The sequence below is a fragment of the Rhinolophus sinicus genome, chromosome 1 (assembly GCF_057876585.1).
Source record: "Rhinolophus sinicus isolate RSI-liver-muscle chromosome 1, RSI-T2T, whole genome shotgun sequence".
Taxonomy (NCBI): domain Eukaryota; kingdom Metazoa; phylum Chordata; class Mammalia; order Chiroptera; family Rhinolophidae; genus Rhinolophus; species Rhinolophus sinicus.
In genome coordinates this window covers 151,622,009-151,766,187 of record NC_142501.1, presented here as the reverse complement: position 1 = coordinate 151,766,187, position 144,179 = coordinate 151,622,009, and the positions used below count along the sequence as shown (strand labels likewise).

At 32.3% G+C, this 144,179-nt stretch overlaps 1 protein-coding gene across 2 annotated transcripts; it reads left to right on the top strand.

Annotated features, from left to right (window-relative positions):
- The first annotated feature begins 29,406 nt into the window (after window positions 1–29,406).
- On the top strand, window positions 29,407–113,120 carry TECRL (trans-2,3-enoyl-CoA reductase like). 2 transcript variants are annotated; one of them, XM_019756999.3, is made up of 12 exons: window positions 29,409–29,717; window positions 60,560–60,611; window positions 80,059–80,103; window positions 86,302–86,405; window positions 93,830–93,945; window positions 98,395–98,500; window positions 100,000–100,072; window positions 100,908–100,951; window positions 105,439–105,496; window positions 110,992–111,077; window positions 111,611–111,656; window positions 112,489–113,120. In XM_019756999.3, the coding sequence occupies exons 1-12, from the start codon at window positions 29,484–29,486 to the stop codon at window positions 112,614–112,616; spliced, it is 1,092 nt and encodes a 363-aa protein (XP_019612558.3). In that variant the 5' UTR covers window positions 29,409–29,483; the 3' UTR covers window positions 112,617–113,120. The 2 variants fall into 2 exon arrangements, with proteins under 2 accessions (XP_074180594.1, XP_019612558.3); XM_074324493.2 differs by lacking the exon at window positions 80,059–80,103 and having other exon boundaries at window positions 29,407–29,717.
- Window positions 113,121–144,179: the final 31,059 nt, after the last annotated feature.

Genomic DNA, 144,179 nt, shown 5'->3' with positions numbered 1-144,179 from the left:
GTCATTAAGTGATACATGGCTGTGTACACACACACACACACACACACACACACACACACACACACACACACAAGTATGTATATTTAATATGAGAAACTGACAAAGGTATTTACAATAAAATACTTATATACACAGGCCCAAAATAGTTTAATGGAAAAAGATAACTACTCAACATGACCAGGTGGTAGCCAATTAATTTTCTATGAAGCCTTCTCAACAAGTATTTTTAAAAAGTGTCCTTTTAAAATTAAATCAGCAAATACTGTGTCTCCCCGAGAAGAAGACTTAGCTGGACAAACAGCTCTAATGCGTCTTTTGGAGCAAAAATTTATATAAGACCTGGTCTTATATTATATAAAGCCTGGTATATTATATTACATTACATTATACTATATTATACTATACCATACTATACTATACCATATTATTTTATTTTATATAAGACCGGGTCTTATATTATAGTAAAATAAGACTGGGTCTTATGTTAATTTTTGTTCCAAAAGATGCATTAGAGCTGATTGTCCAGCTAGGTCTTATTTTTGGGGAAACACGGTAGCTATTGTAGATTTTAATAGCAATTTTCCAACAATACCTTATTAATAAGGTTTTCAAAAATGTATTTTATATTTTGTTAAATTTATTGGGGTGGCATTGGTTAATAAAATTATATAGGTTTTAAATGTATAATTCTATAATACATCATCTGTATATTGCATTCTGTTCAACACCCAGAAGCAATTCTTCCATCACTATACATTTGACCCCTTTTACCCTCTTAAGATGCTCTATATCAGTCTATTAAGAGAAAGATAACAGAATATTTCTATATTATAACATTTCAAAATGAATCTAACATAAGTCAATTTTACTGATCTGCTTTTAAGTCTTTGTATGAAAATGGGGAATACATAACAAAACCTTTATTCTCTCTAAGTTGTAAAAATTACAATGTTCCTTGTGCACACCAAAAACACAAGAAATCTTTTTCTCTTTTGTTATAAAATCTGTTTTGTAGCGCTAGGAAGGCTACACTCATTTACATGTTAATTGAAAAGAAAATAGTGGAAAAATATTAGTAAGATGATAAAAAAAGAAGCTTATTTATCCCACCTAAATTTAGGTGCCATTTGTTCATTCTTGTTAGACAGGAAAATGACAAGAGCATCCAATTAATTACAAACATAGATTGCAATTTCGCAGCTATCTGCAGGCAAAAATGAGAAATCTATTAATCAATGAAAATGAAATGAATCATAAGTTCACCTGCCCCCTACACACAATTTCAAGTTTTGTCTGATATGGGCTGGGATTTTTACACAGATTTGAAGATGAAGAAGCTCATTTATTTAGTCAGATTTCATTCATTAAATTGTTTTCATCTGTCTCTGTTGCTATGAAATCAAACTACTTTGGATAAAATCTTGTTCAGTTTTTAAGACAGCAGACTTATTATCCCTAAAGAATGGCTACAATGATGAAAACAAATATGTGATATGTCTATAACTCCCTTGTTTTCAGTATAATTGAGAAAATACTATTTATAAAGTAGATGGGGCAGTATTACTTCACATATTTAATCTCACTGAAAAATATCAGGTAAAAATAATAGTAATATTTCCTATCTAGTAAACTTTGTATGGGGGAAAATAATCTAGCTAACTGATTTACTAAATAAAACCACCTATCAATTTCCTTTTGGTGGAAAAATATAATATTTGTAAAACTATACTTATCTCAGATTGATTGTCTAAACTACTGCATACTCTTTTTTCTTTACGCGTTGGTAAGACTGACAAATGTTTCACATTCAAATATGTAAAGGATTCTCTGCCTGATTATAACAATAATTTCAACATTCTGTGAAAATAATTAAGTGACATATATATGACTCATTCTAAGTACATTACAGAAATCATGTGATTTAGAAAGGGAGCAAATAGGAAAATACCAGATCATTCCATAGTATTAAAGGTAATATTAAGTTAAGCAAATTGTGTCAAAAGCCACATTGAGAAGATAATGTATAATATAAGTTGTTATGAGATAAAACAAGTAGTAATATCAAATTGCTATCTCTGGAATTTCATAAAGTATATTAACATTGAATAAGTCTATGAAGAGATTTTGGAGGGTTGTTTTTTTTTTATTTATTATTTTTTTTTATTTTGGAGGTTTTTATCGAGCCAATTAGAAACATCCCCACAAGCCAGGCCTCTGAATAGAGTTTTGAAATTTAACCAAAATAAAGAAAAAATATGTAAAGACAGTTGCAATTATTTCATTTGGTACCCTGGAAAAAAAATGCTTTTATTGTGCCAAAGCTTGAAGGCAAAATGTCTCATCTCTACTTATGCGATCATTGCCTGGAGATATTCTCTGAGAAATCTATCACCTTTAATGTCCCTCACTCTTTTACCTCCATGATATATCCATACAGATCTCAATGGGATTTCCCCTAACTGCAACTCCCTTGACCACTTAAGGTCTACAACTCTCTTTGCTATTTCCCTGCTACCCTTGGGCTTAAAATAATTTTTCTCCTGGCCCACTACTGGTAAGCCTGTGAGGCTAATATCTATTTTTGTAAATGCATACTAAACCAACTTTTATCTGGAATCATGCTTTATCCTGCTAGTTGCATAATATCCTGTTTCAAATTGCACAGGTGTTTCTAAAAGTTTTACTTACTTCTTGGTTTGGGGCCTGTGAAGCAGTATAAAGGATTCTATTTTTTTATGTTTTATTGGGGTGACATTGGTTAGTAAAATTATATAGGTTTCAAGTGTATATTTACATAATTCATCACCTATATATTGCATTGTGCGTTTACCACCCAGAGTCAGTTCTCTTTCCATCACCATATAGTGATCCCCTTTTTGCTTTTCTACTGCCCCCACCTTGCCCCTTACTCTCTGGTATGTGCAAAGTCAGTCGGAATAAAAATGATTTTGCTTCAATCAAGCCTTAAAATGATGGACTATAAGAATGATAAGAAAGAGTCTCTCTCTCTCTCTCTCTCTCTCTCCCCCCCCCCCCTTTCTCTTAGCTATAAGGGATCTAAATTTAAGGAAAGGGAAATTCTGTCTTTCGTAGGAAAAAATAATCTCACATTCATTTTGAATAAAGAAAGTGTATTAAATTCCATTCATTTGAGCCTAAAAAGTATTCATTACAAGTCATGGGTACCAATTTAACCATTCTTTCTGCCTATCTTACTCCCTACTCTGGTTAACTCCAAAGTATTACCTACTTTGTATCTACATTTAGATAAGTGTATTTGTTTGAAAAACTCATAAAACCACACTGATTGTACTCACATTCCATTCAGGACCATAAATATCTAACAAGTCCTAAGTGTTTCTCAACTTGCTTACTGCATTTTCCTACTCCAGTCTTCCACTTTCCTACATGCTTTTTTCACAAATTCTGTCATATCTTAAAGCCGCCAGAACCTCTTCTTCCATATTGAAAAGTCTATTAATACACATGCTACCTATTTCTCAGTGAAAATAGAAGCAATCAAGAAAGATAGCCTACATGTTTCTTCTACCCATAAATAAATATATTTGCTCCCACATATATTGCTTTAAGTACTGTTAGGTTGGGTAGGCTCCTATACTACTATCCAGAGCAACCTCCTTAATAAACTAGATCTCATCCCTTTTTGCATACCAGTGACACTCCAGGAATCATATTCTTCTTATCCACCATTTGTTTTCTCTAGTTTATCACTCTGATTGAACCAACCGATGCTATATATGTAACAGCAAAAGATACTATAACATCTTCTATGTACCAAAAAATATGTATTTTCTTGACCTCATATTCCCGTTCAGCAACTATTTATTTCCTCTTCCATTAAAACCAAAACTACTAAGTAAACATTGTCACACTCACTATCTCCATTTCTTTACTTTCGATTATTTCCTGAATTCACTCTAATCAGACTTTCATGGCTACTAGCTCAAAGAAACTGCATGTTGAGGACACATGTGGCTTCTCTGCTGCCAAATCCAATGCAAAACCTTTAGTATTCATTTTCCTGGAACTACCAGAGCATTTGACAGAGTTCATCACTACCTCCTTGAAAAACTTCATGTGATTTTGGGAACACCAGTCTCTTTCGCATTTCTTCCTATCTCATGGGTCATGTCTACTCAGTTTCTTCTGTTCTCATTTAACTTCTAGGATCTAGGTCTCAAAATGCCAGAGACACCTAGTGCTAAGGGAGAAGCCATTCTCTTGTTTTATTCGTTCTCAACACTGAATTTCTTGAGTCTCATAGCTGCAAATACCATTAACATGCTGAAGATTTCAAACTTTGAGTCTTCTACCTAGACTCTCCCTTTAAACCCAGGTTTATGTGTCAAACTGCAAACATGATATCTCCATTTAGAAGTTACTTCAAGCTTAAATCCCAAACAGATATTCTTTCTGCCAAAGTATTCTCTCTCAATCTGCCACATCAATTGATGGAAACTGCATTAACTAGTTACTAAGGCACATACATATAAATACATGCAAATACACTCACACAAATTGAAACTATATTTTTTCTTTTACCACACATACAAGTCATCTTAATATCCAATACATATTTTCTTCAAATATGTACACACACACACACACACACACACACAAACACACACACACACTCCAATTACTCCTTCCATTCTGGTGGAAGCTAAGGTAATCTTTTTCCTGGATTATTTCTGTGTACTCTTCACTGTTCTCCCTGCTTCCAACATGCAGTCTCCACATAACAGACATTTTTTTTAAAACAAAACAAAATCATATTAACAGTCTTCACAAAGCACTGCACTGATTAATTATATGTGTTACCTTGGCTAGGCTATGATACCCAGATATTTGGTCAAACACCAATCTAGATGTTTCTGTGAAGGTGCTTTTTAGATAAGATTAACAGTTGAATAAATAGACTTTGAATAAAGCAGACTACCCTATGTTATGTAGGTGGTCCTCCCTCATTCAACTGAAGGCTTTGACACACAAAAAAAAAAGTTTCCTGGAGGGAGAGAAACTGCAAAGCTTCCCTGGGTCTCTAACCTGCTGGCTTAGCCTGCAGATTTTGGACTTGTCAGCCTCCACAATTACATGAGGCAATTCTTAAAATAACCCCTACCTCTCTCTTTCTATAGATGTACACACACACACACACTCACACACACACACACAATCTTATGGTATGTTTCTCTGAAGAAACCTGACTAATATATAATGGGAAAATTCTGAATTACCCTTTTAAGTGAAACATATTCTGTGACCTGGCCGACTCCATTCTGGATATCTGAAGTGGTTATAATAGGTTTTCCTCACTAATTTCCCCACTCTTTTCCTCACAACTTCTCCAACTTGCTAAACATGGTTAATCATCCTTCTGACGCTGGAGCAGTGGCAAGGCCAGGTCCTAGTTGACTAGTCATAATCTGTCACTGATGTTATCTATAAATTGGTAGGTAATCAGTCTCTGTCTCTTGTGGAAAGCTCTGCGGACTCGCAGAGACTGTCCTCCACTGGGGATCCCTCACCTGTACTTCACTTAAAGGAAGTTGTTTTTCCACCAGATGGCCAATTAAAATTCCTCCCCTAACTCTCCTGATAGGGCCCATGGCTCCTCAAAGCAGTCGACTGAGAAAGATTTAAATATAGCTGCCTTCCACCCACCCCTTTTTTCACTCCTGAGTGATAGCCCTAAGCATTCCCTGTCCCAGCAAACTCTATGTGCTGTCATTACGAATGTATCTTTCATGAAACTCCCATAAAGTCCTCATGACCCCTTCTGGTTCTGTAAGCAGACTGCAGCAGACAAATATCAAATTCTGTTTGGTCTTTTCATAAAGCCTCTTTGACCAGACTTGATGTCAGCTTGGAAATTAATTCTCTCTCTTGCCCCATTGTAAGAGAAGACAATATATCATAGAATTGTGAGATTTACCAAATGAATTCTAATATACAATTTATAGAGATGTTTAACTTTAAATAATTTTATATCAACAATCAAAATGGGCTACTAGTGTTATAAAAGCAAAATTGTGAAACCAATGTGCAGCAAAATATTTTCTTTTGATAATTTGTTTCTTCTGTACACCTCAAAATCATAAATTCTAATTCTTAAGCTATAATATGTAATTTTAAATATAAATATTTATCTTATCCTTTTATAGAGTATTGTGTGTATGTAAAAGTGTGTGTTTTCACTTTTTAATTTGCTCATTTCTAGTATAGGGTTATTCTCCCTCATTCCTTAAGGGTTTAATTATGTGATTCTATCAACCAGTTGGAACATAAGTACACACGTAAATATAAGAAAATAAACTTAACGTAATTTAACAATTGTATAAGAATCCTGGCAGCTTGTACTGATGATCTGAAATATAGATGAACTCAGATGACTGACTTTATAGTCACTGAAACTTAGAAAATGAAACTGGGGCTTGGGTGTAAGGAAGTTTGCATACAAAATGAATTTATACCCATTAACAATAAACATAAAATAAATGTATGTTGGAATCTAAAATGTACATTTCACTTTTTGAGTGTTGGAATATATATTTTCCTTTCTAAGAAGTTTTCACAAAATTTTGAAAGGACTTTGTGAGAGGGAATTTTTGGTACCTACATTCACTTGAACTTACTATGCTTATTTCTATGCTGAGGTTTTAATGAAAAAAAATTCTCAGTTAGAAAAAAATCACTAATATGTGTAATGAACATGATTATTTTTTAAGTGCTAGTTTCTCTTATAGCCTGTGTTTTCATGAGAATGTAGCCAGATGGCTTATCTTGTAAATTTCCCCAGAAGATAACATGTTTCTCAAGAAGTGGAGTAGGGTCAAGAATCCAATTTTTATTAGTAAAATTGTACAAGCTCATATAAAAACATATATAAATGTGTATTGATTTATTTAAATTTAAAGCAAAATGTATTTTGTTGTTTATGCCACCCTTGTTACTAATTAAGACATAAACTAATGACCTACTTTGATTTTTTTTAGTAATTTATCTATTCCCTCCCTCTTCTTTTTTTCTTTCAGTATGCTCTAAAATTCTTCTCTTTATCTTTGGTTTTGAAGTTTCACTAAGATACATCTGGCTGTAGATTTATTTTTATTTATTCTGGGAGTCACTGTGTTAATAGACTGAGAATTGGTGTCATTCACAGCAGAAATATGTGAAAAGGAGACTAGAAAGACAATAGAAAAGATCAGTAAAACTAATATTTCCTTTAAAAAAATAAACAAAATTGACAATTCTTTAACTAGACTAAGAGAAAAGAGAGAGAAGTCTCAAATAAATAAAATAAGAAATGAAAAAGGAGACTTTACAACTGATACTGCAGGAATATAATGGATCATAAGAGACTACTGCGGACATTCATACACCAATAAATTGGATAACTAGTTGTATGAATAGTTATCATACAACTAGTTGTATGACTCCTACACATTGGATGACTGAGAAAATGTCCACATTGAAACAGATAGGAAAAGCTGAGTCACGCTATACCATAATCTCTATTCCCCATGAGCCTTACAGTTGGAGGGAAGCCCCAACTCCCTTCTTCTTCTTGAGAAAAGGGTTTGGACTGCACATTAAGCATCCAAACTTTTATGGCTGCCATCCAGGGGACTGGTTCCCAAATTACCCGATGAGGTTCTACATTTTCCAGTCACCTAAGGACCGCATTAAACAAAGAGGCAGTTTGAAATAAAATTCTCTATCACCACCACCAGTGCAGAAAAAACAAGCCAAAATGCAGGCTTCCAGTTTCTCCCTGGGCAGGTTTTGACTGTATATTTTCCCAGCTGCTGCCAGTGTCAAACTTCTAATCAGCCTGCATCTGGGAGCTGACTGGGATCTTCTGGGAGTCTGAATGGGCTGCTTTCTCCTCCAAGCGCTCTCCAATAATAAGACAGTATTTAGCTTCTCCCTGGCAGGCGCATGTCCACACATATAGCATCCAAATTTCTAAGGCTACCATTCAAGGGACTAGCTACTGAGTCGTCTAACTTAAGGAACAGATAGAGCTGCATTTTTTAGTTTCCCAGGACACAGACTATAAAGAGGCAGTTTTACATGGACACAGAAGCTCTCCTCATGGCTATTCCCACAGGCTCAGCACAGACCTAGTTGGCAAAACTAGGTCTCTCCCTGAAAGAAGCCAGACTGCATATCTAATATCCTGACCTTCGCAGCTGCTGCCTTAGAGTCAGGCTTCCAGAAAGCCTGTATCTAGGAGCTGACAGGACAGGCAATTAGTAATCCTCAAGGAGTCTGAATATGTGTGGGATTTCCACCTCCTTTGGGGCACTGACTGGACCTGCCATACCTTAATATCCTAGGGGCCCACTAAGAACAAAAGCCTGGCTTTGGAAAAGTAGAAGGCATCAGAATATTGGACCAGCCTGAAGATGTTTGCATCAATATTCATCAGGAATATCGGCCTATAGTTGTCTTTTCTTGTGGTGCCCTTATCTGGCTTTGGCATCTGGGTAGTGGTGGCCTTGTAAAATGAGTTTGCAAATGTTCCTTCCTATTCAATTTTTTGGAAAAGTTTGAGAAGGATCTGCATTAATTCTTTGTTAAATATTGGTAGATTTCACAAGTGAAGCCATCTGGTCTTGAACTTTTCTTTGTTGGGAGATATTTTAGTACTGCTTCAATATCTTTAGTCATTACTCATCTGTTCAGATTTTCTGTTTCTTCATGAGTCAGTCATGATTATTTGTATGTCCCTAGGAATTTATCTATTTGTTCTAGGTTATCCAATTTATTTTTCTCAGAGGGAACTGGGTCATGTGTGGCTGTATATTCAGTGTGTCCATGAGAGGAAAGGAAGACAGGGACCTCCTATTCCACCATCTTGCTGATGTCTCTCTCACCATTTCTTTTTAAAAATGAGTAATAAGTCCTAACCAGCAATATAAGAAAAACAGAAAAACAATGCAAGTATTCAAAATATCATTTGTAGAAAATTCAGATAAAATATATGAATCATAAGAATATTATAAAAAATGATAAAATGTTATTTTCTTCAAATTATAATTATAATAAAAACTTTTTTTTCAAGGGACTTTATAGCATAATCTCAAAATTACTATAAATGAGAAAAGAACCAAACATACACAAGTTAAATCTGCAGAACAACCAAATGGGATTTGTCCTAGTTTTTATCATGGCTACTTATAAGGCTATAATAATAAAAATACTGTCATACTCATACAGAAATGAGAAATTTACCAATTCACAGAATCAAATCATTATTTATTTATATGTAAACTTCATCTATTGAGAGCTAGTATTGTAGCTTAGCAGGGTCATAGCGGACTATTAAATAAATGGTACTGGGTCCACTTGTTATCATGTGGGTAAAACAAGAACTTTTCATAATAACATAAAATATCAATTTATGATGAATTATGGAGATATATTTAGAAAGAAAATTTTGAAAACCTTTAGAAGAAAAGCTTTATCAGTTCAGTAAATGAAAAGTTTTCTTAAAGATACCAAAATAGTTAGGCAAAGAAAAACAACAGATAAATTAGATCACTCTGAAATTAAGAGTTTGTGTTTACTAAACACAGTCAAGAGTAAGATATGACAAGTCAAAAGACTAGTGCAGATATTAACAATATACATAATCAATAAAGAATTTAAATATAGAAACTAAAGAGGTTATGCAAATTATTTGAAGGAGCAAATGATTCAATAGGAAATATAAACAAAAATCTTGAACTGGTTTTAACAAAAGAAAAAACATATCAAAAATCTATGAAAATATGGTAAATTTCATGAATAATCTGGAAATGAAAATTCAGATCACAGCAAAAAATTATTTTACATACACTATGTTGAAAAAAATAAAGTATATGATAATATCAAGTACAGAAAAGATTGTGGAGCAATGCAAATTTTGTACACCTCAGCTGAATACTTAAATTTTATAAAAACTTTGGAAAATAATTTTAGTTTCCCAGTACTATTGTCATGCCTGCATTTATAATACAAACATTGTACATCTGGGTGTTCAACATAGCAAAATACTTCTGTGTATGTACCAAGAGCTGTGTACATAACATTTTATTGCAGGATTATTTGTAAAAGAAAAAAAAATAAGAAAAAAAAATCTAGAAACATTGCAAACATATAGTAAAAAAAAATTGTGTCCAATCACATTTAAATATATTTTACTACATACAAAAAATATTGAACGATATAATGACAATGTATGGTCTAATAATTAGTGACCATTTTCTTCTATTGGAACCACTGCTGACAATAGAATATTTGGGAGAACAGACAAATCATAGAAGAATAAGAACTGCTTATATGCATATCAAAAAGCAGCCCCAAAACTCCACAAAATATATTGTTTAAGGATAAATACTATAAAATTAAAGAAAGGTTAATTGAAGGAGAGAGCAAGATGTTTTTGTGGAGGAGCACAAAGAGCACTTTAAATGTTATTTTTTAATGTTATGTCATAATACTTGAGTTTTTGTTTTATTAATACACTTTAAACTTTAAAGCTGTGTTATGTGCAGTATTTTGTATTCACCATATATTTCAGAAATAAAAATAATTGAAATCCACAGGTACAATCACATGTTTAAATATGTATATTTCCTTTTATATCTACACAATACCCATTATACCTATTTAAACATGCACAAACACAAAGATTAGAGCTGATTAGAATTAAATCCTTAACATTCATCTTCCATCATATAGGAAAATCTTCTCCATTTTGTTTAGATTGACAACCAAGAAACATTAGTTCTTCTATATTATACTCTTCCATAACTTAGTCTGTCTGAAGTATCAAGAAAAATAAAATTTTGGAAACTCTTTCAAAAGAGTCAGAGGTGAGATTTCCAGTCAAGATCATAGAGTAGGTAAATGCTGTGATTCCCTCCGCTTATGACCACCTCAAAATTACAACTAAACTACATAAATAACCATCAATGGGAATTACCTGATGTCTAGCTGAACTAAAGCCGTACAATTAAGGATATAGAGAAGAAGCCATCTCAAGACTGGTAGGAGGATCAGAGATGCAGAATGGACTGGCCCCACACCTGATGTGACCATTAAAAAGCAGGATGAATATCTTGGCTGTGGAGATACCATATGAGGAGAGAGGGATCCCAGCCCCACAGCAGGCTCCTCAACTCAGGGTTCCAACGCCTGGGGGAGAAAAGTCCCAATGACTTTGGCTGTGAAAACCAGCAGATTATGGTTGAATGAGACAGATGGCAGCTGTAGTCCCAGGCGTTCTTCTTAAAGGGACCATGCATGAATAAATGTACTCGCTGATGGACTCACTCTCTCTGAGCTCCAGCACTGGGGCAGCAACTTGAAAGGTACCAGGAACATATGGGGAGGAAATGAATTGTCTGGCATCAGAGTGAGGGCTGAAGGGACAGCTTTCTCCCAGACAGAGTGCTGGCAGAATCCATTATTTCTTTGTTGTGCCTTCCCCTTCTCATAGTGCAGATGCAATAGGACACCATATCTGAATCTCCATCAACCTGGTTAACACCTTTCCTTCGTCCCACCCTGGTGATTCCCTGAGACCTCATGCCACCCAAATTGCTTACTCACCCAAGCTGCTTCCAGTGGCTTTTCTGTACAGTCTATCTTAATTTTCACTGTGGACTTTCCTAAAATCTCTTTAAGGGTCAGAAAACCCAAACAAGCAGCATCTGGCCTTGGTGTGTCCTATATCTCATGGTGAGCAGGCTCAAGACTGACACAAACAGCAGCTGCCCTCAGTTCGATGTTTGGCCTCTCTTAGGCACCTCCAAGGCCACGTGGGTGGCTGCCATCTGTGGATTGCTTTATGGTTCATGCTATGTAGTTCTGGGCAGGGCAAAGTCTACAGCTGAACTTAGCCTGCAGAGGGGCTAACATGCCTAATGGCCAGCTTCAGACCCAGCAGGGGCACCAGCCAACAGCATCTTTGGGTGACACACCAAAGAGCAGACAGGGAAGGCACCAGAGCCCTGCTAAAGCAAATCCTGGTCTGTAGCATCAGCCCCTGTACACCAGCTTTAAAAATGTAGTCACAGCTTTTTTCACAATAAATCAGCCTAAGGGTAAATCCCTCCCGTGGACATGCAACTAGAAACCAAGGCTCAACAACAACAACAGGAGGTCACACACATCCCACACAAGAAATACCCCAGAACACCTCATTCTGGGGCCCTACAAGACAGCTACACATAAGGCCCCTCTCATAAGGCATGGAGGCATAGCAGCCCTACCTAATACATAGAAAAAAAAGACAGGGCAGCAGCCAAAATGGTGAAACAAAAAAACATATACCAAATGAAAGAACAAAGCTCCAGAAAAGAACTAAACAAAAAGGAGACCAGCAATCTATCCAGACACAGAGTTTAAAACACTGGTTATAAGGATGCTCAATGAACTTAGGGACAGAGTAGATGAACTCACTGAGAACCTTAACAAAGAGATAGGAAACATAAAAATGAACCAGTCAATAATAAATCATACAATAACTGAAATGAAGAATACATTGAGGGAATCAACAGTAAATTAGATTAAGCAAAGGACTGAATCAGTGATTTAGAAGATAACATAGCAGAACACACCCAATCAGAACAACAAAATAAAATAAAATAAAATAAAATAAAATAAAATAAAATAAAATAAAATAAAATAAAATAAAGAGTCCAAAAAAAATGAGAATAGTCTAAGGGGACAACATCAAGCATACTAACATTTGCATCATAGGACGTGCCCAAAGGAGAAGATAGACAACAAATAATTTAAAATCTATTGGAAGAAATAATGACAGAAAACTTCCCAGACCTGGTGAAGGAAATTGACATATAAGTCCAGGAAATGCAGAGAGTCCCAAACAAGATGAACCCAAAGGGGCCCATACCAAAACACACTGCAATTAAAATGACAAGTTTAAAGACAGAGAGACTCTTAAAAGGAGCAAGAGAAAAGCAGTTGGTCACCTCCAAGGGAGGTCTGATAAGACATCAGCTGATTTCTAAGTACAAATGTTGCAGGCTAGAAGAGACTGACAGGAAATATTCAAAGTGATAAAAAGAAAGGACCTACAACCAACATTACTCTACCCAGCAAAGCTATCAATTAGAACTGAAGGATAGATAGTTTATCAACACCAAACCAGTATTATAAGAAATGATAGAGGAACTTCTTTAAAAATAAAAAGAAAAAAAAAGAAAGAAAAATATGAATAATATAATGGGGATAACTAAATATATACCAACAGTTACTTTCAATGTAAATGGTTTAAATGATCTAATCAAAAGACATAGTGTGACTGTAAGAATAAGAAAACAAGGGCCTTATCTATGTTACCTACAAGAGATTCACTTCAGATCAAAAGACACACAGAGACTGAAAGTAAAGGAATGGAAAAAGATATTTCATGAAAATGGAAACAACAAAAACAAAAATTAAATCTGGGATAACAATACTTACAACAGACAAGATAGACTTTAAAACAAAGGCTATAACAAGAGACAAAGAAAGACCCAGTAATCCCACTTCTGGATACTTATTCAAAGAAACCCAAATCACTACTTTGAAGTGACATGTACCTCCAAATGTTCATTGCAGCATTACAATAACCAAGATATAGAGGCAACCTATGTGACCATCAGTGGATGAACGGATAAGGAAGAAGTAGTACATATATACAATGGAATATTACTCACCATAAAAAGAATGAAATTTTGCCATCTGCAGTGGTGTGGATGGACTTGGAGGGTATTCTGCTAAGTGAAGTAAGGTAGAGGAAGACAAATACCCTATGTTTTCACTTAATATATGGAATCCAAAGAACAAAATAAACAGAAACAAACTCATAGATACCAATAATATTTTGATCACTGCCATGTAAAAGCAGGGGTTAGTGAAAAAGGGGAATGGATTAGTAATCACAAATTGGAAGTTGCGAAATAGTCATGGGGATATAAAGTATAGGATAACTAACATAGCCAATCATATTGTACTAACTATGCATGATATCGTGTGGGTACTAGATTTATCATGGGGATAACTCTCTAAGTTATATAAATGTCTAATCACTATGTTGTACACCTAAAATGCAATATTGTATCTTAACTGTAAATAAAAAAAATCAAACAATTATTAAAATAATAAATAAAGAGGGTCAGCGGTGTGAAAGAAATAGCTTTTGGTCTAAAGGTTTTCCTTGATATATCCTGGTATAGCTGTGTCTTTTTTCTACATTTTCAATCTAATAGTAACAAATAACTAAATATTAAGACTATATTCAACCACAATAATTTACAGCTCATTTAAACTATCTGCATTGCTTCTTATTTAATACATTCAAGACACATTCAATAAATATTTTTCATATACCTACCATATGCCTGGCAATTATTCTTGGTGTTGAAGATAAATTGGCAAACAAAACAGACTAATTCCTACTCTGTGAACCTTATATTTTAGTGGAGTTAGGAGGAGTATAAACAAACAAACAAACAAACAACAACAACAACAAAAATGCATATTTAAGGTGTCAACTGGTGATGTGTGTTCAGAAGAAATAAAGGAGGATAAGTACCCAGACTGTGGCCAATAGAAATAAAGCGGTTAGGAAATGTCTTCTTTGAAATAGTGATATTTAGCAGAAACCTGAATAAAACGTTTTAATCTTGCAATTATCTGAATAACTGCACTCCAAGAAGGGTGAAGACAATTTGCAAACCTGAAGGGAGAGACACTTGGTGTTTTCTAGAAACAGCGTGGGCCAGAATGATGGAGTAGATGAACAAAGAGAACAGTGTGAAAAGAGAGGAGATCGGGGCTCCGGGAACACAAGACTGTGTTGTATGATATTATTTTTGTGTTTACTTTTTAGGGTGATGATAACAGCAATTTGGCTTTCGCAGGGATTGACTTTGTGAGAAACAATATTAGAACAAGGGATAGTCGTTTGGAAGCTATTGTCATATTCAAAATGAGAGACGATGATGTTTTGAGAGTTGTGATGTCTTCACAGTTTTCTGTGAAGGCTGTGAAAATTCTCAGACTCCAGATAGTTTTAAACAGTAATGCCAACAGTATTTGCAAATGAACTGGCATTAGGGTGTGTGAAAGGAAAGAGGTAAGGTCGATCTATGAATTTTGGCCAGAAAAATGAGAAGAATTGACATTTACCTAAACAGAAATGACTACAGGGAGATTGTTGGAAAAAATCAGGTTTTAGTTTGTTTGTTTGTTTTTAATTAGTTTTGTTTTTAGACATGTATTTGACACATCGCTTAGTTTAGCTATTCAAACAAGATATTAATAGGTTGATAGGAATAGGAAGGTGACAGGACAGGATTGGGGTTAAAATTTAAGATTTTTTTCCATGCGTAGTTTGTATTTAAAGTTATATGGAATTCCTGAGAGCCCATTACTCACTACTCCACTTTCTTCATGCCTTTAGTCAGACACCACACAAGGCTCATGATTTTCTATGTCAACTCTATTTTAATTTACAAAACTCCTAGCATGGATTTATTTTCCTCCTTAATATTTACCACCTTCTAATACACAATATAGTTTATTATTAGGTATTATACGTTTCTCCACCCTATATAATGTGCACTGTAGAGGGACAGATGTTGGTTAATTTGTTAATTGTTAGATTTCTACAACCCAGCACAGTGCCTGGGATATAACAGCTGCTAAAAAAAATATTAGTGTAATAAAGGAAAAATGATAAAACAGGGTAAGATTATTTAGACAGTAACTGTGCATAAAAAATAACCTTTAGACTATCCCAAGGGAAGAACAGCAGCATTTAGGGTTTCAGGAACAATTCTAGGACTAATTCTTGGGAGATAGGTAAGTGGTAAAAGAGAAACAGGGGAGTTGGAATTCCAGATGTCAACTGATGAAAATGTTTGGAGAGTGTGACTTACTAGGTTAAATGCTGTAGACTAATTCAAAAACTGAAGTCTGACACTTGAAAATGTGATTTTCAAAGAAGGACATTGATGGTAATCTTAAGAACAACTAGGTGTAAGCAAGAAACATGTTAAAATGAGGCTAAAAGGGAATAAGAGTAAAGGAAATGGGAAAAGGATACCACATAAAATTTGCAAGAATTTCTATATCAAATAGAGCACAGAAATAAGTAGTAGTTACAGAAAGAAGATATGGGGTAAAGAGATTATTTTTTTTTTAAATGTAAGTGGTGCTATGACATTCACAAGCTGATATTAATGATTGAGTAAAAATATTTAACTTACGATACAGCAGAGAAGGAGTTAATTGCTGGACCAATGTTCACAACCAGACAAAAGAAAATGGAATTCAGTGTACAACTGGAAATGTTGTACACTGGATGGTGGTAGAATGGTCAATCTTGCAATATGAATGCAAAACAGTAGGAATACATAGGCACAAAATAGGTTTATTAACAGATAGGGAATTTCTCTTACCCCTCCTGATATTTTCTTATTGATATGTGAAGAAAATTCAACTGTTGAGGGAGAGGAGGCAGGGGTAAAAGTGTTGGAAGAACAAGAAAAAGAGAAAGTCTTAGACACTCAGATATGTTCAACTAAATATGGATATACAGGAAGTCAATAGCAAAGTGTAAAGATTAGCCCTTTCTAAACAAATCCTCTTCCTATACATATTGGAGACAATAGAAAGGGTTTTATAACACAACCATTTTCTGTTAACTTTTATTATTAATAATTTTTCTATCTATAGTTTTATATATGTGAATATTTTCACACATGTATAGATACTCATATACATTTTTATTTTTCAGTAGCATTCAACATTCAAAAGTTTGAATTAAATTTTCAGTGACATTTCAGCTCAAGAGCTTTTAAGGTCAAGAGGTATAAGAAGACTTAATAACAAAAGAGTTAATAAACATAATACTTATTTGGTGGATAAACTTGAATAAAGATAAATATCTTAATATAAATAGAAATATAGAAATATATTAAATTGTATTATATCACTCAAGAGTGAAATAATAAACACATTAATATTGATCACATAGAAGATGAACTATGTGATATTTAGAACTGCATTTCAGGGAGTTTATAAAATCATCCTGTAGATTTACTAATATTTATAGACAAAATAAAAAAGTCATGGAAATATCTATAAAATAAGGAGAAAACAATGATTATTGTACAACTTTTTTTTTTTTTTTTTTTTTTATAGTTCCTGGTATAAGGTAGTTGGCTCAATGTGAATTCTACAGTGATTTTATGGTAATTATTCATTGCTCTAATTTATTGAGTGCCCTTTATGTGCAGACTGCACTAAAATATAAATGATGTGATATCTGAACAGTGAAACTCCTTGCTGTGAAGACTAGCCAGGAAACAACGCTACTAATACATTTATTAGGAGTTAAAAGTTGCAAGATGTCATGGATTTCTGGAATAAAACTTTACATTTCTACCAGATTCTTTGTGTGTGTGTGTCTAATCTCATTACAAATGAGGAATACATTTTAAGTTAAAGGTTGTATCCGTATATATTTATCCTTCATATTTACACTAAAATGTTATTTAATATACATTTCATTGTTTCTGCAATTACCTCAAATTCATACTTTATGCCTAATCCGTCATCCGATCAAGAATTCCTACCTAATCCTTCATCCAATCAGGAATCAAATATTACGTACTATTCGTGTTTCTTTAGTCTTTCTTCATCCGAAACAGTCATTTAATCATTCTTTTACACTGTAACTTATGAGGAATTTAGTTCATATGTCTTGTTTATTTTTGTCTCATATTTCCTTATAATTAAAGTGAATGATTATTTGGGGAAGCAATACTACAGAATTAATATGTCCTCAGTTCATTATATTAGGAGATATAAGATATCAGTTCACCATATTTTTGCTGATGTTATCATACACCACTTACGGTGATGATTACCAGGTTTCTTCAATGAAATACACTTTTCTCTCTGTAGGTAGTGATTATTTTACGGGAAAATACTTTGAAACAGTTAAATATCCTGTTTTGTAGTCCACTGAAGATTACTTTCTTAAACATTTTTAATATTGTGGTAGAAAAATGGTGTATTTATGATTCTATTATTCCTTATTAATAGGTATTCTACTGTAAACATTTTCCATTCTTCACTATTTATGTGATGGCATAGACCAATAAGACAGGAGATACAAAATATGTCTGATGTTTTATATCTTCTTGTTATGTGATCCTTCTTAATTCATCTACTGTAAGTCCATTCTATCAGGAAACAGACATGGCAGACTTTGAGTATGAACATTCTTTTTTTCCTTTGACCATTATTTTCCTACAACTTACCAAAGTAGAGAGCAACTGCATAAAAAGTGTTTAACTTTGTTTCTAAATAAATAGATCCCAAGTACCGGGATTTTTTATTTTTTATTTATTTATTTTTTTAAGTTCTTTCAACATTGATAAAGGAGATCTCTAGTCCACACCATTCAAAGCAAGAAATCCCTGAAAGGGAAGAATTAGGCATGGCCTCAACTCTCAAAATAAAGGGAAGCATGTGCCAACACACATGAGAGAACAACTGTAATCACAAGACAGACTTTGTGGAAAGGCAGGCCTAAATGATCTGGAAATCCTCCAGGGACGATTTGAAAAGCACAAGGGAGGTCATAGACAACTATCCTAAGAAAAAGAATAGCATGCAATTAAGAAAAATAAAGCAAGCAGAGCTGAGTTAAAAACTGAGATTGAATGGTGTGTGGTGAGTTTATAATTTGTATAAGTGGTTCATAAAAAAATTTAGTAAATATTCAAATCAAAATTAAAAAAAATAGACAATCAAAATAAATAGAAATACATGGCCTGTTTGAAACTGAATAGAAAAGTAAATTCTGTCTCCTCCTTTTTATTTTTTCTCTTCCAGGGAAATACACACAAGATAAGACTGTGTTTTCCTCAATTTTCTTTAAAAAAGATTAAATCTCAGTCCAATTGATGTGCTTTTCAGGAAACCATTTAATTTCACCATAGTTGTGGTGAAGTACGGAGACTTTCACCTGAGTCTGTTTTATTAATCAATAATAACATCATAAGATTTCACAGTACATTTTCACATACTTTAATGGCATAATAACCTTGTGAGGGAAGGACTGTTGTATAGTTTGCATTTCTATTTTTTACTATGACTGATTTTAAACAAGAAATACACTTTTAAATATTACTTGGAAATCATAGATAGAAGGGTCATTAGAGATCATGTCGAGAATGTGCTCATTTCATGAATGATATGACTAGTATTAAGAGAGGTTCCCAGTTTACACGATATCACATAGCACAAACAGGCAGGGTTAGAACAAAAATCTACGTCTCTGACTTTCACTCCAGAACTCTTTCCCTTACATTTCAGCTATACTACCTTTTTCAATAGAGCTTATCTTTTGAACAGATTTATTCATCTTTATTTCTTATTGATGATTATCTAGATCAACTCTCCTAATCTGTTGGCCAAAAATGCAAAATTGAAACTTTGTCATTGTAAGAACACCTATCCCTTTCCTGCTAACATCTCTCCTATCCCTTTTCTGCTATCACAAGTGATTTATTTCATGTAACTAAAATAATTCTTCAATTATTATGTATAATTATGTATTAGTTGAAATATTAACATTAGTGGCTTTAACATTTTGTAGTTTAAGGACTTTCAGAAACTTGTGTAATAGGTCAGGATTTAAAATATTCTTTGGGGAAAGTTAGTATACTCTGGAGACTCAGAAAATAATTTATTTTTGTATTACTAAGGTCCTTTCTATTTGCTTTTAGACTGCTGATTCAGAACCCATTTCACAGTTCATTGGTATCACTAAAATTGGGCAAATAGAAAAAAATAAGACAATATAAACTTTACAGGGGAAGAGGATATAATATACTTGCAGATATCTTGAGGTGTTAATTAAACTAGGTCAGAACTGTGTCTACCTGTCAGTATGATTATTCTGAGTAAATTTCACTTTCCTGTGAGCTAGTATTATAACCATTTAAGTTTAGAAAGGTAGAGAACAGGTATAATCTGAATATTTGAGTAGGGTGATGCTGTGAAGAAAGACATAGATTTAATTTTGGGAGGCATAAATCTGATTTTGGAGGCCAATACTCAGGAAATAAATTACATATATATATATATATATATATATATATATATATATATATATATATATTATATATATATACACACACACACACACACACACACACATATATATCTATACACATATATGTACACGTATATATATATATACACACACACACATATATGTATATATATACACAAATATATATGAATATATATGTTTGTGTATATATATATATATATATATACACACATAGCCTCTATTTTTGAGAAACTTCTCTATTTACTTTGTACGTGTTGTTTATCAGATTTCATAAAAGTCTTGTGAAATTCATAATGTTATCAAAACGTAAGAGATAAAGGAAAGCTTGAGATCACATATCTGTTTAATTACAACAACAAACTTCTTGAACCCATATTATTTCACTAAACAATGCTATTTCCTACATACCTATTACTTGCTTATATATCTGTCTAGGTTCAAATATAGTATATCTTTATATATATTTTGATTTTCTGCTCATACTTTAACTTCCTAGACTCCAATTCTTTGTACCTAATACATATGAGTTTCTCATGAGAATTGAGGAAAAATAAATATCCAGGACAAGATATATAGATGGCAAGTAAATATAACAAATGATTCTGAAAACAAAAAGATGTCCCACATCATTTATTATTAGAGAATTGCATATTAAAACATCACACTTAATAGAATTACCAAATCCAGAACATTGACAACACCAAATTTTGGTGAGGATATGTAGCAACAGAAACTCTCATTCATTGATGGTGGGAACGCAAAATGATACAGAAATTTTGGACGTCAGTCTTAAATTTCTTACAAAGCTAAACATAGGTCTACCCTTCAATCCAGCAGTCATACTCCTAGTTATCTACCCAAGTTTATTGAAATTTATATCCATACAAAAACCTGAACATGACTATTTATAGCAGCAACCAAGACATCCTTCAATAGATTAATGAATAAACTGTGGAACATCCATACTATGGGGTATTATTCAGTGATTTAAAAAAGAAAGAAAGAAAGAAAAAACAACAACCTCTAAGATATGAAAAGCCTGGAGGAAACTTAAATTCATATTGCTAAATGAAAGAAGCCAGTCTAAAACCACAACATACTACATGATTCCAACTAATGATATTCTGAAAAATGCAGAACTATGAGGAAAGTAAAAAGATCAGCGATTGCCAGAGGTTCCAGAGGAAAGGAGTGGGGAGGGGTAGATAGGTGGATCGCAGTACATGTTCAGGTCAGTGAAACTATTTTGTATGATATATCATGGTAGATACATGATTTTTTGCATTTGTCAAAACTCAAAGAACTGTAAAACACAAAGACTAAACTCTAAAATACAGACTTTAGTTAATAAATATCTATCAATATTGATTCTTCAACTGTAACAAATATTCCACACTAATGCAAAATATTAATAATAGGAGAGAATTGCGTGTTGGGGGGGTGGGGTGGTAGAGAAAAGTAGTTTATGGGAACTCCGTACTCTCCATTATTCAATTTTTCTGTAAATTTTTCTAAAGTAAAGTCGCTCCAAAAATAAGTCTATTGATTACTTAAAATGATCTAAGAAGAAGTAGCACTTCAAACGGAAATTAAACTGAAATGGAATGCTTTCTGTCAAAAAGATATGAAACATATGAGGGTAAAGAGAAATGATATTATAACCCACTCTTCATATTTTATTATTAATAAATGCAATTATAATAAATTGCATTTGATACTGCATCTTTTTTTAATAGTTTACTATTTTAAATATATATGAGTATATTGCAATCTAGTTTACAAAGTAGTATCCCAGTCTAGTATTAAGCAAATATCAATTCAGGGTGTTATTTTCATTGTGATCTATAGAGCAATAACTTTATAAGAACATCTTAGCAAATACAAAACGTTTTACTTTAAAACAACTTCAAAAATATATAATGAAATAATAAATAGTATGATATCTGAAATAACTTTTATTCTCCAAATGCTTACCTTTGTAAACATTGGTAGAGACAAAAATCTGCAATTTTCCCCATTTAAATAATGCTGTTTACTCCCAATTTTTTTCTTTCTTCATTCCTTGGTGTGTGTGTGAGTTGTGTGTTTATGTTTTTATTTTGGAATAATTTTACAACATCAAAAATAAAGCACAGACTTTTTGTGTGTACTTTTTATCCAGCTTTTCTAACATTAACATTTTTGCATAACCATGGTATATTTATGAAAACTCATAAATTAACATTGATACAATGCTGTTAAACTATATGTTATTCTTATTTTACCAGTGTTTTCCATTAATTTATTATTCTGTTCCAGAAAAAGATCAGGGTACCACACTATATTTTCCAGTCATGTCCCCATGTAGTTCTTTTCTGTCTGTCACTGTCTCTCAATTTTACTTATATTTTATATTCTTGACAGTTTTAAAGAGTATTTGGTATTTTGTAAAATGACCCTCAATTTCTGTCTGTCTGATGATATTCCATGGTTATAGTGAAGTAATGAACTCTTGGAAGAATAATAGTGAAGTGTCCTCTTCTCATGATATCAGTGGGTACATTATATGAACATGAATTTTCATGGTGATATTAGATTTAGCCTCTTGATTAAAATGCTGTCTGCCAATTTTCTCCACTATAAAGTTTCAATTTTCCTTTTTCATTCATTATTTTTTATAAGTGTGTCACTATGTGAAACCCACACTCAAGGGGAGGACATCTGTCTTTATTATTTAAAATCCATGTGCAAGAATATTTTGAACATTATCACCATTTATTTATTTATTTATTTATTTATTGTTTATTTAATCATTTATTTATGACAGTATGTACTATTGTCCTTTTAGTTTATATTGCTCTTTGAATTAGAATTTATTATCATTAGTATTTATTTTCTTCCTTGAATTATTCCAATTTAGGCAATGAGAGATCGTTCAGTTTGGCTCCTATGTCCTTTTGATTATTCCTTTTCCTAAATATAGAAACTATGGAATTTCCGGTTCACATGGTGGAGTAGGTAAATGCTATGTTTGCATCCTCAAACGACCACATCAAAATTATAACTAAAGTATATAACAACCATTGCTGAGAATTGCCTGAAGTATAGCTGAACTGAAACCCTACAACTAAAGACATATAGAAGTTACTTTAAGACTGGTAGGAGGGGCAGAGACACAGATGGGGCTGGTCCCACACAAGCATGTGACCATTAAATACTGGGAGGGATATCTCAGCCATGGAACACTACTCTTAAAGGGCTCATGCACAGACTTACTCACTGATGGACCCCTTCCCTCTGATCTCCAGGACTGGGGCAGCACCTTAAAAGGTGTCAGGGACATACAGTGAGGAAATGAATTGTGTGGCATCAGGGCAAGGGCAGGAGGGTCAGCTTTCTTCTGGATGGAGGAGCTAGTGTAAGTCATTGTTCTTTGTTGAGCCCTTTCCCCTACTGGCATGCAGATGCAGGTAGCCACCATAACTGAGTGTCCATCAATCTGGATAACATCACCCTGCCCTGAGACTCACTCTATTCAACATTCTGGACCACGTATACCACTTCCAGTGGCTTTTCCATACAAACTGCCTGCCTTGGATCATGCTGCAGCCTTTCCTAAAATCTCTCAAAGGTTCACAAAACCCACAGAAGTAGAATCTGGCTTCTGTTGTCCTATACCCCTGGCTGAATAGCCCCAAGCCTGGCACAAATGACAGCCAGCCTTGGCGTGAGGCTTGGTCTCTCAAGGCACCTTAAAGCCCAGCAAGTGTGGCTGCCATCTGCCGATTGCTTTGTGCCTTATGCCAGGTAGCCCAAGGCAGGGCACAGGCTGCATCTGAACTTGACTTATGACAGGGTCCCTACCAGGAGGCCCCAGGGCTGGCACACTAGGTGGCCACCTTTGGAACAAGCCAGAGCATTACCTGGCCTCCTCCAAGGATGACACATCCAAAGGGCAGATCATTTAGGCACCAGAGTCCTGATAAAGCAAATCATGCTCTGCACGGTCAGCCCTTGCACAACACCCCTCCACAGCAGTCACAGCCAGTCTTCACAACCAATCAGCCCAAGAGTCAATTCTTCCTACTGACATGCCAACAGTAATCAATGTTCAACTACAACAGGAGTGCACATACAAACTGCATAAGGGACACACTTGGAGTTCATGGCTCAAGTGACCAGGAAGTTTGCTCCACTGAGCCCCACAGCACACCTATGACATTAGGCCACTCTGCTAAGACCAGGAGACATAGCAGCCCTACTTAATACATAGAAACAAACAAAGGGAGTCAGCCAAAATAGGGAGATGAAGAAATATATACCAAATAAAAGAAAAGAACAAAGCTCCAGAAAAAGAACTAAACAAAGTGGAAACAAGAAATCTACTAGATTCAGAGTTCTAAACAGTGGTTATAAGTATGCTTAAAGATCTCAGGGATAACTTCAACAATGAAATAGCAAACATAAAAAAGAACCAATCAGAAATAAAGACTACAATAACTGAAATAAAGTATATATTAGAAGGAATCAATAGATTAAATGAAGCAAAAGATCAGATCAGTGATTTAGAAGATAAGGTAGCTTAAAACACTCAATCAGAACAGCAGAAAGACAAAAAAAAAAAATCCAAAGAAATGAGGATACTTTAAGGGGTGCCAACATTTGCAATATATTGATATGAAAAGGAGAAGAGAATAAGCAAAAAATTGAAAACCTATTTGAAGAAATAATGACAGAAAACTTCCCAAACCTGCCGAAGGAAACAGATATACAACTCACAGGAATAGCAGAGAGTCCCAAACAAGATGAACCCAAAGAGGTCCACACCAAGACATACAATAATTAAAATGCCAAAGGTTAAAAACAAAGAAAGAACTCGAAGAGCGTCACGAGAAAAGCATTCAGTTACCTATAAGGGAGGTCCCAAAGACTGTCAGCGAATTTCTCAACAGAAACTTTGCAGGACAGAAGAGATTGTCATGAAATATTCAAAGTGATGAAAAGCAAGGACCTACACACAAGATCACTCCACCAGGCAAGCCGTCCTTTAGAACCGAAGGATACATAACGAGCTTCCTAGAAAAGATAATTGCTAAAGGAGTTCATCACTTCTAAACTAGAATTACAAGGAATCTTGGAGAGACTTTTTATGATTAAAACAAACAAACAAAAGAACATAAATAAGGAACTATCAACAAAACAGGCAACCAACCAAATGGGAGAAGATGTTAACATTTGCAAACAACTCCAATAAGGGGCTAATATCTAAAATAAATAAGGAACACATACAACTCAACAACAAAAAAACAAATAATCCAATTAAAAATGGGCAGAGGACCTGAATAGACATTACTCCAAAGAGGACGTACAGATGGCTGATAGACATATGAAAAGATATTCAACATCACTAATCATCACAGAAATGCAAATAAAAACCACAATGAGGTATCACCTCATACCATTTAGAATGGCTATCATTAACAAATCAAGTAATAACAAGCGTTGGAGGGGATGTGGAGAAAAAGGAACTCTCATACACTGTTGATGGGAATGCAGATAGGTGCAGCCACTATGGAAGGCTGTGGGAAGGTTCTTCAAAAAATTAAGAATAGAATTACCATATGACCCAGTAATCCCTCTCCTTGGTATCTACCCAAAAAATCTGAAAACATTATCCATAATGATATATGTGCTCTGATGGTCATTGCAGCTTTATTTATGGTGGGCAAGACATGGAAACAACCAAATTGTCCATTGATAGATGATTGGATAAAGAAGTTGTGATATACATATATACTCAATGGAATACTACTCTGCCATAAAAAAAGATGAAATAGTGCCATTTGAGACAAAATGGATGGATCTTGAGATTATTATGCTAGACAAAATAAGTCAGACAGAAAAAGTCGAGACCCGTATGACTTCACTGGTATGTAGGATATAGAACTGAAAACAACAAAGGAACAAGATAAACAACAACAACAAAAAAAACTTACATATGCAGACAATAGTTTAGTGGTTACCAGAGAATAAGGGGAGAGGAGGATAACAGAAGAGGGCAAAGGGGGTCAAATATATGGTGATGGAAGGAGAACTGACTCCAGGTGGTGAAAACACAACGTTATGTATAGATGATGTATTACAGAAGTTTTTTACTTGAAACCTATATCATTTTACTAACCATTGTTACCTCAATAAATTGTAACTTATAGAAATCATAAATATGAAAAATAAAATGGCAATAACTACGTATCTATCAACAATTACTTTAAATGTAAAAGGATCAAATGCTTTACTCAAAAGATAGGGCGGCTCAATGGATGATAGAATGAGACCCTTACATATGCTTCCTACATGGACTCACTTCAGTTCGAAAGACACACACAGACTGAAAGTAAAGGGATAGGAAAAAGATAATTCATGAAAATGGAAAAAAAAGCTGGGGTATCAATACCTCTACCAGACAAAATAGACTTTAAAACAAAGGCTCTAACAAGAGACAAAGAGGGACCCAGTAATCCAATTCTGCGTATTTATCCAAAGAAACCCAAACTACTACTTCAAGGAGACATGTGCATCTATATATTCATTGCAGCATTGCTTACAATGGCCAAGATATGGAGGCAGCATGGGTATCTGTCAATGGATAAATGAATAAAGACAAGGTGGTACATATATACAATGGAATACTGCTCAGCCATGGAAGGGAATGAGTTCTTGCCATCTGTGGCTGCATGGACGGACCTGGAGGGTATTGTGCTGAGTGTAGTATGACAGACAGAGAAACATAGATGCAATATGATTTCACTTATGTATGGAATCTAAAGAATAAAATAAAGAACAGAAACAAATTCATAAATAAAGGTAATATTTTGATGGCTGCCAGATGAGGTATTGGGGTATTGGAGACGGGGTATTGGGGAAGTGGGTGAAAAAGGGAAAGAGGTTAAGAAGTATAAATTTGTTGTTAAACAGTAGTCATGGGGATGTAAGGTATAGTGTAAGGAATATAGTCAGTAATTCAGTAATAACTATGCATGGTGTCAAATGTGTACTGGATTTATTGGGGTGATAGATGGGGGGTTGGAAGCAGGGTGAAAAAGTGAAGGGGTTAAGAAGTACAAATTCGTAGTTACACGATAGTCATGGGAATGTAAAGAATAGAGAATATAGTCAGTAATTTAGTAATGACTATGTATAGTGCCCGGTGGGTACTAGATTAATCAGGAGTATCACTGCTTAAATTATATAAATGTCTAACCCCTATGATTTACACTTGCAATTAATATAAAATAATATTGAATGTCAACTATAATTGAATTTAAAAGAGGGGAAAGTGAAGGGGAATAAAAGCTTCAAATCTCAGGTATAACACAAATAAGTCATGGTAATGTAACGTACAGCATGGGAATTACAGTCAATAATAGTGTGATAGCATCCTATAGTGTCAGGTTGTTTGTGGACTTATCATAGTGGTCACTTCTTTAGGTATACAAATGTTGACTAACTCTTGTATACATCTGAAACTAATATAATATTTTATTTAGCTATAATTAGATAAAAATTAAAAAAATAGAAACTAACTGCGAAAATACATTATATGGGTTGCAGTTATGTCATTTTACATACTGCAATAGTTTACTCCAGCCATGTTGGCATCACATTATTCTGCCTACACCTTCAAGACACATTATGTATTTATTAATTTAATACATGTTTACTGGGCACATACTGTGTGCCAGATGCTATTCTAGGCATTGTAGATAGTTTAGGGGATGAGATCATATATACGTATAACAAGATGCTAATAAAGCAGAACCTTGTCGACCTTTACAGAGAATATGCAAAAGAAAGAGCATGCCTGCAGTTTATTGAGACCATTGCATTATCTGCTTCAGTATAGATGCCGGTCACTCTAGCTGTTGTGTTAAAGAGAGACTATAGATGGGTCAATGTTGATATAGGAAGACAAGTTAGGAAAAGCAATACAAGTAAGACGGATGCTCTGAAGTTAGCTGTAGGGATGGACAGAAGATTGTTCTGGATTTCTGATGGATTAGATCTGAGGTGTGGAAGAAAGGGAGACGGTAAGGATGATTCCATGTTTGGAGTCCCGAACACTTTGGTGATGAAATCGCACTCACATGCGCATGTGTGTGCATGTGCATGTGTGTATGTAAATACATGCACACACATAAATACATATATCCCTGTCTTTTATGTTTTTTTAAACATGAAATATTGAGTGTAGTGGTGGTCTAGAGTATGAAAATGAGAACTAAATAATGTGCAAGTAAATCTCCAGGGCATAATGTGTAATAAATCTAAAAATAAATAATATATTATTTTATTTAATTAAAAAAGTAAAGATTAGCCTCATCTAGATATACAGATTCCACTTCTGTAATAGTAGCTGTTTTCCTTTCAGTGTTTTCATTGAGAATAATATCCAAGATATTTTTCTGTAATATCCTTTTGAATCAGTAACAATATGTTTTAGATTTTTTTTTAGTTGTTTCTTCACCAAATTTAACAGGTCTCATAGTACTTGGAATCTTTTTCATAAATTTGTCTTTCCAGGTTGATTATTATTTTTCATTGTTTGTTCTGAGATTATTAGAATTTGCCATAACTTAGTGTTTTGGTAAATGTGATGTTTAGTATTGATTTATTTTGTATATAAGTTCAGTGATTTTCCAATGATATATAATGTGTAGAAATGTTAAAAAAAGGTTTACTTCCTTTTACTTAATTTTTAAAACTACTCTCCACTTATGGAGTTAAGAATTCATCCATTTTGCATCAGATAGATATATATTAAAAACACGCCACCAGTCTTTATTAGGAAACATCTATAAAAAATTTTGTTATGTAATAATATACTCGGCATTTTTACATTTAATTATGAGATAGCACTAAGCTAATATTTAAATACATTTGAATATGAATATGTGTATAATAATATATGTCCTTGAACATTAATACATCCAGAATTCAGAGAAAATAAAATTTCTGTCTATTCCTTTCTTGCTTGGAATTTCAGATTCTACTGGTCATATTAAGAAGCAGAGATAAAAGGAGAAAGCAAGAAATGATTCAAATGCCTAGTAAAGTAATCCTCTACATTGCAGTGATTGACAATGGTGTGTTATATATAGAAATAAAACCAGTCATTGTTTTCAACCCTGCTAAATAAAACTGAACTCTTGGAATGGCACGCCACTTGACCTTTCTGGTTTCACCAGCAGTATTTAACTGGTGTAGAGGAAACACACTTGCAAAGTGTCTCCTGTTGACATGACAGATTCTCCTGGTAGTTCACACAATGTTCACAAGGCCCAAGTCTCTTCCTTCAGAAAGCAAGAGGGAATTATTTTCCCAAGGAGCTACCCGGTCCATGCTGAAGAATAACATGAGAAATTTTCACTCTTTGTCACAACTTGTACTTTCAGCAGGCCCTCTGAAATCAACTCCAGCAGTTAAACATGCAAAGACTTCTCATTTTGAGATTGAAATACTTGATGCTCAAACAAGAAAACAGATATGTATCGTAGATAAGGTAAGTTTTATTTATTTATTGAAATTTCTCTTATCTGTCCTGCTGATGATTAATCACTTGTTTAAAAGGTGACAAGACTGTACAAAAATATATTCCTGGCTTTTAGTGTTAATGTTTTTGACGAGCAGGATATTTTATACTGTGTTTTAGTAGAAAATATTTGCTGCATCATTCTTAATCAATTTAAATGGTAATTAATAATTACTAGGTTCTGTCTGTCTTGCTAAAATTGACCATTGTCGGGAGACAAAATTTCCAGGGCTCACCTTTTCAGTCCACATGAAAAAAAGAAGTTTCCAGGTTTTTCTTTTCATGTACTTCATTGCATATTCACATTATCAGAGCATTTAATAGTATTTATAGAAAATAGCAAGCAAAAGCCACTGAAGTTACAAAAAATTCTATTTTGTGTATATGATAAAATCGCCATTTAAAAATTATTTTGATTTACTTGTCTTGAAAAATAAGCGTCTCACTTTCAATAAAAGGTTTCCTCACTTTAAATCAACAATGTCCACATTCCTAAAGATTGTCTTGCTTAATTTTACCTATTTATATTCATATCACAAATGCTTCACTAAAGAAAGATAAAATAGATACTTCCTAGCTCACACAAACATATGCGTACGTTGTAGATATACATATGTACATACAATATTTCAAACATTTTTAGTTTTTCAAAATTTAGAGACACTAGTAGTTTAATTTATTATGTGAAAGATTGATATTTTAATAAAATGTATCTTCATTTATTTTTCTTTACTGACATGTTAAATAATATTTTTGCCATTCTAAAAATAAAATTCAATCACTGATTCCATTTCACTATGCTCTAGCTGTGTTCCCACGTAAGAGGGGGAGCATTTACTGTTTTTAATTGCCAAGAGATAACATATACTTTCCTAATTAGTAGTTATAACACTATGACCAGCCTATTATTTGGGTAATATTAACTTTCATTTGCAAATGGAAATGAAAGATAAAGAACTTTCACAAGTTCATACAGGACGTAAGTGGAGGGTCGGAAATTCAAACCATTTTTATACAACTCTAAATCATATTCTTTTTCTATAGTACAACTGGGAACATATATAAATGATGGATATATGTTGTTTGTAAAGAACTTTAACTTATGAATTACATGCATGGTATAATTTACTTCTATGTTAGTATCTTAGTAAAGGTTTTGCATTTTTCTGTGTCATACAGAAATAAGATGAAAAAAGTAATTCTCATCCAGAAGTTGCTGATATTTACAATATCTCTCTATCAAAAATGTAAAACTTTTAAGAAAAATACAATTAAATCAGGGGAAACAATGCAATAAATGGAATGGCTATTAAATTGGTCAAGGATTTATGAGGACCAAGATACTAAATAAGACTGGTTTTGTGTCCTTTCTGATGTGTCTGAACCTTCACACAAAATCCACCTTAAAATAATGAGAAAATAATGGGCTTCTAATTATTTTTGTCAAACATTTAAATTTGTTTTATTGAGATTTTATTTGAAGCTAAAGCATGGAGTTTTACATTTGTAGCATTAATTAAGTTGAAAAAATATTAATCATTCCGGAAGTCTGCGTTCTTTAGAGATAAGGATTTTGCTCAGGAATCTCACCTTTGAACTGTAAGAGTCCTGGTATTTGCATTTGCAGTGGCAAACGTTTAGGGAAACTCAGTAGGCTAGATAGGGATTAATTTGGATTCCTCACCAGCCTTTACTGCACAATCAACACCATATGATGTGCAACTTACTATAGCCAAATCCTTGTCAATAGAACTGGATTTTGTCTTGTCATGTTTTAGTTAAATCATCTCATAATGATGGCAAGACATTTAAAAGAAAAAAGTATAGATTAATTTTCTCTTTTTTTTTTTTTTTTTCTTCATGATTCCTCACAGTTCAAGTTTGTAAACCTGGGAAACGCTGATTTTGTTTGTTGTTCAAGATAATGTTTTTCTTAGACAAATTAATAGCTATATAAATAGTAAGGTCATGTCAAGCGCCTTTCGTTATACTTGGTTCTACCTATTATACAAAAGAAGTGTTGCTTATGACTTAGTACCTGTCTTTCAGCAAAGAAAATACTGTCTTATAAAGTCATAAAAGTTGAAGGTCATGTACTTTAGAATTAAGCATATCTGGACTAACTCCATGTTATATCAACCATATCTATCAAGGCTCAGTAAAGTCACTGAATTGTTGATCTCCAGGACCCTTATTTAGAATAGAGTTTAATAAAATATATTTTGTAAGCTTATAGTGAAGAGTAGGAAAGAGATATATAACATGCAAAGCATAGTGCATTGAACATAATATATGTTCGAATATATATATACATATATGTATATATGTATATATGTATATATGTATGTATGCGTGTATATGTGTATATATGTATATGTAGATATATATATATATATATATATATACATATATGTATATATATATATATATATATGTTTTAATAACCATTTGGAGAGATAAATTTATGTGTATAAAATCCAAGAAACATGAAAGTGATGAATTTGTGATACTGACACAGAATTTAAATTTGACTTCTTAAGAATCATTCATTGACATGACTTGTTTTAATGCATAGGTTAGACACAAATTTTCAGATATCTTGAGTGGACTGTATTTTAGTAATAGGTATATGCTGAGCTCTAGTGGAAATTGTGCTTGCATCTAGATATTATAACTTCAGAATGGACAGAACATGTAGACAAGATATTCATGTAACAAAAACATTGAGAGAATTCCTGGGATTAAAGAAAATATATTGAAACATGTCCTTTTACTTACACACACACACACACACACCAAACAAACAAATGAAAACAAACAAATAAACAAACAAACAAACCACTTTCTATGCCTTCAGTATCTTCTGCAGGTTTTGTCCATTCCTCTCATTACTTTCATCATGTTCATTTTGTCTGCCCACATTTTCCTTTTCACATTTTATCATAAACCCACTCCATTCAGACGTTTGCCTCCATCATTTCTCAGAATATAAAATTGCTGAGGTCACCAGTGAGGCAATGGTAAATACCCTGCTAAATCAAAGGTCAATTCTCATACTTTATTTTACTCAGTATATCAGCAACATTTGCCACTGTTAAGAACATCCTCCTTAAAACACCTTTGCTACTTGAGTTCCAGGATAATACCACACACACATTTTTTTATTTTTTTTTTAAAGCCTACTTTATTGGCGTCTCCCTTTCCTCTTGCAGCTTCTTCATTATCTGACTTACTGGGTATGGACTGTCACCAACTTCATCATCAGAACTTCTCCCCATCTATAGTCATTAATCTTACTGAGTCCCATAGCTTTAAATGTCATCTGTCTATTGGTGACTCATAAACATGCAACCACAGCGTATCCTCTTCCCCTGAACTGCAAATCCACTTACCTGCGTATCTATGTATGCATCTATCTATGTATCTATCTACCTATTTGGATGTGTACTAGGCATCTTAAACTTCATATATCTAAAACTGAATGCTTGTGCTTCCCTAAAAATTTTTCCAGTTCAATAAGTAGAACTACATCCTTCCAATTGTTGAAGACAGACACTTAGAGGCATCACAACTCATCTTCTAATCTCACAACCCACATACAATCCATCTTCATGATGATACCTCACATGTATCCAGACTGACAAATTTTAACCTCCTCTACTGCCAGCACTCCTAAATCTTTCCTGTTTCTGCCCTTAGCACCTTCCATTTATCCCCTACGAAGCAGCAGAATTAGCCTGTTAAATCACGTCAAAGAACGTCATTCACTACTCAAAACTCGTCAGTATACTCCTTTAGGTCTTAAATGTCACGTTTTTTTCTTGGAGACTTTCCTTACTACCTAGTTAAAATTGCAAAATCTGGCAATGTTTTATATTACTCTTCCTTGTTCTATTTCTTTACTAACACTCATTTCCTTTTTAGTTTGTTTATTATTTGGCCTACTCTTGGTATGCCAGCTTCATAAAATATGGGATTTGATTTTTATCACTTGTGTATTTCCAACAATGCTTTGCACAAAGAAAACATTTAACCAATATGTATTTAATAACTCAATGCCTGTTTAAGGGATATGTGGATTTTATAATGCACTCACATTTAGCTCTGATAGTTTTGGAGTACAGGAGTACAATATTTGAAAATACGTATTATTATTTTCTAAATCAAATTGCCATTGTAAATATATTCATAGGAAAATACATTAGTTAACCCTTTCTACTGAATGCCCAAATTCCTGACTTGCTCCCAACAATGATGTATAAAATTTAACTTTGCATTAGTGTATAAGTTATTAACAGGTAGTCATGTTCTGACTATAAAATCTAACAAGCTTTTCTTAAAGAAGACAGTACAGAGGGGGATATTTAACTAATTTAGTTATTTCCTAGGCATGATTAAGATAATATGACTAATCAAGGATAAAAAGATAGAGGAAGATTTAAAACATATTGTTAATATCATTTTAAAGAATTATTAGAACATCAAAATATATAAAAAATACAAATTAAAAAAATAACAATGAATTATTTCTAGTTGCTAACTATCCATCTCAGTTCTACATTTTAAACGTCAGCAGCTTATCTTGCGATAAGTCGATGATTCAAGACCATAGCAAAGAGCTCCAAAAGCTAGAGGTGATAAACGTTTCCAATACCATCCCATACTTTTTTCTCTAATCTCTTGTCTAAGGAGTTTGACTTCAATAGTTCCCTTTCTCTTATTGTTTAATTTGCTCTATATCAAAGCTCTCAAAAGCCTTTTAAAGCCTTCTTACAAATAAAATAAAATACTCAGTAATTCTCCAATCCTTCTAATGGTAAAATTAATATAAAGGTAAAATTAATATAAAGTCTCTTTTAATAATAAATATTTTCTCCATTGTATGTTTTGGCTTCTTTGTCGAAAGTTATCTGTCCGTATTTATGTGGGTTTATTTCTAGGTTCTCAGTTCTATTCCATTGTTCTGTGTGTCTGTTTTTCTGTCAATACCATGCTGTTTTGATTACTGTTACCCTGTACTACAAGCTGAAATCAGGAAGTGTGATACCTCCAGCATTGCTATTTTTTCTTAGTATTGCTTTGGCTAGTTGGGGTCTTTTGTGGTTCCATACCAATCTGATGATTTGCTGTTCTATTTCTTTTAAAAAATGTCATTGGGATTTTGCTTGGGATTGCATTAAATCTGTATATTGCTTTGGGTAATGTGACCATTTTAACTATGTTGATTCTTCCAATCCATGAACATAGAATGACTTTCCATAAAGAAGATGTGGTATATATACACAATGGAATACTATTCTGCCATAAGAAAAGATAAAATAATGCCATTTGCAACAACATGGATGGATCTTGAGATTATAATGCTAGGCGAAATAAGTCAAACAGAAAGTAGAGAGCCATATAATTTCACTGATATGTGGTATACACAATTGAAAACAACAAAGGAACAAGACAAACAAATGAAGAAACAAAACCTCAGACACAAACAATAGTTTAGTGATTACCAGAGGGGAAAGAGGAAAGGGGGTGATAGATGAGGGTAAAAGGGATTAAATATATGATGATGGAAGGAGAACTGACTCTGGGTGGTGAACACTGAATGTGATAGATGATGTATTACAGAATTGTACACCTGAAACTTACGTAACTTTATTTTTTTTAAATTAAACTTTAATTTAAAAAAAAAATAAAATCAAGGACACAATGTACTATCAAAATTTGATATATAAAAATTACAAAATTGAGATGAATGGTTTCTCACAAAAGAGGTAATGAAAATATTCATTTCTGTGAACCTGGAGGTGACCCTATACCCACTCCTCTTTTTGGATGTGCTTGGGAATTTCATAATGTTATAGGCAGTTCTAATTTTAAAAGAAACAGTGCACTTTGCTTAATATTATTTTCCCTGACATATATTTCTCTCAGAAAAAGTAGTTTTATTATATTTAACATGGAATGTCGTGACAGGCAATGTGGTAGAGTGGTTTATGCTCAGAGGTCAGATATTTATGACTGTATTTGACACAAATTATTTTTTGCATATTATTACGAAAATTTGAAAATTGTTGTTTTATAATTTTAACATGTTACTTAACTACTCTGACTCTTGGTTTTCCTTTATCAAAAGTAGGGTAACTATCTGTCTTCCAGGAATAACTAAGGATTCTATATTTGTATGTAAATTGTAGCACTGTGCATGCACATGGTTAGCAGTCTGTAAATGAATGTAATAATTTAGATAGGGCCAATATATTAGAAATATTATTATTCCACTAAAGTGAGAAAAAAATGAGTTACTACTTCTCTGTTATGCCTATAAGAATTAAAGCATTTTAAAATGATAGTCATTATCTTTTTCTGAAATTAATAGGAAGCCTTTCAGAATTAGAAAACATAGCCACAGAGACAATCTTTGTAGTATCAGTTTCTAGCATTCTATATCCAATTCTCATGCTCCAAATAATACACATCTGTTTATTTTACCATGAAAGATACCAATGAACATACAAGCACTGCACACAATGTAATTAGTAGAGAAAGAATGAATAAACTCTAGAAAACTATTCATGAATAAAATGTATAAAACAAATATAGTCTATTATGAGTATTGAATTAAAATTTATCTGTATTTTTCTATTTAAATATATCACCATGTAAGAACATTGGTTTTGTTTAGGGTTAAGCTATAAAGAAGATGTCATTTCTATCTAATAAATGAGATACAGTGATAGTCCATTTAGAAAGTCTACATATATAAGTTTGAGAGGATGCATCTAAGAAGAATTGAAATTTACCAGATTCAGTGGTCCTACAACTCTCTATTTTGACATTTTAGTGTGTCACAATTAAGTATGTATTAATTCAATAAATATTTGTTGAGATATGTGTCTAGTACTTTATCAGGTGTTTGAGATAATGCAATAAGTCATATAGATGCAGTGCCTATCTTCATAGGTTTTGTTCTCTCCTGTGGAAGACGAACAGAGTAGATGTAACTTTAGGTCCAAAGATATCTACATAGTGAGAAAAAAAAAAAAAAGGTAATTTTGAGTGTTAAACACAGTGAGATAAGTGTGTGGTGAAAGGAATGCAATGTTCTATTACTCTTTTATTTCAGTTACATTAAGTTTAACCAGGGTTTTACTCTTTGGATTTCTAATGAATTAATGCATTATAATTAATGAATCTCTCTATATGTAAATCTGTTATGAATTTATCAAACTATCACTTGTTAAGTGTAGCACAGGTTGCCAGATGGTGAGCTGTGGTTCAACAACAGACCGCAGGAGGAACTGAAATAGAGAAGTTTCTTCCAGGTCATGGAGGAAGTACAAGGCACACACCTCAAGGGACCACCCTGGAAGGTCAAGGAAGAGTACAGACAGACAAAGAGGCACTGCTTGCCTGGGACACATTACTTTATTAGGGTACATGGATGAAATGCTTTGGGGTCCCCAGAGACAGCAGAATTTGTCAATTCAAATAAAAATAGTAGGATTTAGGTGAACCTGAATGAGATCTTTTGTAAAGTGTGCACAAGGAAAAGCCACTGGGGTGCAAAGGAGACTGCTGATAACGAGGCTATCGGGAAAGTCATATCAGGAATGTACAGTTTCTTGTGACTCTGAGGGCCACTATATACAGTATGCACTTACTTCAGGGTTTGGTATCAGTTTAAGGTCCTGCAGGAGTCTTGGTGAAAGAAAAGGGGTGCCAAGGCAGCAACCCCATGCTGTAGCTCAGCTAATCTCTCAACAGTTGAAATTTACCGGATTCAGTGGTCCTCCAACTCTTTAGTTTGACATTTTAGAATGTCACAATCAAGAAGTTATTAACTCAATAAATATTATTTGAAATATTTGTCTAATATCTCATGAATATTAGACAAATGCTCTATGAAGATGTGCATGTTCTACTAATTATAAAAAAAGTTCACGATGAAGGAATTTATAGTTTTTTCATGATCTAACAGTTCAAACACAAAAGATAAAGACTATGCTTGCATAACATATTTCTGGGAAATAATTTTGGTTTGACCTTACTATGCTTTTGTTTGATTCTTTTTCTTTAGAAATTAAATGAAAATGGTATATTAGATATGTATCTTGTCCAGATAAACATTTTACTGGTACATTTTTGTAGCTTCAAAAATAGCTATCAAAACAATTACCTAACTTATGCTGATCTTAGTGTATACTTAACTACAACACACTTATTTTTGCTGTTTTCTTTCACTTACCTTAGTGCTCAAAATGATCTAGTGACAACTTGTCTGCAGCTGTTCCTCATAAAATTAGGGTTTACTAAATGAGCAATAATTTAAGGCAACATTAAGAAATAAAAATCCCATTACTCTATATTTTAAATTATCTAAAGACTTTAGGGAGAGAGGTATGAATTGGACAATATTGTAGCAAGTGGATACTAATATTTACATCACATTAAGACTTTTAGTATCCTCATACCACATTTCTGGACACACATTGGTGCTGCCTGAGGCCTGAAGTTTGCATTATTAGAAGCATAAGCACAAGAAAATTTATATTTTTACTAGAATTGGTGTAATGGCAGCATTTAAGCTCAATGTCGTCCCAAATTATAAATGTAAGTGATCTTAGATTTATGTATTTTTATATTGCATCTTACTTCTGCTGTGAAAATTATGAAATTTGAATGGCTACATGAGAAAACCTCAACGGTTGATTGGGCAATCATTGTTTGAAGCTATTACTCCTAAAATGTTCTCAATTCATTATGATTACGTACTACCTACAAGAATATCTTGCAGTGGCATAATCCTAGAGTACTGCATGCTTCCTTCTCTCCTTTTTTTCTTTCCTGTTTATTTTTTTCTTCATATACATTGAAGAATACCAATCAATCTTCCAGTTGCTAGGCATTGTAATAGACCCTGGGAACACCAGCATGAAGACCAAACCAATCCAAACCAAATATATTCCTTTCTCTTCAGATGTTCAGAGAGTTGTAATGGGTAATGACATGTAAATAGTCCAACACAAGATAATATAACACAAGCTAAAATAGAGGTACCAACAAAGTGCTGCTGAGCCCAGATGAATCATTTTTCTCATTTCTACTGAAGAAAATGAGAGTGGCTTTAGAAATCTCTTCCAGTTATAAACAGTCCCGGCACACTGAAGGATCATCATAGGGTTATTTCTAACAATAAAAGGTAATTTCCTAAAGTAGAAATTATCTCCTCTAAGTGTCTTACATCCTTGGCCTTTCAGGCTTTCTTTTTTTTTTTTTTTTTAATTTATTTTTTAAATTTATTGGGGTGAAAATTGTTAGTAAAATTACATAGATTTCAGGTGTAAAATTCTGTAGTACATCATCTATAAATCCCATTGTGTGTTCACCACCCAGAGTCAGTTTTTCTTCCATCACCATATATTTGATCCCCCCTACCCTCATCTCCGACCCCTCACCCCCCACCCCCTTTACCCTCTGGTAACCACTAAACTATTGTCTGTGTCTATGAGTTTCTGTTTCTCATTTGTTTGTCTTGTTCTTTTGTTGTTTTTGGTTTATATACCACATATAAGTGAAATTACATGGTTCTCTGCTTTTTCTGTCTGACTTATTTCGCTCAGCATTATACTCTCAAGATCCATCCATGTTGTCACAAATGTTCCTATATCATCTTTTCTTACTGACGAATACTATTCCATTGTGTATGTATACCACAACTTCTTTATCCATTCATCTATCGAAGGATATTTTGTTTGTTTCCATGTCTTGGCCACCGTAAACAAAGCTGCAGTGAACATTGGAGCACACGTGTCTTTATGTATAAATGTTTTCAGATTTTTGGGGTAGATACCCAGAAGATTTTTGCAAACAGTGCCTCCGATAAGGGGCTAATATCCAGAATATACAAGGAACTCATGCAACTCAACAACAAAAATCAAACAACCCAATTGAAAAATGGGTAGAGGACCTGAAGAGACATTTTTCCAAAGGGGACATACAAAAGGGAAAGAGACATATGAAAAAATGCTCAACATCACTAATCACAGAGAAATGCAAATAAAAACCACAATGAGATATCACCTCACCCCAGTCAGAATGGCTGTCATCAACAAGACAAATAGTAACAAGTGTTGGAGAGGCTGTGGAGAAAAAGGAACCCTCATACACTGTTGGTGGGAATGCAGACTGGTGCAGCCGTTATGGAAGGCAGTGTGTAGGTTCCTCAAAAAATTACGAATAGAATTACCATATGACCCAGCAATCACTTTCAGGCTTTAAAGGAAGGCACACTGCTATAGAGATACCTCTAGAGAATTTAGGAAGGGAGGTAAAGATGAATTCCCTACCGACACAAGAGTTACAAGTGTGCAAACTTGTCAGGCTCCATAGCATTAGTATATAATATTTTATTAGTGAATTTTAAAATTGACAGCCTTCAAATAATTTTCAATCCCTGTTGATCTACTGGGATTCAACTGAGTAAACTGAGGCCACCAGTTAAAGCCTATGAATATCACAGTCATTTATTTTCCTATGAGAAGTTGTTCTCTTTTAGATGAATTTATTTTGAACTGCCTAGTACACCTAGATAACATATATTTTATTTGAGAATTGATATTTCTCTGAAATCAAGGAATGCTGCACGTCTGCCTTCTTATAAACTCACCATTCTAAAATAATTTTGTGAAAAGTGAATTAATTATTATCTGTCTTTTTTTCCTTGTTGCAGTTTAAGTTTTCTCATTACACATTTTTACTGCCGCCAAAATAAGCATTTAATATGATTTCATGTTTAGGGAATTTCTAACTTGCAATTATTGGTTATTTGATTTAAAAAAAAATCAAAGTGTAATATAATTAGCAATTTCTCTTAACAAAACGTTTGATGAATTACTGGATGTCTAATACAGTCTTTTATTTTTTGATACTGGTCTGCGTGCCAGTTAATATAGATTTATTATTTGCCTCCCATAAACTTCAAAAGTTATTTTATGTATATTTTTTCTTAACTCAACATGATAAGAAAAACATAAACAGCTAGATCAGCCATGACCCCTGACCTACTGATTGTTAAAATAATATTTACTTCATTTCAAAATGCGAAGAAAAAATCAGCTTGTTTCTAATTATAAAATATAGATTAATACATTTACTAATTTGCTTTTACTTTTTAATCAACATTTCTGGCATTGTACAGACAATGTGTTTTTAGGCCTTTGTTGGTAATAGAATCCCTCTAACTTAATGGTCCAGTATGTCATAGTTTAAGTATTTAAGTACAATTTGGCTGAAGTACCTAAGTGTCAAGCTGTTTTAGGGGTTATACTGTGCTACAATAAAAAACAAAAACCTGGACTCAAAGTTTAGCTTTGCTTCTGCACACAAAGACACCCATTCCTCCTTTGCCTGATTATGTCTCTTCTTATTACTCACACCACTCACCATCACATCAGTCCTAAAAGCAGGGGCCAATGTGTGGAGTTCCATAATACATATGTGATGGAATGAACAATTTTTTTTTCAGTTCTGTCCAGGCTCTTGCCTCATGGTTATTAATTTATAAAGTTGAAAAGACTCAGTGATTGCAAGATGATCAAATTGTCCCCTTCAATAGAGAATTCATCTAGAGAGCTAATTCTTTAACGAGCTATGGAAAAAGTCTCACCTTTGTTTATTAGAACTGCTAACTCTTTAGAATCTTGCCCTGTTTGTTCTATAGCCAATCAATCAGTACATCATTTTATTCTATTCTAATAGAACTCCTCATGAGCTTGTAGCTTCCTACTTTAAATCGCCATCACTGCTAGCATACAGACTGATCTACCTGGGTCTTTACTGAACACCCACAGGATATGTAACAAAACAATGAAGATACTATAGTTTCTATCAGATGTAGTTACAGCCCATATGTTTCACATCACTAGGTAAAACAGAATTGAAATTTATTATTACAAGTGAAATGGTTCTGTTATTGCATTACCATTTCAATTGTCACCTAGAATCTGTTTAATTTACAAAAACCAGATTGATTTTTTAAAAATCTAAGTTATATTATGTCACTCCTCTAATGTAAACCCTCCAACAACTACACAACTTACTCAGAAGAAAATCCAAACTGCTATCCTCTGCTCTAAATGGTTATGGATTTATCTTTGCAACCACACCTCTCTGGTCATATCTTTAACCAAGCTGTCCCTATCTCATTCTGCTACAAACACTCCGACTTGCTTGCCATTTCTCAAACACTCTTGATGTGGTGATCCCTCATGGTCTCTGCCCTTGATTCTTCTGTCTGAAAGAATTTTCTTCCAGATATCTACATAATTTTCTTCCTAGTTAAAGCCTTTACTCATATATCCTTACCTTCCAAACAGAATCATACTTCTTTCGATCATTTCTGATCTCTTTATATTTTCTTTTTAGAACTTAATCACCCTCAGATATATTACATAAGTATTTCTTAGTAGTCTGTCTCATTTCTTCTAGAATAATAGTTCAATGTGTGCCATTGCACCACAGTGTTTTAGCACATGGATTTAGGTACATGACTGCCTGTATTTAATCCAGCTCTGTGGCTTATTGGCTGTGTGACAGGGTGCAAGCCTCATAACATTTAAGTAAATCAGTTTCTGCACTATCAACTGGGGATAATAATAGTTCCTAACTCTTTGGGTTGTTAGAAGTATTAAATGAGTTAACTGCTTAAAAGAATACCTGGTACATAGAATACACTATATATGTGCTGGTTATTGTGTTAAAACAGTAATACTCGTGTGTGTGTGTGTGTGTGTGTGTGTGTGTGTGCATGTGTTTACACTCCTATATGCATGACATATAACAAAGTTACTTGTCCATAATTCATACTCAATTAATATTTTTGAATGAAACAGCAAACTATCATAAATATTTACCATATCATATTAGTTTAGCTTTGGGTAATGATTGATTTGTTTTACTAACAGTGATCAAGTTTATGTTAAGATCTAAACTATAATATCTGAAGTAGGTATTATGAGCAGCAAGGCATATCTGGACAGTGAACACTTTCTAAAAGGATTTTATTTGTATTAATTAACTAATCAGTGGGGTAACTTTAGGAAGACATATTTCATGACCATGGTTTCTTTATATTTTAAAGAGTCTCAGTATTACATACTTCATAAAGTTGTTTATAATGACCAAGTATTTTCTAACTAGACCTTAAAGTAGTACCTCCTACATAGTACTCGTAAATACTCAACACATTTTCCTCCACCTCTCATTTCCACTTTTTTCTCCCTCTCCACTATATGGTACAGTAAGGTTGTTAGGTACAAGGTTTAAACTAGGCTATTTGGATTCAAAGTCCATCCTTGTAGCTTATTAGCTGTGAGTTGGATAAATTACTTAACCACTCAGAGTCAGAGTTTTCTCATCTTTAAAGTAAAAATAATACTGTATCTTAAGCCATAAGGATGGTGTTTGAGTTCAATTCTTTAGCAAAGATAAAAGGTCTTGGGATAGTGCTGGACTCTTACTAAGCATTTCAATGATGTTACTTACGACCGCTAGCAGTATTTATGATCTCCAGTGCTATTTCTCTCTGACAAATTAAGGTAAAAGACAAATGAGACAATTATTTAATTATAACACAAAACTACCTAGAAAACTCACTTCAGTGAGAAAATATTTTCACCTATATAAAAATAATAGCATTGATAGTATTAGCATATATCGAGCATTGAAATTGATCTATTTCATAGGATTCAATAACATTCACTGTCTTTATAAGTCCATAGCAGTTATATTAGGACAGTTTAAGTTCAGAAAAGCAGAGGTAGAATTTGTTATCTATAGCATACTTTTTATCCCTGTTTCTTTGTGTGTTTATCAATAGCACATTTTTACATTTAATATTGTTTTAATTGGGATTATAAATTCTATGGTTATCTTTTCTACATTTAAGTTGTGAGATGAATGCAGTCTAGAAGGCTGTGTCCTGCACAAGTACTGAAGATCAATTTTTCTAGTTTTGAAAGACTGATAAAAGTTAAGTTTAAAAACGTTAGCTACAGAACATGAGGATAATGATGCTGTTATAATGCCTGATAGTTACCACTTCTGGACCATGAGTACCAGAGGCTAAGCTTCCTGCTATATGCAGTAGGAAAGGAATTTTTATTATTACTTGCAATCATAATTTTAAGTATACTATACGTAGTAGGTCATGTTGATGATGGAGGTCACCTTATACCTTATGTAACAAAAAAGCTGATCTTCTACTTATCTAACATTTTATGAGCTATTTTTATTTATGTTATGTGCCCAGGAAAATAATGCCTTGGTCAAGGATGAAAAGCATACATCTTGTGCGAAGGACAGAAAATGAATGAAATTTTGTATCCTATCCACCCCCCCATACTGAAGGAACCTGAATTTTCCAACTACAGCATAATATATATATATATATATATATATATATATATATATATATATATATATATATATATATATATATATATATATAATGATGATATTTGAAATATATAACATCTATATATTTATATATATCAAGAGATTAAATTAACATGATTTATTAAAATGCATGATGTATTCTTACTTCGCATGAAGAGAAAAGATGGGAATAGTACCTGGTTTTATGGTTTTCTATATTTTAGACAAGAAAATAAATTTTTGATCATTTGTGGAAACTGACTTTATGAGTCTTAAAATTATTGTTCTTTCCCCAAACACCTATGGGTAGAAAGTGGGCTCTCGGAGAGCAGACCTTGTCTTTTAGGTCATCGGTTTCTGGTTTAGATACCTTATAACATTGAGACACCTTGGATTTTGAGATTGATACCATGACTAAAAGGAATGTTGCACTGCTTCCATGAAGATATTGTGTGTGTATTTTGAAAATGCAGAGGAAGAGGACCAAATATTTCATGATGAGAAGGGTAGACTCTGGTAAACATTAATGGTATATATTTAGATTGTTTTTGCTGGTTCTCATACAGGAACATGGTAATTCCTACTTCTCTGAAGTAACGTGTTTTGTGCTTTGAAATATGGGTGAAAGGCATATATTTACGTCCAGAGGGGAATTTTAAGCATCTAATCTAATTTAACCACCTCTGTTTTTTAAAAACTTCTGCCTTGGAAAGAAGCAATATTCCATATGTTGTCAGTTTTTCCAGTATAGATACTAAGGTGAGGAAAATGCAGAGCAGCTCTACCAGCCAATCTATGGTCTACATGTAGTCTGTGAAAAAGAAGCATATATTATTTAAACCACTAAGATTTTGTCCCAACCTAGATTATTCTGAAAGGTAGATTCAATGAAACTTGAATTGCATGGCTTTCATGATTTTGTCAATTTATTATGAAAGATCACCCCATCATTATAAAAACTTATAAGAAAGAGAAAGAGAGAGAATAGCTGTTTTCTATATCATTGTCTAATTTGTCCTCTTAAACCTTTGCATACACATCAATGTAATTAATCTCATTTTAAAACTGTAAGGCATGACTACATGAAACTAAAATGTGTCTTCACAGCAAGGTAAACCATTAACAAAATGAAAATGTAAGCTATTGAATGGGAGAAAATATTGGCAAATCACATACCTAACATGGGGTTAATATCTAAAATACATATGGAACACATATATCTCAATACAAAAAAAAAAAGAACAAGAAAAAGAAACCCCAAAAAACAAATAAATAACCCAATATAAAAATGATTAAATAACCTACATAAACATTATTCCATTTCAGGGAAGACATATAAATGACCTACAGGTACATAAAAATGAGCTCATCATCCCTAATCATCAGGAAAATACAAATCAAAACCACAATATCATCTTATACTTGTTAGGATGACTATTATCAAAAAGACAAGTGATGACAAATGCTGATGATATTGTAGAAAAAAGGGAACACTTGGATAGAGAACGGAACTCTTGTACAGAGAATGGAAAACAGTATGGTAGTTCCTTAAGAAATTAAATATAGAACTGTCATATAATGCAACCATCCCATTTTTGGGGTATATATACCCCATTTTTGGTCATATATATATATACATATATATATATATATGGCAAAGTCATTATCTCAAAGAGACATCTGTAATCCGATGTTCACAGCAGCATTATTCACAATATCCAAGTATGGAAACAACCTAAATGTCTATCAACAGATACATGGATGAAGAGAATGTGGTATACATGTACAATGGGACATTATTCACTCATAAAAAACAAGAACATTTTGTCAGTTGCAGCAATATGCATGATCTAGAGGGTATTAAGCTAAGTGAAGGACAAATACTGCATATTATTACTCATATGTGGAATTTGAAACAAAAAGTCAAATCAGGGATTGAAGGATAAGGGAAATAAGGAGAAGTTGGTAAAAGTATACACATTTTCAGTTGCAAGATGAATATGTTCAGAGGATCTATGGTATAACATGCTAACTATAGCTGATAGCACAGTATTGTATAACTAATATTTGCTAAGAGAGTAGAACTTAAATGTTCTCACCAAAAACTAGCAAACAAAAAAGGTGAATATGTGAAATAATGGGTGTGTTAATTAACTGAATGGGGGGAAGCTTTTCATAATGCATATGCAATGCAATCATCATTTTGTACACTTTAAATATCTTACCATTTATTTTTTAATCATACCTCCATAAAGCTAAAACTGAACTTATTTAACAAACAAAACACATGAAAGGCAGATGTATAAAATAACAAAATAATTTAATAAATTTACTATACTTTATACTCAGTCTAGCCACTGGATTTTGATTGCATCAACAAATGTTTAACGAGTACATAATATATACTAGGATATCTAGTAGGTGATACTGAGCAAAATAGGCAGCAGAAGTGGTCTGTTTCTAAATATACAAGGTTGAATTAACAGAACTCCCATATTTCTCAGATCATGAATTTGGGTTAACATACCTGATATAAAGATTCTGGTTTAAAAAAAATGGAATACTGGTGTCATGAATGGAGTAGAAGTAGTTCTTGGCTTAACACACAAAGTATTTAGTTCTGGCTGTTTAAATTTGTGATCACTGTGAGACTTCCATGCATAAATATTAAATATCAAGTTTTACATATACATCTGCAGCTATGAGAACAAGTTTGTGCTGCAGATATATATTTAACAGTATGGAAATATATGGCATTCAATGTCATGGGAATGAATGAGATTAGCTTTGTAGATAAATAATGACTTACTCTTTACACATGATCATGAAAGTGATACGATGTAGATTTCGAAGCTTCATGGCTCATTTAATCATCAAACATTTTTCAGAATATCAGACACATTAAATAATAAAATTTCCATTGTTCTCTAAAGTGAAAAATACTCTGAATTTGTTCAATTTTTGAGGATGAATTCTTCCGTGAACATGAAATAGCCACAGTGCAATCACTTTCAGGGGCTGGCACTATGTAGTAGCATTTATGAGAGCAGTGAGCTAATGGTGCAGAAATAATTGTAGCATGTCTATCTATGGTTTGCTGTCAAACAATCCATTAATTTTCTGAAGTTGATTTTCCTTCCTAATTCTTTTTTCTTCAAACTCATTGCACATTCTTCATATTTTAAATAATGTAACATAAATCTTGAAGTAAGTAAAAGAAAATGTATGACCATCACTTCAACATTTGAAGCAATCTCTGATATTTTGAAAGTCATTTTAAATCTATGTCAATCAAGGTATAAGATATGAGGTCCCTTCACATCAATAAATTTAATCCAGTTATCTAAAAAAACTCCTGTCCTTTTTTAAAATATAGATAATATTTAATACATAACAGTGCCCTTCAGGCTAGACTAGGTAATGACTCCAAATAATCAATGATGTACAATAAAAAATGTTTAATTATCACTCATATGACATGCCCAGTGGATGAGCTATGGCTTTGCTCTGAGTGTTCTATATTCTGGAACCAGGTAGATGAAACAACTATTGTTATTTTCAGGTCCAGGTAGAGTGAACAGAGAAGTGATATCTTAGTTTGGGCTACTATAATAAATTATCATAGACTGGTTGACTTATAAACAACATAAATGCATTTCTCAAAGTTCTGGAGGCTGAAAGTACAAGATCAAGGTGCCAGCATGGTGGGATTCTGGTGAGACCACTCTACCAGGTTGAAGACTGTCATTTTCTCATTGTATCTAGCAGGGTAAATAGTTCTCTGGAGTTTCTTTTATAAGGAAACCAATTACAACATGAGGGCTCCACCCTCATGACTTAATTACTTCCCAAAGACTCCACTTCCAAATACTATACCACTGTGTGTTAGAATTTCAACATATGCATTTTGAAGGGACACAAACATTCATTCCATAACAGTTTGTGAACTACACACTGGCTCTTAAAGCTTCTGCTTGGATGTTAAACATGTTGCTTCCTCTCACAGTTCACTGGTCAGTCAAGTTACATGACCAAAACAGAGTTCAACATGGTGGAGATACAAACTACTACCTCTGGGAGGACTGCCCAGGGAAGAACAACAAATATTTTGAACAATTATAAATCTACCAGAGTAAGCAAAGACTCTTCAACAAAGATATTTACTCCATTTTTTTGTGTGTGCTAAAGTTTATTCACTTTAATCATATATAGAGCCTCAATTTTTCATTCTAATCCTATTAATTTATATGTTTAGTTGGAAAAATCTTAGCTGCCTGGTAGCTAAGCCAGAAAGACAAGTGAGACCTTTAGCAAGCAAGTATAGGGACATGTCCAAGTAATAAGAACCAGAAGCTTCCAGACACATACTTATAGTAGAAGTTAGTAGGTCCTAGATGGATATGTGAAAATTCATAATGCTTTTAGAAGCCTAAGGCTTGAAATGGACATACTACCTCTTCTGCCCACATTCTGTTATCCAAAGTAAGCCAAAGAGCGAAGTCCAACATCGACCAATATCACTTCCTAGAGAAGTGGAGGTGAGGAATAGAAGAAGTATTTGCCAAAATAATCTATTTTGCTACAAACCTTCAGTTTCCAAGAACCATTTAAATTATCCTTCTCTTGGTAGGACAAGACATATATTTTAGTGAGATGAGTATTCAAATCAGATAGATTAATAATATTTGATGTTTAAAGAGAGGTAAAATCCTACATTTTTTTAGGAAATTGGCTACCCATCATAAATCATTTCCCAAGATATACTGTCTGTCTTAACATGAGCATTTCCTTAGTCACCAGGGGAATAAACCACATATTGAAAAGTTTTATGCATAATAATTTGGAGCATGTGTGAGTGTGTGTGTGTGTGTGTGATTGCTGAAATTCAGTTTAACTGCATTGTGCATTTTTCAAAAGCAAACATTAAGTATCTTGAATACTAATGCTAAGTATCTAATATTTGGGAGTCACAGTTTCAGAGTCATTATAAAACTGAAAGTATGACATATATCACAAAGGTACCATGTTAGTTTCATTTTTGTATATAAAATTTGAAGCTTGAATGCATATTTTAAAGTTAAAGTTAATCAATATATCTATTAAATATATCATCAGTAGAAGACAAGGTAAACAAATTAATTATACAACAAAGTTAACTGCTCAGGTGGTTTAAAAACCAGATATAAATTTTTAAAAAGTAATAACCACCCTACTAAATTTGGTTTTAATTTGTACAATTAAATGATTGAACTACAGTCATGTACCACTTAACAATGGGGATACATTCTGAGAAATGTGTCATCAGGGGATTTCATCATTGTATAAATATCATAGAGTGCATTTAAACACACTTAGATTGTATAGCCTACTACACGCCTAAGTTATATGGTATAGCTTATTGCTTCTAGGCTAAACGTCTGTGTAGCACATCACAATACAAAATGACAAGAGATTAAATTAAGCACAAGACAAAATTATGCAATCAACAGACAGTAAACACAAGATGTATGAGGCTGTTACTGGCATAAAAAAGCATACATTTCACAGCAAATTTTCTTTTTATAAGTTGAAAGAGGATGATAATAACTAATGATGATTAAAAAGTATAGTATAGTAAATACATATACCAATAACATAGTTGTTTATTATCATCAAGTAGGTATTACATATAGCACATCATTGTATGTGTTATACTTTTATACCACGGGCAGCACAGTAGGTTTCTTTCCACCAGCATCACCACAAACATCAATGTGAAGAACATCAATGCACTATGATGTTAAGAAAGCTACTATGTCACTAGGTGGTAGAAATTTTTCAGCTCCATTATAATCTTATGGGACCACTGTCCTATCTGGTTCATCATTGACCAAAACATCGCTATATGGCACTTGACTATGTATTTCTCTTTTCTCCTCTAAATGATTAATATTTTTGATAGTTCTTTACTGCTTGATAGCAAACTACTAAAAACTTACTAGGTTAAAACAAAGACCATTTATTTATCTAATTATTCTATTATTTGGCGATTTAGATCTCTGCTAGTCTCACTCAAGTACCCGCAGCCAGCTGCCAAGTAGCTGGGTGACTGACTGACCAGGTGGTTAGCTGAAGGAATAGGAGCAACAGGTCCAGGTGTCTGTTATCACTTGGGAAGCTAGCTCAGGCTCCTTAACATGGCACTGATCAAGGGTGTTATCAAATAGACATACACGGCCTATTGAGTGTTAGATTTGTAACTTGCACAGCTGTACTTTCAACACGTTTTTGATTACAGCAAATCAAAAGGTCAGCCTAAATTTGAGGCCTGGGGGAAAAAATTCCCACTTGATAGGAGAATCTACAAAATACTGTGGTTATTTGTGCAGTCACCACAGTAGCATGGGATAGAACTGTACAGGATAAAGTACATTTTTATTTCTAGTAGTCTATATCCATACATGCATACACACAAAACAGATTGATAGATAATAGTGTCATCACAATTACTTTAGCATATCTCGCAAATCCTACTACTAATGAGCCCACTATTACTTATCATTCTCATTATTTTCACTACAGTTGAGTCTTTGCTCAAGACATATTCCATGGCAATACTAATTGAAGGTATGTATAAATTTTATCCTTCCTATATACAACTGAAGACAAAGTGAATTTAGCAAATGTCCCAATTATTGTCACTGCAAATCATTAAGTAGAAATCAATTATGTTTTAATCAATAATTTTTCAACAGACTTATAAATACATACTTATTCTAAAAAAAGCCCTTTGATTCTGGTAATTGCTAGGCAATTGTATCTCTTAATATGATCCCTGAAATTTTTTTACAGATTATAATTTAAAAATTCAAACTAGATTTAAAACTTACCCCATAGATATATTCTCCCTCTAGTTTCATTTGCATTATATTTTAATGAACTGTATTATTGATGTAGAATTTTTGTATTTAAAAAATGCCACTTTTTTCAACAAAATAAATATGAATTAACTTGAAGTACGCACACATACATTTAGTAATTTTTCCTATGATCATGAAGCTAAATGATTAACTGATGGATAATAGATCCATTCATTTATTAACTACTTTCTTCACATAACAGTTTTCATACAATAATACCTGTGATTATTTGGAAAAGAAAATTACTGTTATTTGAGTACTAGTGTTTTTAACAGATTTAAAAAAAACAAAACACGATTAGTTATTTGTTTTCTTAGAGGTAATACTCTTATTTGAAATGCTCCTTCAGTATTTATACAGAAACCATTTCATTTAAAGTGACTTGGGTTTCCTAACTTATTTCAGTAATGCCATGTTACATGTAAACTTTCCTGACTGCAAGAATATTTCCTGGGCTTCACAAACTTTCAATAGAAAAACATAATCAATATCATCTAAAAAAAATCATAAATGTTAATTCTACTAGGCTTTATTTTATTCTTAAAAGTATGCTTTGAATTCTGTGATCTTTATTGTTTCATCCTGTCTTAAAATATTCTTATTTAGGTTGTAAACCATATATTCTAAAAATATTCCAGAAAGAGTATTAAAAATTTTGTGTTCTCAAAATCTGAATTATTTTCTAATTTATAAAATATTTCTTTATATTTTACATGTTATTATTTCACATATATGTATATTTATTACAAAATAAATAATGTCTAGGGTATGCTCCTTAATATTTATATGTAATTTTCTGGGAATAAAAGTATTTATATAAAAGCGTATTTTCAGATAAATATATTTTTACATCTTCCTATGGTGAATACTTAAAAATAATAAATTATACATTTATGCTTATTTTCTTTTTGAATGGAAAAGACAGTAACCAAATGTGCTATTGCCACATATAAAGAAACATGTTATGATACAAAATTTTGAAATATATGTTTATATATGTATGTATATATATAAAATTTTGAATGAAACAAAGATCTCACTTAAAATAATTAGTTGTGATATATACAGAAATATAATAGATATGAAGCAGTTTTCCAATTTCTTAAATAATGAACAAAATCCAGTTAAATTTAAAATATTTAAACCTTATTAGTACTGACTTTTTTTTTGTTTTTTGGCACATGCATAGTGTGGTGTCAATTTCATTCATAATGATAATTCTTGATATTCTATAAACTATAATACATATTTTGTTGTAAAAAATATATGTATCTGAATAATATGCTTTTATATAAATACTTTCATTCCCAGAAAATTACATATAAATATTATTAAGGAGCATATCCTAGACATTTATTTTGTAATAAATAAATATATATATATATATATATATATATATATATATATATATATATGTGAAATAATAACATTGAAAATATAAGGAAATATTTTATAAATTAGAAAATAATTCATATTTGGGAACAAAAAAAATTAATTCTCTTTCTGGAATATTTTTAGAGTATATGTTTTACAACCTAGATTAGAACAAAATATAGTTAAATTTAAAATATTTAAACCTTATTAATATTGATATTTTTGCACATTCATAGTGTAGTGCCAATTTTATTCAGTGAAAATTCTTAATATTCTATAAAATATAATACATATTCTGGATTTATAAAAATATTTTTCATATAGATGGCTTATTTATAGTTAGGTACAATCTGAAGATTACTTACTAATAAAATAATATTTGCTTAGTCAGAAAATTCCCTTCCATTCTGAATAAAATACATGCAACTGCATAGTCTATTTAGTAGTGTAAAACATTCTAATGGAAATTCTCAGAGGTATTTTTCCCACTTTCCTGAATTAAGCAAACTTAAAATATGATTCTCTAGGCTAGTTTAGTTTTCTTCCTTGTGACCCCAAAACTAGAAAGAAAGAGCTCTTGCCAGTTAGAAATTCTACACTGGATATTTTGTGTGTTTGTGTGTGTGTGTGTGTGTGTGTGTGTGTGTGTATTTTCACACTCTATAGTTAATCATTTCTATTTATCTTGCATTCTGTTTCTCTCTGTGTCTTTATTGGTAGACATATTTCTTTTCTGCACAATGTTTACTGACAATTTTTGGATTGCACATCCCAATTTCTCTGTCAAATGAATTTCAAGTGGTTGTTGTTTTTCCTTATCTTTTAATTATCATTTCTCTAGGCAGGAGAAACAGTATTCTGGAGACATCTGTTCAGTTCAAAGAGTTCCTGAGAAAGTGGCTAAAATACTGTTTTAAAAGTAGCAATAGTACAAAAATTTATATTTTGTGTGTAAAATATTATAGTAACTTTATGTGGGGCAAATTCAAACAGATCTTACATTAATCACTTGAATGTGAAAAGTTTATTCTAAGTCTATCAATTTAAATGTTGGATTAAGTAATGATAAACCAAACCTCCATTATGACGTTTGGTTAAAATTTAGAAGTAAATTTTTGGTTCAGCTAACAAACATCATTTATCTAATATTTAATATTTTAAGATTTAATATTTTAAGATTAATTTTCTCTGACAAGAAAGAAATGTTAATGAGAATTTCAGAATTTCAGATGTAGGGGTACCTATTTCTCCCATCTGCAATTAATTATGATATATAAAAATGCATCAATTATTGTGATGATAGTTTGTCCTGTTTAAGTGATTGTAAAACTGGCTAAAAATTAGAAGTTATTATGAATAAACTTCATGGTGAAGCCACTGAGACACCAATTTAGCAATCAGAAAGTCTTAAGTGCTCTGTTAATTATCTTCTCTTTGTGCTCTGAATACAACTAAAGGCCCAAAAGAATTTATCAAACAGAGACTTACGGCTAATTGAGCAACACTGTCTAAATCATTTAATGGTAAATTATTTTGCTGGATTTAACCAAAATTTTTCCTAAAAAGGCAGTTCTCAAAGAAAGATTTATTCAAAATCAGCACTTTTCTAACACGGGATAGTCAAATGAAATTTAAAAATATAAATAAAATTATAAACTTGGTTCAATGCTTATAATAACAACACTCTTCCACATGTAGGTTTCTTTTAGGAGCACATAAGCTTAATTAGGAAAGATTAGAATTTCAGAGATAAATGCATACATCAAATTAGAAGATTATAATTTACATTATTTTAGTTTTAAGAAAAGCATATAGCTTTTCCACACAAATCTACTTGTGAAAGACTTTTCTTAGCAGATTAAGGAACGTCTACCTGTTTTCACATGACTTTGCACTTACAACTTTATTTTTCATTTCAATAAAAGTTACTTTAAACTTTATTATATGCTATATGGTGTCCTACATATAGAAACACAATATACAGTAACACTATGCCGTTGTCCTAAAGGAACTTATAGATTGTTTGAATAGCCAGTATGTAAACAAAAGATAATATGCTCTCAGAAAATGACAGCTGACACATAGCAAACCATAATAGAGGTGTTATTGATGATGAAAATTTTATGTTTTTCCAAATCGGATGGTCCTTAAAATGACTGATGGATAAACACTTGTTACTCTAGAGAACTGCATGTGAATTTTAGGCATTCCTGTTAGTGGAAGAAACTTACAAGAGTGCTTTATGAATAAGTAACAGTAAGATAAAACAAGGAACACTGTTAAGACAAACCACCAGTTTATACAAATATAAGTGTTGAATAATCAAAATTAAAATATAATATCATACGTTCAATATGAATATATATATATATATATATAGATATATAGATATAGATATAGATATAGATGTAGATGTAGATATAGATATATAGATATAGCACTGTCTCTAAAAACTGTTTTTCAAATATTTCCTAACATCTTGCAGAAAAGTGCCATGTTGTAAAATATTTGAAAATTTCATACTCAGATAATTTTTTATGGTCCTTTTTTTTTAAATTTATAGCATAACAAGAATGGAAATTAATATAATTCTCCAATGCTTAAATCTTATAGTTTTCTTCTTTAGTAAACCGTATGCATAGAAGACATCAGAAAAATAAATCTGGAGAGATCCAACATGGCAGAGTAGAGAAACACTGTGCATGCTTTCTTCCAGGAACACATTAAAATTACAACTAAATTATAGAAAAATCATCCTAGAAAACCATCTGAAGTCTGGCTGAACAGAAGTTTTATAACTTTATATATAAAGAAGAAGCCAAGTTGAGATTTGTAGGAGGGGTGGAGATGCGAAACGGGACAGCCCCAAACCTCCATGGGCTGGTTGAGAACTTGGAGGGATATCTCAGCTGTAGACATTCCCCTCCAGAGGAACAAGAGACCCCAACCCCACAACAGCCTCCCCAGCACAGAGTATCGTTGCCCAGAAGAGGAGTCCCCACCACATCACGCTGTATAAAACAATGGGGATTCCAACCATCCAGGTGGGACAGAATGCTGCGGGAAACCCAGGCGTCCTCTTAAAAGGTCTGCACACAGACTCTCTCACTCCCAGGCACTCACCTTGGGTTCCAGTGGAGGAACAGTAACTCAGGGAACGTCGGAGACATACAGGGGTCAGAGTGAGGTGTGTGGCTTAGGAGCAAGAGCTGGAGGACAGCTGCCATTTTCTCTGTGAGGGAGCTTCCTCCTGTGCCTGTGCAGCTGACAGGTGCGAGCCGTCTTCCTGTGTTGAGCCCACCCCCACAGGCCAAATCTGAATTTGATTGGCCTGGTGAGCTCTGCTGCTCCGCCCTGCTGACTCATTGGGACTCTGCTCAACACAACTTGCCCAACACCTGAGGCACTTTCTACAAGAGAAGCCAGCACTGCTGGCATTGCACTCTTTCTTGAAAAACTATTGGAGTCTGCAGGACCCAGGTGGTCAACAGCTGGCCATGGTGTGCTCTGAGACTTTTGTTCAGCGATGGCACCAAACCAGAAAATATTAAGTTGATGCAAAAGTAATTGCGGTTTAAAAGGTTAAAAATAATTGCAAAAACTGCAATTACTTTTGCACCAACCTAACACATTAACCTGTTGGTCACAATTCTTGTCACTCTAGTGACTCTCTGAGGTGCTGCCTCACCCAACTTGTGTACCAACAAGGCTTTACCAGCGTCTGATCCTTAAGGGAGTCAGCAGACAGACACTGACCTCAGGGTGCCCCAGCTTTTTGTGGAGTTACCCTAGGCCTGGTACTTGTGTCAGTGTGGGGACAGAGTCCCAGAGAGCAGTTTCCAGGCTCTCGGTATCACGTGGAAAAGTGCTGGCTCGGATAGTAGATGACCATGAGCTATAATTAGTTGGCCATCAGGTGTAACCAGTTAGCAATTAGCCACTGATATAACTGCCATGGCTACACCGGGGGGTTGGTTGGTTGGCAGAGAAGCAGATGACAGGCTGTGGATCGTGTGGCTCCTGCTTTCTGTGTCTCCAACCCAGATGCCAGCGAGAATATAGTGTTATGATTCCCCTATCTATGGCGCCGGTGGTGTTCCTTTTTGGCCTCACCATATCCTACGTTCTTGTGCGGGGAGCAGAACTAGAGTTCCTGCATGACAGGCAGCCATCCACAATTTGCAGCGTGACCTCTCCCATGCACCTCCACGGTTAGCATAGGCAGCAAACAATCACAGTTTGCTTTGGAGCTCTTACCAGGTTGTTGCCAGCCAGTCATAGGCAGTGAGTGAACTTGGCCTGCACCAGAGCCCCTCACAAGAGGTCCCAGAACCAAAATACTTGGAGGTTGGTTTTAGGCCATAACAGAGCAGCACCCAATTAGCCCCACAAGTGGCACAGCTAAAGGGTGGTCTCAACAGGCACTAGACCCACTATAGCAAATACCATCCAGTGGGGTGAGCCCCTCGTACATCAGCCTCTAAGTTGTGGACTGTCCAAACCCCACAGCCCATCAGCCTGAGGGTCAATACCACCTACTGACATTCCAAAAGCAATCAAGAATCAACCATAAAAGGAGGGCACACAAAATCCACAGAAGGGAAACTCTTAGAGCACCTAGAGCAGGTGACTAGGGAGAATGTGCCAGGGCCCCATAGGGCACTTACTACATAAGGTCACCTGGCCAATAAAGATCTGCTTAATACATAGAAAAAAACACAGAGAGACAGAGAAAATTAGGAAACAAAAAAATGCATTCCAAATAAAAGAATGGAGAAAAATCCAGAAAAAGAACTAAACAAAATGGGGGCAAACAACCTACCAGATACAGTGTGCAAAACAATGCTTTATAAGGATGCTCAAGGAACTTAGTGAGAACTTCAACAGAGATAGCAAGCATAACAAAGGAAACAGAAACTGTAAAAAAGAACCAGTTAGAAGTCAGAATACAATTACTGAAATGAATAATGCACTAGAAGGAATTACCAACAGACTAGAGGATCGAATAAGCAATGGGGAAGACAAGGTAGTGGAAAACACCCAATGAGAATAGCAAAAAGGAAGAAAAAAATCCAAAAATAATGAAAATTGTTTAAGAGACCTCTGGGACAACATCAAGAGTAACAACATTGTCATCATGTGGGCACCACAAGGATAAGAGAGAAAACAAAGGATTGAGAACCTATTTGAAGAACTAATGACAGAGAACTTTCCTAACCTGGTGAAGGAAATAGACATACAAGTCCAGAAAGCAAAGATAGTCACAAACAAGATGAACCCAAACAGGCCCATACCAAGACACATTATAATTAAAATGGCAACTGTTAAAGACAAAGGGAAAATCCTAAAAGCAGCAAGAGAAAGGCAATTAGTAATGTATAAGGAGCTCCCACAGATTGTCAGCTGATTTCTCAACAGAAACTTTGCAAGATAGAAGGGTTTGGCACAAAATATTCATTGTGACAAAAAGAAAGGACCTACAGCCAAGATTACTCTACCCAGCAAAGCTATCATTTAGAATTAAAGGACAGCTAAAGAGCTTCCCAGACAAGAAGAAGCTAAAGGAGTTCATCACCACCAAGCCAGTCTTACAAGGAATGTTAGAGGGACTTCTTTAAGATAGAAAAATAATAATAAAAAATATGAATAATAAAATAGCAATTGTTATGTGTTTATCAACAATTACTCTCAATGTTAATGGTTAAAACTCTCCACTCAAAAGACATAGGGAGGGCTGAATGGATAAAGTAACAAAATGCTTACATATGCTGCCTATGCGAGAATAACTTCAGATTGAAAGACACACAGAGTTGGAAAGTAAAGGGATGGAAAAAGATATTGCATGAAAATGGAAACAAAACAAAGCAAAACAAAAAAGCTGAGGTAGCAATACTTATACGAGACAAAATAGACTTTAAAACAAAGGCTCTAACAAGAGACAAAGAAGGACCCAGTAGTCCCATTTCAGGGTATATATCTGAATAAACCAAAATGAACTTCAATGGAACATGTGCATACATATATTCATTGCAGCATTGTTTACAATGGCCAAGATGTGCAGGCAGCCTGGGTGTCTGTCAACAGAAAAATGGATAAAGAGGCGGTACATATATACAATGGAATATTGCTCAGCCAGGGAAGGGAATGGGTTCTTGCCATTTGCAGTGCATGGATGGACCTGGAGGGTGTTGTGCTGGGTGGAGTGTAAGACAAATGCAAGGTGATTTCACTTGTATGTGGAATCTAAAGAACAAAATAACAAATAAAACAGAAACAAACTCATAGATACAGAAAATATATTGATGGTTGCCAGATGGGAGGGAGTTGGGGGTGAGTTAAAAAGGGGAAGGGATTAAGAAGTACAAATTGGTTATTACATAGTAATCATGGACATGCAGGGTATGTCATAAGGAATATAGTCAATAATATTATAGTAACTACGTATGGTGTCAGATGGGTACTAAATTTGTTAGGGTGATAAATGGGAGGGGTTGGGGGCAGGGTGAAAAGGTGAGTGGATAAAAAAAGTACAAACTGGTAGTTACAAAATAGTCATGGGGATGTAAATCACAAGGAATATGGTGAATAATATGGTAATAACTATGTATAGTGCCAATAACTATGTGTCAGTACTAGACTAGTAAGGGGGATAATTTCTTAAATTATGTAAATGTCTAACCACTAGGCTGTACACCTGTAATTAATGTAATATAATATTGAATGTCAACTGTAACTGAAAAATTAAAAAGCCCGGAAAAGGTGAAGGAGAATAAGAGAACCAAATTTACAAGTACAAAACAAATAAGTCATGGAGATTTAATGTACAGCATATGGAATATAGTCAATAATATTGTGTTAGCATTGTACAGTGTCAGATGGTTGCTGGGCTAATCATAGTGATCACTTCTTTGGGTATATAAGTGTTGAATAAATATGGCGTACCCCTGAAAATAATATAATATCACGTATTCTCTATATTTACAAAAATCTTAAAATAAAAAAAGAATAAAAATAAATAAAATAACAATGAAAAAAAATCGAGTTGTATAGCACACCCTTGGTTATATTTCTACTAAACAAGGAGTGGAAAATGGTAAAATAAATGTATTCCTTGTTATACTTTAATATATAAAAATATTAAATATAACATAATAATGCAAATAAGGACTGTATGAGTATTACTATCATTATTCCTCCTTGCATGTTATTTTTCATTTCACCTTCCAAAACAGCAATGAGCAGATGTTAGCGTAACAAAAAATAAATAAATAAATAAATAAATAAATAAATAAATAAATAAATATTTCATGTACACAATATTCTTTACATGTTTAGACAAAGAAAAAATATTTTTCTTGCATAATCATCACAATGTCTTTTGATATGAACAAGTCAGAAAGTCAAACAGTCTTGTGATGGCTTGAGGTACTTGGATAGAACTATCCTTATCACAAATTTTCCAATTTAGATGAAACATTTCTTTTATTCATTTTCTAATATTATAATGAGTTAATTTGAATAGATTAAGACCAAACAATTGGTCAAACCACTATACATTTAAAGGATCCATATTATATACCTATCATGGATTTTGATGGATTGATAATAATTTTGGATGGGAATTTTAATAACTAGTGGGCTTAGACATAATTTTTTTTCCTCATGATTTTCTGAAGTAAACATGTCCCTCTTTATCCGTATAAATCAATTTCACATTCTCAGGCCCTCGGTCATACACTCATTAACTTCTATCTACCTTGTGCATTTACTCACACTTTTAACTGATAATCTCACACATTTGAAAACCAGAAATTTAAAATTATGAGGAAATTCAAAAATATATTTTCGACATATATATTAGGATGAACTCATACAATAACTTCATTATTGCTATATACAAATTAAAATTTTGGAAAAGGTATATTGATGCAATGTTTCAAGTTGTCAAAGCAGCAGTGACTGAAAAGCTAACCAAAACAAACAGGATATTTTGTAATAATTTTACAGTTTAAACATATTAAATTATGTTTTCTTAAAAAACAATATACAGCAAACAGATGAATCCCTTTTCTTTGTAATTCTCTGTCTCTATTTTCTTCTCCTTTTCAGGTGATGCAAACATCTACTATTCATGATGTTAAACAAAAATTTCACAAAGAATGTAAGTTTTATACAGACTTTTGAATTTATCTTACAGTCTTATTTTAATCAAATTGGTCCAAATATTTCTGTAGGAATAAGTTGCATTATGATGGATAGAGTGTGTGAAAAGTATATTTTAATGTGAAACTAGGAAATAATATTAGGCTAAATACCATGCACATTCTTGTATCTTACTCTCAAATTAATGTTTAATCCTCAACATTTTTTTTGGTTTTTCACAAAACTGTTTTCTAGTTCATATTTGAACATTTTTCATTCTAACAGAATACTTCCTATATATATAAGGCATTAATCAACACAATGTATTTCTTCATATTAAAGCAAAATATTAAGCAAAGTTTTTACTCCATGTGTTTATATCTATCAATTTGATTCTACATAGGATTTTTTTTTTTTTTTTTTTTTAAGATTTTATTGGGAAGGGGAACAGGACTTTATTGGGGAACAGTGTGTACTTCCAGGATTTTTTTCCAAGTCAAGTTGTTGTCCTTTCAATCTTAGTTGTGGAGGGTGTCGTTCAACTTCAAGTTGTCCTTTCAGTCTTAGTTGTGGAGGGCGCAGCTCAGGTCCAGTTGCCATTGCTAGTTGCAGGGGGTGCTGCCCACCATCCCTTGCAGGAGTCGAGGAATCGAACTGGCAACCTTGTGGTTGAGAGGATGCACTCCAACCAACTGAGCCATTTGGGAGCTCAGCGGCAGCTCACGTCAAGGTGCCATGTTCAATCTTAGTTGCAGGGGGCGCTGCCTACCATCCCTTGCGCGACTTGAGGAATTGAACTGGCAACTTTGTGGTTAAGAGCCCACTGGCCCATGTGGGGATCAAACTGGCAGCCTTTGGAGTTAGGAGCATGGAACTCTAACTGCCTGAGCCACCGGGCCATCCCCACATAGGAATTTTTTATACATTTAAGTTATATTAGTTAATTTTATTAACAGATAAATATAACTTATTAACAGATCTCGTATTATTATTTACTTGGGAATATTTTTATGAGATTAATGTAAATTAGATTTTTTATTTTAGAACTTTTTAACAAAGTTTACTCATAACTTATACTGAAAATATTTGTAATTACTAGGGAGCACTTTTTTTAAATAAGCTTTTCCTATTAGAGTGATTTTAGATTCATAGCAAAATGGTATATTTACATCAGAGAAGTACACTTTTTACAACTCATGAATCTACATTGACACATCATTATTACCCAAAGTCCATAGTTTTTATTGGAGTTCATTCTTGGTGTTACAAAGTCTATGTGTTTCGCTAGGGAGGCTTTTACATTCTTTGGATTTAGTTGAACAATGTTTTTTTTTCTGAAAATATTAAAGCTTACGAACTAAAATATTAAACTGTTTAACACCTTAGAGTAAAATAAGTACAACTGTTTTATTATTTTCACTATTTCCGTTCAGGAAAAAATACAGAATATTTACTGAAAACTTTCTATACATATGGCATTATGATAGTAGGCATAATGACTAACTGAATGAAGGTAACAGACATCTGCATTAGCCTTCAAAAAACAGCCTCCTGAGGGAGATATTAAATGTAATATAAATATATATTATATTTACAGTATATTAAATATAGAAATCAAGCAGTCAATGTATCTAAATTTTTTAAACATTTTGGGGGAAAGCTATAATTTTTAATAAGAATAGAAAGCATAAGCAGGTTGGAACAGAATTATTTGAAATACGCTTCAAATTCTTGTAGAAGGTGAATCCTGATATTTTACCATGTAAAGATGTGTAAGGTTTGAATATGCAGAAAAGAATCATAATGGGATTAAAATAAGAAAAAAGAACAAAACAATATAAGAGAGTAAAACAAAAGATCTGTCATAGATTAATTTTCCATTTTTAGCATGACAATCATATTATTTTTCCATTTATGCCAATATTTTATAAATTGAAAAAAATATTTCACCTCTAAATTTGTGTCTTATCTATTTGAACCATTTTACTCTGTTTCTCCCCACAAGCATTTCCAGTTTTTTTGCATTCTAAGTGTATTTGTTTTGAGTTATTTGTATGTTTCGATAAAATATGGTTCTCATTAAACTAGTAATTTAATTGACCTCTTTGGGAAAATGTAGTTCAATTTTATATAATAAATTAGTTTCAAAATATTTAAATTGTAGTAATAAATGTGAAGACATTTGAAAATGACTTTTTTAGTTGAAAGCAGAATGATGCAATAAAATATTTGCATTTAAATCAATATGACAATATAAGAAACATAGAAATATATGTTGTTTCTATATTTGTCTGGAAATGAGGAAATGAATCAAAGGCTAATGTATGTGTAGAAAGAATGTGCAGTCACCTTGATGTGTAATTCTGTGACTACTTTTATGATAGCTTGTATCTATATATAGATATCCTTGTACATAACAATTACACAGAATACTAAAATTGTAGAGCCAGAAGTTCTGTATTTATATGATCCAAAGACTATTTCTATGTATTAGGAAAGTGAGTTTGGTAATTTGTGCAAAATTATAGAAATGTCCAGTTTCAGAACTGGACAACTAAATATATGTCAAAAATATGTTTAGTTTTACTAGTAGCTGTATCAAAGCTTATGGTTTCTTGACAACTATTATTTTACCTTTCTGAGCACAGTTCTAATTTTTAACAGTTTTTCATAAGTTGCAATGTTCTTCACTTTTTCAAAATTACCTTTATCTTGAAAATGTATCCACCACTTAAGGAAAAATTACATTCAGGAAATTTTGCATTTATTATACTATATTTTAAAAACTTATTGGTCTTCAGGTTCTACAAAACACAGAAAACCGAAAATAGTTGTTTTGCTTATATTACATTACAGAGAAGTATCTCAAAGTTAATTAAATTAGACATTATGTTTAATATATTTACCAAATAGTAAAGGAAACCAAATAAATGTTGTTAACACTAACAATATGTGACTATATGTACAATGGGAAAAAAAAAAAAGGGTTATGTGTTGATTGCCTTCATATTTTATCTCTGTAGCATATTTTAAAATCAGGTAACATTGAGTATTTTATTCATATTTACAAATATATTACACTAATAATAATATGTTGTAGCTGTGGTCATATTTATATAACAATTGTTAGATTTGTATGAACTTCTTCACTTTCTGAAACCAAATTATTTTCTCATTATAACATTTCTGATGGTGTTTATTTTCAGTCCCTGGAGTTAAAATAGGAATTGTTAATTTTGCAAGAAAAAAAAAAAAATCTTATCAGATGACTGGTTGACTGGTTTCCTGAGGAGAGAATTCCCCTTTCAAGTCTTTTATCTGTAATCTTTACTCTCTTAGGTGTTCAGAGTAATCTTCATTTCTTATCTGCCCACTATTTTTCTGACTTCCGTCATCTTTATATTTTTCTTAGTTTTATTTTAGAGCTTTTTTACTGTGATTATTCTTTTCCTATAAAATGCCTATCTTATGTTTTTCCAAGGTTCATAATGTTTCAGTTCTGTTTTGTTGTAAGAGTCATATTTTAGATTACCCTGGTGTAATCAGACTGGTGAGGAAATGGAAAGGGGACGAAACTACCATTGCAATCTTAGCTGTTAAGGCAAAAGGGAACGAGTGATGGTTTTCATGAAAATGAGATAGCTATTCAACTAAGAATTATATATATGCATACACACAAACATGAACACAAATATATTACTTTCATCTATTTCTTCTCCTCTCATTTAATATACCAAAAATGGTGAAATGCCCTCAGCTACAAATCCTCCACTAGTTTTTCTTTATCTTCATCTATTTATTTATTACCCCTTAAAATTATTGTTCTTGCTTGTATCTTTAAGTCTCTCCTGCAGAGCTTCAGTGATCTTCACACTCATATCTCTACAGATCACCCTCTATTCACCCCCATCTCCTCACAAAGGTTGCGGAGAGAAATTAAACCTTTTCAAAACTGAGCTGAAAAATTGGGAATTATATAAATAAATGGAAACACATACCATGCTCGTGGATAGGAAGAATGAATATAGTTAAAATGTCCATACTACCTAAGGCAATATATAGATTCACCACAATTCCTATCTAACTACCAATGACATTTTTCACAGAACTAGAACATATAATCCTGAAAATATACATGGAAACATAAAAGACCCTGAATAGCCACGGTGATCTTGAGAAATAAGAACAAAGTAGGAGGTATCATGACCTGACATCAAATCATACTGCAAGACTATAGTAATCAAAACAGCATGGAACTGGCATAAAACCAGACACATAGATCAATGGAAGAGAATAGAGACCCCAGAAATAAATCCATACCTATATGGTCATTTAATCTATGACAATGGAAGCAAGAATTTACATTGGGGTAAAGACAGTGTATCCAATAAATAGTGCTGGGAAAACTGGACAGACACTTGCAAAAACATGAAGCTGGACCACCTCCTTATGAGAGTAAATTCAAAATTGATTAAAGACTTAAATATAAAATCCAAACCATAAAAGTCCTAGAAGAAATATATAAGAAAATATAGGGAGTAAATTTGCAAACATTACCTTTAGTAATATTTTTACTAAAAGATGAATATTTGTAATGTAGCTATCAAGAATTTCTAACATGCAGAAACACACACGTGTGCATATACACATACACACACAAAAAATGAATGACATCCTGGAATTGAATTATGTTGAATGCATTAGTGAAGATTTATGAAATTTTTATTTTACATTAATCAATGTTAGTCTGTGTGGCCACAGATCATCTCTTGATGCTAAAAGTAGTTGACAGGTTATTTCCAGCTCTTTTTCTTAAGTAGATTTCAAAATAATACAGCAACTTTATATATTAATGGAGAAAAATGTTAAATCATTAAAAAAAGTAATGATAGAAAAAGATAGCTTCCCTAATCTTGACATTTAAAAAAAAAAATCCATTTGCTCTTAATGTGGCAAGTTGAGATTAAAACAAAACAAAACAAAACACACTAAATAATTTATTATTCACCAACATGATATTAAGTGCTGCAAATATACTGAAACAATATTTAGAGAAGAAACTTCATTTGAAATCTCCTATTATGCTATGTAATAGGTACTGTAAATTACAAAGTGCAATAAAACATTGTTCAAAACAGTTTCTTACTATATCTCATTAATGTTTTCTTTTGAAATTTACTAAAGACATATAGAATACTGCAATTGTGTTGTCTCTAAGTTCTCTTAACTGACTAAATGGCCTTTTCCATAAATACATTTCTTAAGCCAGTGTTTTCTTTGTGGCTTCGATATAAACCACAATAGAAACTACTGGCACATATTAATTTGCCAGTATTGAAAACAGACGTCTTCTCACTGTTACTACTTTAGAATACTTGTCAAATTTAGAATACTAGTAAAAAATTGCTGTATACTTAATGTTATCGATACAGAAGTGTTGAGAATTCTTTACCTATATGATATATGATGGTTTGCAGTGTCTCAGGAGATCAAAATGAGAGGGAATGTTGGCTTTTTTGCCAGTCCATGTTCATGTAATAAAACTGTTATCACTAATACAATTCCTAAAGTTCAGGAGGTGTGATCCTGTTTGTAAATTGTATTGTTTGTCATTATAGCACAGCATTTAAACCTGTGCATTGACGAGCAATATTAGGGTTATTTTGATTCATCTTTTATGACAGGGCTATGTTTCCCAAGCCTTATGTTATGAAATAATTTTGTTTTGTAATCCTCAAGCATCAAAATGGTTGGGTTAGCAATATTTGAACTTGAGCAAATATAGACACATCAAATATGAGAATAGATAGTGTATTTACAGCAAATGATTGATTTCCAATTTATATTTGAATATGTGACTGTGTGAGGACATTTAAATTTCCAAGGAACATTGATCTCTAGACAGTGAGAAAGACTAGACATCCTATGCTAAAAAAGGAATGCCATCAACAGTATCAATCCAGAAAGCACACAGAGCACTAAGATCACTGTTACCGAGTCAAACTTTAATGAACATTCAATTTTCTTTTTTTTCCTTTTCCTTTCTTTTTTTCCCCCCTATTTAATCACACATCTGATTAAATTGCATTCATTAACAGGATTATGGACATAATGTATAATGAGTAAAAACAAGGGACCTTATTAAGGGATAGCTTGAAATAGCATTAGTCTTCTCTCATTCTTGAGATTTTCTTCCTAATGGAAATTTTCAGACAGATACGGAATGCATCACAATGTCATTCTATGTAAATAATCTAAAAACAATCACATGAGTATTTTAAATGAAATATTATTGATACTTCATTATTGTAAGAAAATATCATAAAGATAATTGTTTTACACATTTTCTCATCTATGTAGTTGGTGAAAATTATTTTATTTTTCACATTTCATAAACCAGTTTATATTCAGACAATTACTCAGATCCTATTATACATTTTTTGAAAATAAAAATAATCTCATTTTAAATCCAGATGGACTAAATTATATCACATTATTTTCTACTGTGTTTCTCCGAAAATAAGACATAGCGGATGGACCATCATCTCTAATTCATCTTTTGAAGCAAAAATTAATATAAGACCTGGTCTTATTTTAGTATAAGACTTGATCTTTAATATAATATAATAATATAATATAATATAATATAATATAATATAATATAATATAATATAATATAATATAATATAATATAATATAATAATATAATACAATACAATACAATACAATATAATGTAATTAATGTAATATAATGCAATATAATGCAATATAATGTAATATAATGTAATACAATAATATAATACCAGATCTTATATTAATTTTTGCTCCAAAAGATGCATTAGAGCTGATTGTCTGGCCAAGTCTTATTTTCGGGGAACAGGGTATAATCCCAAAAGATAACAGTAAGCCAATATCTCATTTTCATGTATTATTTTTGTTTGATTTGCATATATTTTGTTGGCACAGCATCAGATTTAATAAATAAAATTATTTTTGCAAGGTCATAGAGCTTCATTATTTACTATAATAAAATGATTTACAAGATAAATTCCTAAAAATATAAAAGCTTACAAAGAATAAAGCATTATCCACCTATTATTACTTTCACCAATGTCTAGAGATACCTATGTGCCTATATGTACAATTTCACATAGTTTAAACATTGTCCTCAAATAGTTTTCCCAATAAACATATTGTTGATATATTTTTGTATAAATACATATTGATCTACGTGATCAGTATTGGTGGAGATGTACTTTAGCTTGGGTGTGTGATGTACATTCTCTGGATACACATTCTAATTCCTTCTATAAAAGCAATATATGTTTATTTATTCAACAATATTTGTTGAATGTTGAAAATCATTTATTGAACATTTACCATGTACCATGAATTGTAATATTCACCAGAATAATGCATGTCTGTGAACTTCTTTAGTTATATTTGTAAGAAGAATAGAGGGGAAAAAAGCTGTTATAAAGAATTAGCTTATTTGCAATCCTAACGTGTATTGCCAAGTTTTCTCTCCCAATTTGCAGACCTCAAAGCAGTACCTCACAATGTCTTTTGTCCCCTTTCCTCAATAAGACTGGATGTTAACAACCTATTAATTTTTGATAATTATGAATGGAGAAATTATTTTATGTAGTATTAGATTCCATTTATTGGCTCATTAGTGAATTTTTTCATACTCGTATTTGTGGTTTATATGCATTTTTTTCTGGAAATTGCCTGTTCATGGTCTTTATACACATCCTTTTCCATTTAGATGTTTTCATTGCTATATCATATAAGGTCTTCATAAATTAGTATACAGGTCACAGACACATTTTCCCACTTTTGCTGGAAGATTAAATTTTATAGATCTAAATTAATGAATCATTTATTTTATATTGTCTGTTTTGTGTGGTCTTTTAGAAGTATTTTCTTCCTCTAATCTTTTAAAATGTTGATTTATGTTTTATTCTCACATTTTAAGTTATAGTTTTATTTTTTACATAATCATTTTTTAATATCTGAGATTTATCCTGGTATAAGGAATGGAATAAGGAGTCTAACCATTTTAATTATCATTTTTTATAAATTTACATTTTAATCATATATTATTAATGAATTTATATAGCTACTTTCTCTATGTTAGATACATTTACATTATTTGTTTTTTAAAAACAATATCTAAATCTTAGAGAATTAATTCTGCTTTAAAAGTATTTCATTGGTCATTTATTTTATATCATCATTCCTCTATTCTTTCGCCGAAATTTTGATCAGGTGACTTCTTGTCAACTCATGACAATGTTAGGGCATTGTCATAAAATAAATATATAGTTAAATATTTATCTTTTCTACTATATAGCCAAGAATGCATAGAGATGATCTGAAATCTGTTTTCAGATAATTATCAAATGCTTCTATATGAATTAAGCAATATTTTCTGGCTGTCTTTAGCATAAACAAAATATTTTTAGAAACTCCAAACAATAATTAACAATGTTCTTAACTAGGCTATCTTAATACCTTATCACAGTACCTTTTGAGTTTTAAAGCTTGTGTCAGTCATTTTCAACAAGTACCTAAGTAATGTAAAATTATCAAAAGTAAAAGATTTAATCTAGAAAAAATATTTTAGAGAATATCCCTATAGTATCAGTTTGAGGTTGACTGAATGTTTATCAAGTGAAATCTATATATTTTGTAACAATCCACATTACATCATTCATTTAGCTTAGTTTAAAATTTAAGTAATTTTTCTCCCATAAAATCCCTACCTACTATACGTTTCACGTCATTCTAGTATATTACCTTTCAATTTTTTGTTTGTTTGTTTCTAGTTACCTACCCGACCTTTCTCTATTTTCTTTGAGAGCTATTGTATCAGGCTTAGAAATTATTTCCTTCATTCTAAACCCTGGCATTACATTGAAAATTACATCTAAAATGATAACCATCAAAATATACCAATCACAGAATGACTTGGTTCTCTGGAACTTTTACTTCCTCTCTGCTTTAAGTCTTTATCCACTTATTCGCACCATGAGATTTGCCAGTAGTTATAATTTACTTTTAATATTTGAATCTCTGAACAAACCTCATGACCATCTACCATTCCAAATATTTCACTCTTGTTTCAGAAAGCCCAATTTCTGGAACTTACTGAGATTATTTACAGTCTCTAGAATACCATCTTTCTTCTGAAGAGTCATCTAGTTTAAAACTGTATTTTGTACTTTATCTATACTTCCTCTCTTACTGGTTGATCCATATCAAACTCTTAGCTCCATTATGCTATCCTCTTCTATATTCTTAGAATATTCATTCCTTTTACTCTCATTTTGTCTATATCTTCAAACGCTTCTTTATTCTTTTATCAAGAGCTTCCCAATTTACACACCACTTATAGCAATGTCATCATTCCTTCACCTATCCATCACTTAGCACTCACTTCAGAACAGATTTCTTTGTTGGCATGCCAAGATCCATCTAAGGCAGTGGCAGTTCTTTTGCTTGTTTGTTTGTTTCTTTTTGCTAAGGCAGTGGATCAGTTTTGGTCATGTGTAACTTGAACTGTAAATTACCTTTGACATCTACACTACTTTTCTCATGGTTTGATTCCTTTTGTTTGTTTGCAAGTCTCTGCCTACTTGATTCTAAGATATCATACTTTCATTGTATTCTCTCACCGCTCATTCTCAGACTCCTTTGTGGACCTCTCATTATTCTTTGCTTCTTAAATACTAGGTATTACTTCTGAGGCTCAATCTTCAACAGTCTTCCTTTTTAGTTCTACTTTTTTTCCCCTCTTTTTGTGTGCTCTCAATAATTTCCATGGTTTAGGAAATATGACTAATGAATGAACGAAATCAAAACTGTCTCCTTCCCAGAAATTTCAACTATATATTAAATAGCCAATGTGGCATTTTAGTATCTTATATGTCTCGCAGACACCTCTGCAGGGATTCATTAGAATTTAACACGCAAAGTTGGGGGAATAGATTCATTCTGAAAACCTTCAAGAATTTTTTTTCCAAATTTTAAGAATTGGTGAGAACTGAAATGAAGTAACTCTTGGGACAAGAAATAGTAAAATGTACTTCATACTGAATTATCTCGCAGTGTAAAAATGCCATTAAAATGCCTGGAATTTATTGACATGGAAAATGTTCAACTTCTGACCTATTTATCTGCCTCCCCTGAAAACTGTTTTTGGACTTCTCAGTATTTAAAGTAGTGTGATAATGAGAAACCATAGTCACCTTAGGCATTTTGTTTATATTTGAAGCTATTGGGTTTGGGGGATGACAAATTAGTGTAAATTTTCCTATCCCCAAAACAAATGAAAATATCTTGATTATAAGAACAACTGCTTGTGTATGTGTATATATACATGTGTAGGTGTGTGTATAGATAACCATCCTATAAGTATATTTATTAATTTTTTAGATTGTATGTTGCAATACAATATTTTGAAAGAGGTCTATGACTATTAAGTAAATGACTACTACTAAAAACAAAAGAAAACAAACAAACAAACAAAAAAATGGACAACAAAAAAAACAACACATTACCAATTGTATGCCATTGGTATATCCGAAATCTCACAGTTCAAATATTTGGAATTTTTAACATAGATACCTATAGTAGTCTCCTATTAGATACATTTTCTCATATACTACCCTGCTCTCATATCTTATCCCTATTACCCTACTACCCCCAGCACCAAGTTCAAGCTTCTTATGACATATGAGGACCTCATACTTTCCTCATACTCTATATGCATGTATGTATGTGTTTATCTTGGTAGGAGCAAAAGCAACAATAACAAACTATCAAATAGATAATTTGAGGGATGGGGTGGGGAATGTTTCCTTGTTTTTGTTCTTGTTAAACAGCCACTGCATGTTGACTGTGAAATTATCCATACTCAATTATTTATCTGCAGTATTTGTTTCTGTAACACTAATTAGTTCATATATGATGGATAAATCGGGTAATGATATTAGCATAACGTGGAATTTACAGTTGTTCACACAGACTTTTATCTCTGAACAGGATCATTTTACATCACCAAGGAACAGCAGCTTAAAGCAAAGTACATTTCATAGATACATGAAACTGTAGATGAGTAGACACTACATCACGACATCTATTTTTTCACCTAGCTCAATTTGCCCATGTGTTCTGCCTTGGAAATGGTTATTGACTTTGTTAACGTCAGCAGTCACAAATCTTTCTTACACATATTTCCATCAATCTTTCTTACTTTTTAAAAAGAAGGTAAAGACTCACATTTTTAGTGTTATTTATTTATTAAAAATGTACAGGCAATTTTATTATGATTATTATTGATGTTGCAGTGATCACAATACTGTTTCTCTTAGTGATTACAATACAGAGTTGTACAGATATTACATAACCTTCCCCAACTCTATTTTCTCATAACTCCTGTTATTTCATGTGTAATTTTGCAGACGAGTTATTTCAAGAATGCATATATCATGTTTTAGCAGAAATTCTTCTATCTATACAAGTCATTGAAAAGTTTTGCATTGTTTTGCGTTAAAATTAAAATTAATAACACATTTTAAATTAGTTCTTAACAGTTTTTGGTAATTCGCATGCATTATCTCATTTAAGGCTCATGAAACCCCTGATATTTAGATACCTTTGTTGCCCCTCCTCTTTTTTTAATGTATTTGCTTAACAGATGAGGAAAACATGATTCAGAGTGGTAACATGCCCAAGACCAATAAGACAACTAGTAGTATATAGTCTCAAGATTTAAACCCAGTCAATGTCCACTGACTTTTCAGTTCACTAGCCACAAAACATTGACTCTTTATACAGGGATAATTACAATAAATAACTAATCTCACATTTGATTAAAACATGGTGTACATATAACTTCTACCAATTCTTCAATTAGAGGCCACATATTTATTCAAATAGTACAAAATCACAATTTCCTCTGTGCCAGGCAATCTTCTAATCACTGAATATGGAGTTGTAATACAAATGATCATGACTGCCTGTTCTCATGGATGTTGCACAATAGTAAGAAAAAATGTATACAAAACATCTTATCAGGTACATAACAATTTCAGCTAGGAAGATCAAGAACAGGGTAATGGGAGAAAGTAACTGGGATGTAATACTGGGATATGCTCATTCTGATAATATCAGGGAAATTTTCTGTATAAGAGCCATTCAAAAACTCAGATTCACACACAGAAAATGGAATAGTTGACTATAACAAGGTTTAATGTTTTCTGAGCAGTGAGAGAGAAAAAGTTGGGCAAAGTAGTTAAGGCCATTGATTAAGGTGTGATTACACCTATGGATCCTAGAATTGAGCCTAGAGAAGAATGGCAATATGGGAGAAATAAGGAACTTGTCATCATGAAAATAACAAGACAATTTTTGAAAAATCTTTGAAGAATCAAACAATATTTGAACTAGAAAACTAGTTTAAGTAGGAAGGAAAAGTAGAGGTGATGTGAAAGTAGGATGTTTGATATTTGTATTTCGGATGTGGTACATTTATTGCTGAGAATGAGACTCTAGGAAAGAGTGAGAAAGTAGATACAGTCATACATTGTTTAGTGACAGGATATTTTCAGAGCATTGGGTCATTAGGCAATTTCATCATTGTGCAAACATCATAAAGTGCACTTACACAAATCTAGATGGTCTTGTCTATTGCTCTTAGGCTACAAACCTGTACAGCATGTTACTGTACTGAACACTATAGGTGACTGTAACACAGTGGTAAGTATTTGCGAATCTAAACATAGAAAAGATAGTAAACATGTGGTATGAATGACAAAATATGGCATAGCAGGGTAGGAAAGTTACCCTAAATGTAGCTTGCCGGACTGAGAATTGCTCTGGGTGAGTCAGGAATGCATTGCACTATGATGTTACAATGGTTATAATGTCATCAGAAAATGGGAATTTTTTAGCTCCCTTTTAATTTTATGGAACCACTGTCATATATGGGGTCCCTTGTTGACAGAAACATCATTATGAAGCACATTACTGTAGAGGATAATTGGATGAGTTGATCCAGAATCTAAAGGACAGGACATTAAATTAATATTAAAATCACCAACAATGATAAATGAGTAGTCATGGAGTGCATATTCTGAGTTATAATTATCAGTGATTTAGGTGGAAAGCTCAGTCCATCGTAGCTGGCAACAAGAAAAAATAATATTACATTGTAAAGTCTGGTGATTTGCATTCCATGAGGAACCAAAAACAAATGGTTTGGATTTAATAGCAAAAAGGATCCCTAATACACTTTTAGTTCCACAATTGGGCAGGTTTGATGTGAAAAAATAAATACCAGCTAAAGAATATGCAGAGAAGTTTTATATCAAAGTAAGAAGATAGAGGGATTTTGAATGGAAGTTGTTGATTTAGAAGGTTTTGCTGATGACAGAATATGAGTGCCTTGATGTACACTGGTGGAGTTCGAGAAGGCATGGAGAGGTGGACAGTCAGGTCTGATTAATAGTTGCGCAAAGCAAAAATGGGAGAAGTGTCATTGTGATGGTGGCTACTCTGGGAGAATTGGACAGCTAATGGTCTTTAATGTAAATGGGAACATAGACATGATGATCAATCCTGGGAGGGTGGGTAATTACGTGAACAAACTGGTTATAAACTTAAACCAGTGAGGATACATAGTTTGGTTGTACTCTATGTGCTCTTCTTCCTGTCTCACATTATTCCTACTTTGTGTCTTGTACTTTACTGAATTTGTTTGTGAAATTGGCTTGTTACTCTATGCCTCTTGCTTTCATACTTTTTTATGTTATAGCTTTTAATATCTGCTCATGCAGCTTTTAAATTTTCCATTTTTAGAACCATGTGTTTTCCTAAGACGTCTTGCTTTGCACTAGCTGATTATACAGTGTTATAACACTCTGTCTTTCTTATTTGAGTACTTTGTAAGAACAAACTCTCTAGCAGATGTATTTTCTTTTCAAGGTCAGCAAAACTATACATGTTGGTTTGTGCTGGTTGAGTGTTAAAACTTTGCTGTTGTTGGATCTGAAATAGAAAGCGGTTCTCTTATTTCTCCAATATATAAATACTATCACACATATCATATCTTGCTGGTTTCCTTGATTCCACTTTAGTTTGATCACTTAATTATCTAGGTGACATTTATATGACTGCAAGAATGATTTACAGGGAATAAAATGGTTCATTTAGTTCCAGTGAATTAATGTAATGTAATGTAATGAATGAATGATTTCCAACAAATAAGACAACTGATTTTCACAGTACTAAATCAGTATTTTAGTACATCAAGGCAGAGTTTTGTATAATAATGCTTGATTTTTGTTGTTGTTGTTGTTGTTGTTGCTGTTTTTTGCATGAAACAGGAAACAGAATTCATGTGCTTGCCCTTTGATTCACACTTTTAGGCTTTTAATGTTTGAAAACAGTATAACAATACTGTACTAACTAATAAAGCAATATAATCAAAATGGTAATGCAATGCACACAGAACATTCTGTCATGTCGTCATGTTTCCTATTTAGCATTCCATTCCCTCATTGAGACTTCCGGTCCTTTAGTTTTGTACACATTAGAACTTCCCATTGGGTCAGGCTTTTACCTGACAGGAAAGAAGAAAATTGTATACGTATTTGGAGGCCAGAACAAGGAAAATAGGTGGAAGTTATTAGGACACATTTGGCTTCACAGAAGTATGCAATTTTACTAATAAAATTTTATTTTTTTTAAAAAGCATTTTATCAAATTCTAAGATTAATACTATTTCTACTTCTTCCTAAATACAAAAGCTATTCAAGATGCTCTAAATCCAAACACCTCCATTTTGTATATTATAGTTGTTCAGCATTTTATTTATTTTTGCATATGAATATAAATTATCATTATTTTATATAATCACACACACACACACACACATATATATATATATATATATATATATATATATATATATATATATATGGTTATTTTATATAGAATTATCCACATATATGCTAGCTTCTTTGCTCAATATTGTTTAGTTTATCTCATCTCTAAGCCCTGGAATATGTTTCTTTTTCTCAAAGTTGGAACTTTAGATGTTCAACTACTCAGACAGAAACTATCTACTGAGTATAAGATTTGTTTGTCTAATAATGTCCTTATTTTACATTTTCATTAAAAGACACTCTATTTCACTTATTTCCTCCTACATGAAATTCTGGAATATTGAGGCACTGAACTGAGCCAAGTAGAAACTTATAGATCATTGTTTTACCTTTCTTCCACTAAACTCTTGAACAGATTCAGCTCTGCATAGCATACTTCTCAGAACTATATTCTGTTCCTGTTTACACTTCATCATATCTCATCACACTTGCCACAGATAGCACAGGATGTAAACAATAAGAATTGCACCATTTTTTTTCTTCCCCAAAGTCTCTGTAGTCCACTTTAATATCCCATCACATAAATTATCACCTTTAGTTTAATTCTTAATTGCTCTCAGAACTTCTCCTTCCTACTGGAATTGGTGATGTCAAGAAAAGTGTTGAGGATAGTGGATAAGTTTTACCTAGAGTCTTAAATGAGCAATTCAAGGTTCTAGGTCATCAAGGATACTAACTGGTTCTTAAAAATGTCTCCACTATATTTGCTTCTATGTTTCTTTTTTTCAGCAATAATATGACACATAGGCTTCAGTTTACTATTTAATACTATCTATAATCAAGAACTATAACTAATATCTTGCAAACTATATACTATTCTAAATAACTTTATGTATGGTTTAGTTTTAGTCTTGACTACTAAGTGGCTCTCTATTTTCATATATGCAAAGATATGCCACCAGTAAGTCAAAAATAAAAGATTTCATTTGTCTATTGCCTACTTTTATAGTTTCTAAATTGGATCTCTGAAAACATGAGTAATGCATTTAAGTTAAAATTTATAGTGTTGACCAATATTTTATAGGAGAAATTCTAATTGTAATAAAAATGATGGTAATTAACATGCCCGTAGGTTAAAAGAAAACAAGAGCAGGCATCTAACATACATACTTGAATGAATATGGTTTATAACGTATTTTAGATGATGTCTATGTAATATAATTTAAATTATTGCCCTCTTCCTTAATCTTTCAGAATTAAGAAAAAAAACAACACTTTTTCAAGAGGTGAAATATTCAAACCCTTCAAATCTGTTTTATTTTTCAGGACTTAATTCAATCATGAATGCCAATTTTTATGTAAAAGCTCCATAATATATAGTTTTAGGAAATTAAAAGAAAACGTGTATATATATATATATATATATATATATATATATATATATATATAGAGAGAGAGAGAGAGAGAGAGAGAGAGAGAGAGAGAGAGAACCATGGATTTCAAACTTCTTTGACTATGAATTAGAGTAAGAAATGCATATTAGTCTTATAAAAATGCAAATATATTCATGCAATTGAAACTATTGAAACAAAAGTTCAAAAAACAATACTTAACTAATCTAGAACTTATTTCAATATGTGGCATCCAATGCCATGACAACCCATTTCTCCTCTATTCTATTTTTTCTATTCTATTCTATTCTATTCTATTCTATTCTATTCTATTCTATTCTATTCTATTCTATTCTATTCTATTCTATTCTACTCTAGTCCTTTATATAATTCTGAGACTAACACACTAATTCTATTTTTTAACTTACTAATGGGTCAAAATCAGCCATGTGGAAAACTACCTTATTAAAATACAGAGGGTGACAAAAAAACATATATGTATTTTAAGAGATGTTACCTATGCTCAAGCAGTATTTTGCTGTAATCAAAAGTGTCTGGACACTCTGAGCATCTCTTGTGATTGCAGATGCCAAATGTGACTTGTATTTATCTTTTGTTATCAGTATATAATATTACAATTAATACCAGTTAATATAGTTTTTCCTTTCTTAAAATTTATATATATATATATATATATATATATATATATATATAGGCACCCTATGTATATTTGAATTACATGAAGACATTACTTATTTAGGGTGTTATTAAATAGTGATATGAACACGTCCAAGAATCAAGAAAAGAACTCTAAGGCATAGTTAGAATATGATAAGTGCTACACAAATCAAGTTCTGCATCTTAAATTATTTCAGATACTGGCAGATGCATTAGATCTACTAAATAGTCGTAATTCAGCTGTGAACCAGTTGTTTAAGCTCAATTTACTCAACATTATAAATAATCTTTTAGACTATTTACACATGCTAAAAATTATCATGCAACATGTGTCCTTTATCCTTTATAAACTTTCTATTGTTCTGCTATTCTTCTAGCCTACTCTACCTCACTCTAAAAAGTACAGAACACTTCAGAAAAATGTATGTGTGTTCTTCTAAAGGACGACTGAAACTACTCTAAAGACTTAAGATAGGCAGTTAGTAACTTTTTTTCACTAGGACACAATGTTCAAAAATCACAACCTATAAATACCAAGTTATTTCATCAGTACATTTATAGTTTATCCATGTTGAGAGAGTTGGAAAACATTAGAGCTTCTAATTTCTCTGATTCATCATTGTGGTTTCTGCCAATATTCACTCGCATAGTTCATAGACATAGTTACTTCCTTAAAATGATAGAATTAGTTCTGCATTAACATTTCCATCATTAAAGGCATCATAAAGCACTAGTGAGGGTGATGTCTTATATGGATATTATTAGAATGGTCAGAACATGACAGCTTATGTACAATAATCAGAAGGTGCTCAATGGCTATCAAATATAAGCAGATTCTCATAGGTTTGTATTTTTTCCAATAAACATAGTTGGAAACTTAATTGCAACAACATGGGTGGATCTTGAGATTATTATGCTGAGGTAAATAAGTCAAACAGAAAAAGTCAAGAACCATATGATTTCACTGATATGTGGTATATAAAACTGAAAACAACAAAAGAACAAGACAAACAAATGAAGAATCAAAAACTCATAGACACAGACAATAATTCAGTGGTTACCAGAGGGTAAGGGGGGAGAGGGGTGGTAGGTGAGTATAAAGGGGATCCAATATATGATGATGGAAAGAGAACTGACTCTGGGTGGTAAACACACAATGTGACATATAGATGATGTATTACAGAATTGTACACCTGAAATCTATGTAACTTTACTAACAATTGTCACCCCAATAAACTTTAATTAAAAACAAAACAAAACAAAACTGTATATGTCTCCATTATATTCATTTCCACTATATTTTCTTTGGCAGATTTTCACTATGAGTAGTAAGGGTAGCTATTTTTAAATATTTTTCATCAAATGATGTTAGCATACATTCCAGAACAGCAAATGGTTATATAAATAATAATTGTATTAGTAAATAAAAAAACAAAATAAAAATAGTGTCTTTATCTGAATATTTTCTAATTTAAAAAATCAAATGTCAGAGTTAAATGTTTGTGCCTTCCTCATTTGCCATTCTATTACTAAATTTTGTTTATATATAATCCTAAATAGCTTTTAACTTAAGATGACAGTTTTTGACTTGTGTGTTATTTGTCCATTGGAAGTTACATGTATAAGTTGTCTTTTTGTTGACTATCTATTGCCATAGTCTAGTTATGTCACATTATTATCACTCCTTAAAAAATAATGACACTTTAAAAAATAGTGTTTTGAAAAAAAAAATAATCGTGAAATATTCCTTTCACAATACTCTTCTTTTAATTTATTATTTAGCAAGTTAATTTGCTTAAAATTGCACCTCAAATTTAAGAATTTGGAAATTTTCAGTAAAGACTTTAAGATAATAAAACAGAATTCATTTTAAAAGAGTTATACTCTGGTAATTGTGAACCAACATTTTTATTATGGCAGTTTATAATAAAGATGTTTTGATTTTCCTATCCAGATAGAATTATTTAGCATTTTATTTATTCCTCATGGTAATATAAGTAGAAGATAGCAAGGGAATGTTTGTACTATGAGCAATACGCCCATAATATTAAAAGTCAATAATACATATTATTCTGATAGAGTGCTTTATTACTGATAGAGAAAATAACCTACTTTCACATGTCCATATTAAATACATTTTACAGGAGAGCAAATTCTCCAGTTTTAAATGAAGTTACCTTAGCTTTTTAACTGAAGAACAACTTGCAAAAAGTACACAAGTCATAGGTCACATACCTTGGTACATGTCTACAAATAGAATGCAGTTGCAGATCAAAAAGCAGAAAATGACCACCCGAAAACTCCCATCAGACTTTATTTCAGAACTATCCACCTCCACCCTTCAGCACCCTACCAAGGGTAAACACTATCTCCATTTCTGATAATGGATGACCATTTTATTCACTTCCTAATACCTAATTTGTCTTTCAATGAAACCCAGTACATTTTAAAATATGTTTACTCTTGTGCTGACAATTAAGTGATATTATTTTTCATTGAATAGATCCAAAGTGGTACCCTTCCCGAGTCGGCCTGCAGCTAGAACGTGGTAAGAACTATTTACTTAATTTGGAATCCTTTTATTCTGTCTCCAATAGCTAATACTTATTTATCATTTACTACATGGCAGTCACTGTAATAAATGCTCTAACGATATTATCTCATGTGATACTCTCAACAAGCTATTGCTCTACTTTTATGGATGAAGAATTTTAGTCTCAAAGAGAGATAATTTTCGCCATTCACTGTCAGTGCATATCGGAGGCAGGATCTGAACTTACATCTTTCTATCTCTAAAGCTTTTACCGCTCATTCTTCTGCCTTCTAATATATTCTCAGGGATCCAACTTAGCGCGCTCTCTCTCTCTCTCTGACTCTCTCTCTCTCTCTCTGTCTCTCTCTCTCGCTGTTCTAAAGCAGGATAAGTGAGGTAAGGAGGGGCAGATACAGATGAATTATAGGGAAAAGAATTATACCCATTATGAAGCTTCAAGTTTCTCAAAATATCAAACCTTAACCTCCATTCAGAAAATTTACTGATAGACATACTTAAAAATGTGTCCTGCTAAGAATCATTGTTATTGATATTGGCTCAACTTGACCTTGAATTTGGACTTGTTAAATAAAGGCTGTGGGGAGAATGTAAACGTTGGAGGAATACTAAGTCAAAGTCCCTAATAGTAAATCTACAAGAAGCATCTATTAAGGAATTTCAATCTCTTAATGTTTCTATACAATAGTAAACTGTATTGTTTTCTGGTGCTTTTTTAATATTAAGGCTTTCATTTTTCAAATATCATATTCATATAAAGAAACATGATGATTTCCTTATATCTAAGATGTGCTAGCTCTAACTGCTTGCTGTCTTAAACATTTGATCTTTCTCTGAGAGCTCTGTCACAAAACAGAGGAATCCATGGCTTTTTTAAAAGTCACACTTTCTTGATGATCTCAAATACTTCCAAGTTCAAATGTTCAAGACAAATTCCCATCTGGCTAGAGTTTAAAATAGAAGAATCATTGTCTTGTTTATTTTTGTCTCTGTGTAGCCTAGTATATGCCAGGCACATAAATGCCTTTCAACACATGGATGTTGAAATAACATAACATGAAATAGGGGTATCGTTTTCTGAATTTGACTCATATAAAGAAGACTTAGAATGCCACAGGCATCAATGTCAAATGTAATTTCAACTTGAAAGCTATTTTTATGAACTGGGGGAATTTCTGTTAGTTCTACCTTTCTGGTAAATGTGAATTTTTACTTTTGTTTCACATTTATTTACCTGGTTATATGTACCAGGGTGTGGTCTGAATAAATTATAGCCAAGTGTCCTTGGGTAGAAATGTGATGATGTATTTGAAAAAAAGAGTTAATTAACGTAATAAGATAAGCAGGGTATGGTGCAAAGAAGAGGTTATTTGGAGTATCTCAGAACTTTAAACCTGACTCTTCTACTTACCTATTTATAGGATCTTCTTTTATAAAGTAGGGGCAATAAAGACCCTAAGTTATTTTTTTGTAAATATTAAATATGATTATGGTTATAAAATACTATAATGATTTGCATATGGTAGATGCTTTATCAATCATAGTTACACCTATAAATACAGTTATACTATTAAAGAAAAAAAGACTCAACTCCAAAGAGAAAGCAAGGACTGAATGTTTACAGATGTTTGCTATCAGAATATATTTGTCAGAATGGTTATACTATGAGCAATGACATGTGGATTTAGAGTGTTTTACAGTTTCCTCACACAAAAGACATGATTAAAACATAAATAAAAATAACAAGCATTGATTTTTATGGGAAAAATAACAAACATTTGTTGAGCTCAATGGTTCTGCTGAGCTGGACTAGAGCTGGCCTTACGTGGTAGGCTTACTCGTGCACCTGTGGTCAGCTGGTGGATGGTTGGAGACTGATTGGTCTAGGATGACCACAATTGCAACCACTCTTCTCTGTTCCATTTGGTCTCTCCTGCTCCAGCAGAATATTCGGAGCTTGTTCTCATTGTGAAATCAGGTGTGTAAACAAATGAGCACACGTACTCAAGAATTCCTGAGGCCCAGGCTTCAAACTGGCATGTGATCCCTTGGCTTCCATTCTGTTTGCCAAAGTAAATCACTAGGCTAGCCCATATTCAAAGGGTTGGGGAATAGATCTCAATTTTAACAGGAGGAACTAAAAGTCATGTTATAAATTATATGGTTATGGTAATTGTGAAGAATTGCAGCCATTATTGCACTAAGTCTGTCATACGCACTGGTTACTATAATGTGTTCTTTCTTCCTACATTAATTACCAGGACTTCATAATGTATTGGAAGTACGGATTGAATTTCTAATTCTTAGAATCATAGCATTTCTACAATAGAAAGGTAAAACATGGGTAGAGTTTGCCCTTCTCTTCCCATATCAGTTTGCAAACATCCACACCCTTTATACAACAGCCTTGACAAAGTCCTAGGTTTGGATGTATACTCCTTAGTGTCTGTCCCACTCTTGGGAGGAAATGCCAAAGAAAGATGTATTGCTTGAGTAAACTCAGACAGGAAATTCAGGGGCCTTCAGTGGCTGAAGCACGATACAGGAGGAGATGGCTAGGGCTCCCACTAGGCATGTTCTCTTGGTCCTACATATTCTTACCCATTTGGAAAAGGATATAAGCATGGGAGGTTAAGGACAGGGGCCCTGATAACTGAATCTAACAGTGGTATGGTTAATGATATATTGGATTCTATCAGCTTGTTTTATCCAAATATGATATTGACCGGACAACGTTTAAACATGTAATGCCAATACTCTGTTCCTTGAAGTCAGCAAAGGGAAGAGAAGAGTAGAAACTAAACCCCTCCTCAAACATGTCAATAGGTACATGGTGGAAAGATGTTTTCAGCACACTTTCAAGTGGTACAAAGCCATCAGAATTATTTGTCCTTATTACCATCACATGTTGTTATACATGATTGTCACAATGACATTACTGACCATTTGGGTATCAAATTCTTTACCTTGATCCACATTGCATTAGCTTCCTATAGCTGTGTAACAAATTACCACAGATTAAGCAGCTCAAAATAACACTCACTTATTAGCTTGAAGATACAATATGGCTTGGTCTTCTGCTCAATAATCTTTGCTGTATATTTCTCTTGCTGCTTCAAAACCCCAGAGTGCTAGAAAGCTCAGTCTCAGTTCCCCTTATCATTTTAAACTGATTACATAAATAATCTTATCAAGCCCTATGGTTTTAAATGTTAATGACTTTCAAATGTCTATAGATACATTTACCCAACTACTTACTTGACAGCTCCCACTTGAATGTCTGATAGATATCACACACTTAACATACCCTAATAGAAATCTTAATTTTCACCTACAAATTCTGCTCTTTCCTCAGTGTTCAGGCCAGAAATCTAAGACCAGTCTTTATCTTACTGAATCTTCTCTTCTTAAGATGAACCCACTCTATGTTAAATTATATATGGATTGATGCATTTTTAATGTTTCCACCACTGCCACCTTAATCCAAACAAATATCATCCCCTACTTGATGAATTTAGAGCCCCTCCTATATAATTTCCTTCCTTCCTTTCTTCCCATTTTCCATACAGTATCCATAGTGATCTTTTTTTTTTTTTTTAAGAAAACTTTTTTTTTTAATTTCTTGTAGTGGAGGCTATTTTTCTTTTTTATGGAATATTCCATGGAAGCCTTTATCTCTAGCACAAGCAGGTGAAGACTCTGTGTTTCGAAAGAGGGTTAGGATCCAGAGTCTGGGCTACTCTTTCTTCCCTTCTGATTCCCACAGTGATCAACAAAGCATCCTTGTGGGGAACCTGGGACAACCTAGAACATGATTTGGGAAAGGTTGGTGGATGGTTTCCAGGGTCATTTCTAGTGATTTTGCTCTCAGAGGCAGTTCAGTGGTATCAGCCAAGCCATAAGAATGCCATAAGAATGTCTACGTTAATTAAGATCTTATGGAAGGCCAATCACATGTAACTTTTTTTTCCAGATGGTACTTTAAGAGGGATAGATGAGGGAAGGAGTTGTTCATCTGGGAATGTCTAAATGTTCCCTTATTTTTGGAGGATGGTTTCACAGGATATAGAGTTCTCTTTTTTCTTTTTTTTTCTTTTTTTCTTTTTTTCTTTTTTTTTTAGCACTTTGATTACATCATCCCACTGTCTTCTGGTCACCATGGTTTCTAATGGCAAATCAGCCTATAATTCTTATTGAAGATCCTTTGTATGTGATTGCTTCTTATCTATTGCTGCTTTTAAGAGTCTGTCTTTGAGTTTTGACAGTTTAGTTATTTTGTGTCTGAGCTTGTGTTTCTTAGTTTATCTTTCTTGGAGCTTATTGAACTTCTTAGTTACACTTTTAAGGAATTATTTTTTCAAATGTATCCAATTTCTGGGCTTTCTCAAGGATAGTCTTTATTGCACACCCTTTCTTCAACATAGTATATGGACTAGAGCAAAAGCTTAAAAGGGAACCTGTGGAATAAGAAGTCCAAAGGGGGCTTTGAAAAGTACTCACATATTCCACAAAATCTAGAAAGTCATGCATATGCACATAGGACTCCACAGACTCTAGGAAGTCATGCATGTGCACATATATAACTACTCAGAAATACAGAAGAGGCCCTAAGCTCTTACATCTGGATAGTTTTGATTTTTAGCAGAAGCAGGAGAAGCAGCAGGCTAAGTCAGGGTTGTTAACTGCTGGCAGAGTGTTAAAGGTGTGCCCCGACATGTACACAGAGCTCTCAGTAACAATTTAAGACTTGTGGGGTCAAAAAATTTAAGGAAATCTCTATTTAATTATTAGCTAACAACCAATTTAACTAAGAAGATATTTTAGTGGCTACACAACAAAACATTAACTCAGAAAAGTCACTAAACAAATAAACAACAACAAACCCTGAGTAGGGGGGAGAAACTGATTTACATTTGTCACATTTATTTAAAATATCCAATTTGAAAGAAAAAAAAAAGCATAAGACATATAGAGATGCATACTGATTTAAAAAGGCAAATCATGCCTTTCCCCTGGTGCTTTGCAATGATCACTGAAAGCATTTTTGCCCCAATAAATTTATCCTGCGATAAAATCATTCAGAGTACAGTTGAAATGTAAGTCTACTGACACACAAAGATATACTATGCTGTAAAAGGGTAAAAATCATATTATCATCTCAATAGATGCAGAAAAAGCATTAGACAAGATATAGCACCTCTTTATGATTAAAACACTTAATAAAATGGGTACAGAAGGAAAGTACCTCAACATAGTAAAGGCCAAACATGACAAAACCTCAGCAGTATGGAGGTTCCACAAAAAATTAAGAATAGAATTACCATATGACCCAGGAATCCCTCTTCTAGGTATATACTCAAAAAATCTGAAAAAAAATTATCAGTAAAAGTATATGTACCCTTATGGTCACGGAATCATTATTCCCAGTAACCAATACATGGAAACAACTGGTGTCCTTTGATAGACGATGGGATAAAGATGTGGCATATATACACAATGGAATACTACTGTGCCATAAAGAAAGATTAAATAGTGCCATTTGTGACAACATGGATGGCTCTTGAGATTATTATGCTAAGCAAGATAAGTCAGACAGAGAAAGTCGAGAACCATATGACTTCACTGATATGTGGGATATAAAACTGAAGGCAACAAAGGAACAAGCCAAATAAAGAAAGAAAAACTCATAGACACAGACAACAGTTTAGCGGTTACCAGGGGTCAAATATATGATGACTGAAGGAGAACTGACTGGGTGACAAACACACAATGCAATGTATAGATGATGTAGTATAGAATTGTACAATTGAAACATATGTAATTTTACTAACCAATGCTACCCCCAATAAATGTAATGTTTTTTTGTTTTTTTTAATTTCAAACAAGTTTGAACCAAAAAAAGTTACTTTGTATTGTATTTGATTATAATTGTCTAATGTTACATTTTTTTAGAAAATAATAGGATAGTAGTTAGGGGTAATATGTACTTTAGATATTATTGCAAAACTACTATGCATTTGAAAATTTACTAGACATTTTAGAAAATTGATTTGTTCACAATTTATTTTACTTTAAAGTTATATTATACATGAAATTTTTATGTGAAATTAAGCCTTAGCTTTCACTGGTTTCACATTAAAAATTTACCATTATGTCTTGAAGTTGTATTAAAATAATATTTCTTTATGATTTAAGGTGGACCTTTTTTGAAGGACTATATAACCATTCAAAGTGTCGCTGCTTCCTCCATTGTCACACTCTATTTTACAGACCTAGGTAAACAGGTCAGTTGGACTACAGTAAGTATCAATTTGAAATGCAACATACATGTCCCACATTTTGATGTGAATAATTTGTTGACAGAGAGGACAAATTCTGTCAAATTAATCCATAGTGAAAAACAATATTGTACTGAATGGTATTTAGAACTTTACATTGTTACGATGATCAGTGGCCAAAATTTCATTCAATAATTGGACTGATGGAAATACACAGTTTAAAGAAGGAAGATTTTTTTTTTAATGTCAGTCTGTCCTATGACTTTTCTCCCCATTTCTACTTATCCTATGTCTTGTCAGTTAAATGGTATTTCTTTAGTTTTTATTTCTAGAAACCTTGGATAATGAATACCTTTTCACATTGGAAAGAGGGGAGATAAAAATGTTCAACAAAAAAATGTTGTAAGTCAGGGGGAGGAGAGTTTAGAAACAGAGTGAAGTAGTGAGACTTCTTTGATGGGTGCGTGGACTGGGTGGTGGTGGTGTTCTTTTGGTTCTACTTGGAGGAGGAGCTTTCAAAAGAGTAGTGACAACTGAAACCAATGGCATTAGAAGAATGACAACTACATTAAAATATACGGAGGACTAAAAAACAGAGAACATACTTGATATTAGTTCAAAAGTATTGAACTATTCATGAGTAATGGAATAGATGGGATAGCTTTAGTAGCAAGAGGAAATACTATGCTAATTAATGAAAGAAACAATGAAATTGTTAATCTGACATATAATTTTGACACTGATATACAAAGAATAGTGTAATCATTCTACTTTTCAATTAAATTGAACTTATTTATATTGTTTAGATTTTTAAATATTTTTGGATTACATTCTATTCCATATGTGATTCCATTTGGAATGTGATTCCATTTCATTTGTTATGTGATTACACATTTAATATTTTCTATTTAAAATTGCTTTCCTGTTTGCATTAATGATCGATGCTATCATCCTTACTGCTTTATTTTCCCTTTATAAACAATCTATTTTTAAAATTATTATACACACAAGATAATTCAGGCATTATTATTTAATTCTTGAGAAGACTAATTCAAGTTTATATTAATTAGTTAAAATATAGTCACACCCTTTACTTTTTTCCTTTAACATATATTATCTCCTTTCACTTAAATAATTATATTTATTTTATCTTTTCTGGTTAAACAGTTGCTTCAGTTTCCATAGTTTGTTGAGTTTTTGAGTACTAATTAGCTGCAATAAAAACTGAGTCTGACATTCAGAATCCTTGTGAGGTGTGCTAGAATGTTCACAAAACAACCTATTAATGCAGGCATTGTGTAAGAAAAACATTTAATACTTAAATGTGATATCTACAGACTTTTGCTAAGAGAGATTTTAGACAAGCAGATTTTGGTCTTCAAAGGTTAAAATATTCAGTGTTTGTCCACATTTATGATGAAAAGGGAATTCTGTCTACAGAAGTTTGTCAGGGTGAGCGGCATTAACTGTGAGTTCATTAGAAATTCCAGCTGCATCATTTGGATAAGCACTGAGGAGAAAAAGTGCTAAGGTGGAATTCTATGACAATTTTACTGGAAATTATAGCTTATTTGAGAGGAAAGTCATTTAGGTGACAAAGGAAACTCTGCAAATAAACTGGATATTTTTAAGCTAACCCTATGGTTCACACACTCTTCTGCAGCAAATGAGTTGTTCTATTAAATGCTAAAAATATACACATTCCATAGCAATCACACCCACTTTATATCAACTGAATTATACAATAAAAGCAATATTTTATCACACATAACATTCTTGTACTTATAAAATATTAAATGTGCTCCTATAATAGCATTATCATAGTGTTTTTTTTTCTTTTTAGAAACAATCTCTTTAATTTAGCAAAGTCAAAATTAAGATTTTAATCATATTTTACATCAAGTAAGAATGTCTTGTCACAGAATATTAAGAAATTTCTTGCCTCATTGAACTTATTGAAAGACTTAGGAGGAAGGATTAATATATGATAGCAATCCTCATTATATAAATCCTATTAACTAGACTAAAGATGTTACTCGTTTTTCACCATTTTTACATTCATTCATGTGTGTATGTGTAGTTCTATGCAATTTATCTCATACATTTATGTATCTACCACCAAAATCAGATACAAAATTATTTCATCCCCACAAAGGAACTCCCTCATGTTACCCCCGTATTCACTCACTTTCTTCCCTATCCTGGGGCAACTACCAATCTGTTCATCCCTATATTTTTGTCATGTCGCAAATGCTATACAAACAAAACTAAACATTTTTTTTTTTTTAAGATTTATATTTATTTTTCTGTGAGCATAGTGCCTTTGGGACCCATCCTAGTTGTTTTATGTATCATTGCTCAGCTCCTTTTTATTGGTGAATAGTATTCAGTTGCATGGATGTAGCAGAGTTTGTTTCACCATTCATACATTGACAGACATTAGGGTGGCTGTCAGTATTTTGCTATTACAAATGATGCTGCTATCTATTATTGTAGAGGTATTTGTGTGAACATAAGTTTTTATTTACCTGGGACACAATGTTGAGTTTCAAGAGTATAATTTCTGTTCTGAATACAGTCCTTTGATACGTGGTTTATGAAAATTTTCTCTCACTTTTTAATTTGTCTTTTCATTGTCTTAACACGCTTTGTTGTGCAAAAAGTTTTCAACTTTAATGCAGTCTAATTTATTGATTTTTTTCTTAAGGATCTTGCCTTTGTTAGCACATGTAAAAACCCTTGCTTAGCGCTGGATCTGTGAGGTTGTTCTCCTGTTTTCATCCAATACTTAATAGTTTTATATTTTACATTTTAACATTAACCTATTTTTATGTAAGGGATTATCTATTTTTTTATTGCCAAAGAATATTTTCTTTCAATTTTCCTCATGTGTTCTACAGTTCATTTTCTGTTTTTTTTTCTTGCCTCATTTTGGATTAATTGTCATACTTTCTTATCTATTGGGCTATTATTTTGATAGTTATATCTTCTTTTTTTTTTAGTAACTCTAAGGGTTACCCAAGAGATTGTAACTTACATCTTAAAATATTAAACACTAATTTAAAATGCTTAATTTAAGTTTACTAATATGAAAATACTTCATAGATAGTTGAGTGACTAACATATTTGAGCTCCTCCTAACTCATCTTTTATTGTTGTGGTAAATTTTAATTTTCTATATTTCTAATGCAAATTCTCTAATATAATTTTATATGGCCAACATTTTTTTAGCTTTATCATTTTTATTTCAATTTAGTTCTTCCTTTTAATGATGAGCTTTCATCTGGTAAAATTATCCTTCTTCCTGATGAATACCTTTAGTGCTTTATTGTAGCTCTGCCATTGATGAATTCTCTCAATTTTGTTCATATTAAAATTTATTTATTTAACTTTCATTCTTGGAGAATATTTTTGCAGAAAAAAATAATGTCATGTTAGCAGTAGTTTTTGGTTTCACTTAACAAAACTTTATTATGATTTTTGACTCCTATTGTTTCTCTTGAAAAATCCACTATATTCCTTTGAAATTAATGTGTCTTTTCTCTGATTTTACAACTTTCTCTTGCTTGATTATCAGCAGTTTGACTAAGATGCACACAGTTATTATTATGTTTTTATTTATGTTAATTTGATTTTATAGTATAATCTGAGTCTATGGTTTGATATCTGTATATCTGTCTATATATAAATTTATATATTTAATTTAGAAATAAAATAGGATATCTCTTCACCTTTTGATTCTCCATTATTCTCTTTGTATTCTCCTTTGGGGCTCATATTACATTTCTATATTTTTTTGTTTTAGGGTTTTCAAATATTTGCTGAAATTCTCAACCTTATCTTTTATTTATTTAGACATATAAAATACAGTGTTTAAAAGTAGGTATCTGTTAATTCTGTTAGGTCAATCTTCATTTCATCTATTTTAAATGTCGGCTGTTTCTCTAGGTTTTGGTCACAATATCTTTACTCCTTGTATACTTGCATATTTCTGCCTTAGTGCAGGACAATTCATGTAAAAAAGTTTAAAAATAACATGAGGCTTAGTGTTATGTTCTTTCAAAGATAATGTATCATCCTGCAGATGGACTAAGGGCATTATAGGGTACCTAGTCATCCTAATCCAATCAGTGATTGAAACAATTTAAAGCTGAGCTTCAGTACCTGTGAAGATAGATCGATTTCTGATTCATCTTCACTCCTAGGGTGTAACTCCTAACCCAAATTCTGTAGGTTATATAAGGCCACCTTCATCTTTGAAAGATATCAAGCAACTGTTTTTGTCATTCCATTCTCAAGCGCCCACAGATTTGGTTTTCTTGTCTGGCTCTTATCAGGTTTCATATCCTAGATTCAATCACTATTCAAAAGCCTCATTTAAAAAATCTTCATTTGTTTGTCTTGTTCTTTTTTTGTTTTGTTATTCTGTTCTTTTCAGTTTTATATACCACATATCAATGAAATCATATGGATCTCGACTTTTTCTGTCTGACTTATTTAAAAACTCACAGACACAGACAATAGTTTAGTGGTTACCAGAGGGTAAGGAGGGAGGAGGATGGTAGATGAGGGTAAAGAGGATCCAATATATAGTGATGGAAAGAGAACTGACTCTGGGTGGTGAACACACAATGTGATACATAGATGATGTATTACAGAATTGTACACCTGAAATCTATGTAACTTAACTAATAATTGTGCCTCCAATAAACTTTAATAAAAAATGCTATTTAAAAAAAAAAAATCTTAACTTTCTAATTCTTCAATAACTTAGTAGTTCTTTGAAGCCTGAAAAGCATTTTACTCAATTTTTCTTTCTGATCTCATTAGGATGGTTTATTTGAAAAACTTGGAATAGAATGCTTCATTATATGTTAATTATATAGTGGTTAGACTAAACAAACACCAATATCCTTCTACTATCAGATTAGCTTCAATAGTACTCGAGTACAAAATGATTGTTACTATTAGAAAGTGCTTTCATCATTTTATTTAGTAGCTCTCCTATCTTTAGAAGATTAAAGTTGGTACTGCTTTATTTTTGTTGGTAATTTTCAACAACCGTGAAATGTGCAATTCATTTTGTTCTCAATTGTCAATTGTAATTTTAGGAACATGTAAAGCCAACATCACCCTAATAATGAAAGGATTTATATATATATATATATATATATATATATATATATATATATATATATATTTTTTTTTTTTTTTTTTTTATTTTTTTTTTTCAATAAAGAATGAAATGCATTAAGCACAGTCTAAGCACAAAGGTCCCGTTCAATTCATGATTGCAGTTGCATAATTTAATTTTCATTTTCTAAAAGAGCTTATTGCTTTCTTCCTTTTTGCAATTTAGACATATACCAACTGGAATATGCCATAGAAGTTCTAAAAAAATCCCAATTACCTAGCTTGCTTGGTGGAAGTAGTGAATTTTACATTTAATGCAACACATTAGTGTTGCATACAGAGAACTTTCCATGAAGAGGAATCATGAAAGTAATTTGATATTGGAAATAAAATGGAATTTAAAAGTATTATATATCTTCAAAGTAAAAAAAAAAAATGTATCTGCTTATTTTGATTATAGAATCTCTACTAAATTTTTGGATTATAATGGAGTTCCTGATTTTGTAAATTTTTCTGATTTGCTTAGGCTTATACCTGGCATATTTGCTTGTTATTTTGGTTTTGGTTTTTCTCTCTGTTTTTGAAAAAAAGAATAATTCCTTTTTTGAAGGCTGTCATTAATATTTGTCAATCTGACCCTCCTTTTTATTTTCCAGAAACTATTTTCTGATTATGTTTCACGTTTATTAAACACCCGCTCCCGTTTCTTCTGTTTGCACCCAAATGAACTTTGTTTTACTTTTTCTTTTTTTTCTTTTTTTGATAGATGCATCGTCTGAAAGTTATTTCTTATCATTTTCTAGTGCTTTCAGGTTAGGAACTATTCTTCATACTTGGGTACTGTTTTAACTCCCATGTTTCAGCATGAACAATATTTTTCATAAAATATTTGGCCTCCTAGAACATATTACTATAAACTAGCAGTGTCTCTCAATTTATTTTTAGAAGTTGATGGAGATAAGATTGTAGTTTAATTTCCTCTGATCCAAAGAAACTTTATATTTGTAATAGCATTTTTATGAACTTAATAAAGAGTGATGTTTGGCCAGGTTAACAATTATTCACAACATTTTTCACATCTGATATAATACTAAAAAATTTACTCAAATTTGGCTTAACTAGATCAGATGGCATTAAATAAATATTTTAAACTTTTTGTTGTAATAAAACAATCACTCCCTTTATTATTCTAGAGTATTAATGATACTTTATTAGTAGGCATTCAAAATTGGTATTTTTCTTTATGTATAAATAATCAGGCATGTTATCTCCATAAATTAATATAGTCTCTCAGTAAAAAGATCACTTTTATATTGAATTTATCAGATGTTGCATTGCTTTTACCCTCACAGATGATAAATATGGTTAGAAGAATTATAACTTAAGAAACCTACATATATAAATCACAGTATGTGAGTACGTATATAGATATATATGGTTACATATATATGTGCATATATACGTAAAACTATGCATAATTTATAATGAATGGGCACACCTGTATATTTGAGAAAAACGTGCAGCTCTACATTTTCTTCCTTAGAAAATAATGAAAATCGGTGAAGACAAAATAGTAATGGCAGTTGAATTTATCATTGTAATGTATGTATCCTTTCTGTTTTCCTTGAATGCTCAGAGGTAAATTACTTTCCTTTCTCTGTCTGAAAATTCTGGAGAATAACTTTAACTTGGTTTTAGCATCAAAATAAAACCACATAATGGACAGTTATCGGAATCAAAAACTATCTGAAACCTGTCAGCTGAATTATCTTTTTGGTCTTGTTTCCAAAGCTCTTTCCAAATCTTATGATTGTCTCTCTATAAATCAGATATTTCTCTCCACATATATGATGGCCCCTCAGCTCCAAAATCCAGAGTACAACCTTTTAGTTACCCACTCAGACTCATTAGAAATAAAGTATGAAATTTCCAAAAGAAAGGACTAAATTATTTCAATTTGAATTAGGGTCAAATCATTCAGTGACCACAGGGACAGTTCCCATAGAAAGTGGAGTATGTATGTGGCTGGGGCGACACAAAGAAATATGTTTAGAAGAGTTTGGTAGTTAAATAGAAACCCCTTGTTCTATTTATGAAGAAATCATTATAGTAAGTTTAATATTGATTTTTATTTTAAATTATATTTATAATTGTCCTCTTTATCTCTTGGCTCGTTCATCCAGGGAAGACTTCTTGTTATTTTATTAGTACATTGTCTAACTCTTCTGAAAGAATATGGTCAACTGTCCATCTCACCAGTTCATACAACAGGTTAATTTATGGTTTAACCTAAATTACTTTCTCATTTTCAGGTATTTTTGGCTGAATACACAGGACCTCTGTTAATATATCTCCTCTTTTATTTGAGGATTCCATATATATATGACATGAAAGAGAGCTCTAGAAGGATGCGCCACTCTGTGGTACAGTAAGTAATACATATAGTACATATAAAAAATTAAGGTGGAGATGAACTGGTATGCAGATATTTATAAAACTAATTAGAATGGATTCAATTGTAAGGAAATATGTTTTAGGTAACAACAAATAATGTATACACACCAACTTGTACATTTATAAACAGCTATTAGATATACTACCTTAAAGTAGAGCTAATTTAAGATTATAATAATTATAATTAACAAGATAATTCTGGAAATTTAGAAATAGAAGAAGCTTAAAATTATAAAGAGAGGCTATGTATAAGGTTCAAAATATAAATACTTCTTTAAAAGCATGGGCAACATTGCATAGGAAAGAAATAATGATGTAAGTAATAAACAGGAAAAAAATGTTTTACAAGTTTCCATTAGTAAGTCAAAATCCAAACTAAAATTTGACTTTGAAGTAAGACATAAAACAAACAAACAAACAAATAAACAAACAAGAACTAGCACAGTTATAAAAAGTAGAATCTCTTTCTGTCTCTCTCTGTCTCTCTCTGTCTCTGTCTCTCTGTCTCTGTCTCTGTCTCTGTCTCTGTCTCTGTCTCTCTCTCTCTCTCTCTCTCTCTCTCTCTCTCTCTCTCCCCTCTCTCTCCATACCATATTAAAGAGAAAGAGAATAATTCAAGATGATACATTGAGATGTAGGATTAGCAATAGGTACAAAATAAAAGAACCAGATGAATTGACAAAATTCTAAGTGAATTAAGAAGCAAAATTTAAGTCTTAGGGACACTAGAAGACAGAGAATGATTTGATTCCTGACTTTGTCATCTCTAATTAAGCTTTTCCTAACCCTTAATGTCTGTACTCCAGACACACTGACCTCTCTTATCCTTACATCTACCATGCTCCCTTTCACACAAGGGCACTTTTATAAGCATCCCTCTTTCTCCATCCTCGTTACTTCCTTCCTTATCTCTTATTCAAACTTCAAGTAGAACCTAAATATTTCTTACTCAGGGCAGTCATTGCTATTCCTACCATGACAAATATGGTACTTTTCCTTTATACAATATTTTTTCTTTAAAATTATATATTCATATAACCATTTGCTTGTGTCTCTATAAAGTTTTATGGTGGATGCACTTTGACGTCCAGTCTATCTTCACTGCTTAACACATTACCTGATTTACAGAGAATATTCAATATAAATGTTTTGAATGATAAGATTGATGAACAAATTACACAAATTGGTTTTTTACATTGGTTCCTTTTGGAATATAAAAGATAAGAACCTGACCTTGATGGGAGTTCTTGGATGGCTTTTCTAAGAATGTTGCATTTGAACTATTTTCTTTTCTTTCTGGAGGGATGAGTCAGATTTTAAATTTGAGGAATCTTCATATGGAAATTTTCTGTGGTACAAAGCGGTTGGTGCTTTGTAGGAGCATAATTAAAGCTAGTAGGGCAGAGGCACAGACAAACAAGGGCATATTCGCCAGGTCAATACAGGGCAGGTTGTTCAGGCCTTTTTGGCATTAACATCTGTCTTTCTTTTTCTTAAGAGTAGAGAATGCTCAATTCACTTAGAAAGAGTACAGGATGGAGAGTTCATAAAGAGAATGTAATTGCACTCAATTTTTAGATAAAATATATAATATATACCAGATATATAGCACATGAACAAAAGAACACTTTTATTCCCAGTGGTATTCTCAAAGGAATTGACTGACAGTTGGTTACTATTCTTAAACACAAACACAGTATGGTTTTATAACACCTCAGTGATAAATGTGTTTTGCAACATAATTCCAAAATAGCAAATATTGTTAAGATTATATGAAATCATTCCAGAGCAGATGCACACAAATACACAAACTATTTCTGAAATGTGAATGTCTAGTAGAGATTTATAAAATAATCACAAGGCTTCTAAGGCAATCCAATTTCAGGATGGATGATGGCATTTCTCAAGGTTAAAAATATAAAATTTAAAATGCTATATCCATTTGCCACATACTCCAATGTTAATTCTCCAAAAGTGCTTTGAATCAAATTACAGAGTCAAAAGTATTGTTCAGCTAAGTTCAGAACTATATGTGACTCAACTGCCACCAAATTCTTTGGAATCTCTTGGAAACCTCTATACACGAGAGCTAGGGTCAAATCTCCTGCAGGATCTCTATCCCCATCTGCAGTTAAAGGTGATCCCACAGCCTGGTGTAACACAGATGTCCTTTATGCAGTTGACAGTATTTAAGATAGAAAGTATATACTCAAAATTATCATGGTCCTTCCACTAGAGGGATTGAGTGAACTAGCTCACTGGGGCTAAGACCACACCTCCCCGGGGTTTCTAACTGCATCATCAGGGATGGAAAAGCAGCTAGAGATGGATGCTTTAGAGAGGGATGGAAAAGCAGCTTGCACTCAGCACTCAGTTTAATTATCTGCCTTAAATATAAGAGGATACTTTAGATATTAAGATGCTTTATCCCTCTTTAGTTCACCCACCTCGTTAACCCCACACTTTCAGGTTATCCTTCATATCTCACACTCCATCTCAATAAACTCTCGTCCTCTATTTGTTGCCTTCCCCGAATCCTACCCAACTCCTGGAATCCTTCCATGGTGCCCTCTGCAATTCAAAGTGCATTATTAGCAAAATTTCTTATATCCTCAGCCTTTCATCTGAATATTGCCTTTATATTCTTCATCAACAGTAACCTGATACACTGCCTCCCTTGCAGCTCTGTAAAGCTGAGACGTGTCTTCTTTCACAGCCCTCACATCTTGAAACTCACTTAATAAAGGATAATATATTTTCAAATATTATAACTGGAGAAAATAGTTGAACCCACGCCTATTTATGGATGTTCCATTAGTTAAGTGTAGAACAGAGAGATGATATTTCAAAGGAAGTAAATCGAAATTAAATAAAATAGGAATATTTTGAAATGAAATCAAACTTAGCAAGTTGCCAATAATGTGCAAAGTGGCATGTATCCAAATGTAAAGCCATACAGTGTATGCTATTTTGGTCTCTATATCTCATAGTATAGTATAAAATAAGTGGGTGAACTAACTAGTTGAGCGGTATCATAGCTTGAAACAGAATTTCTCATTTAGGGCTCTGTTACATTGCTGGGCATAACCTAATTTTTCTGCTTTATGACAAAATGGAAAACTTTATTACTCAGGTAACTATAGAAATATTTGTACAAAAAAACCCAACAAGTTAGGACACAGACTAATTCCTTCATCAGTCTTTTGAACCCACAAGGCAACCTCCTATATTAGGACATTTGCTTTTGTTGGTCTTTCTGTCTAGAAAACTCACCCCCAGATATCCACACTGTTTGTTCTCTCTCATATTTCAGAAATTGTCTATTGTTCATAGATAAACACGTCACATAAAACATGTCTCTCTGATATAGGTGCACAATTATATATTTACGAATTAATGAACAATGATAAATTCCTTGATGACTTAGCCAGGTGGGTTTGTGTTTATTTGTTTGTTTTCCTTAAAGTCATTATTATTAGTACCAGATATCATTAATTCATTTATGTTAAAATAAACTCCCAGTGGAGACTCAATATTCATTTTACATAGAGTAAATAGCATGCTCAAGCTTTATTGGTTGGATAATGCAATTTTTGATCCATATTGATTTTCTTGAGTAGTAGCCAAAGTTTTTGAAATTTTATACTTTTACTTATATCAAAATAGGCACATATGTTAGTGGAAAATATTTTTTAAAATATAAAAAAGAAAATATACTTCTGGAAATCACATTTGACATTTACTTTTCAAATAGTATTATATATAGTATAAATAGTATTTATATATAGTATAAATAATATTTATATATAAATGACAAGTAGAGGTGGCAAGTTAGAACAACAGCAGCAAAACACATAGAGAGAAACAAAATATTGCAATATGTTAGGTTGCTACAAACCAAATATAAACTAAACAAAACACAAGTTGCATTGTCTTCATAGAAGATTAAATTCAAACTTTTAATTTATGGTGCTTGCTAAGGAACAACCAGATAATGAAAAAGGTACTCTTAGTATTATAAAATGTCAAATGCATTCTAAGTAGATTTTGGATATTTTTAAAACTTCTAAATTATCTGCTTCAATTTAGAGGCATTTTGATATGAACACATTAACAATTGTTATATTCATACATATTCCTGGAGCAGGTGTGAACAGATAGCTTATAACTGGGATTGTAATATATTTCTAGTGTCATAAGAAGTAAATTTATAGAGACTGTTGTACCATTACTTATTAAATAAATTCAGAAATTTTCTGGATTGAAAATATTATACTAAACACTTGTGTTTTGGTTACTGGAATTAATATTTACTAATATAGAATATCACAGTAAACTAAAAAAGAAATGAAAATGTTTTATGAATAAGGCAAGCCAGATTTTTGGAAGGAAATTTAATGTGTTTGTTTTGTTTTCTTTTCAGCTTGGCATGCTTCTGTCATTGTATACACTATATTCGATACCTTTTGGAAACTTTATTTGTTCACAGAGTTTCTGCAGGTCATACACCTTTGAAAAATTTAATAAAGGTAGGGATTGATAAATATTGTAATTGTAATTTATTGAGAGATTTTGTATTTTGGATCATCTGCAAAATAATTCAATCATGTTTATTTCTCTCAAGCCTAGTTTCTTTTTGTTCAACTATCATATATCAAACATTCTGTTCTGAAATGTCATTTCCTGGTTGACCTATTTCTTTGGAGCTGCCTTCACCCAATAATCCTTCATAGAAAGATTTACCAAGAGCTTGTGTTATAAGGTGCATATACTCAGGCACCTTTTAACGTTGGAAATACTTAGTATTAGATTCAGATTCTTTAAGTGTCATTTGAAGAGGAAGAATCTCATATTGAACTCTCCTATAAATATACATCTCTGTGATTAAAATAATGCTATACCCATGTTTATGATAGTTGTCAGTGTATGACAGTATCTTTTGATCTTCAAAAATGGTAAATGCAACAGTGATTAACCAACAAATAACTATTAAGAAAATAGAACATTTTCTGAACTATTGAAGTGGAAATGTACATTAGGTAGTACCACAATTCAATTTTCTAATTCAAATTAAATTTTATTTTTTTTCCAATTTAAAATTTATTTTCAACATTATGTCCTTACAAAAATATTCCTGGTCTTTTTTTGCAAATATCTGTTTTCCAAAAATATGGACAAGACAGCCATTCTATTATTGTCATTGTAATGAAACAGTAAACCCTAGAATTCTAGAACCTCAGAGACTCTAGAACTCTTAGAAACCTTAGAAATCATTTAGGCTAGCTTTTCTTTTAACAGAAGTATTCAAATTTATCATACAGTGCAAGATCAGTGTTATAGCCTAGGACTTCTAAAACCAGCCCCTTGCCCTTTGTAATAAATTAACATGCATTATTACTAATGGTTAAATAATGCATTCTTTTATTCATTTACTGTCAGGAAATACATATCTAATAAATACTTTATTTTTTTATTGCTTCATTCATATTTCTTACTTGATAGACAAAAAAAAAAAACATTGTTGAAAAACCTTCCTAAATTTGCCCTGTATCTTGAACACACATTTACATTAATAAGGGTTGAACAAAGGAATGCACTTTTTGATTGATATTAAACAGGTACTTTTAAAATGTTGATTTACTGGGTGAAGAAGCATTCCATTTATAATTTATACCATTTTTCATGTAAAACTATTGTAGTGTGGCACCTAAATGTATGGGGTTTAAATATATGATATAGGGGTGGCTGGTTAGCTCAGTTGGTTAGAGCGCAATGCTCTTAACAACAAGGTTGAAGTTCTATACCCACATGGGCCACTGTGAGCTGTGCCCTCCACACCTAGATCGAAACAACTACTTGACTTGGAGCTGATGGGTCTTGGAAAAACATACTTAAATAGATAAATGAATGAATGAATGAATGAATGAATGAATGAATGAATGAATAAAAAATATGATATATATTATATATTGCATGCTACATATAAGCCTAATTTTTACTTTGTGTTATTACTTTGTATTCTTTGTAGGGCTGTGCCTTTTACTGGGGATTCACTTCTTGGATTGCCTACTACATTAATCACCCACGGTATACACCACCATGTATGTAGGATTTCTTCTTAACTAAATTGCATGTATATACACTTACATAAAAATTAGAAGAAATGGAATTGGTGATACAGATGATGAGCTTATCAGCTAAGTCTATCATTTAGCACTTTTGTATATTCCAACTTTTCCACCATGAGCAAGGTGATATGTAGTAGGACACTGTATTAAATTCCACTTTGTCCATTACTCTTTATATGATTTGAGAAGTTATGTAACCAATGTTTTTCTTTATTTTAAAGAGAAGAATAAAACTTGTCTCATATATTTGTTTTTATATGAATAAATAGAAAATATTTAAAATAGTGCCTGTTACAAATCAATACAAAAAGAAAAATTATTCATATTTTTTATTGTTAAACATTAAAAAATCAAGAGATATCATTGGGTGTTATTATATGCTAAACCATGCTGATTGGGTGATTTTATTTTTTTTTTTTAATATTAAAACAATATCTTTATTTCAGTTTCTGATTTGGCACATGTATTAAAGAGTAATCAACATAAACAAATAAATACAACATTAATTGGAAAGTAACAAACAAGATAGATTAAATCTGTGTTCAAAGAGTTTAATAACACAAATTAAAAATAAATTTGATTTGTATTCTAAATATAATTAGGTTACTACAAATAAAGTGCATGTGGAAAGTGAAAATATTTATATCTTTTCAGATTGCAAAAGTATCATCCCAAAAGGTCAATTACATATGAGATTAGTTTTGATTAAAGAATAGTGATAGCCAATAAACCTTGCCTGAATTATGTGTGTACTGTGACAAACCAAAATATAAGTGTTTTCATAATATCTTCTTTACCTCCTTTCTAGCATTTGGAAACAGGCAAGTCACGGTATCTGCTATCAATTTTCTCGTATGTATTATTTATATTATTTGCTATTCATGCTCTAATTGTGATATTATTTAAAATACAAAACAGATTATACTTGAGGATTTGCCATATAGATAATATGATCTATTTTTATATAATATACATAATGGTATTAAATGAAGTAAATCAAATAACTTCCCATAATCAAGTCATTAGCTCTCTAAATTTTTAATCAAAATGTCCCTCTCATTTATGAAGGAGGATAATCAGAATTATTTTAAATATAGTAAAATTTGGGATAACTATAATCACTAATTCTTTTTATTGTCTGACATTTACCAACTTACAAACTTCTAAGAGCAAAAAGTTCTAAGTGCAGATGAAAACATAATATGCTTTTTTGAATGAGATGTAGATCATTCTTAATTATTCTCAGTCTAGTTCTTTAAATCATTCTATTTAATTTCGTATATTACTGTTTGAATCAGGTACATATCAATCTGAGTACAACTGATGCCTTTTTATTTCTGACAAGCATTATTTTATTAGACATATTATTTAGTCTCATACACCACATAATTCCATGTTTCCATTGCTTATTCATGTTCTTCCCTCCTTCCTGTCCTTGATAGATTAACTCCCATGATAAGAATCCCTGAGACATTGATTAACTCCCATGATTTGTGTACAAGTCCATATCCTTTATGTTTTTTACTGAAAAACCACTCTTCATGAAGTACCTATGCCTTTCATTAAAGGGCATAAAGCATTGGAAGGGGCATCATTCCTGCTTTTATAATTGGAAAAAAAAACAAACAAAAACTGACCTAACATCAAAACAAAAACAACCCAAAAAATGAAAAAGTTAGTTTTGTTTTTGTTGTTATGTAGAGCCAGATTATCCCTGGTAAAAAGATTATATATGATAACCTCATTAAGTATGATTTTACTTAACTCATAAGTACTGGTGTATGAATCATCCAGTTTGTGAACTAACCATTAACAATCATAATTTTCTCTTTTGCTCCCTTTGTTTTATTTTTATGGCAATTCTGATTTTCCTAATATAATAAACAAAATATATTGTAAGCATAAAATATACTTTGCAATGCATACTTAATGTACTAGAAAGTTAGGTAATAATACCCTGTGGATAATCTTTGATTTTAGTGAGTTTTGCCATGTTTACAGTATATTCTGAGAAGTAGTTTATCACTTTCCCTTTGTTTAAATTTTTTCTGACTTTATGCAACTTTGTTTCCTTAAATATGTTCTGTTATTACATAATCTATAAGAAAAAAATCAAACAAATAGAATCAAATATGGGGAAACTTATAAAGATATTAGAATATCTTTCCCTATAAATTTTAGGTGCAATTTTGTTTTCCTGCTGTAAATATTCTAGACACACTATAATCCAGCCTTTTCATATTTCTGTGACCTTCTATCCTCTGACCCCAACTCCACCTACAAACCAACAAATAAAAACACCAAAATCACAACTGCAAAACATAATATATTTTATAATTTTTAATATTTTATTTTATAAAATAAAATTATGCTTCCTTTATCCACTCTTCCTCTCAACTTTATATTGACTCTGCAGAAGCAATTATAGTTTTTGATAATTCTGTGTACATTGAACATTGCAAACTACTGAAAATAACTCTTCTCCCTGGTTTCACCTCTGTGTCTCCAGTCTCATCACTATTTATCCATTCACTCACTTAGGTTAAGACTTTTTATTATTATTATTAAAATGCAAATAATCTTGGAGAAGTAATAAATTATGCTCTTATCAAGTAGTCACACCTTCTCTTGTAACATTTAGCTGAGAAGGACCTTGGGCACAGAACAGCAATTTTTGATTAGGGGAGAGGATGCTGGGAGCAACATATCATAGCTTTTAATAAAGGTAGAGGAGAGTTAGGGCTCTGCTGTGGAAATCACAGAAAGGCACGGGAACTGCTTGTGAATATTTGGTATTTGTGGATGAGTGAATGAGAGAAAAAGTGTGCCAAAGTTAAGTGCTTTCATTCTCAGCAATATGCTAAAGTTTGGTCATGACAATTTTTTGATCCTTTGCCTATTATTGATAAAAGTATTTACATTTATATTTTATTAAAGACTCAAAGAAAAATCTTGGACTGTATGTTTTCTCAGCATTTGCCATTTTAGTTTCCTCTCAAATCCCCTCAGGGATTGAGTGAAAAAGGTGAACGGATTACGAAGTACAAATTGACAAATTAGTAGTTACAAAATTGTCATGTGAATGTAAAGTACAATATGGGGAATATAATCAATAATACTGTAAAAACTATATATCATGTCATGTGTGTAATGGACTTATTGGGGGAATCACGTCTTAAATTATGTAAATATCCAACCACTATGCTGTACCACTGAAACTAATATAAAATAATATTGGATGTCAGCTATAATTGAAGAAAAATTGTCACAGGGATGTAAAGTACAGGATAGGGAATATAGTCAATAATATTATAATAACTATGTACAGTGTCAGATGGGTAATAGATATCGGGTGATCATTTTGTGAGGTATGTAAATGTCTAAACATTATGTTGTTTTCTACACCTGAAATTAATATAATAATGTATTTTAACCGTAATTGAAAATCATTAAAAAATTAAAATAAAGTAATTTAAAATTTAAATAATGTAAAATCAAACTTAAAGATAGCAACTGTCCCACACTTTATTAAGTAGTTTTGTTAATATATAATATGCCTAGTGAAGACATCTAAATTTGGTAAAAATCAACCCAAAAGAAATGTATAAATTATGCCGAGAAATGTTCTAGTGTTTCACATTTAATATGCCCCTGGAAGTTTAATTGGTGAAAGAAGCATATATTGAGTTTGCAGCACTGACTGGATTTTCTAATCTTACTCAGCCCTGACCCTAGAGGAAATTATATCAACCATTTTTATCTAGGTCAATTAGTACTGCAGATTGTATTGGACTTACTTATTCACCAGAGTTTTAAAGCCAGTGCTTAAGGTGAAAATTATAAATTGTCACAATTGCTCTTAAAAATCCATTAGGGAGTTGTTAAATTGATGATAAACTAAGCATCTCTAAGCATATAGATATAGTTGGATTTTTTTTCTCCCTTCTTCCAGAATGTATCTAGATAGGCATTTAATCACTATAACTACTGACTGGTTTGGGTAAACATCACCTAATGATAATTTACGACATTTGTATACGTCTGCTTTACTGGTCTAACTGAAACCAAAATGCTATTTTATTTATACCCATACTTGGTGTAGATGATTAATGTTTTAATATTTAGTTCAGTTGTGGTAAGTACAAAAAAGAAAATATTTTGATGTTTGACTGAGTAAAAAATATTGATAAATACAAAGTAAGTATGTTTCACCTAAAGATAAAACAATTTCTAATATAAAATTTGTTCATAAATATTTGGTAAGTTAATTTTATTATAATACATATTTTTATCATATATCTCATTTTGTGTTTGGTACTGTGAATGATGAAAAATAAGTGTGACGAAGTGTCAGGACTGAGAGATGAGCAAAAGATATGAAGTCCAAACAGATATATAATAAATCACCAATTTCATAATTAAGCGTTTTGTAATGCTGACAATGTGTGAGATAGAAATTTAGAGAAATAAGATGAACTTTCTGGAGAAGTTTTTATTGGTTACGTGGGTAACTAAAATTATCATAATAATTTTATTGAACAATTCATGAAAATACTTTATTTTATTTAATCATAAAATATCTATGAGAAAGGAATTAATATATTCATTTAGATGAAAACACACAATTTCTAATGTGTAAATTGCATAATCTCTAACAAAGAGAGAGTAAAATATGCAAGATTGGAACTCAAATCCATCCTACTAAAAGCCCACATTCTTAACCACATTCACATATAAATAATTCCAGCTATAAAATTCTTATCTAAAATTGCATACTATGTTATTAATAATACAGTCTTCATATGTTGAACACATACCTTGTATTACATAGGATAAGGTATATGTGGCAGACGAAAAGGGTCTTATTTTCCGAAGAAATACGTTGCAAACTGGGAGCATTAGCCCCAGGAGATGTTGGTAAGGCCAGAACCTCTTAGAGGGTCATAGTGGCCTATTAACAGGGACAACTACTAGTACAGTATACATGAGCAAGTGGTTAGATGACAGATGAGTAGTAAGTGCCTTTGTGGAACAGTACTACTTGAAATGGGTTTTCTAAACTGAGCTGAAACGAGCTGGGAATCAAACTACCAAACTTACAATAGAAATGTTGCTTCTCTGTTAATATATGTAGAATATGTAAATCTATGTTTGATTCTACATATGCCACTGACAACTTCTTTCATTACTATAATACAAAATTCCCTCTCCTTCAATTAGAGTAAAAATATAGCAGTTGAATCTTAGGGATTAATATGTTACATGGATACTAATATATCTACAAAATACACGTTTTAACGAGGCAGAGGTATATCACACTGAAAAAAAATGTTTTACAGATTTGTGAAGCTGGAAATCATTTCATCAATGTAGTGCTGGCTCATCCCAATCACACAGGTTAGTCCCTTCTCTTTTAATCTTTTCTAGAGTGAATTATGTTGATTATTATTTTTAAAAGCCTTAAAATCAATGGTTTTAAAAAGGGAAATAGCAATAATGGAAACATTTATGATAGCATGCCTTATTCCTTACCTTATAATGCCTATGTTTTACAAATATCTAAACAAAATAATATGCCCTAATAACGGCTTCTCTAAAGTAAAGTGTGTACACACATACCCACGCTCCCCTCCAACGCACACATGCCCCAAACAATTTCACTTAAAAATGTGCAAAAATAAACATATGATCAAGAAGTAAAGCACTATGAAATCCATTGACGAATATCCAGATTACTTAGGTTAGTTCTCAAACTTGATCTAATTTGTACAATGATTGACACAAGCATTGCCTAGGAGAGCACTTGGAATTTGGTAGTTAGCCAAAAATACTTGAAAACATTTAAATTTATATCATTTAATGATATTTTTAGTAAATCAATCCTCCCATTCAGGTTCAATTATCAGTAGAGATTCACAAATGCTTATTGCACACAATACGTAATTTAATTATACATTTTAAATAGTAATGATCAACATTTGGACTTCATGTTGTTATCAATCCAGCTGAAAATATAATAGCGTATGTTTTTCTTCAAGTTTGTTTTAATTTCTATCTGGATTTCTTAGAAATTGTCAGAATCTTACAAAAATCTTAACGATTTTTTTTTTTTGTCTTGCACATTTCTGGCAGGCTGAAGCATATGAAACACTTTCCAGAATAATTTTTATATAGGCATACAGTGAAATACATAGAATCAGAAATGGAATTTATTATATTACAATATTTGCAAACATGAAACATGCTTAATATAATAAACATTATTATATATTATTAAAACATGAAATAATATTTTGATAACAACTTATCTTTTTTGAGTATTAATGACCATAAACTCTATTATTATATATGGATATGTAAAACTACAATATGATTTAAAAATATGTTCTGACTCTTGCTGAAAAAATTAACAGGTTAATCAAATGCTATTGTGGTTTGCTGCATGCATTTTTATACAAGTAAAGCCTACATTTAATTATGAGGTTGAATGTCATTTTCATTTGATCCAAATTCATAGATCTGCTTAATTATCTTTGAAGGTATGTGAAGCCAAGATGTAAAACTGATATTGTGGTTGTTTTTTCAGTGTTGAAGAAAAATACAAGAGAATCCTACAAAAATGCTGAAATTGCCAAAGTTAAAAATATCACAAATTTTAATCTTGATTCTGACCCTTTAACAATATAACTGTGGTCAAGTTTCTTCATCCTTCTGCAATATGTTGTTATTTAAAAATGAAAATTATAAGTCATCATGTTTTCAAAGTCAAACATCACTTTGAAATCATTCATGTGACACTTTGCTTGTGTCTCTGTTACTCCACACTGTTTCTTGCTTTGAGATATCAGATGTCAACTAATCTTCTTTTCTTTGTTAATCGATTTTTTTTTTTTTTTTTTTTTTTTTTTTTTTTTTTGCCTGGAGACTCAGAACACATTTCTTTATTATCAAAGTCTATTAGTTTTGTAGGGTGTATCTTAGAGTTGACAATTCCAACTCCATTTCCCTAGGGACATGATGAAATCATCCAGTAGATTGATTCATGTCTTATTTTAGTTCTGGAAAGTTTTCTTTTATTAAAGTTTTAAAATCCATTGTGTCACATTGTGGACTGTGGGAGGAGGATGATGTTAAAGTACCTTATGTTATAGCTGCCTCTAATATATATCTATCACTTCCTATTTATAGTTTGTTTGTTTTTTTAATTTGGTTGTTTTTGTTCATTTACTTAATGTTCCTTATTCTATTGAACATGTGATCCTTAAACAAACTGAAATATGTTTAACATTACAGAGATGACTTTTTCTTTCTACTTTTTTTAGTACCATCAACTCTCATTTTTTCTACTTCTTATTTTGTCCACATCTATTTTGAGTTATGACATTTGTTAATGGTTATGTTTTTTGGTAACTGCAAATGCTTCTATGTATGTGTGTTTTATTAAATTTTTTTTGGTTTCTCTTTGGGGGATTATTTTTATCAGCAGGAGAAAAGAGAAGCTTCTCAATTTCTATTTTATACATGTAGAATATTTATATGAAAGCAGATCAACTTAATGTTCATTTTTAAGTGCATTGTTATTGAAAAGAAATAACATGTTTTTACAGAGGGAGTGATGGTGTTGAAGTCTCTAAAAAGTGTGCTCTGGAAGGGATGGGGGGTTCATTGTCTCTTTTGATTCTCTAAACACTTTTGTTTCTAAATTCCTTAATTCCCAGAACTATTTCTGTCTTTCCCTTCTGTAAGCCTCCAAGCAATGTCTTCCCCATCTGAGCTGCCTTCCTATACCACAGTGTGCTCGTTCGGAAGTACTGCCTCCTAAGACAAAAACCGCTGGCCTCACTATGAAATCATTTCACTTCAGTTCTCCATATCCCGTGTTGAGATGTATCAGGTCTCAGACCTATTTTCAGGATAGACCCTCATCTTTTGATAATGAACTATAAATAGCTACACACTCAAAATATTATTTTTCCTTATGTGAAATCGTTATCCAGCTATCAGTTCTTGTATCAACTCTAAATGAGTCTCTGGTGCTCTTGGATTTGTATTTCCCCACTTACAAATCAACTGAAGCTTTTAATAATATCAACTAGTTAGATTTGCTTTAGGTATGAGTTATGTATAGGGTGATGTTTAACGTTGAGTGTTTAAACAAGGTGTCACAAAACGTGTTCCCCGGAAGACATAATTTGATACAGAATAAGTTTAAAAGAAGCTTATTACAAAGTATGAAAAAGAAGGATGGAAGGAGAATTGTGCCAAGTGGGAGAAAGTGTGCTTTGATGCTGTCTCGCAATGTTCTCAGTCAATTCTATAGAGATAGTTGAAGTTAGGATAACCCTGTAGAGATTTCCAAAGTTGGAGTACTATAGAAATGGTTAATTGAATTTAGGTCTCCCTGGGAAGGGTGAATGATCTAGGATAAGGACGCTGTCTTTAATCAAGACCCTTCTTTCAGAGGGTCTGGCAGATGAAAGCTTTCTGCTACCAGCAATCTCAGCAGTTATGGAGAAATCCATTATTCCTGATGGGGATCTTGGCAGCATATCACAACATCCACCATAGTCCCCTGTTTTACTTCACAGGTCTACATATTTGTATACTTTCTGGGAACACCCCCACAGGATGCTAGTGGGCCTTTCTTTCTGGGGCAAATTTAAAAGAGATATGTTAGTGGGAAATTATACAGCCTTCACCATTGCACATGGTTTTGGTATAACAATTAATTTATACCATTTTCCTCTTCCACAAACTCCTAGATTCCCTTCACCTTTAACTGGCACATTTAACATCTCAAGGATTATCTGTTAGCATAACGTAGACCCTCATCTTGAGGGTCTGAGATTATGTCTCTATGTTCTTATCAGGACATAGATGTCTATGGGTCAACTGAGTACCAAAAGGTGTCCAAAGACTACAGGTAAAATATAATCACCATACCCTATTGTATAATAGCAGGTGTACCTCCTCTTCAAGATAAGGGTCAATTATCATGCCAACAGTAGTGATTCTGTCCTGACAGCTACAGGATCTTCAGGTTTTAAAATCCTTCTTTATAAATGGGAAATGTCCTGGTGTCAAGTACTGTAGCTTTTGTTTTCTAGGATGCAAATGAGATGGAGATTAGCATTCAAGAGGTTTGCTAGGGAGTGACTTTATGGATGGGAAGAAAGAAATCATATTTGTGTAGGAAATTGAGAGCAATACAGTATCAATTAGAGTCTCAGATAAACCTATGGAACATTACAAAGCTGGGATGAATTGTCAATGTTGTTCTGAATTGTGACATTAATTTGCCATATTGGTCCAATAATGGATTAAGGCTAAACCAGATATTGAACGGGACCTTGGGTGAGGTCACTCCCTTCAGCCAGGCAACCTCATAGGGGGTGCCGAGACTTAAAGGTTCTCTGTCAGCAATACTTCCTGAAGTTGTTGAATAAATGCTTGATGCCTGAAGAATTGAGGTGGTACAGCATTATAATATTAAAAAAAAAAAAATCTTCAGACTTTTAATAGAAACTCTATTGTAAATAGTAAGTATACTTTGAAAAAAAAACAAACATACAGGAATGTAAGTATTAAATTGGTAATGCTTAAATTTATTATTACAATTAACAGCTACTATGTATACTTGAGACAATACCTATATACATGTGTTTTTCTACATCACAAGACATACTTGTTATTTCATTCACAAACTACATCTGGAAGAAATTTGTATTTGTGGCCCCCTGATCACCAACTACCCTCAGGACTGCACAGTTTTCAAAGTAGAGGCTTTAACCCAGATTATCTCATATGCATCTTCCACCTCTGAAATTCACGGATATAACATGGAAGTTTCCTCAATTATCTTTCTGTTGATGGCTACATGAGCATTATACAAAGGTGTTTATATAAATGTTAACTACATAATCTGTAATATTAAATAGCATACATGTTTATCCTTATCTTGAAATGAGCAGTGCATAAAAGCTGCACAGAACCTAATATATTTGTACCTTGATGTTTTACCAATAGATATGATTTTGAAAACATACTGACATTTCATTATGACTTTAGAATTATAACTAGAAGAGATTAGTTTATGTGTTATCTGATTAAATCTTGCTATGGAGAATAAACAGTAATTTTATATTTCACATTTACAAATGTCACAGCTCAAAGTTCAACTTGAAATCATTATAAATTTGTTATCTAAAATGTTTCTTGAAAAAATTTGAAAGGCAAAAAATTACTAACAAAAATCAGTGACAATATGCGAAGTATAATAAGAGCTGTAAATAACAATATTGATTGCTGAACAGGAATAATTTATGTGGTATTTCTGAATATTAACTATACCAATATTCACTGTAATCCTATCATGAGAGATTTTCACTCTTTTCTCATATGTATGATATCCGTATAAATTCCCTTTAGATTTTCACAAATTTAATAGAAAGGGAAGTCTGAGGTATTTAATAATCTCAACCCAAATTATCTTCTTTGACACTGAAGGAGAATATGAAGAGGCATACAATTATTAAAATGTATTTATTAATATCAGTATGCAATACTGCTGTAACTATTATGATATACAAAGTAACATTTATATATTTTTATTAAACTCTTAAACATTGATTATCATAGTCTATTCTGAAATTTTATAGCAATATAGCTATAGATATGGTCAGAAAATTACAGGTATTCTATTTGAGTCAAAATTCGTAACATTTGAAAATGGTTCTCTTTTGAGTAATCTATGAAATAGGTTTCTATAAATATATGATGACATTTCATGTGGTATATAGCAGTTCATCTAGGGAATTTAGAATTATATAAGAAATATATGATCAAATTTGCAATATGTAGCATCATTGACATTTTATTCTCCTTTCTAAAAGGGACTAATGCCTGTTTTCCAAGTCCAAATTATAACCCCTTCACATGGATGTTTTTCCTGGTTTCCTGTCCTAACTACACCTATGAGGTATGCTGTTTATATATGTAAATAATCGAACTTTATTTGCTGATATACTAAATGCACACATTTATGTGTTTACATTTACTGTACATTAATATATGATATGTATGTTTTTTATTTGTAGATATAGCATTGACATAGATATAAATTATGATATAGATTTCAATTCAAGTTATAGGTATAGAAAATTGGAACATTTCAACCACAATTTTCCCTGGAAAAAAGAATGTACATATATTTACCCATATTTATATAAAATTCTACAATCTTCATATGAAATATCTTGAGATGTTTCAGGATCTTTTTATCAAAGTTTTTAGAACAAGGTCTTCCATTTTCTTATGGTACTGTTTTATAGGATTGGTTATGATTTTACAAGAAATTATTATTTACAATGAAATCATTATTTGGAGGTAATTTACTTCTAACTATAAGTTTTATACTGTGCTTTAAGCTTTCAATTAGCTGTTTAATGACACAAATTAGCAACTTACAAGATTACTCATAGATATGTGTTAATTTATGTTTTAATCTAACAGATTGGATCATGGATCAGTTTCACAGTTATGACACAAACACTGCCAGGTAAGACCAAGGTTTATTGACAGTTGAAGTAAATGTATCTTGAAAAGTGATTTCTGAGAACAAGTTGCTCTAGTACTAAAGTTTGTCATGTTTACAAAAGGATTTTACACTTTCATTTTTATTTTAGATTTTTAAGCAGTTTTATAATATATTGGAACAATATTTACTCTGTATCTCTGTAATTGTGGCCTAATCAAAGCTAGGAAATACAGTGAAAAAGAAGTGGTGATAATGCATTTCACTTGAAGCTCTCTCCTGTGCGTATATGCACAGTCATGCATGTGCTGTGTATTCTAGTGTCCTTGAATGTCTTTGTAGGGCAGGCTGGGGGCATGAGTATATAATGTTGAACGCTGGGCATTTCAACACACGCAATGAAGTGAAATATCAATGAACTCCATGTATTAGAAGGGATATTTGTTATATACAGCCATTACATCCATTCTCTGTTCCACTGTACAAAAATTTTGAATCATAATTAGTGTGGTTTGTTATATGCATTTGTGTGTATGTGTGTAGAGGTATGTGATATGCATATGGAAACGAGTATTGAAACATTCAGAGACAAAAATATTTCTCATTTGGAAGTATTTGTGGCAATGGGATATAAAATATGTGGATTTATTTTGACCTCTGCTATATACTTTCTATATGTATTCAACCATGCAATTAATATTGAGTGAACACATATTATGCTAGGCAACAAATAATGAAAACTGATAGAGAACTATGCAGCATTTGAGACATATTTTAAGAGGTGGATATGAGTTTTTCCCCCCCCTAATATAACTTGTTATAATAAGAAAAGATAATTATTTCTTTTTTCTTCTAGTTGGAATTTTTACACTTCTGATGAGTATCCAGATGTCTTTGTGGGCACAAAAGAAACATAAGATTTATCTGAAGAAATTTAATTCTTATATGCATAGGAAATCAGCAATGATTCCATTCATACTGTAAGAAAAAAATAACTGATCTTATATATAGAAAAATATTTACATAAACTCACTAATTCAGACTTGATTGAGGATGTTTGACTATTATGTTCCAGAAATTCACAAGCCACAAATTTATATTGAGTAAAAACATAAAATGACAGAATATAGCTAAACTTAGAGTATAAACTTAAGGCAAATGAAGAGTAGAAAAAGTAGATGCACATAATAAAAAATAGCATCCAGTATGTTTGCAAGGGATTGGTCCTTGAATACGATTTTCTTACTTCATTAAATGTTTTATAACACTATTTGCTTAAGACAATTAAATTATCTGAATTCTAAAGTAAATATTTTTAGAAGTTGTGACATTTAAATCACTTGAATTTTACACATTATATTCATCATAGTTGAATTTTTTCCTCATTGTTCAAAATACTATTGAGAAGTATTGAATATCTTATATAATATTAGCAGTTCAATTTCTTGTGAAATACTACCTGCATTAAAAGTGAAATACTTGCAATTAGTTATGTATCTTATTTATTCATAATACAATATTATGTGCTATCATTTGGAAATTATAACAATTAAAATAATTTATAGACATTATTAAATTATTGGAATATATAATATATATTTATATTTATATACACATCATGTTTATGTGTAATCTATATTAAAATATATACAGTTCAAATGGATTATATGTGATTATGAAGGGAGAGTGAAATTGGAGATATTTTGAGATTTAGAGTGAAAATATTTTTTGCTTTATTTTACTTTATTTAAATTAATTTCAGGTGTACAAAATAATGCAATAGTTAGACATTTAAATCCCTCACAAAATGATAAACGCCTTCCCCCAATCTACTACCCCTCTAACATCATATATAGCTGTTACAATTCCACTGATTCTATTTCGTATGCTGTACTCCACATCCTGTGACTATGTATTATATATTATAGTTGACAATCATTATTATTCAGCTTTATTTTTAAAGGCTTATGCCCTCTCAAAGCCTTGTGCATGTGTGCGTGTGTGCATGTGAATATGCACATATATTTTGATGAGACGACTGATATTACAAAGATCAAGTACATATTAGTTGAATGTTTAAAAGACATTCTAAGTTTCGTCACTTTAAAATTGCGATTATTTAGATTGGTTAATATCTAGAGACTTACCAATTCTCAGATATATAGATGGAAATGGAGATGGAGATAGAAATATAGATATAGATTGATATTGATATATATGGAACAGAATATCTTCATTAAAGTTCTTGGATTATATATGTATTTGACAAAATATCCTTGGTAAAGTAGGTCTATATGCATTCTGTGGGTATTTATTATTAATATATGTGGTCAATTATTCAAGAAGTAACAAAAATACCCCTTTAAAGCATGGTTATCATTCCCAAATATAGGGTATTAAAATATATCAGGGGATGACAACAACAAACTTTAACTCCCTAAAACCCGTTCAGCAAAATAGCATGGAATCATGCAAAAGTCTAGAGGAAGCACTAATGCATTAAACCATATACACCTAATACATCTATGTAATTAACAACCTGTGAGAAATGTCCCTTTGTTGAAAGACAAAGAATAGTTTCTTAATTGGATCCTGACTAATGCCAACCCAAGAAGTTTGCACATCCTTGCAGGGTTAGATCTTTGATGCAGCAAGGACAGGTGGGATACATATACTAATCCAAAAAAAAAGCCTGGAAATAATCTTAAGCAGGAATGCAAATATATAATCACAGATCACAGCTTCTACCTCCAAATCCCTTAATGTAATAATTATGATCCCTGACAAGCTATAGCTTTGCACTTTCCATTAGGAGTTTCTTAAGAATGGTAGTCAAGAACGTCAATATTTAAATTTTATAAACATAATTAAGCATGTAAGATTCTAAATTAACACCAGAATTGGCTATCTATGTAATAAAATATATATTTTGGCCTCTGTATAACTCTGTACACATAAACATCAGTTTCAGATAGATTGCAGATCTACATACATAAGATAAAATATTAAAATTCCCTGCAAAAATATAGATAAGCATGTTTATGACATTAAAGTAGAAAAATAACGTTTTTAAAAAGACACAAAGTGCAATAATTATAAAATAGAACAATTAAGTAGACTATATTAATATTAATAATTACTAAAATATGGCTTGAGGGACCAGAAAAGCAACTCACAGAATAGAATATATTTTTTATTTTGATAGTCCCATAGAGGAAGAGATAAAATAAATGATAGAGTAGATAGATAGATACATAAAACACAGAACTCACAACTTGAATACATAAAGATCTCCTACATATTAATAAGAAAGAAAACTCAATAGCTTTTTGGAAAAAAGACAAACAGCAATTCACAAAGGAAGATACCCACATGATTATTAAGCATATGAAAAGGAACTGAACTGCATTAGCCATCAAGAAAATGTAAGTTAAATACATAATGATATATGAGTATATATCGAACCAGAATACAAAATGGAAAATACCGCAGGTTGAAAGAACTGACGGGTTCATGTCTCAGAATTTTATATACATTAATTCTGTGTGTCACATATGTTCTACCTGCAATGCTTTATCTGGCTAAATACTCTGCAAAGTCAACTGAAAAGTAATCCCCTTAGAGAGGAAAGATTTCATTTCTCAAACATTGAAATAGTATGAATATTCTTTTATACTTCAAGAAATTAAATCTGGGATGATTGTAGATACAATTTTAACTTTTTTTGGTAATGTATAGTTTATTGAAATATTTTATTTTACAATACTATATTAGTTTCAGGTGTGCAACATAGTGATTCAACATTTATATACCTTATGATGTGATCACCACGATGAGTCTAGTAATTATCTGTCACTGTAGAAATTTATTACAATATTATTGACTCTATTCTCTGTGCCATCCTTTACATCCCCGTGGCTTATTTATTTTATACCTGGAAATTGGTACCCTTATTCTTCACCTTTTCCACCCATTCCCTCCCTACTCTTTTCCCTTCTGGCAACCAACACCTTGTTCTCTGCATCTACGTATGAGTCTGCTTCTGATTTGTTTGTTATTTTACTTCTTTGTTTTTGTTTTTCAGATTCCACATATAAGTGTGATTGTACAGTATTTTGTCTTTCTCTGACTTATTTCACTAGTCAAAACACCCTTGGTTACATTTTAAAAAATATTTCAGAGCAATTTTTCCTCACATTTTTTAAGAAGCATTATCAAACTAAAGTTAAAAATTAAAATCCCATTCTAACAGGGAACTTCTGCCTCAGGAAATGGTTTTGTATATTTCCACAACCAAACCTTCTCTGAAGGAAGGCTAATTATAGGCTTCAATATGCACCTGGGTGAAAATTAACTTAGAAGCAGCCTTTAAAATAAATGGTTTTTAATTATTATCATTATGCAAAGACTGCATAAATGCCTTTAATTGTACTTATAAAGTAACATTTGCTATAATCACCTCTAATATCGGGGAGCAGCCACAAGTTTATTATTATTATTATTATTATTATTTAAATAAAAATAGAAGAAACCCTCATTATTGATTCACACGTCATTGTATTTTATTTTACAAGTATAAATATTATAATTGAAATATATCAACTGCTAAAATTTAATCTGTACTGAATGCATTTCTTAAAATTGAACTTAATATATCTTGGAAATATGTTTAATAACTGGAAGATTAAAGGTAAATATACAAAGTATTCAACTGTAATATTTAATTTTAAGATTTGATTAGGCTTGGATATTGGGCATAACTTTTTTACAGAAAAGTAAGGTTGAATATTAGCATTTTAAAAATGAGAATGTGTTATATTTATTTAAAAATTTTTGATGCTACCATGTTTTCATTAACTCTTTTAGGAAATGATATTGCTTAAAATTGTTGTGTGTGTGTCTGCATGAGTCTGAGAATAACTTTTCACAAAACTTTCGCTAAAAGAAAAAATGCAGTACATACAAGTCTATTTTTATTCAAACTTAGCCAAACAATTTTTAGGAAACACTTGTAAATAAACCAAAAATATCTTTAAAGTAGAAGTTTGAGGTAGAAATGATGAAGGTATAGGGAAGAGAGCCAATATGCTGTGGTAATGTAGAGTGATATGGCAGCTGATTCAACATTTTTTTTCTTTTGATTTTTTTCCCTTCTCCAGCTACTTTTAATAAGAAATGTGTGAGAGATTTCTTTTTTTTTTTTTTAATTTAAGTTTATTGGGGTGACAATTGTTAGTAAAGTTACATAGATTTCAGGTGTACAACTCTGTATTACATCATCTATACCTCACATGTGTGTTCACCACCCAGTCAGTTCTCTTTCCATCACCATATATTTGATCCCCTTTATCCTCATCTACCACCACCCCAATAAACTTTAATAAAAAAGAAAAAAAAAGTATTATTTTAGCTATTTTATTATTTTACAGTTTTTTTTCTTTTAAATAGCTGTTTTTCCCTGACAACTGATTCTCCATACCTGTGATTAATTAGAGACAAATAGGTACATACACTTTTAAATGTTAAGACCTTGATTATAGTTATGTGGCACTATTTATGAAGCATTTAAAACTCAATTAACATGTGGATTTAATGTTAATTTAAATGTGAGTGAAAATAATGTTCTGCCTTCTGGTATTACCAGGCTCTAAGCCAACCAAACAATAAGAGTCCAGACTTTAATATTCAAGAAATCCCTTAAGGGTAGGTGTTTATCTAATCCAACTTTCACCAGCATTCATCTCCATTAGTGTGTGTGTGTGTGTGTGTGTGTGTGTGTGTGTGTGTGTACACGTGTTTATATCAAAATAGGACAAATCATAAAGCTATGAAATTATCTTTAAAGATCAACCAAATTGACTTCCTTATAAAACTTTGCATAACCTTTCTCTTTTTTTCCCCCTCTCTTCTGGCACGTTCTGGTTGTCATTTCTTTGGGCTCCTAAATATAACTATTATACTCTATTATACTCAAATGTCCCCATTATAGTAGTTTCTAGACCTTTTATCGTATTACATCTACTTATTATCTTCCTGTTCTAATATCAGTATATTTTAGGCATTTTTGAAAGCAACAATAAAGACTTAATCATCCTTGCATATGCACTGATGAGCAATGATTCAAGGACACTACAGGGGATCAGTTTACAGGCGATACACCTGCTGTAAGAGTTCAATGTTAGCACTCTTTCTCTGTCTATCAATTAGGAATGTTGAATCTAAGTTGCGTACATAAAATCAGTTTCTGTTTACAATAGTATAATTCAGATGAATTATTTTTTTCTTGTAGCTGCCACATGGAGAAAAATCCAGTTTTAAAAAACTGATAATTGGACTGTTTATTTACAGAAAAAGTCATTTCCATCTATTTGAACTCAATTCATGAAAGAACACTGAATATGAACATGTGCGACAGGCTACTAGGAAATGCTGAGCAAAGTAAGCAGTTTTGTGTTCTGAGGAGTATACAAACACATAGCACATGAGAAAAAAAAATCTTAAAATTTTGACATTGCTAGAAAGACTATAACAGATGATCACATTGTACACTATTATTTGTGAATGATACCAGGAACAAGACAAAGAAAGAAAGAAACAAAAACTCAGAGACACAGACAACAGTTTAGTTGTTACTAGAGGGTAAAGGGAGAGGGGGGTAGTAAATGAGGGTAAACAGGATCAAATATAGGGTGATGGGAGAACTGACTTGGTTGTGAACACACAATGCAATATATAGATGATATATTATAGAATTGTACACTTGAAACTTACGTAGTTTTGTTGACCAATGTCACCCGTTAAATTTTAACTAAAAAAAAAAAAAGAATTTTACCCCTGAGAAGCACTAAGAACATTTTTTTTCTTAAATATTCCAAAAATAGTCATACAATTTTATTTCTCAGGGCAGTCAAACATTTTGTTGAGATATGCACTCTACAAACAATTTAGAACACAGGGAAAATTATAGTATCAAGAGTAAAGAAAGTGGACAAAGGGGAAGAGTGATTTATGGGGACTTTGATGTATTAAGTAAACAAATGGGCTGGCGATATACTAGGCAGATTGCTAAAATTTGCCAAGATATGGATAAATGTTCATAGTTTTGAATAAAAAGTCTAGGCAGCATTAAATAAAAATTAAACTTAAGTAAAATTGCCATTTCAACATTTACCTTCAGAATCCATTGATACGAAATTGAAAGATTAAATGAATCTATGATTTTTTTCTAGTCTGCCCATGATTAAAGTAACATACTTTTGGAGCTTTAATTCCATTGTGTATTTTTCTAAATCTTTTTAACTCTTTTATTTCATGGAAGTGTTAGTTACTGTTTCCCCCATAGGATGATGGTGGAAATGCAAAGGTAGAATTCATACATAGCCTTATTGGCAAAATAAGTGAGCATCACAAGCTCTATAAACAAACAAAAAAAATCATCAGATTTTATGTAACCACAAAAGACCCCAAATAGCCAAAGCAATCCTAATTAAAAAGAACAATGCTGGAGGTATCACACTCCCTGACTTCAGTTTGTACTACAGGGCAAGAATAATCAAAACAGTATGGTATTGGCAGAAACAGAGATACGCAGACCAATGGAATAGAATTGAGAACCCAGAAATAAACCCTCATAAATATGGACAGATAATTTTTGACAAAGAAGCCAAAAACATGCAATGGAGAAAAGACAGCCTCTTCAATAAATGGTACTGGGAGAATTGTAAAGCTACATGCAAAAGAGTGAAGATATACTGCTACTTCTCACCATGTACCAAAATTAATTCAAAATGGATCAAGGACCTAAGCATAAGAACTTAAACAATAAACTGCATAGAAGACAACATAGGTACTAAACTTATTGATCTTGGGTTCAAAAAGCATTTTATGAATTTGACTCCAAACACAAGGGAAGTAAAAGCTAAAATAAATGAATAGGACTATATCAAACTAAAAACCTTCTGCATAGCAAAAGAAACCATCGACAAAATAAAGAGGCAACCAACCTAGTGGGAGAAGATTTTTGCAAATAATGCCTCTGATAAGGGGCTAATATCCAAAATATATAAGGAATTCATACAACTCAACAACAAAAAAAAACCAAACAATCCAATTAAAAAATGGTCAGAGAAGCTGAAGAGACATTTTTCCAAGAGGACATACAAATGGCCAATAAACATATGAAAAAATGCTACACATCACTAATCATCAGACAAATGCAAATAAAAACCACAATGAGATATTACCTCACACCAGTTAGAATGGCTATCATCAATAAGACAAATAGTAACAAATGTTGGAGAGGCTGTGGAGAAAAGAGATCCCTCATGCACTGTTGGGGGGGTGCAGATTGGTGCGGCCGCTGTGGTGGGCAGTGAGGAGATTCCTCAAAAGATTAAAAATAGAGTTGCCATGTGGCCCAATGGTCTCCTCTCCTGGGTATCTACCCCTAAAATCTGCAAACATCTATCCATAAAGACATATGTGCGCCAATATTCATTGCAGCTTTATTTACGGTGGCCAAGACATGGAAACACCAAAAATGTCCTTCGATAGATGAATGGATAAAGAAATGGTGGTATATAAACTCAATGGAATAATATTTGGCCATAAGAAAAGATGAAACAGTGCCATTTGCAACAACATGGATGGACCTCGAGATTATCATTCTAAGCAAAATAAGTCAGATAGAAAAAGTAGAGAACCATATGATTTCACTGATATGCGGTATATAAACTGAAAACAAAAGAACAAGACAAACAAATGAAGAAAAATGGAATCAAATATATCGTGATGGAAGAACTGACTCTGGGTAGTGAACACACGATGTGATATATATAGATGATGTATTACAGAATTGTACACCTGAAACCTATGTAACTTTACTAACAATTTTCACCACAATAAACTTTGATTTAAAAAAAAAAAGGACAAAAAAAAAAAGAAAAGAAAAAAAAAAAAAGAAGAAGCTATATAGTCCCAGATTGATTATTGGGACTCTCTTCAGTCCACTCAATAACATGGTTTCTCTGAAGTACAGGGGAACTATTTTAAAAATCAACAGACTAATAAGAGGTAAATGAAAATGTAGATAATTCTTGTGAATTATCAAAGCAATGCAATGGAAAAGGAGTACCATTTAATGTAAATTTAATTCAAAATTATGACAAAAGACCTGAATACAAACCCCATGTAGGATGACTTCGAAGAGACTCATATGAAGACATGTTACACTCAAACTGTGGAAAGATAAAGACAAAGAGAGAGTCTTGAAAGCAGCAAGAGACAAGTAAATTATCACATAGAAAGGATCCTCAACAATATATCCCATTAGAAACTTTGGAGTTCAGAAGGCAGAGGGTTGATGGATTAAAATGCTACAAGAAAGAAACTGCCAAACAAGAATGTTGTGTCTGGCAAAACTGCCCTTCATAAATAAAGGAGAAATGAAGACATTCCTAGATAAACAAAAGCTCAGGGAGTTTATTATCTATAGGCTTGTCCTGAAAGAAATTCTAAAGGTTGTAATGAACGAATACTAAACAGTAACTCAAAGACATATAAAGAAATAAAAATCTCAGTAAAGGCACTTACATGGGGAATTATAAAAGCTAGAATTATTGTAACAAGGGTTTACAACTCTATTTTTTTTACATGATTTAAGAAACTTACATATTCAAAACCTATTAGTCTAAAAGCTCGTATTATTGTAACTTTGGCTTATATCTCCTCATTTTGTTTTCCAATTTATTTTAGAGACTAATGCATTAAAATTATTACTTTATCATTTGGGACATACAATGTGCAAATATGCAATTGTGTGACATCACTAAGTGAAAATAGTGGGAACAGAGCAGTAAATGAGCAGTTTTTATATGTTATTGAAATTAAGTTGGTATAAATTCAAATCAGAATGTTATAATATTGGGATGTTAAATGTAATCCCCGTTACAACCAGAAAGAAAATCATCATAAAATATGTACAAAAGTAAATGAGAAGGGAATAAAAATGTTTCGCTAGAAAAAAAAAAAAAATCAGTTAAAAGTAAAAGAGACAGTGAGGCAAGAAATAAGAGACAATAGAAAAGCTATTAGGCATACAGAAAATAACAAAAGTCCCTCTTTATCAGTAATTAAACACAAAGAGATTAAACTTTCTAATCAAAAGAGATTTGCCTAATGGATAAAAAATAAAATGATCCAACTATATACTGTCTACAAGAGATTCACTTTAGATCTTAAGACAAAAATAGTTTGAAAGTAAAAGGTTGGAAAAATATATTCCATGCAAATAGTAACCAAAAGAGAACAGGTGAGGTTTTACTAATATAACACAAAGCACACTTTAAATTAAAAACAAATTTACAAGAGACAAAATAAAATAAGAAAAACACAGAATTCATTAATAAAAGATTTAATACATCATGAAGATATAAAAATGACAAACATTTATATCTCTAATAATAAACCATTAAAATATGATTCAACATTTTACGTAACTGAAGGGAGAAACAGACATTTGAACAATAGTTGGAGACTTCAATATACCATTTTTAATAATTAATGGAATAAGATACGAGAGAAGTAAGGAAGTAGAGGACTTGAACAGCACAATAAACCAACTAGATCTAACAGACACTGTCTGTGGAGCAGGAAGATCTAGTTACCAATCCCAGGTCAGAATTCCCATGAGTGGAGGGATAGCACAAACCATAACAATGCCAACCTCCAGAAGTAGGAGCTCACAGACATCGATCAGTTCATGCCATTTTCTACAGGTTGGGAGTAATCAAGGAAGAACCAACACACAAGTCACTGGTGGACTCCTTTACTCACAGAATGGAGAAGAAATGCAACAAGATCAGTGTCTATAGAGTGTACATGTCTCCCATGGCCAGCAGTCTCCTACTGATAGTTGACTCAGGACTATGGACTGCTCACACACTTCTGGTGATACAAGTGAAGATCCTGTTCCCTCCCTGCAGGGAGAAGGCATACTGGTGGGGCAGGCCAAATGCCATGTCTTAAGCAATATAAGGGAGTTTACTGTGTACTTAGAACAGGGGACATTTTTCTTTTAATAAGGAAGAAGAATCTGTGTCCAACCATAGATTGGTATCCAGCTTCCATATATACAGAGGGTGCCATAAAATGTATATACATTTTAAGAAAGGAAAAAATTGTGTTAAAATTGTAATACTCAATATACACCGATAACAAAAGATGAATACAAGTCATGTGTGTACATTTTTTGGCACCCCCATATAATGTACCTGCCACATCATAAGCACCCAGTAATACTAGTTACTTTTCCATTCATCCCCACTTAAGTCTGACAATTGATAAATTCCCAAGGCTTTAGCACAATAAGTTTTAATCTTTCACCTTACCCTCTATATTCTGTCTCTAAATAATTTGATGAACATTATCTTTATTTATGCTTTATGTCATTTTCTTTTGGTCTTGCATCCTGACTGAACATGTAGTCCATTTGGTGTTAAGTGTTTATTAAACTTGTATTGCTGGGGACCTGAAATTCGCACGTCCAAATGAGTATTAAGTTAACCAAATGGAATGTGTGAAATAAACACTACAATGCAACATAATAAATATCTGTATAGTGCCCGAATTTTAATTTTCATGTACTACCATTCCTCTGCCAAGAGACTACTAAGTTATACAACTACGTCCACATGGTTTGAATGAAATGGTTTGCAGTCTCCACAGGAAAGCCTTGAAAAAAAAAAAAAAAAAAACAACAAGAAGGGGACTAGCGGGTGGGAGATGAGAGTAAGGGGGATCAAATATATGGTGATGGAAGGAGAACTGACTCTGGGTGGTGAACACACAATGGGATTTATAGATGATGTAATACAGAATTGTACACCTGAAATCTATGTAATTTTACTAACAATTGTCACCCCAATACATGTAAAAAATAAATTAAAAAATCAAAAACAAAACAAACAAACAAACAAAATCTGTCAATAATATTTGTATTTCTGGCTGTTTCTGTCTTATATGAAAGTATCAAGGTAACTTAGGATTTGAAGGGTTTCATTCTTTAGGTTATAACTTTCTACTTCTTATCTAATCTTCAGATTCTCAATCACAGGTAACTCTGAAATTAGGGGAAAGTGCTGAAAAGGATGGCAGAATGATTATTTCAGTTAAATAATGTCCTTCAATACGACACTTGCATATTGCATCTCTCTTTTCTCACAAACAAAGTCAGTCTTTTTAACTAAATCAGTTGTTTTTAGAACTGTTTTTGTTGTTGTTTTCCAAACAAAATCTTATACAACTCTTAGTAATTTAAACCAAACTATGTAATCATAGGAACAATTTTTCTTGGTTTTCTATTAAAAGAAACAAATCAGATTTCTAAAGAGTATTGTAAAATAATTAATAATTTTTCTACGTCCCCTGTAAAGTCATAAAAGTGGAAATCAAAAGCACCCAAATATGCATGCATTTATTTTTTCAAAGGCTTAATTATAATTGTAGCTCCTCTCACAAAATAAGAGTATTTTGTGTATCACTTTCATTTTCATTTCTCTTTCTCTGATATTCTAGCTCTGCTATTTTTCTTCAATGAGGAGATATAGGATTTTAAAATGTAAATCAGTTTACATGTTCAATTTATATATTCATTTATATAATCACTGTTCATATATTCTACCTAAAAAAAAATAAACCATAATGCTCAAAGTTCTTAAAAGAAAGTCTTGTATTAAGATAAAAAAATCTTAGCTATAATTATTCCAGTAAAGGTAATCTAAAAGCACATTCCAACTGACCATAAATAATAGTAAAGAGAAGATATGTTGTAGCTATTTCTATCTCTTACATTTGTCCTTCTTTTCCCCAGGTGCTCTGTATTATATTTGTATTTCTTAACATTAATTGTTCATGTTTATTTTTAAATATATTTTGATGGATGCAACTTTCTCATTAGTATCCTTGAACTTATTTTAAAAATGTTGACAAGCTATAGCTTAATATTATGTTTCTAAATATGAGTGATTATTTGTGCCATTTCACTGAAAAAGGAGGGGTGAGTTCTTCTGGTATGAATCATATATACAAAAAGAAAATAAACTTTCATAACTAAAACAGTTACACATTTTAATACCAAGTGTTGACAGCCAAGTGTTTCAATACAGTATAGTTAAAAACAAGAGAAGTTGTGTTATTCTTTTTCAGAATATCGTCTCAATTTGGAAACTCACACAGTTCTTTCACTTCAGAAGATTCATGTCTCTGATATGCCTCTATTGTAGTCTATTGTTCCTCTTGATCTGTGGCACTGAAGAATGTATGCATCATCCTTCCAATTATGATATTGGAAGTACTGTTCTTCGGTCAATTTGATAAGCCTGGAGGAAATGATGGGTTGTGTGCCTCATTAGCATGAGACTGAGTGTTCCTTGTACAGCATTATTGATTCAAGTACACAGGACCAGATTCTGCTCAAATAAATTTACCGGATAGCTGAAATGAAAATATCTTAGTAACTGATGGTTGAAATTGACCTTTGGTGTTTAATAGCTTGATTCTTCTGAGAGGGAATCACTGATACTCATTACATCCTACTCAATCCATTATGCTGATCAATGCAGTATTGTTTTTATGTTTCATTTGTCAGACTTTCTTGAAAATGACATCATAGAGTTTTCAAGCTAGAAGAGATTTTATAAATGATGGAACTAAAAATACAAGAAGGTTAAGTCTTTTATTTTATTAATTCGTCTGAAACTAGATTCTTTTATTTTAACTTGAATGGTATATAAGGATAATTAGAAATATGCCATACTAGCTCCCTTCTTGCCTATTCCAGACCTATTTGCTAGATGAACATGATCTAAATGCTTGCTTTTGTGGTTTAAAAATACTTTAAAGGAGAAAGCTATCCAAACAACTAAATCAATCAAGAGGCCAACAGAAACTTTTTTAGGCTTTTACAAATGGCATATAGTAAGAAAACAGTTGCTGCCTTGGCACAGACTTTTGAAAAGCTTGATTTCATGACAACCTGAAAAGAACTTCTTATAGATATCCTATATCAGAGGGTCATGTGTCATTATTACAAGCACAATGAAAAATTCTGGCTCACAACATATCCATTTGTCACATAATGTTATTTATTGATTTTAGCAAATAGTATGGTTCTGCTGTCATTTCTTTTAAATCTTATTCAATACCTTTCTGCATGTAATATGAATGTAATACAAATATTATCTTTCTTTAAATACTAATTTAAAGGCCTTTAATCCAGAAATAAAATGATTTACCTCCCATAGGTAATCCAATTTTTAAAGATTTTTATTAAAAAATAGCTAACATATAATATTCTGTGAGTTTCAGGTGTACACCATAGTTATTCAACATTTCTATACCTAAGGAAGTGATTACTATGGTAAGTCCAGCAACAATGTGAAACTGTAGTATGCTATAATAATATTATTAACTATAATCCCTATGCTGAACATTACATCCCTGTGACTTGTTTTATACTTGGAAATTTGGACCTCTTATTCCCCTTCACCTTTCCCCCCTTTTTAATTTTTTCAATTACAGTTGGCATTCGATATTATTTTACATTAATTTCAGATGTACAGCATAGTAGTTAGACATTTGTGTAATATAAAAAGTGATCCCCCTGACTAATCTAGTAGCCACCTGGCACTATATATAGTTATTACCATATTGACTATATTCCCTATGCTTTACTTTACATCCCCATGACTGTTCTATAACTATCAATTCATACGTTTTAATCCCTTCACCTTTTTCACTCTGCTCCTCAACTACCCTCCCATTTGGCAACCACCAAAATGTTCTCTGTATCTGTGAGTTTGTTTCTGTTTTGTTTGTTTGTTTTGCTCTTTAGATTCCACATATAAGCAAATTCTCATTGCATCTGTCTTTCTCTGTCTTACACTCAGCACAATACATTCCAGGTCCATCCATGCCACTGCAGATGACAAGAACCCATTCCCTTCCATGGCCCAGCAATATTCCTTTGTATGTATGTACTTCTTTAGCCATTCATCCCTTGATGGACACCCATGCTGCTTCCACATCTTCCCCATTGTAAACAGTGCTAGAATGAACATATGGATGCACATGTCCCCTCGAAGTAGCGTTTTGGCTTTCTTCAGATAAATACGCAGAAGTGGGATTACTGGGTCCTTCTTTGCTCTTGTTATAGCCTTTGTTTTAAAGTCTATTTTGTCTAGTATAAAGATTCCTACCCCAGATTTTTTGTTTCTATTTTCATGAAATATCTCTTTCCATGCCTTTACTTTCAATCTCTGTGTGCCCTTTAGTCTGAAGTGAGTGTCTTTTAGGCAGCATATGTAGGGGTTTTGTTTTCTTATCTATTCAGCCACACTATGTTTTGATCAGAGCATTTAATCCATTTACATTAAATGCTCTGATCAAATGTAATGTGTTGTTAGTTATTGCCATTTTTGTTTGTTTGTTTAGTTTTTGTTTTCCTTAAAGAAGTCCCTCTAAGATTCTTTGTAATGCTGGTTGGGTGGTGATGAACTCCTTTAGATTTTTATTGTCTGGGAAGCTCTTTAACTGTCCTTTGATTCTAAATGATAGTTTGTTGGGCAATATTGGTTATAAGTTCTAGCTTTTCATAACTTTGAATATTTCATACCAATTCCTTGTGGTCTGCAAAGTTTCTCTTGAAACAGCAGCTTACAATCTTATGGGAACGTTCTTATAAGTTACTAGTTGCCTTTCCCTTGCTGCTTTCAAGATTCTCTCTTTTACTTTAAACTTTGCCATTTGATATATGATGGGTCTTGGTGTGGGTCTCTTAGAGTTCATCTTGTTTGAGACCCTCTTTGCTTCCTGTGCTTATATGTCTATTTCCTTAGCCAGGTTAGGGAGATTTTCCATCATTATTTATTTAAATAGGTTTTCAATTTCTTCTCCTTCTGGTACATCTCTGATGCAATTGTTGGTATGCCTGATGTTGTCCTAGAGGCCTCTGAAACAATTCTCCTTTTTATGGATTTTTGTCTTTTGCTGTTCTGATTGGGCGTTTTCTGCTTCCTTATCTTCTAAATTGATGATTTGATCCTCTGCTTCTTCCATCCAATCTACTATTGATTCCATTTAATGTATTCTTAATTTCAATCATTGTATTCTTCATTTCTGACAGCTTCTTTTTATGTTTTGTATCTCCATTTTTATGTTATCTATTTCTTTGCTGAAGTTCTTCTTGAGATCACTGAGCATCATTATAACCAGTAGTTTTGAACTCTACATCTGGTAAATTTCTAGACTCCATTTTGTTTAGGCTTTTTGGAGCTTTGTTCTGTTGTTTTATTTGGGACATGTTTCTTTGTCTCCCCATTTTGGCTGCTTCCCTGTGTTTGTTTCTATGTATTAGATAGGTCTTAGTAGAGTGTCCTTATTCAGTTGATGTCCTGGGGGCCCAGTGATATAGTCTCCCTGGTCTCCTGAGCCAAGTCTTCCCTTGTGTGTTGTGTATCCCTTCCTATTGCAGTTGAACCTTGGTTGCTGTTTGCATGTCATTGGAAGGGATTGACCCTCTGGCTCATTGGTTTTGAAATCTGATTGTGACTACAGTGGACATTTTGTGCAGGGTCTGACTCTGTGGAGCAGGATTCACTTTGGCAGGGCTCTGCTGCTTGCCAAGTCTGCCCTTTGGATATGTGGTCCTTGTAGGCATCTGGATGATGTTCCAGCTTGGTCCAAAGCTGGCCACCAGCCATGCCAGCCCCAGGGACCTCTCCACAGGTCAAGTTTAGCTTCAAACTGTGCCCTGCCGGGGCCATCTGGCATGAGACGCAAAACAATCCACAGATGGCAGCCACCCGGGCTGGGCTAGAAAGTGCTTTCAGAGCTGAGGCCAACTGCTGCTAGTAGCAGGGCTTGAGGCTACTCAGCAAGAGGTATGAGATATGCTGAAGCTAGGTGGTGCTTGGTTGAGTTTTGTGAACCTTTGAGAGATTTTAGGAAAGTCTGAGCTGAGACAGGTTGTTTGTAAAATAAAGTCACTGAAAGTGGCTTGTGTGTGCCCAAAATTTGAGGGGTCAGGAGCTTTGTTCTGTTCTCAGGGGATCACCAGGGCTTTTCAAAAAGTGTTAGCCAGGTGGATGGTGTTTCAGATATAACAGCCACCTGAGTCTGTATGCCAGGAGGGGGTAGGGCTCAACAAAGAAATGGATTCTACCAGCACTTCTGTCTGGGACAAAGCTACCTCTCCAGCCCTTGCCCTGATGCCAGACAATCAGTTCCTCCCTGTATGTCCCTGGCACATTCGAGCTGCTGCTCTTGCCCTGGAGCTCAGAGCAAGTCTGCCAGCGAGTAAGTCTGTGGGCCTTTTAAGACGATCGCCTGGGACTCTAGCCACCCTCCTCTTATCCAGCCACAATCTCCACTGGTTTTCAAAGACAGAAGTTATGGTAACATCTCTCTCGGGCACTGAATCGTCAGCTTGAGAGACAATTGTGGGGCTGGGACCCCTTGCTCTTCTGTAACTGAGACACCCTTCCTGATTTGTCATGGTCACATGTGGATGTGAGTCCAGCACATTCTCCATTTTGGCCCCTCCTACTACTCGTCTTGAGGTGTCTCTATGTCCCAGAAATAAAACTATTTTAAAATGTTAATTTAAAGACTATTGATCCAGATATAAAATATTTTTAGAGTCTAAATTAACACATTCAAGTTAGAACATGCTCTAGTAGTAGTAGTAGTAGTAGAAGTAAGGATAATGGAAAAAAAACACTTATATTTTCAATCCTAATGTCATAACAATCATATTTCTGTTAATGATCATTTTGGTCATGAGCTCCACCTTAAACACACACACACAAATATATATATATATATATATATATATATATATATATATATATATATATAGATATATAGATATATATAGATATATATAGATATATATAGATATATATATATCTATATATATCTTTTATCTACCAGAAAAAAAATCACATACACTATCATACATACAATATCAGGGGATTAAAGATGTTAAAATGAATCTAGGTATATCAGTGAACCACAGATTTAAAAATACCTGCCTGAATTAAATTCAGAGATGAAAATATCACTATTTACTCACAAAGATGATGACATTCGCTTTATTTATTTTTTAATTAAAGTTTATTGGGGTGACAATGGTTAGGAAAGTTACATAGGTTTCAAGTACACAATTTTATAATACATCATCTACATATCGCAATGTGTGTTCACCACCCAGAGTCAGTTCTTTTTCCATCACCATATATTTCCATCACCTATTTACCCTCATCTACCACCACCCTCCCTCCTTACCTTCTGGTAACCACTAAACTATTGTCTATGTCTACGAGTTTTTGTTTCTCTATTTGTCTCATTCCTTTGCTTTCAGTTTTATGTACCACATATCAGTGAAATCATATGGTTCTCAACTTCTTCTGTCTGACTGACTTCACTTAGCATAATAATCACAAGATCCATCCATGTTGTTGTAAATGGCACTATTTCATCTTTTTTCTTATGGCAGAAGAGTATTCCATTGTGTATGTATACCACATCTTCTTTATCCAATCATTTATTGAAGGACACTTTGATTGTTTCCATGTCTTGGCCACTATAGATAAAGCTGCAATGAACATCGGAGCACATATATCTTTACAGATAAATATTTTCAGACTTTTGGTGTATATACTCAGGAGAGGGATTGCTGGGTCATGTGGTAAGGGACTAATATCCAAAATATATAAGGAACACCTACAACTCAACAACAAAAATAAACAATCCAATTAAAAAAATGGCCAGAGAGCCTGAATAGACCCTTCCCAAATAAGACATACAGATGGCCAATAGACATATGAAAAGATGCTCAACATCACTAATCATCACAGGAAGGCAAATAAAAACAACGAGATATTATATCAGACCTGTTAGAATGGCTATCATTAACAAGACAAATAATAACAAGTGTTGGAGACACTGTGGAGAAAAAGGAGCCCTCATACACTATTGGTGGGAATGCAGACTGGTGCAGCCACTATGTAAGGCAGTGTGGAGATTCCTCAAAAAATTCAGAATACAACTACCATACGACCCATCAATCCCTCTCCTGGATATTTACCCGAAAAATCTGAAAATATTTATCTGTACAGAAATATGTGCTCTGATGCTCATTGCAGCTTTATTTATTGTGGTGAAGACGTGGAGACACTGACTTTAAATGCCTGAAACTGAAGCTCATTGTAATTGAACAAACAACAGTTGCAGTTGACTGATAGTGCTTTAACATTTTTAATAATGCCATGTCATGTGGAGGAAAGAACACAAATCCTCTTCATCAGTCACTGTTCAAAGTCAGTACATAGTGACATAAATATTCAATAGTAGTTTAAGTCTTTTGTATTGTCAAGAATGGATTTTGTAACTTGAAATGTAACTCTGCCAGATAAGTGAGTCATATTGCTCAAAATTCACATTAGCAATGTTTGCAGATAAATACATTTATTAGTTGAATAGCATAAATAATGGGAGTGGATTTAATCATCTACTTTAAGAGTTTGGTTATGGTATAAGAAAGGAACAGCTGGTTGTGAGCAGTGTTTACTGTGACTTTAACAGAAAACTGCAGCTCCACGATGCAGTCTTAATGAAGGACAGGCTCTAAAGCTGCCTGTGTATACAATTAAAATGTTTTGTGAATGTCACAGTAATTTGTTTTCTTCTAAGGCTAACCCAATAAATCTGAGATTTCATCTCCTAAAGAAATGAAGTCCACAAGGTGGAAATATTAAAAATGTTTTCCAGGCTCTCTGAACACTAGTTTCATTCATACATTCTATTTTTCATTTCTTAAATGCTATGTTATTAGCATGGAACAAAGGGAATAAATCCTCACATTTGTTTGACAAGCTAAAGTTCAGTACTGTGAGGCTCCATCAATTTGAATTTCATGTACCACTATTACCCTTAACATTTTACCATAGGCGGACCCTACGCACTTACCAGGTTTCAATAACAAATATGGGAGGATATTTGGAGCATATAATGAGTTAATACACAAGAGATTGTGAGAGCTTAAGTCGATATAATTTATCAATTGATATATGGAATTAGACTTTAATCGGAAATGGGCTGAGTATTTTAAGAGTAAAATGTAATACGTAAGTTATTTTGTGTCAGAAGGAAGATGCATGTGTGATAGAAGTTAGGAAGTAATGAATGATTAAGGAAGGAAGTATAATAGAATGCTTTTGTACATAACAGTTTTGTAAGTTGAAATTGAGTAGAATCCAAAATAGAATAGATTCTCAGGATCTTCTCATTTTAGTTGTTTCAACATTATTGTGTAAACCACATTTCAACAAACAATGGTCCATGGATCAATTCTGGACTACTTACAGTTTTTTGTTGTTTTTGAGTGTGTGTGTGTGTGTGTGTGTGTGTTTGTTTTGTAAATAAAGTTTTGTTGGAATACAGTGACAATCATTTATGTGTTTTCTATGGCTAATTTAGTACTGCACCTGGAGAGTTGAGTAGTTTCAACAGAGACTATAAGGCTTACAAACTCTCTAAAGAATTAATTATCTGACCCTTAATAAAAAACATTTGCCAACGCCACACTAGATGTATGAAAATCATTGAAGGTTAAATTTATGTTGTTTGCTTTGCATATTTCTTATGTTCAAGATTTCATATCCAGTGATACAGCCTTTAATAAAACCTTTGGAGTTAAAAACAGGTTTATTTTTGCCACAGATATTTTAATATAATGGGTGATAAATTATTAGTTATATTAGTAAAAGTTTTATTAGGACAGTAGAACTACTAAAATGTGATAAAGCTAAAAAGTTTACCACAGAAATTAGGGTTTATATGAATATGAATGGAATTGATCAAGTGAAAGTCACTAAGAACTGGAAGATAAGGTACAATCCTGTCAACAACAGGCTGAGTCACTAACATATTTGGGCAGATGTGAGTTTTAAGGAAAATTCTAGAAGTTGTGCATATCTGGCTGTCAAAGTGTAACCATAAAAGGAAGCTGGTGGAGAAATCTGTGGAATTGGCTGTCTTTGAAGCAACTTCAGTGAAGGGCTTAGCAGGTGACTTGAGTCCACTATTGGCTGCCAAGGCCAGTCCTCTGAAAGACCGTCTCTATTTTGGAGTTCACGGTATACCTCCTTGTCTCTCTTTCAATCTGACTGGATCTTGAGATCTTTGGAAAATAATGGTTTCTTCTTTGTTTCCCACTTTCAATTCTTATTCATTTTCCTGTTTTGGTCAACTCCAACTAAGAAATATACATGAAAGAGGAATATGGGAAACATAGTTTCCAGTTTTAACTAAGTTAACAACTATTATGTTCACAGATTTTCTGAGTCTGCAACTTGGACAGGGAACAGCAGGGAATTTTTTTCTCTACTCTGCTTGGTAACTTCTTTACTGTTTGAAGGCCAGGAGAGAAAATCACCTCAAAACACATTCACTTATCATTCTGGTTGTTGATGCTGGGAAACAAAGAGCTAAGGGAAACAAAGAGCTAAGGGAAACAGACAGCTGCAGATCCCTGTGCATCTTTGTTTTATGAGGCCTCTACAGCTGCTCTCTTCCGCGAAGAGGCTTCACAATATTTGGACTTTTTATGTGTCAGTTAATGTTTCCCACAGCACCTTTCATAAGTCAGGTGAAAAGTCTATGCTTTTCATAACCAAACTTCAGAGTTGACCTATAATCATTTTGCCATCTTCTACTAAAATGAATACTCACAAGTTTCTGACAAGATTCAAGGGGAGCAAATGAAGAACACATCTCTTGTTGAGACAAGAGTCAATCACATGTTGAAAGAACACATATTATTTCAACCAGCTTTGGAAAATAAAATATGCCACCATTTTTAACTTTTAAAAATTAAATTGTTGGGGTGACATTAATAAAATTACATAGGTTTCAAGTGTACAATTCTCTAATATATCATCTGTATATCACATCGTGTGTTCATCACCCAAAGTAAAATCTCCTTTCATCACCATCAATTGGACCTCCCTTACCATTTTCTATCATCCCCCATCCCCTTTTCCCTCTGATAACCACCATACTGTTGTCCATGTCTGAGTTTTTGTTTGTTTGTCTTCTTTGTTGCTTTCAGTTTTATATGTCACATATGAGTGAAATCATATGGTCCTTGATTTTTTCCATCTGACTAATTTCCTGTAGCATAATATTCTCAAGATCCATCCATGTTGTCACAAATGACAGCATTTCATCTTTTCTTATGGCTGAGTATCATTCCATGGGACATATGTACTACATCTTTACCCAATCATCTACCAAAGGACACTTTAGTTGTTTCCATGTCTTGCCCAGCGAACATAGGGGTACATATATCTTCACAAATAAATGTTTTCAAACTTTTTAGGTAGACATCCAGAAAGGGACTGTGTCGTATGGTAATTCTTAATATTTTGAGGAACCTCCATATACTGTTTTCCATAGTGGCTAGACCAGTTTACATTCCCCCCAACAGTGTATAAGGGTTCCTTTTTCTCTAAACCTCTCAAACATTTTTTATTACTTGTCTTTTTTATAATAGCCATTCTAAAAGGAAACCTTTTAGAGGTGGTATATCATTGTGGTTTTGATTTGCAATTCCCTATTAGCTAGTGATGTTTAGTGTCTTCTCATATATCCGTTGGCTATTTGTGTGTCTGCTTGGGAGAAGTGTCTGTTCAGATCCTCTGTCCATTTTTGAATTGGACTTTTTATTTTTTGTTGTTGAGATATATGAGTTCTTTATATATTTTGGATATTAGACCCTTATTGCAAGTGTTATTTGCATATCTTCTCCCATTCAGTTGTTCATCTCTCTGTTGTGTTTATAGTTTCTTTTGCTGTGCAGAAGCGTTTTAGTTTGATATAGTCCCATTCATTTATTTTTAATTTTACATCTTTTGCCTTTGAGATCGAATTCATAAAATCCCCTCTAGGACCAAGATCCTAAACATAAGACCAAAAGCAATAAAATACAGAGAAGAAAACATAGGTGCTAAACTGTTTTTAATTTTGTCATTATTTTTGTAACTTCCTAACAAGGAAGTAACAATACATTTTTATTCTTTCTTATTTTTTGCTGCTGGCACTCAGGACTAAAAATGTTCCTCATGGCACAGCTCATATTTTAAAATTTGGTTATTGTTTTTTCTTTGGATCATGAGATATTTACAAATATAAGTATTCATAACTGTAAAGTCCCCTCATAATGTAGCTTATAGTATTTTATAATTTTATTGCTATTCTTTCTTTAACTCATTCATTATTTACAACTGTTTTTATAAGTTTCCAAATGTACAGTTATGTTTTAAATTTGTTTTTCTTCATCATTAATCCAAATTTTGTTATAGATGGATCATGTGATGTACTGATATCAATCGTTTAAATTTATGAACTTGCTCCAATGATCCAGTTTGATTTCAATTTATATATCTATTATATGTTTAAAAAGAATGTGTATTCTTCATTAGTTGACTTCAACATATATACACATGAGATCAATTATGTTAATTATGCTGTTTAAACTCAGTCATTAAAGAAATATTTATCGGTAGCTTCCATATCCTGAGCCTTGCTCTTTATACTTGGGAAATAAAGCAGAAGTCTTATTTTTGATTGGTCAACTGTAAGGATGATATTGTAAAGAAAAGCTAAGGCAGGAAGGACTGCAAATGTAGAATATAAAAAAAAACAATAATAACAACAACAACAACAACAACAAACCCACCAGTGGCTCAGTATTGGATATTGAAAGTTTTGGATGACAATTGAACTTCCAAATGGGGATACTGAGTAGCAAAAGAGCAGGGGTTAGAAGAGAGGTATGGTCAAAAGATATACAACTGTGAATTGAAAATTCACGCGTGGTATTTTACAGAGGGAGTTCAAATGAGTTCATCAAGATAATGACTGTAAGTAGATAAGAGAAGAGGAATTCTTATCTAGGACATTCCAATGATTGTCGAAACATGAGATGATGGAACAGAGAAATTAAGAAAGGGTCAGTAAAATAAGACCAAAAAGTAAAAAAAAAAAAAAAAAAAAAAAAAAAGCATATGGGTTTCTTAAAAGTTAGGTGAAGAAAGTGTATCAACTAGGAGCACTAGTCAATTTTAAATTGTGATTATAGATAAAGTAAGAGTAATGATGAGAAACAATCAACATTCTGTTTATTCTCTGTGGGAATCCCTATGTAACATATGGGTATAGAAATATCTATATCTTATAGTAAATTTATTTTTCTATCAAGTTATAAAATTTTCTATTATAAAAATACTTAGGCATTTATTAAAGCCGAAAGAATTTGACAGTATGCATATGTATACACACACTCTAGATTTATCATCTTTAGATATACTCATTTATATTATATATGAGTATACCGGGGGTGCCAAAAAATGTACACAAATTTTAAAAGATGTCGTCTGAGCTCAAGCAGTAGTTTGCCATGATTAGAAGTGTCTGGACACTGATGGTAACCACTTTGAGCACCTCTTGCAATTGCAGAAGTCAAATGTGACTGGTATTCACCTTTTGTTATTGGTATATATCGAGTATTACAATTAATACCATTTTTTCCTTTCTTAAAATGTGTATACTTTTTTCGCCATATATATATATACACACACACACATATATATGTATATACATATATACATATACATATACATATACATATACATATACATATACATATACATATACATATACATATACATATATACACACTTAGAATTCCATATAAAGGGAAACAAGAGTATCTGCTCTGTGTTTAAGGTTTATTTCAGTCAGTATAAAGTTTTGTCAGTCATTTAATTTGCTGTGTATTTTTCTACTTAAGCACTCTTCCAATTTTCTATCAATGGATGTCAAAGTTGTTCACAGATTTTGGCTACTAAAATAAAGTTCCTGTGAAATTCTTGCACAAATCTATTGTGGAATACATTTTCCATTTCCCTGGGTAACTATCTGAGAAATTGCTGGATACAGTATAAGTTTTATAAGAAATGTTTATTCATTTTTAGTTTTATGAGAAATGGTTACAATTTTTCCTAAAGGCATTTTAATTTTTACACATCTACAAACAAGCTATGAAATTTCCAGTTGCTTCACATCCTCATCACTTTAGTGATTCTATTGGGTGTAAGGTAGTATTTCATTGTGGTCTTATTTACACTGCCTGGTGTCTAATCATATTGAGTAATTTTGCATGTGCTTACTGGAAATGTCTATCTTCTTTAATGAAGTGTCTTAAAATGTTGATAATTATTTAATTCAGTTTTTGTTTTTGATATTATTGACTTATAGGTATTGTAACTACTTTAAATCAGTATACTTGAAATCAGTATAACTATTTACTGTTATTCTTTGTTAGATATACACTTTATAAATAATTTTACTCCAGTATGTGGCTAGCTTTTATTTTTTCTTCATTACCATGTTTCCCTGAAAATAAGACCTAGCTGGACCATCAGCTCTAATGCGTCTTTTGGAGCAAAAACTAATATAAATAAGACCGGTTCTTATATTATATAATTTTTACTCCAAAAGACCCCTTAGAGCTGATGGTCCAGCTAGGTCTTATTTTCGGGGAAACATGGTTGTTTAGTTTAATGAGTCAATAGGTTTTAATTTTGATGAGATCTATTTTATCATTTAGAACAAACAAAGAGAAAAAAACAAGATTACCGTTATTTTCTTTTGTTATTTCTTGAGGAAGACTTCACATGCCTCCATATCACTAGGATTTCATCTTACCTTTTACTTTAAAAGCGCTGTGATTAATTTATAGTTAAACTGATGTCAATTTTTTTGTGTGTATAATATAAGGTAGAGTCAAAGTTTTGTTTTTCTCTTTGTGGACACCTAATTATGCCATTACAGTTGTTGAAAAGGTGTTCCATTGCTTTTTCCATAGGAATGATATCTTGCCTCGGTTAAAAATCAGAATGTTGTAAAAGTGAAAATTTATTTCTGGACTCTAGTCTATCCTAATGATCTACCGTATTTTGCTGTGTATAATGCCCAGCCACATTTTTGGCTCAAACTTTGAGGGAAAAAATCTTTTAATTTTTTAATTCAAATTTTCATTTTTTAAATTTAGGTACTTGTTTTTTGTATTATAAATGAATTTTAGCATTTTTAACATATTATGGTACAATAAATTTTATGTAACAAATAATTACAAAACATAAGAACACATACAAGGTACAATAAATTGTATGTACTGGTAACAAATTTAGGATATTTATGCATTACAGAATGCCAAGAACTCTTCATATTTGCAAGTTCATCGCTAAGTTCAACAAAACCAATTATCATATTCCAGGGTATTATTTTGCATATGGATATCATTATTGATTTCTAGAATAGCACTTTTAATTCATAAGCATAAATAAAATTAAAAACATATACATACGGAATTAGTACTACCCATGTATAATGTGCATCCTTATTTTTCCCTCACAATTTTAGGCAATAAGTGCACATTATATATGGCAAAATACGGTATTTACCTATTGTTTTGCCAATACCATTCTATTTTGACTGATATAGTTTTATAATAAGACTTGAAATAAGAAAGTATAAGTCTTCAAAGTTTGTGTTAGTACTATTCCTTTTATCATTATAAATGATATTTCTCTTTATCTCAGGGACTAAACTTTTTGTTTTAAAGTTTACTTTATCTGATATAAACATAGCCATTACATCTTTCTTTCTTTTTTTTTCTAATTAAAGTTTATTGGGGTGACAACTGTTAGTCAAATGACATAGGTTTTACATGTAAAGTTCTGTAATACACCATCTATATGTCACATTGTGTGTTCACCAAGAGTCAGTTCTCCTTCCCTCACCATATGTTTGATCTCTTTTACGCTCAACCACCACTACTCTCCCCCCTCTCTCCATCCTTCTTAATCTTTTGCTTTGTATGGTATATCATTTTCCTTCTATTTATTTTTAAAACATCTGTTTCTTTAAATTTAAAAGCTATTTCTCATACATAGTATATAGTTGGATTTTGTCAATTTTGACAATTTGTATTTCATTAACATTAAATGTAATTATTGATATGGGTAAATTTACATTTACCATTTTTTAATTTCCTTTGTTTATCCCCTCTATGTTTTGTTTTTTGGTTCCTCCATGCCTACCTTTTTTTCATGATCATTGCTGATATATTTTAGAGTTCCTTTTTTTTTATAGTGATACCTATTTGCTAATATTATTATTGGTTGTTTTAGGTATTATAACATGCAAGCTTAACTTTTCAATATGTACTTGCATTTAAATTATCTACTTTATGTGAAATATAGGGACCTTGCCACTGTATAGATTTATATTTCAATTTCACTGCCCTTTATGACATCTAGGTTATATATATATATATATATATATAATTTATATAGTTTGCTTTAAAAGGATGTATGAATATAATTTGAATTAAAAGGAAAAATAAATGTATTATATCTACTATAATATATGCTATTTCTGATGCTCTTTTACTCTTAGGGATTTGATTTTCCCTCTGTTATAATTTCACTTCATCTAAAAAACATCCTCAGCATCCCTTATACTGCATATTTGCTGGCGATGACCCTCTTGATTCCCTTTTATCTGAAAATGTCTTTATTTCTATTTAATTCTTTGTTGACATTTTGGCTCAAATCTTTGTTCTTTTTATTTTTTACCCCCTACAGTAGGTTCATTGTTGTATGCTTAGTGCTTGCATATTTTAGGGGTCAATTAGACACTTGGATAGGGTTTACAAACAGATTGTGGGCTCAAATCTATGGCTTTGCTTTCCAAAACATACTGACCCACTCTCCAGGGGCCATCACTATCTGAATTCTCTCATCTGTTCTTAGGCCAGAAAGACTGTAAAATATGCGTTTTATCTACCCCATATAGTGCTATATCTGAGGTCTAACTACAGGCTAAAAATCAAAGGAAAATAGAAATTCACTTTATGCTGATCTTATCACTGAATATTTTTATACATGTATATCAGTTTCATCAAGATATAATTCACAATCCATAATGGTCAGCTCATGACTCAGTTTTCAGTATATTCACAGAGTTTGCAATCATCATCACCATCTAAATTTAAAACAGGTTTACCATTCTTAAAAGAACTCCCTGTACCCATTAATAATTATTATTCATCTTTGAAGTTTTGACTGCCTTCCAGAAATAGCCAGTTTCAGTTCAGTCTCCAAAACCTCAAGGTAGTTCTAATTGTTTTTTATTTAATCCAGACTTTGAGTTACTCTATGAGGGATAGCTGATTAGTTAGGTATTCATTCACCCATACCAGAAGTTGAATTGCTGTCCACATCAATTTTTGCTTTATAAATATTTAAGGCAATCATGTTAAGAATATACAAGTTTATATGGTTCTACCTTCCTGTTGAATTTTTTACCTTACCTAGTAACTACATTTGTTATTAACATTTATGTAGAGAAACAAATATTTATATTTATATAGCCATATAAGCTTTATTTTATTAATATTCACCTAGGATATCCTTAAATCTTTTTTAATTTCAACTTCAGGGATTTCATATTTAGGTGTGCATACGTGTGAAAGCTAGAAATAGCTGTTTTTTTTCCTTTTTATTCTTTTCAAAAAAAACTGTCTTTACTTTTATGCATTTTTTGCATTTTAGCCCATTTGCAATTCTAGTGCTTATTAATACATTTGGACTCGTTTCAATCATCTTAATTTTTTAATTTTCAATTTTGTGTATTTTCATTTCACTATTTTCTTCATTTTATTATAATGAATAAGAGTTTAAATTTGAAGACTGGAGTTCTTTTCACTCAAAATTTTCTCCTGGTTCAAAATTTATACACTGTACTATTCTTTTTATAATATTTAACGTTGAGGTTTTGCCAAGAATTTTATAAATAACAAATGTAAGGAGAAATTATACCACCATTCCTCTCATAACTAATAGTGACCTTGGTACACAGACATTATCATTTTCCCCCAGTACATGCTTTTTTTTCCAGAACTTAAGTTCTTCCTTTTAAGTTTCCAAAGTGACAAACAATATAATTTTATACAGTGTGTCATTTAAGTAAATACATATGCATGCTATTTCTTTTTTCTTCATTCCTTCTTGCTTCTTAAATTATCGTTCAAGAATTGTCTTCCTTCACTTACAAATGCATCTCAAGAAGCTACTCCAGGAAGTGTCTATTTGTGCTGTATGCTCTCAGTTGGCATTAACCAATCCTTCCCTTTTTTCAACATCATAAGTGGTATCTTATTCTCACATTCTCCTGATTACTAATTAGTTTAATCATGGTTCCATGTTATCCTTAGCTTGTTTTCTTTTGTTGCAAAATTTTCAAGTCCTTCATGTATTTGATTCCATTCTGTTGCCTTTATGTCACTTGACTACTTTCATACATTTTAGATATTGCTCCCTTTTCATTTTCATACATTACAATGATCTTCACAATCATATGCTCATAACTTTATTCATTATGCCTTTCAATAAACATAAATCATTAATTTCGTTGTAATTAAATCTTTCATGCATTTGCCCTCACAGTTATGCTTATAAATCATTATCTAGGTAGCCCTTTTGGACATCTTGTCACAAAAAAAGTATTCTCCTATATTTTTTAATTGATTTTAACATTTAGGACCTACCATTAATTCTTATGCATTTCACGTGTGTATGTTTTCTGAAGGGATTTAGTGTTTCTATTTGTTTGATTTTCCTCCTACTTTTAGCCATTTTCCCAGCATCATATGCTAACAAATCTTTCTTTTGCTCCTATTATATGATTATACAAATTAGAGTATATATTGATTGCCCATACTTTTTTTATTAGGCTATAACAAAGATATGCCTATATTATACTAATCTTTTCAAAGACCCTGGATTTGGTTTTATTAAATTTCTGTACTTTTTCTCTCATCTCTGTTTCACTTATTTCTGCCTTTTTCTTTGACATTGCTTTCTCCTTATTTTGGATTTCCTGAGATACTCTTTTTCCGATTTTCTGAATTGACTGCTCAGGTCATTATTTTTAAATCTCATTTGACTACTGTTAAATTTACATGAAGTTATTTTGTCTAGGTTCTAATTTATTTCGTCTTATAAATTTATTTTCAGTAAACTATTGAAGCATAACAGAACTAAAGGAAACTGTAAAAATCATTAGTGTACATTCAGTGAAATTTTAGAGTGAAAATACTCTTGTAACCACCCCACAGATCAAGATATAAAATTTTACCTGCATCCCAGAAGTCTGAATCATGCCATTTCATGTCCCTAAATTGTTTCTCCAGTTTTCATTACCACTTATTGGATTTGCCTGTTTTTGAACTTTTTATAAAGGACAGCTAATACTGAATATGATTTTGAGACTGACTCCATTTGCTCATTTTTATGAGAGATGTAAACATACTGTTTATTGTTGCCCTAGTTTAGTCACTTTTACTGGTATAACATTCCCATGTAAAATTGTACAAAATAATATCCATTCTACTATTAATGGCCGCTTTGCACATTCAGTACATTCAGTGACAAAGTCTGTTCTGCTTTCCTACTCAGGGTCAATCATTTTCCAAAGTAATTGTAGTAACTTACAGTCCCCTTTCAATGTACACAAGCACAATTACTCTGTATCCTTTCTAAATCCACACTGACTTCATTTAATTGTCTTTGTCATATCCGATTTAATTTGTATTTCACTTATAACTATCAATTTAGAATACACACACACACACGAGAGAGTATACAGAGTATATATAGAGCAATACAGTATATACAGAGAGAATATACATGTTAATATGTGTGTGTGTGTGTGTATGTGTTGGCCTTTTATATTTTATTTTGAGAAATGACTTTTTAAATATTCTGTCCATGGTGGACTAGGGGTGAGGGCATTCAATTGTAGTCTCTTTTATTTGTAGAAGTTCATTAAATATTCTGGTTTCAGTATCTCTGTGAATATATATATTACAAATACAATTTTCCAATCAATGGGTGTGTTTTTTTTTCCTGCACCCATGGCATATGTGATAAATAAAATTTTTAAATGTTGAGAAGTCAAATTTATCAATCTTCTATAGTTAGTGCTCTTTATAGTGAAAAACAGTTTTTCTCATTCAAGTTAAGATATACTTCTATATTATCTTTTAATCTTTCACTGTTCTCCCACACTTAGAGCTGCAATAATTTGTACATGTTAAATAGGAATTAAATGAATTGATAGTCCATAAAGCTATTCAATGGACTTAAATATTTAATAAAGTAGCATCATTTTTCTACTACCCTCAAGTAGAAACTTCCTAGTAAGGCAAATGATCAAATATGTGAGCATGCATGTACATGCATGCATGTGTGTCCATGTGTTCCTGCTTCTGTACTCACTATTTTGTAACACTGGTGTATAAGTTTTTCCTTGTGCCAACAGCAGATTGTCACTTAAAGGAATGGCAAAACAATAACTCATATCGGCTACTCTTGCTTATATCCTTTATTATTTTATTTATTTAGTTTTTTATCTATGATTGAATTTACAAATGAACTCAATACAGATCTTTGTTAGTTTCATTTAAAATACAAAAGTGAGAATCCTAGATCATAATATCATGGAATCATCAGAAAATATTTTTGACTAAGATTTAATCATGAGTTCATTTGTAGTCTGATTGGTCAGAATAATATCACTCACTGTCTTACATAAGGGAGATATAAGGAAAGATTATGTAAGAAGAGAGTATGAGTAGATTTTCTAAAAAGGAAGAAGGGGAACAACAGTTGCTGAGAGCATTAGGCAAATATTGGAACCATTTCTTGGTGTTATTATGTGAACTGTATGATTTCAAAAATCTATCTATCTATCTATCTATCTATCTATCTATCTATCTATCTATCTAATCTATCTAAATACCTCTATCATCTTAACATCCATTCATCTATCTCATACTTTAAGTATATAAGCTTGGTGAAAAATAGGTTCCAGTAAAAGTCCTGGGTGTACAGTATAAATATAGGTCGGAATTATCCTAATTGCACCTCCTAGATTAAATGGATAGTAAAGAAGAATTATTATAATGTATGTATTTGTGTGTTTATAAGCTCATCTTAGATTCTCAAGAATTGTTGAAAGTATTGTTTAATAACCTGTGATTTAAATACACACACACACACACACACAATCTAATAAGAATTCCCTTCATATATAGCAGATTTGAATTAGAATTTTTGCATATGTTTTAAATTATTTGGTATTATTTCCCAATGTGTATTGAATGATAAAAAATGTATACATTTAAATAAATAATCTAATATATTAAATCTGTAATTCAGAGTGTTCTTAGAATGATTGCATTATATTGCAGTGCAATGTTGTAGCTATTTCATATGAATTAAGAAACTTTATTATTTGCAGTCACTTATTAACAATATTTTATAAGTGAAATATAATTACATATTAGGGAAACCATAA

Excerpts from the sequence above, each read along its gene's own strand:
- TECRL (XM_019756999.3), top strand. The coding sequence starts at position 29,484 with ATGTTCACAAGGCCCAAGTCTCTTCCTTCAGAAAGCAAGAGGGAATTA. Across the intron at positions 98,501-99,999 it reads CTTTGAAAAATTTAATAAAG|GGCTGTGCCTTTTACTGGGG; the intron begins GTAGGGATTGAT and ends TATTCTTTGTAG. Across the intron at positions 111,657-112,488 it reads TATGACACAAACACTGCCAG|TTGGAATTTTTACACTTCTG; the intron begins GTAAGACCAAGG and ends TTTTTCTTCTAG.